Source organism: Stenella coeruleoalba (genome assembly GCF_951394435.1).
Source record: "Stenella coeruleoalba genome assembly, chromosome: 4".
Classification (NCBI taxonomy): domain Eukaryota; kingdom Metazoa; phylum Chordata; class Mammalia; order Artiodactyla; family Delphinidae; genus Stenella; species Stenella coeruleoalba.
The window spans coordinates 139158743-139302921 of record NC_137149.1 but is presented as its reverse complement, the minus strand read 5'-3'; the positions used below and the strand labels follow the sequence as shown (position 1 = coordinate 139302921).

Sequence of the window (144179 nt, the reverse complement as noted above, 5' to 3'; positions counted from 1 at the left end):
TCTATTTTCCAATTTCTCTAAAGGGTTGATATTAAAATTGTGCTTCTAGCACTCATGGCACAAAATACAAAAAGACTAAGGTCTAAATAGGCAGTATTAAATTCAGTGAAAAGTGTGACAAATATATAACCATTACTATATTCGTAAAAAGCAAATACATCTCTCACTCATTCACTCCCTGCTACTTTAAATGGCTGCTCTTGACAACCATATGTTGTTTTTGATGTTTTACATGCTGAGTATTACTGGACGCTGAACAAGTTCTTTGCAGTTTAAAGCCTATAAATTGGTTGTATGTTACACAGAAGTAATCTTTAAAATATATCTCTTGTGTGTACCTGTTCATTGGTCCAATACCTTACCTTATGGTTATGCCCACATTCAATAGCCATTATTATGGAAATAACAACACTTGCCTGTTTCAACTAGTAGTATCAGCAGATGGTAAGAGTACCAGAAATCTCACAGGCTTTCGTGCGTACTTTTTGGACTGACTGACTGCTTTTGACTGGGGAATATATTTATGAGTGTATTTTCATTTTTTTCCCCCACCTATTTTAAATCTTCAAAGAGCTCAAACTCCTGTTCCATAATTTTAGTGCTTCAACGTGGTCTTCCTTATTGTCCTTTTCATTTATCTACTGCTCAGAAGAACTTGCCAAAAATTTTAGGAGACATGGCAAAGAGCTGTAAAAGCTATGAAATGCTCTGGGATGATACCATGCAAGAACTATTGAGTTAGAAAACATTTCTGAAAAAAAACTTCTTGCCAGATGACCTGACTTTTAGAGTTTTGATGATATTAGCTGAATAAACTTTTAAGTCTTAATTGTATCTGCAGTTATTCAGATGCATGTGTTTACATATTTAAGATTTTGGAGGGAAGAGAAGTACTAAACAGCTACCAACTTTTGAGCAAATATTATACATCATCCTTTCTCTCTAAAGATTAGTTTGCATTTAAGATAATTTATATAAATGGAATCATACAGATGTATTTTTTTGGCCTGGATGCTGTCACTTAGCATAATTATTTTGAGATTATGCATCCACTTTGATTGTGTATCAATAGTTAGTCTTTTTTACCAACTGGAAATAAATTGCATTGAATATATCATAATTTGTGTATCTATTCACTTGTTGATGAACATCTGGGCTTTTTCCAGTTTTGAGCCATTACAAATAAAGCTGCTGTGAATGTTCATATATATGGATGTTCATATGTATGCGAATGTCCATGTGTATGGATATATGCTTACCTGCCTCTCAAGTAAGTACTTAGGAGTGGAATGGCTATTATGGTAGCAGTAGGTTTATCTTTAGAAAAAGTTAACTGCTTTTAAACTTCTTAAAACTTAACTGCCATCTGTTTTCCAAAATGGTTGTACCATTTTACATTTTCATAAGCAGTGTATGAAATTTCTAAATGTTCCATGGTTTCACCAACACTTGACATAGTCATTCTTTTTAAATTTAGCCATTCTATTAGGTCTTTAGTGGTATATCAATGTGATCTGAATTTGCATTTACCTAAATGACTGACGATGTAGAGTATCATTTCATGGGCTCCTTGAGTACAGTGTTCAAATTATTTCACCATTTAAAAAATTTAGGTTCTGTTTTCATATTATATTTTGAGAGTTCCTTAAATATTCATACCTGAAAAATGTCTTTTATGTATTATATGACTTCTAAATATTTTGTTCCCATCTATGGTTTATGTTTTCATTTCTTTAATAGGGTCTTTCAAAAAACAAATTTTTTAACTTTGGTGAAGTCAAACTTAACAATTTTTCTCTTTGTATCATGTTTTTAGAATCATATCTAAGTAATTTTTACCTAAACCAAGATCACAAATATTTTCTCCTATGTTTTCTTCAAGATGTTTCATAGTTTTAGGTTTTACATTTGGATCAATGATACATTTTGAGTTAATTTTTGCACTTGTTGCAAAGTATAAAGATTTGGAAGAGGGGTGGACACCCAATTGTCCTAGCACTATTTATTGAAAAGCCTACCTTTTCCTCAAAAACTGTCTTCGTACTTTTGTCAAAAATCGGTAGTCCATATATGTGCAGGTCTATTTCTAGACACTCCATTCTTCTCCATTGATATATTTGTGTATATTTTGGCCAATACAAGTTTCCTAATAACTGCAGCATTACAGTAAGTATTGAAATCAGGTAATTTTAGTCCACTAAATTTCTTCTCTCTTGAAACTTTTCACTACTCTGGGTCCTTTGCATTTCCACATGAATTTTAGAATTATCTTGTCAATTTCTCTGAAAGAACACCTAAGGGATTTTGATTATAATTTTGTTGAATTTACAAACAAATGTTTGGTGCCAATTTGTGATCTGAGGTGCTAAATCTAAAATGAAAGGAGGGGTTTCATTCACTTTGGGTAGACAGACTATTAAAAAAGTGAATGCTATATAAATAGCCATTTCTCTGAAGAAGATATACTAATAGCCAATAAACACATGACAAGTCACTGAACACCATTTTCTATCAGAGAAATTCTAATCAAAACCACAGTGAGATATTATATCACACTCACAAGGATAGCTATAACCAAAAACACAGTAACAAGTGTTGACAAGGATATGGAAAAATGAGAACCTTCATTGACTGCTGGTGAGAATGTAAAATGCCACAGTCATTGGAAAATAGCCAGGTAGTTCCTCAAAATATTAAAATAGTGTTACCATTTGACCCAGTAAGTCTACACCCAGGTATACACCCAAGAGAAATTAAAATATATTTCACGCAAAAATCTATATATAAATGTTTATAGCAGCATTATTCATAATGGCTAAAATGTATAAATACCCCAAATATCTATCGTCTGATGAATGGATAGAATATATATTTTATAATATATATATATTTATAATATATATATAAAGAACACTTAAAACTCAAAAATAAAAAGATAGATAATCCAATTAAATTATGGGCAAAGGATTTGAATAGACGCATCTCCAAAGAAGATCTAACAATAGCCAATAAGACATGAAAAGATGCTCAACATCACTAGCTATCAGGGAAATGCAAGTCAAAACCACAATGCAATACCTCTTCCCACCCACTAGGACAGCTAAACCGAAAGGGCAGGCAATAACAAAAAGGAGAGACAATAACGAGCGTTGATGAGAATGTGGAAAAACAGGAACCCTCACACACTTGGTGGTATTGTAAAATGATGCAACCAGTTTGGAAAACAGTTTGGTAGCTCCTCAAAGTGTTAAATATCTGGTTACCACATGATCTAACAATTCCAATCCTAGGTATATGGTTAAGAGAAAAAAATGAAAATATATGTTCAAAAAAACTTATATATAAATATTCACAGCAGCATTATTCATATAGCCAAAAATGGGAAAGAACCTAAACATCCATCAGCTGATGAGTGGATAGAAAATAATTGCAGTATACCCACACAATGGGATATTATTCAGCCATAAAAACTGGAGTACTGTAACATGCTATAATGTGACTAAACCTTGAAAACATTACTCTAAATTTAAGAAGCCAGTCACAAAAGACTACATTTTACGTAATTCAATATATATGAAATTTCTTGAATAGGCAAACCTATGAAACGAAAGTAAACTGGTGGTTGCCTAGAGTTGGTGGGGATTAGGGGAATTAGGGTGTGATAACTAAAGGGTATGAGGTTTCTTTTTATGGTTATGAAAATGTTTTAAAATTCATTGTGGTGATGGTTGCATGACTCCTTGAATATACTAAAAACCAATGAGTTGTACACTTTATATGGGTGAACTGTATGGCATGTGAATTATATCTCAATAAAGCTGTTAAAAATATTTTTTTAAAGTGAGTGTCATAGAATAAAACACATTCTATAATGTGAGACATAGGCAGTGCTACTATTTCTGTACTAATTAGCAGGCTTTCTAGGGGAGCTGACATCTAAGTAGTGACATAAATGTTAGTTGAAATAGATAGGTGAGGGTAGGGCATGGGTAGATTTTTGTAAGAAGGGAAGAAAAGAGAAACAAAAAATATTCCAGGTAGAAAACAGCAGGTTCTAGTACGCAGGAGTGATAACAAGTTTGGCGGATGAAGGAAATTGAAGAAACTCAGTATCTAGAGTGTGTTAAGGTTGGTGGATGGAAGTAAGAGAAGTGAAAAACGAGGCTGGAGAAGATCATGGGGAGCCCTACAAGCCAGATTAAGATATCTAGACTTTTTCTTAGATTTGTTGAAATACTATTAAAAACCCTATTAGGGGTCGAATTTATCAAACATGCCTGATCACACATTGGCTTGTTTTAAAATAAAACATATATCGCTCTCAAGAAAGAAAACTCTTTTTAATAACATTTAGATTTTTTACTATCTATAACTGATTTTGGTCTTGATGTATTAAATTGAGAACATACTACCTTTTTACATCTATACCTATTATTTAAAATCCTAAGAATTTCCATGGTAGATAACTTCCTAGTTTACAGGAAGACATCTAACCAGCTGAAAACCCTATGTAGTTTTCTCAATTAGTTTGAGCATCTAAGACATAAAGGCAGAAGGCAACACTGGAATTTAGAAAGATGTCGATTTGATTTTTATTTGTTCTGTAATATCTCTGACATAGTTTTATCAGCAAAATTAGACACAAATGTCTACCTTTAATTTTGTTTGAATTTGGGAATATTGTTTTTAAAATACTGGTTCATAGACTATCAGGTGACTGACAACCAATAAATGGTAGCCATTATCAAGTATGATACAAATGTAGCGTGGTAATATTTTGAGGTGTTGATCTGGCTTTTAACTTTCCCAATTCATCCTGGGCCTTTAAATATTAATGTAGTCATAACAAAATGTAAAGAAAACTCCTTTCATTTCAAAAGCCAAACGTTTTAGTTTCAAAATCCTAAATCCTAAAATATGTAAAAATTAAAAATTATGCCATAGTGATTTGGAAAACTAAACAAACATTCAGAACTACTTGTCTTTTATTACTTTCTGCTACCTCACTTCCACCATCACCCGAGACTGGATTAAGTTGGTCCAGAAAAGTTAAAGAGAAAGAAATGAAACAAGAATCTAAATGCTGGTGATTCCCTAAAAGGAATCTTGTCTCCCCTGGACAAATCCTGGGGTGAGTATGGGAGCTACTGATAGATGTTAGTTTGGGGAACTCAAGAGCAGATAGCAGCCTGAACCACCTTTTTCAGTTTAGGACTAGGAAAAATCAAGAATCAAGAGTTCTGATCCCAGCCTGGTGTGAGAGCATCAGAAATATCTGCACGGGCTCTCTTGTCAGTCAGCTCTGAGACACCTTGATAGAATCCCTGTTTGAACCTGTATGTATCAGGGAGCCACAAAATGTTTTCCTCTGCTTCCATAAGCAGACTAATGCGGTGTCTCAATCTGGTAGACCCGGAAAGCTACTATGGCAACATGAAGCAATGATCTGTGTGGACCTACCACCAATGAGCAGAAGTGAGTGAGGAAATAACGGTAGAAACCATCATAAATACATGACCATGACTCCTGTTAGACATACCTTGCCTCCCAAGCATAGGACTTGCCCTTAAAAAAGTCCCCAAAAGAAACAACCCGATGAACTGATGTAAAGACTACATTGCTAAATTTATTATTTGGTACCTGGTAGAATGGAGGCTCAAAATTAAAATTAAATTTAATCATAGGAAAAAAATCATAATCCTTATGGCCTGAGAACTGTAGCCATAAAACCAATAAAAATCATTACTTTTTACAGAGTGCTTACAAGGTTGCAAGTATTAAATTAGCTACTCTACATAGGTGATCTCAATTTTATTAACAGTAAGTCATATTCTAAAAGTGCTCCTCCTTGAGCAGATGTTTTTCATGACAGATTCATTTCACTCTGATGGTAAAATCTGGTTCTGGTACACCCTCTTATAGTTGCTTAAAACCATACATCTCAGATAAATAGTGGATTAATAGGTCTTATACCCAGCAGTTTTAGATCTAGCAATTCAAGGTTCTTGTTCAAACCATAATTAACTTAATATTCATGCCCCCTGTCTTTTAAAGCCACTTCTCATTAGCAAGACCTTTATGACTTCCCAGCACAGTTGGCAACAACTTTATTTCTATCAAGCAAAAGACAATATGTTACAGATATTCACTATAAAATAAATAATACTGTCAAAGGCTTTATCCTGTCTTGGGGCTATCCTTAGCCTTCAAAAAAATTAATTGGTCCCACAGGCTTAGATGGATTTTAAATTTTGAAGAGGGAATTAGGGAGGAGGAACGTTAAAATTATCATTTTCGCTTTCCCTAAGGCACCTGGTCAAAGGCCACTCAGAATGGGAAATGTCCGCTTGAGGCCTTGCCCAGCAAGAACTAACAGAATCCATACCACATTCAGCTGCAACCTTTATTGTATTTCTAAAAAGTGAATTCAGTTTCCAGCCCTGCCAAAATATACAACTAAGTTTTACAGCTTTGACCTTAGGTAACTGGGGACCAACCACATAAGCTGACATCAAAGAATATTTGCTTTTATTTTTAAAATATTTATTTCATGCTTGTAAAATCTAAAGGTGGCCTGAGTGTGAATGGGGATGAGACAGCAGAAACGTGAACTGGGTAGGTAAAGGGTGGTTTCTTTTCTCTTAATAAGCTGGTAAAACTACTAAGGAAAAAAAATCACATATCCGAAAAAAGGAAAACAATTGTTTCTATTGATCTCACCATTGTGTACACTTTTCCGTCTCGTGTGTGTGGGTGTGTGTGTTTAAATCATTGCAATAAGGCTAAGATTACAAAGATATGAAAACAATTCCTAGGTATTTTTCTTGACCCTCCAAAAGTAAAAAAGCACGAAATAGTTTTGCCAAGAGGAACAGATGTTTCTGTTGTATATTTCTTACTCCCTGGGCATGCTTGAGAATTCTAAATATAAATGTTCAAACAGACAGGGTGCAAACACACAGGAAGTTTGGGGGGGGTGTGAGGATTCATCTCGGCGATTCAATCTGATTCACAATTTTACACATGAATCAAAAATCAGGAAAATTGGAAAAAGGACCATTTAGACATATTGACATGTGTGGCATGCATCTTAAAAAGAAAGCCAATTCAAAGAGGTAGCTAATCTCATGACTAACTTAAACTACATAAAGAATAAATAGAAACAAGTTTCAAAGACATACATACTAACTTAATTTTGCATGATTATCTCAATGTCCTTATATGACAGACTGAATGGGGTCGGTCACATTCGTAAATTCAAATTTCAATCATAGTCAGTACAGTTTTATATATTAAATTAAAAAATGAAGATCTCTCTCTGAGAAGAAACAGTAGAGGGGTCAGAATGAATATTCTAACTAACTACCCAACACATCACTTGACACAGTTATCTAATATTCAATATAGGATAATAATCTAAACTTGCTGCTCAGGATGCTATAACAAACTAAGCTCTTTGCCTCCAATGGATAGTGACTACAATTTCCATTTCCACATGCAATGGCAATTTCATTTATTTCATGGCAATATAGTTTTTTGAAACTATAGTTTGAAAACTATATATTTCAAACTATATTTGAAAATACAGCTTTTTGAAACATTATTTTCTGAAAAGAATGTTTCTGGGTAACATTATCAGGATGCGACATAAGATTGTTCCTGACTTCAATTCCCCTCATAAGAAGACCAACTAGCAACTATCTATAGACAAGACACTGTTGAGAACATCCCAGTACCCAGGGATGAGGCTGCAGCACTCACCTGGACCATAGAGGTGGAGAAGGACCACATTAGAAGGGTAAGAGAAGTGGCTACGCTCTGCATTTCCCTATCCCAGGCTGCCATAGCACCACACTAAGACAGTCCCTCTGGGCCTACAGTTTCTAAAGTGGGAAAAAGTAAGCCTTGCAGTATGCTTCCCTAGAGGCCCACTCAGATCTTCTCTCCCAGGGATCACTAGGGGACCCTGCAGGGCTTGACCTCTGGAGAACAGAAAGAGATGGAGAAGGGAGTGGGGTTTACAGCAAACAGTGCTTAGATCTCACACTGCATTCCTCCCCGCAGTGGTGCTTTAGCAGAGATCCCAGCAAGTGGCTCTGCCCATCTGCAGAGCAGAGCCAGTGCCTGCCCTCAGTCGACAGTTCTGCCTGATTCAGGAGCCCAGCACAAGCCTCACTGGATCTGGAGCCCATTTTACCTCCCACCTAGGCAGGAAAGCAAATCTGAAGCACTGCCCAACTGCTGAGTATAGCCTCCAGTCCCACCCAACAAGGAAACCTGACCTGAGAATCCAGGCAGCCATGGAGTCTATTCTACAGCCGCCCTCGGGCAGGGAGCCAGGTCAGCAGTACTACACAACTGCTAGATAACCAGACAGTCTGCTAGACAACTCCAGATAACCAGACAGTCTAAACAGTGACCCTGCACAACCAAATAACCCAAACTCTCCCAGCTTATGGCAGAGTCCAGCCTATAGCTTTGCTAGACTGCTGAATACAACCCACGGCCTGGCCAAGAGAGGGGGCCCAGCCAGTGACCCGCTCAATCATGGAGCATAATAACCCACAGCCCCACTTGACTGGGAAGCATAGACAATGACCCCTCCTGACCTCAGAGCCCAGTCTCTAGCACATCCAACTGCAGGATACCCTTGGAGGCACCTCCCAACCAAAGAGCCTAGCCAGTGATCTTGCCGAACAGCAGAGCACAGCCAGATGTCTATCTGGCCACGAAGCCCATCCTGAAGCCCCATTTAACTCTGAGGCACAGTCTGCATCCCTGTCTGATCACAGAGCACTGCCTGAGGACTTATTTTACCATAAAGCCCTGCCTGTGGCCCTGCCTGGACACAGAGTTCAGCCAGTGGCACCATCTGGCCAGGGAGCGCAACCTGAGACCCCCACCTCACCAGCAACTGCAGAGCCCAGCTCACGGCCCTGACCAAAAGCGGAGTTCAAGTGTCACCACCCTGTAAGAGAATGTAGCCTGCGACCTTGCCTGACCATAGGTGACTGCACAGCCCAGCTAGTGCTTCTACCTGATCAAGGAGTGCAGCCAGTGGCCCAGCCTGATCAGGGAGGCCACCCAACCACCACTCCTGACTGCAGAGCCCAGCCAGCAGGCCCACCCAAACATGGAACCCAGCCAGCAGTAAACCCCTGACCTCAGAACACAGGCAGCAATTGATCTGGCAAATGCCACCGCCCACCCCCACCCAAATTGACTTAAGAAAGGAGGAACAGGGCTTCCCTGGTGGCGCGTTGGTTAAGAATCTGCCTGCCAATGTAGGGGACACGGGTTCGAGCCCTGGTCCGGGAAGATCCCACATGCCGCGGAACAACTAAGCCCGTGTACCACAACCACTGAGCCTGTGCTCTACAGCCCGCGAGCCACAAATACTGAGCCCACGTGCTGCAACCACTGAAGTCTGTGTGCCTAGAGCCCGTGCTCCGCAACAAGAGAAGCCACTGCGGTGAGAAGCCCATGCACCACAACGAAGGGTAGCCCCCACTAGCCACAACTAGAGAAAAGCCACGCACAGCAACAAAGACCCAGCGCAGCCAAAAATAAATTTTAAAAAATAAATAAATTTATTAAAAATAAAAGGAGGAACAGAAGCAGGTCATATTCACAAAGGGTGCACATGGCTATGCATTTGCTGCCATGGGCTAGAACTGTGTTCATTCTCCTGTTTCTGTTCTTTTTGGACATTCTCTTCTTTATGATTAGTGTTTACCTAAAATTTTATTTCCATACAATTATTTTAAATCTATTTATACCTTTTTATTTAAAGCTCACCTCTCGTAAACAGAATATATTTTGATCTTGCATTTTGACCAGTCTGACAAATATGCATTCTATTAGAGTATCAGTTCATTTATTTTTCAATATAATTATTTAAATGATTGTGTTTAATGCTATCATTTTGCTTTTTTTCCTATAACTTCCATTTACTTTTTCCTCTAGTACTTCTGTCCTACCCACTTTTGTGTTAATAAAATTAGTTAGGTAATATATTTTATTTTCTGTATTATTGTCTCTTCAGTTATAGCTTTTTGTATTATTTTAAATGTTTGCTCTGGTGATTACCATTTATATTTTAATATATCACAGTTGATTTAAGATTAGCATTATACCCTATCAAATAAAATATAGAAACTTGCAAGAGTATAACTTCATTTACCAACCCCACTATGTTACTATTCATTCCAGTCTGATGATTTTCCCTTTAGCATGTTTGGAAGCACAGTTCTACTCAAAAATTTTTCTTAGCTTTTGATTCGGCAAAGGATGCTTTTATTTTACGTTAACTTTTAAAAAATATTTTTACTGTATATTGATTTCTGCATTGGCAATTTTCTTCTTTCAGGTCTCTAACAATGCTTTACCACTGTCACCTGGACTCCATTTTTTATGATGGGAAGTTAGCTGTAATTTTCACCTTATATATAACATATCACTTTTCTATGCTGTTTTCAAGATTTTCTTCTTATCTTTGGTTTTTAATAGTTTGACTATGATGTGCCTAGATATCATTTTCTTTTTATTCACCCTACTTCAGAATTTTCGAGCTTCCTGAATCTGTGAGTTCACATTTGTTACCATATTTAGGAAAATTTTGTCATTATTTACTCCATTTTCTAAAAATTTATTTTCTTTTCTCAACTTCTGAAATTTCAATTATCCCTTGATATTGTTCCAGTTGTCACTGATATTATATTTTCTTTCTTTTTTAAAATTCTTTCTTCTCTGTAATATTCAGGTTGAACAATTTCTATTGATATATTATCAACTTCACTATTTCCTACACAGTGTACAATGCAATTTTAATTCCATCAATTGAAATTTTTTTCAAGTTTTGTACTTTTGAACTCTACATTTTGCTTTATTTCCTTAGTTTTCATGTCTCTGCCTAAATTGCACATATATATAATAATTACAACAATATTTTCTGTTAAGTCCAAGAACATATTTATAATAAGTGCTTTAAAATCCTTGCCTACTGATTCTAAAATCTAGATTATCTCTGGGTTGGTTTGTATTGATTACTTTTTCTTTCAACTTTGGGTCATATTTTCCTGTTTCTACTCAAGTAATTTAATTTTAATTTTAATGGGCATTACGGATGACATATCATACAGACTGTTGTTCATTTATCTTCTTTTTAAGAGCAAAAATTTAAGAGTTGTAGCAAAGAGTTGACTTGGCTGGAACAATATACAAACCCTATCTCCCCTATATGGGCAGATTGACATCTCTGCTCAGTTCTCTTAACCTTCTATCTGTCCCTTACTTTGAGCTCCTTAGAACCTTGGAATTCTGGGGCCATTCAAAAACCTGCCTGCAATTCACACACATTTTGGGGGGCTTCTCTATTTAAGGGGTATGTTCCCTAACATTGCTACTGTTCTGGATGGCCCAAACTCTATCTTCTAATTTCTCAAGCCAAAAAGGCAAAAATTTTATAGTTCAGATTCAGCTGTTTTGCTCCCCAAGAAGTAGGGTTTGTCTCAAGCTATATGAATGAAATATAAATATAAAATTAGTATATAAACATAAATCTCATTCAGCTTTTGCCTTTTAATGATTGGCTCTTCAGTGTTCTTTCAAAATTTTTGCAACTCTCCAGTACCACTTTCAAATACTTAAAGAAAAAAATTCTTTCCAGAGTTTATAGTTAACATCTCTGTATTACTCCAATACAGCCTAAAAATATATACTAGTTAACTTCAAAAGTAATGTGAAATAAAGACATTACTAGATTTTTTTTTTTTAAATGATGAGACGATATGACACCTGTAGATCTGGACTAAAAGTAATACTAAAGGATATTCCTCAGAGAGAAAGAAAATTGCCACATACGGAAAACACAGAAACATGGGAAGCAATGAAGAACAATGAAATGGAGAAATATGAAAATAAAACAACTGTGTAAAACAATTATTAAAGTCTAGAGATCATAAAATATGTGCAAAATTAAAAAGTATGATAATCATACAACAGATGGGAGAGATTTAAATGGGGTTAGTGTTTCATAGTCCTATAATTTATAGAGAGTCTTGAAAAATCTAAATGCTAAGTATATTTGGAAGTACTAATAAATCAAGAATGCATGTAGTAATATTTAATGCATCTAATAAAATGATATTAAAATGATTTATAAAACAAACTAGAGGAAAAAGAAAAGAAATGCTTAATCATTTTATTTATCCAAAATAAATCATTCCACTCCAAGCTGCCCTGGGCCACGAAGAGCCACACAGGTAGATAAGACACAACAGTCTTTAAAACAAAGACTGTTAACAAGAGACAAAGAAGGACATTACATAATGATAAAGAGATCAATCCAATAAAATATAACAATTATAAATATATAAAAACCCAACACAGGAGCATGTAAGTACATAAAATAAATATTAGTAAACATAAAGGGAGAAATTGACAGTAACACAATAATAGTAGGGGACTTTAAAACCCCACTTATATCAATGGACAGATCATTCAGACAGAAAATAAATAAGGAAACACTAGCCTTAAATGACATGTTAGATGAGATGTATTTGATAAGTATATACAGAACATTTCATCCAAAAGAAGAATACACATTCTTTTCAAGTACATATGGAATATTCTCTAAGATAGACTGATCACATGTTTGGCCACAAAACAAATCCCAATAAATATAAGGCTGAAATCATAACAAGAATCTTTTCTGATCACAATGATATGAGACTAGAAATAAACTATCGGAAAAAAATGCAAAAACCACAAACAATTGAAGTCTAAACAACATGCTACTAACCAAACAGTGGGTCACTGGAGAAATTAAAGAGAAAATCAAAAAATGCCTTAAGACAATGTAAATGGAAACACGATGATCCAAATCTACAGCATGCAGCAAAAATAATTCTAAGAGAGAAATACAGCAATCCAAGCCTACCTCAGAGACAAGAAAAATCTCAAACAGGTTAATTTTACACCTAAAGGAACTAAAAAAGGGAAAACAAACAAAACCAAATCTAGTAGAAGGAAAGAAATAAGAAAAATCAGAGGAGAAATAAATAGAGACTAAAAAAAAAAAGATCAATGAAACTAAGACCTGGTATTTTGAAAAGATAAAATTGATAAAACTTTATCCAGACTCATCAAGAAAAAAAGAGAGAGAGCCCAAATAAATAAAACCAGAAAAGAAAGAGAAGTTACAAGCAGGACCACAGAAATAGAAATGATCTTAAGAGAGTACTAAGAACAATTATACTACCATAAAATAGACAACCTAGAAGAAATGGATAAATTCCTAGAAACGTACATTTCCTAAGACTGAATCAGGAAGAAATACACAGTATGAACAGGCCAATTACCAGTAATGAAATTAAATCAGTAATCAAAAAGCTCCCAACGGAAAAATGTCCGAGGCCAGGCAGCTTCACAGGTAATGTTTCTACAAAACATTTTAAAAACAGTTAACACTTATTCTTCTCAAAGTATTCCAAAAAACTGCAGAGGAAGGAACACTTTCAAACTCATTCTCTGAGGCCAGCATTACCCTGATATCAAAACCAAACAAAGACATACACACAGAAGAAAAGAGAAAAAAAACAAGAAAGAAAAGAGAAAGATAAGAAAATTACAGGCCAAATCACTGATGAACATAGATGCAAAAACTCTCAACAAAATCCTAGCAAACCAAATTCAACAATACATTAAAAGGATCACACACCATGATCAAGTGGGGTTTACCCTAGGGATGTAAGGATGGTTTAATATCCATATATCCATCAACGTGATACGCCATATTAACAAAATGAAGGATAAAAATTATATGATCATCTCAATGGATGAGGAGAAAAGCATTTGACAAAATTCAACATCCATTTATGATAAAAAATTTCTCAAGAAAGTGGGTATAGAGGAAATGTACCTCAGTGTCTTAAAGGTCAAACATGCACACCCACACCTAACATCATACTTAACAGCAAAAATTTGAAAACTTTTCCTCTACAGTCCTGAAGAAGACACGGATGTCCACTCTAGCCACTTTTATTCAACCTAGTATTGGAAGTCCCATTCACAGTCATTAGGCAAGAAGAAGGAACAAAATGCAGCCAGATAAAAAAGCAAGTATTAAAACTGTCATTATATGCAAATGACACAACAGTATAAAGAGAAGCCCTAATGATTCCAATAAACAAGTGTTAAAACTAATAAATTCATTCAGTAAATTCACAAGATACAAAATCAAATACAGAAATGTGTTGCATTTGTATACACTAATAACAAACTATCAGAATGAAAAATTGAGAAAACAATCTCATTTATGGTTGCATCAGACAGAATAAAATATCTAGTAATAAATCTAAACAAAGAAGTAAAAGACTTATATTCTGAAAACTTTAAGACATTGATGAAAGAAATTGAAGATAACACAAACAAATGGAAAGATACACTGTTCTCATGGATTGGAAGAGTTAATATTGTTAAAATAACCATACTACCCAAGGTAATCTACAGATTCAGTGCAATCTCTATCAAAATACCAATGGCATTCTAGAACAAACAATTTTAAAATTTGTATGGAAACACAGAAGGCCCCAATAACCAAAGCAATATTGAGACAGAAGAGCAAAGCTGGAGGTATCATGCTCTGTGATTTCAAACTATACTACAAAGATACAATAATCAAAAACAGACTGGCACAAAAAACAGATGCATGGATCAATGGAAAAGAATAGAGAGCCCAGAAAGAATCCCACATTAATATGGTTAATTAATCTATGACAAAGGAGACAAAAATATACAGTAGGGAAAAGACAGCCTCTTCAATAAATGGTGTTGGGAAAACTAGACAGCTACATGCATAGAATCAAACTGGACTACTTTCTCACAAAATATATAAAAATAAATGCAAAATGAATTAAAGGTTTATATGTAAAAACTGAAACCATAAAACTCCTAGAAGAAAGCATAGGCAGTATTCTCTTTGACATCAGTCTTAGCAATATTATTTTGGATCTGTCTTCACAGGCAAGGGAAACTAAAGCAAACATAAACAAATGAGACTACATCAAACTAAAAAGCTTCTTTACAGCAATAGAAACTATCACTAAAACAAAAACGCAGCCTACTGAATGGGAGAAGATATTTGCAAAAAATATATCAGATAACTGGTCAATACCCAAAATACACAAAGAACTCATAGAACTCAACATCAAAAAACAAACAACTCAATTAGGAAATGGGCAGAGAACCTGAATAGACATTTTTCCAAAGAAGACATTCATACAGCCAACAGACACATGAAAAGATGTTCATCATCACTAATCATCAGGTAAATGCAAATCAAAACCACAATGAGATATCACCTTACGCCTGTCAGATGGCTATCATCAAAAAGAACACAAGTAAAAAATATTGACAATGTAAAGAAAAGGGAATCCTCAAACACCATTGGTGAGAATGTTAATTGGTGCAGCCACTGTGGAAAACAATATGGAGATTCCTCAAAAAACTTAGAACTACCATATGATCCAGCAATTCCACTCCTGGATATATATCCAAAGAAATGAAAATACTAATTTGAAAAGATACATGCACACCAATATTCATTGCATCATTATTTACAACAGCCAAGATATGGAAGCAACCAAAGTGTCCATCAATAGATGGACAGATAAAGAAGATGTGGTATATACACAATAGAATATTACTCAGCCATAACATAGAATGAAATCTTGCCATTTGTGATAACATGGATGAATCTAGAGGGTGTTATGCTAAGTGAAATAAGTCCAACAAAGAAATACAAATACCATATGGTCTCACTTATATGTGTAATCTAAAAAAAAACAAATGATCAAAATAACAAAAATGGACTCACAGATACAGAGAACAAATGGGGTTGACAGAGCAAAGTGGGGTAGGTCAGAGTGAAATAGGTAAAGGGGATTAAGAGTTACAAGCCTCCAGTTATAAAATAAATAAGTCACAGAGATATAATACACACCATAAAGATTATCATCAATAATATTGTAATAACTTTGTATAGGGACACATGGTTACTAGACTTATTGTGGTGATCATTTCATAATGTATGCAAATTTCAAATCACTATGTAAGATACATGAAATTAACATAACTGCATATTAACTATACTTCAATTAAAAAATCTGGCTTTTCTATTCTATTTTCTATTAATCTTCGGAAAAATAGGTATTAAGGCAAAAAACATTGCTAGAAAAGAAGAGAGACATTTCAGTATAATAAACTAATACACCAGGAAATGATAACAATTCTGGTTAGTATGTACCCAAATTAAATGGCTTCAAAATATATAAAACAAATGTTGACATAACTAAAAGGAGAAATTAACAGATTTATAATCAGAGTGGAAGATTTAGCAAATTTCTTTCAGTGATTGACAAAATAAGCATAAGCAGACCAAAAAAACTATAGAAGTTTGCTCAAGGTGAATAATCCTGATCTAACTGACATATAAAGAACACTATAATTAAGAGTAACAGATAGATATTATTTTCACATGCCTATGAAGAACTTATCCAAATAGATCTCAAATTAGCCTCTAAATCATATCTCAAAAAGTTTTCAAGGAATGAAATTATATGAAATGTGTAACACGACCATGGTGAAATTAAGCTAGAAATCAACAACAACAACAAAAAATAATTAGGAAATACCTGAGTGTTTGGTAATTAAGTTTTCTTTTTGTAAATCATAATGGAAATTAGATTAGAAAATATTTTAGCCCTGTAATAATGGAAATTCAATTATCAATATGTTGTGTATTTGTGATTAGAGGGAAATCAATAGCCTTTAGTGCACATTTTAGGAAGAAGGAAGCCTAGAATTTAATGAGCTCACTAACCAGCTTATAAGTTAGAAAAATAAAAGCAATTATACCTAAAGAAAGTAGAAAGATGAAATTTATAAGTTAATAAAATAGAAAATAAACAAATTTTAAAAATCAGTAAGTCCATATTTGGAGACAATTCTTCTTGGTTCTCTTGTGGTTTATTTGGTTGGTTATCTCAAGACATGCAAGTGAGGGAACTAAGAGAGTGAGACAGGAAGGGGCAAAGCCAAAGATAAGGATGTATAACTGAGGCTGAGATTGTTTTATAACAATAGATGTTGTATTTTGCTGCAAATTCCCGTGAAGCTTACCAATATTTTACAAACTATATGTAAAAATTTTGTGTCTTAATGACGGAAGTCCAGAGCATTTATAAACCAGCACTTAACACCCCCTTGGTAAGGAATGCTCCTGGCACCTTAACAACTCTCTACGTTTGGACTCTGCTTACATGGAGGTGGAGTTCCCACAGCATTAGCTTAGGCTCTGGGGCAAAATGTAGTAAAATACAATGTGTGCTCAAGATGAGGTACTAGCAGCACATGTGGCCCAGTAGCAGTACAACATGGACTGCAACTGACTGAAGGTACTCTCTTGCCCTGGGCCCCTCTTAAAAACTAACAGTATTCTGAATCACACCATATACATCAGCAGTAGCAGTATTTTCAAGTACATTGATATGCTGCCTCAGAAACCGAGAGAAAACCTCATAGTTGAGTCATCTTTATAAGTGGTAAGAATAAAAAGTGCAATACATTTTCTTATACTTTAGAGAGCTGTCCCCAAATGCCCCAGACTATTGATTCACTTTTGAGACAGGACTCTGAATCTTTAGATTATTTATCTCCCATTCTTTGTACATATGTGTTACACCACAAAATCCAAAGTACTTCCTTCCCCTTGTTAACAAGATTATGTTAGGATGACTCACCAAAACAGTAAGCCAGCATTAGGAAAGAAAAGCAAGGTCCCTGTAGACTACAATGAGACCGAGAAGCATTAACATGATCTTGGGGCAAGAAGTTAATGTGTACTAGTCTTCCTCCCAGGTGAGTGTGAATACTTTTGATCCTCATTTCTGAAGTTGATTAAAATAAATTATTTCTCAAATCAGTAGTCACAATCCAAGAATTTTAGGCTATGTTGATCAGTTCCAATAAAAGCACCACATCCAGCACAGCAGCTAAGATTGGGGCTCCACTTACTATTCTGTCATTTTCCACAGCTCATTTGCTTTTTCCCTCAGGAATGTACAGGTGAATTAAACTGGGATATGCTGGTAATCACTGCATCTTCATTCTTTGAGGATGACATTATTCACTGCAAATTATCCTAGGATCCGGTATTCCTTCTGATTTACATTTTAGGCCTGAAATAGGGGCAGTTTCTGGGGATTTTGTTTTGTCCTTCTTGACACAGACTCTTAGCTATGGTAGACTCCAGAGTAGCCAATCTGGCATTTGTTTAGTTTATCATTCCCAATATGCACTCTTGGAAACCAAGAAATAATGATGACATTTCTGTTCTTCTGATATCAGAATCAGTTAATGGTTAATATCTAATAGCACATGAAAGAATTCTGTATATTCTTTTTCTAAATATACAGTTACTCTACTAAATGGCAGTAGAGTTCTTTAGGGGAAGAGTTTACAATAAGGGACATTACAATGTCCTTTGCCAAAGAGATCTAGCCTCCACTTCAATCCAAATGTTCAGGGTTTGAACTTAGGTTTGAAAATCAGGTGAGTTATAACAATTTCCATTCGGGGATCCAACATCAGCCTTCTGCTTGTCAGCTATATATAGTTTTTAAGTTACATATGTCCACATCCTATGCAGCAGCCATATTGTCAAAAAAGAACATGATCTACTAGCCACCACCACAGATCCCTGTGGGATAAGGCACCTAGAGTTCACTCTGGTAATGCTATCAGTTAAGATTAACTACACTTTTTAAAAATGTAATTCCACAGAAAAACTTTGAGAAATGTTGTAAAAACATGCCTCCCTCAGCAGGAGCGAGAGCTGGGTTTTTTATTCGGATTTCTTCAATCATGACATAGATATGCTCTCAAGGAGTGCATATCCTGATAGTCAAATCTGTTACCTTTGCAAAGTAACTTCCAATTGTTCAGTAAAGACAAACAAACAAAATTTTAGGCAAAGAAACGCAAGTGCTGTCAGTTGGAAATGGTCTGGAACTCACTGATAGGATGTAGATGTGGCACCAGCATTTGCTACATTGCACCCCTTGTACTATGCAGATCCACTTACTGTCTGACGTATGGAGATATCCTTTGAGTTGTAAAGCTGTATACACAAGTCTTGTCTTTCCCAAGAAATATTTATTCAGATTCCAAAGTGTGAGGACCCAGGATCCTTCCCATTATGTTCCCAAAGAGACTCTTAGAAGGAGAGGAAGGACAGTTAGCTCTTTCTTTTCTACAAATGCCAGTTATTTTCTGCGATACTTGCCTACAGTAGATCCTGTTACATGCAGGATTGTATCTGGTTCCTCTCACATCATCCCAGGGATAAAAATAAGGGCAAAGTGAGCCCTGAACAGTTAATAGTGTATATAAGTAATTATAATCTACCCTGTTCCAGGATTTTCATGCTGGTGTTCAAGACAATATTAATGAATGTAGACACTAAAGACTTAATAAACTCCTTTTTCCTGCCTGCTTATCTACTGTCAAGAGGAATCCAAAATGACAAAGCAGCAGCCATAATCCTGACTAAGGGTCAGGATTAGTGGACGCTTACTTGTGTTCCCTGATAGAAGCACACTTCCCCTCCCCCTTTTCCCCCAAGCCACCACTCCTCACACTTTAGTTTCTTTATTCCAATGGTGCTTAAAGTTGTGCACGTAGAAACACAAATTCCGAAACGGGTCATGGAAATGACAATGAGAGAAGCAAGTCTTATTTCCATGCAGTAGTTCTCAAAGCAGTGTATTCTACCTGTCAGGGATATAGTGCCACAAAGTGGCTGTTGGTTCAAATTATATATTTTATCTTAAAATATAGCGGCCCAACTTCACCAGATGTCGTATCCAGTTTTGTACATTAGGTAAGCATTTACCTAATCATTACAATATTTTCTCATTCAAGGTTTTGGGAATGATTTTTAGAAAAATTTTCCCCACAGCCATAGGAGATGAGACTCTCTTTAATCCTCCCATAGAATCTTTCTACATTTCACTGTGTATCATGAGTTGGCAGTTAGCTGAAATGAGCCTGTCATTTTCTTCTTTCATAGCATTTCTTCTTTCACTGCACTGAATAGAAAATACCCAAATGCACAATCATTTTAATAGTCAGTATCATTATATCTCTCATGCAATGGCATAAACCAGTGTTTCCTGGAGTAGTCTGAAGGGGCTAAGCATAATCTTAACCCCTTAGCATAGATGGGTTCTTCAGGCAAAGAAACGCAAGTGCTGTCAGTTGGAAATGGTCTGGAACTCACTGATAGGATGTAGATGTGGCACCAGCATTTGCTACCTTGCACCCCTTGTACTATTCAGATCCACTTACTGTCTGACGTATGGAGATATCCTTTGAGTTCAAAAATGAAGCAGGTGGGTTCTTAACCACTGTGCCACCAGCAGATGTCCCAGACATAGGAATAGATATATAAAGAGTCTGGGGTTTTTGAGAAGGAATCACACTCAAGAGAAAGCAAATATAAAAGATGGCGCCCACTGTTTTTTTTTTTTTTTTTTTTTTGTACATCAGGGTATAAGACATGAAGCCAACAAACTAAAGAATATAAATGAGGGAATCACAATAAAATGGAACCTTCTAACTCAGCTGACCCTGGGACACATACTCCTCTGGGTTCCTAGTTGCAAGCTTAAAATGTCCTCACTCATTAGGCCAGTTTAATGAGGTTTCCAATTTCTTCCAGTGGAAATCATCTTAATTGATATATGTGGTATGACAATGTTATCTGTCTAAAACTGAACAAATTTTATCTATCATAAGTAAATTCAAGGGGAAAAAGAATACAATTGCACTTAAGATTAAACAGTAATTATTATTTTTGACATATTTTCCAGTGAACTGAGATATAATAGATATATTGTGTAAGGTGTACAACATGACAATTTGATTCACATATATACTGTGAAATGATTACTACAATAGGCTTAGTTAACACCTCCATCATCACACATAATTACCTACTCTCTTAGCAAGTTTTAAGTAAATAACACAGTACCATAAACTATATTCACCATGCTTTAAACTAGATCCCCAGGACTTATTCAATTTATAACTGGAAGTTTATACTCTTCGATCAACATCTCCCCATTTCCCCTATCCCAGACTCCTGGCAAGCACTATTTATGAGTTTCTTATGAGTTCAGCTTTTTCAGATTCCACATAAGGATGAAATCATACAGTATTTGCTTTTGTCTGTCTGACTTCTTTCAGTTAGAACAATGCCCTCAAGCTTTATCCCTGTGTTGCAAAAGGCTGATTTTCTTCCTTCTCGTGGCTGAAATATATTCCAGTGTGTATGTGTGTATTACATTTCATCATTTTATTCATTATTGGGCACATACGCTTTTTCCATGTCATTATTTACTATTGTGAATAATGATGCAATGAACATGGCGGTGCATATACTTTAAGGTGATAATCACCAAATTCCCTGCTTCCAAACTAAATCCTGAAGTGAAGACAAATTTCATCCGTTCTATGAATTGGAATCTGATCTTTTAACTATTCTGTGCATATATTAAGGTGGATCACATGAAGTTCCATTTTGCAAAGTCAAAAATGATCAAATATTGGGACTTCCCTGGTGGCACAGTGGTTGAGAATCTGCCCGCAATGCAGGGACAAGGGTTCGATCCCTGGTCCAGGAGGATCCCACATGCCGCAGAGCAACTAGGCCCATGCGCCACAACTACTGCGCCTGCGCTCTAGAGCCCGCGAGCCTGCGTGCCACAGCTACTGAGGCCCGCATGCCTAGAGCCTGTGCTCCGCAGCAGGAGAAGCCACCACAATGGGATGCCTGCGCCCCGAAACGAGGAGTAGCCCCCGCTCACCGCAGCTAGAGAAAGCCCACATGCAGCAACGAGGACCCAACACAGCCAAACATAAATAAATAAATGATCAAATATTAACAATTTCATATGGAACAACCAATTTGTAATCTCAAAAATAAGTATGTAATACTAAAATATTGCACTGTTTTATATTTTTATATGTTTTCCTATATAGCCAATGTGATAGAAATTAGGCAGACAAAAATGAATAAGATCTAGTCCCTTCCCTTAAAGAGCTTACAGCTGATACCTAATAGGTATAAAGTAAATAAATGAAGTTATGAATCAATGAATACATACAGAATGTAACTGGCTGATACAGGGCAGACAGAGGAGTAAATAAAACATTGAAAATGAAAATGAAATCACAGGAAGTGGGTAAAACAGCCATTTATTACCTGTAAGTTACTAAGTAAATGCTTTGTAAATAACAATAGTGATAATAATACCTTCAATATATTATTCCCCACCTTATAATTAGCATCACATAACTTCAGAGAGTAGATTTTTGTATCTTCCATGGTGAACCATGTTAGGGTTTTTCTCTTAATTTTGCACAAGCAAAAGATTTTTTAAAGTGGCAAGCAGATATACATACATACATCTCAGTTACGAGGTATTGTAACAATTTTCTTTATGGGGGATATACAGGCTCTTTTTTTTTTTTGGATGTAAGTTAAGTAGATAATGTTTAGATGCAGGCTTGTTTGTAAGCAGGAGCATATGGAAGTTCTGAAACTTGATAGTTATACAAAGAAAATATATAATACACAATGCTGAGCATCAGTTTAAATACAGAATTTTGCTACAACGCTTGTTCACCGTAGAGGACACATTATTCTTTTATTAAAGAAGGCAAAATTTAATCTGTTAAAAAATGTTCTGAACAAGTTCCAGATCTAGAAAGCAATTTATAGTAAAATTCAAACTAAAGAACATGCTGTACACTTTGTTTTCACATTGTGTGATATATATTTTTTTCCAGAATGAAAAAAAAAGTACGGACTCCTGTTAGACTGACAACCATAGTAAATTCACCCTTGAATTTAGTAAGCCAGGATAGTGGATATATTCAGTTTGGATTTCTTCCACTTTAGATATTTATTTACTTCAGAACCTGAGTAGTAAGAATACTGAGGTGAAAATTAAACATGTAGACTGAAAATACATTTGGATAAGAAGCATTTCAGGAATGGCAGAGCAAGACCTCTGAAAAACTGCTCCTCCATAAAAGCAATGATAATGATTGACAAAATCAACTTTTTAGAACTCTAGAAATTAACCAAATGCTTGAAAAATACCTGAGAAAACATTATTCAATAAAAAAGATGAGTGAGGTTTGAAATGTTATAACAGGCCCTGTGCCCACGCCTTACTCCCTACTGTGCAGCAGTGTTGAAAAACAATAGCCCGGCTAGCAGCAACTGTGAAAAACAGCAGCCCTGCAGACACTGGAGGGAGCAGAATGGATTTAAAACAATCCCCTCACTAACCAAGACGGTCACGGTGCAGGCTGCTGCCTTCTAGGCAGACAGAAATGGACGCAGAAATCAAGGAAGGAACTCCTGTGCCTAAGGAATTCATTTCATGTTGTGGAGTTGAAACACAGGTTCTAAAATGTGGGCCCTGGACTGACCGCGTTAATACTCAAAGTGCCAACAGACCTAAGCTGCTTATTTTCTTTATTACGGGTAACACAGGTTTTTATGCCTTTTATGTGCCATTTGCAAAGGCTTTGTATTCTTCAACAAAAAGACGCTTTCCAGTTTGGGTTATCAGTCATGCTGGGCATGCCGTGGCCCCCAAGGACAAGAAGATTCTGACAACTTTTGGACGATCCAAATGCTCGAGAAATTAAGGACATCTATGGACTCTGTGGTCAAGTAGAATACAAACTAGCTTTCCTGAGAACTCATGTGCCAAAGGAAATGAAACTTGTGGTCATTGGTCATTCTGTAGGCTGCTCTTTTTCCCTTCAGATTCTGAAGCATATGCCCCTGAGCTCCCAATAACTCGCTGCTTTCTGCTCTCTCCAGCAACTGAGTGAATGACTGAGTCACCCAACAGCAAGCTCGCCAATCCACTTTTGTGCTGGCTTTGATGTTCTCTATGTTCCTGGCTACTTACTACTTAAATCGTGGCCGGAGAAAATCAAGTCCTGGATGATCAGAATGCTCCTTCGAATGATTAATGTACAGAGTGAATTTTCCTTTCTGAATGCATTGGAACCATTCTGCCTCATTAGTGCTGCCTACCTTGGGAGCCAAGAAATGATGGAGGTGGTGAAGAGAGACAATGAAATCATAAAAGAACATGTACCTAAGTTCACATTTTACTATGATACTATAGATGGTTGGTGTCCAAAAGCGTACTATGAAGACATGAAGAACAATTTTCCAGGAGACATATGACTCTGTGAGAAAAAAAATACCTCATGCATTTATCCTCTATTTTTTACCAGGAGCCCAACATGGAAGCTGACTGGCTAAAGGATGATCTGTCTAAACTATAAATACTGATACAAGGAACAAGCACTGACATAGAGGCAATAGGTGTACTGACTCTTAGTAGTAAGTAGTATACTTAGTAGATAAATGTTAAATTTTAATGTTTGATATTAGAAGAGAAAAAAAGTGAGGCCCTCTTGGCCTAGAAACCATCATCTCCTAGCTCCCCATGCTATAGGCTGAAATAAACACAGTCGATCAATATTCCATAGGATTAACAACACATTTCCAAAGACTCCGGTAACACAGTGATCTAAACAAGGTCTCTTATGTTTGCACAAGATGCCCAGTGGCACCATACAGTTTTGGTAGGCAGAATCCTTGCAGACAAAAGGAAATCTAAATTTAGTTGATTTTAATTGAGTTACAGTGTAGAATAGGCTCCCCTAGAGAAAATTTTGAAAGACCTACTAGAAAATGTAAGAGACCTGTGAATGTTATGTGTGTAGTCGGATATGTGAAGTGTATGAGATCATGAGAAGAATATACTCAAGTTCCAGGAGAGCAGGGAGTGATGAGCAGTGGATCTTGGCAGTGGACCAGCTCTCTCTTAAGGACAGAAACTGAAGATCATCCCAGACTAACTTTGCACAGGTCTTGGATGAGATTATCAGAATCAGACTGGATCCCAGGATAGCCTGCATATCCTACCTGTCACCACCGTGCAGCATGTCTCAAACCACCAAGTCAGCCTTCTGTCTGGCTGCCAGTGGAACAAACCCAAACAGAGCCAATGGCAGGAGAAGCACTGCTTATTTCCTTCCCTGAGGAGTACGACTTCCTGATCTACCTGCAGTAGTCAGTGAATAAATTTCGTCAGATATTCTTCTGATAAACTAACAACTAATAAGAGTTATTGAAGGATCCCAACGATACCTTCCTCCACAGACGGCCAGCAAACTCTGGTTGTGAGCTCCCTGCTGGCTCCTCTTCTCCAGAGCCAGGATGGGGAGGCACTGGGCTGTCCCAAATCAATCCTGTACCTGCCCACATGCAACTGCCCCTTCTGTGATTTTCTTCAGTCAAATTCCATTGAGGACCAGCAATGAGCCAAGTACTATATAAGCAGTGAAGACAGATTGTTAGCTACATTATGATTCTTGTCTGCTGACAATCTTCTATAAGTAATTTTTGAAAGGGCATCTTTAAATTGCTGAATAGAGAATCACCATAAATAAGTTTTCCACTTCTGCATTAGCTTTGTTCGTCAGAAAGAAATTATTTTACCCTTGAACCAAAAGAACTGATTAAATCATGTGAATTCACCCTCTCTGGACACCTTGGGGTTCAGTAAAGAAGAGGCTTGTTCTCTGACCTAGAGTAGGCTAATGATATGGCTTCCTACACTGACTGAATCCTGGGACCTTAGGAGCCAATAAATCCCACTGACTGCAAAGATGGTTGATGATCGATAGAAACATTCTATTTTCTCCTAGAGGAAATTCCTCATGGTGTTATCATTCCTTAAGGACAATGGGATGCTGTCCTTCTTCTCAAAACCTAAAGTCCCCTTATGAAAGATTCAGCTCTGATATGCTCCCAACCCAGTGGTAAGTGTTGAACGAGTTACAATCCTCTGGCATGGCTTCCGCATCGGGACAAATGACTTCTCAGAGGGTAAGAGCCAAGCCCCAGGCAAGGAGGTCTCCTGGCCCCAGAGAGGAGCCAGTAGGTGCAAGGCTGCATACAAAGTCCTTACTAGCAACTGTGTGGGGAGGCCTTCTGGAAATCTTACGTTAGTAGCTGGGTCTCATGGCTCTGAAGTGCCTTGCACACAGCAGATGCTCAAGAGTACGAACCTAAAGCACTTAAGCAAGTACTGGGTAAATCATGCTACTGGAATAAAGAATAACATGCCCAGCTTTTCTTTTAGTGTTATTTTACAACATTACTTCATATTTCAGGAGTCCACACGTATGAAATTATATCTGGTACACCAAAGTTTACCAGAGCTTAAAAAATGATAAGAAGTAAAACAATAAAGTAAAAGATACTGGCTCTTAATTCCTGTTTATCATCTAAGCACCAAATGAATTTTCAAAATAAATGTTTTACCCACACTTACTTGCCTGGCCTGATCTCTGTTTGTTGAGGGAGGAAGGGTAAAATCTTAGTGTCCTCCTGAGGTAGACTAGGGTCAAAGTCTCTCTCTTAAATTGAAAAGCCATTTTTTCAATGGTTCTTTCAGAGAAGGAAGAATCAGATTTCAGGAAACTGAAGTTCATTTTATTTCATTAGGAATTAAAAATGTTTCCATGCATATGTATGAGGTGACAAGGGATGTGAATTCTGGAGGCCTTACCATCTGTGTGATTTTAGACAACTTCATCTAATTTCTCCATACCTCACTGTCCTCATTTATAAGATAGGATTAATAATAATACATACCTCATATTGTTAGACTTCAATGCGATGATTAAATGAAAGCATTTAGCAAAATGCCTAGAGTATCTTCTTGATAAAGATTGGCTATATTAATAAATATTATTAAACATTTTAATAATAAAAATAAACAAAAGACTAAAGTTGGTAAGCAGTGGATGAAATCCATTTCCCAGAAGCATTTCTGCCTGTATATACCGGTCGGTCACTTAGATTATTTAATAACTTCATCTGGGGTTATCTAGTGCTAAGTGAAAGGCCTGAACAAAAAATCATGACCAGTTGTTCCCAGTCTGCTCTGGACGGTGGGGAAGAATCTCCAGAGGCAGTCCCTGTGGCTTTTTGTGGCCGGATGTCCAAGGCAGCAGCCCTCTCACTATTGGCCTCTCCACCCAACCCTTGGAGAGCCAGTGACCTCCAAAGTCGTGATTTTTCTTTGTCCTTCGTTATATTAAAATTAAATTTAATTCCAGACTTGAGGAGACACAACAACTTAATGTAATACCTGATTCTGGATTAGATGCTTTTGTTACTTAAAAAAACAAAAAAACAAAAAAAAAAAAACACTCTTGGGACAGTTTGCACAACTTCATTGAGTGGGATCTGAAGATTAGGTGGGAATAGGAGATCAATGTTAATTTTCTGATTTCAGTGGTTGTATTGTGGATAACTAGGAGAATCTCTTTACTTGTACTGAAGACACACTAAAATGTCTGGGAATCATGGAGCATTATGTCAATTTACTTTCAAATGGTTCAGAGGAAAAAATAGTTATCTGTACTTGCAACTTTTTTGTAAGTTTGAGATGATTTTGAACTGTATAGAAATAATTATTTAGAAAAATAAAAGAAATCCCCTTCAAGTTCCATCCCAGATTATTGTCACTATCTACCTGACTGTACAGTTCCCCAAAAGCGTAAATCTCAGAATCAGAGCTTGTTCATGGCAAACAGTCTATACCATGGGTATTTATCTAAAATAATCAGTGGCAATTGTTTAAAAATCTCACCTGCCTGAGGTGACAATAGGAAGAGGATGACCAAAAACTTAAAAGTTAAAAATGGAGAATGAGATTAATAGGGGACTTTTAAAGCTTTAACTTATTCCTAGAAATCAAGAAGATAATGCCCATGTGAAAGCGTGTGTTCATGCCAAAGAAAAAGGGAAGAAGACCTAATCCTCAGCTCTGTCTGACCTTGAAGCTCTGACAAGGAGGAAGTGAGTGAAAGCTAAGGCAGAGTTGTAAACTGCTTGCATGAGCAATGAAAGGAAACACCAAAACAAATATAGGGCTCTTCTGCTAAGATTGGGAGACTTAATGGCTCAAAGCATTTAAGAAAATCTCTTTCAAATCATTAGCTGAAATTGACACTAACGAAGCAGAGCCTTCAGTGGCCACACAAGTCAAAGAATATAGACCTTACAGAATTAGTCCAGGAAAGACATCAAACAAACAAATAGCAATAAGAACAACAAAAATAACTCAACAATCAGCAATAACACAAACTTTAGGGGAGGGGAGGATCTGAGTCACCAGATCCTACATTATACTACTTAAAATATATAAGTTTCAATAAAACATTTTGAGACACACAAAAAACAAAAAAGCATGACCCATGCACAAGGAAAAAGGCCAGTCAATAGAAATTACCCCTGAGAAGGTTCAGACATTGGACTTAATATTCAGAGCTGATATAACTATGTTCAAAGAGCTAAAGGAAACCATGTCTCAAGAATTAAGAAGACTGTGGGAATAATGTCTCAACAAACAGATATTAATCAAGATAGAAACTATTAAAAAAGAAAGCAGAAATCAGTCTATAGTTGAAAAGTATAATAACTGAAATGAAATAAAATACTTACTAGATGGGATAAACAGCAGACTGGAATGGATAGAAAAAGAAAGAAATAGTGAACTTGAAGATAGGTCAATTAAGGTTATCCAATCTGAGAAACAGAAAGAAAAAAAGAATAAAGAAAAATATAGTCTCAGAATACTGTGACATACCATCAAGCTTACTAACATATGCATAATTGGAATCTCAAGAGAGGAGAATGGAGAAGAAAGAATATTTGAATAAATAACAGTAAAAATTTTTTTTAAAAAGAAAACTCTCCAAATTTGATGCAAAACATTTATCTGCCCATCCAAGAAGCTCAGTTAACTCCAAGAAGGATGAACTAGAGAGATCCACTTCTAGACACATCATAGTGCAACTGATAAAAGCCAAAGACAAAAAGGATGATGAAAGCAGGAAGAGAAAAGCAACTCATCACATATGAGGAATTCTCAATAAAATTAACAGCTGACTCTTCATAGGATAATGGATGCCAGATGGCAGTGGGATGACATATTCAAAGTGCTGAAAGAAAATGAATGTTAACTAAGAATTCTGCGTTCAGCAAAACTATCTTTCAAAATTGAAGGAGAAGTTAACACATACCCTAATAAACAAAAAATGAGAGATTTCATCACTAGAAGACTTCCCTCATAAGAAATATTAAATGAGTCCTTCAGGAAAAGACACTATACAATAACTCAAATCAATGGGAAAAAATAAGAGCACTGGTAAAAGTAACTGCATAGGTAAATATAAAAGACATTGTGAATGTATTTTTCTTTGTAATCCTTCACTTCTGTACAAAGAAAAAATTATAAAACTATGTGGATGAACTTACATAAAAGTGTTTATTTATATGAAAATAGGACAAAGAAGTGGAGAATGGAGCTATATTGGGGCAAAGTTTTTATACATTATATATATTCAATTTGCCTTAATATAAAGTAGTTTGCTTTACTTAGGATGTTAATTGTAATCCCTAGGAGATCTACCAAGAAAATAACTAAAAAATATGATAGGGAAACAAAAGAGAGTTAAATACCCTAGAAAATGTCTATTTAGCAAAAAAGAAGTAGTTAAAAAAAAAAGGAATAACTGTACAAAAAAGACTTAAGATATATAGAAAAAAGTAGCAAAAATGTCAGACTTAAGTTTCACCTAATCAGTAATTGCATTAAATCTAAGTGGATTTAACACTCAAAAAAATTCTGACTGGCAGAAGGGATTAAAAAACATGAACTGGGGCTTCCCTAGTGGTGCAGTGGTTAAGAATCTGTCTGCCAATGCAGGGGACACAGGTTCGAGCCCTGATCCAGGAAGATCCCACATGCCATGGAGCAACTAAGCCCATGCACCACAACTACTGAGCCTGCACTCTAGAGCCTGCAAGCCACAACTACTGAGCTGTATGTCACAACTACTGAAGCCCGCAGGCCTAGAGCCCGTGCTCCACAACAAGAGAAGCCACTGCAATGAGAAGCCTGCACACCACAAGAAAGAGTAGCCCCCACTTGCCGCAACTAGAGAAGGCCCGCATGCAGCAATGAAGACCCAACACAGCCAAAAATAAAAAAATAAATAAGTAAATTAAAAAAAAACATGAACTAATTGCTGTCTGCAAGTTATGAACTTTAGATTCAAAGCCATAAATAGGTTGAAAGTAAAAGGAAGGAAAAAAAATACCATACAAAGAACTGCAGTTGCTATAATATTATCAGCCATAATAGACTTAAAGACAAAAATAACTAGATACAAAGTAGGATATTTTAGAATATAAAAGGTCAACCCACAAAAAGATATAATAATTATAATCATATATGTACTTAATGCCCTAAAATACATGAAGCAAAAGTTGACATAATTGAAGGGGAAAACAACTCAACAACAATCACTAGAGACTTCAGTATTCCACTTTAGATAGTGGATAGAAATACTAAGCAGAAGAAAAACACAGAAATAGAAGAATTAAGCAACATTTAAAAAATAAAGTAGACTTAGACATCTATAAAACAATCAATCCAACAATAGAGCATATATCAGAGTATTATTCTTAAGTGTATGTGGAATATTCACCAGGATAGACCATTTGATAGGTCTTAAAATAAACCTCAATGAATTCTAAATGATTTAAATGATACAAAGCATAATCTCCAACCACAATGGAATTAAATGAGATATCAATAAAGGAAAGAAATTTGGGGATTAAACAAATATGTGGAAAACAAACAATATGCTCTTAGAAAACTAATGGCTCAAAAAACAAATTACAAGAAAAATTTTAAAATACTTTGTGATGAATAAAAAGCACAAAATACCAAAACTCAGGAGATTCAGTTAAAGCAGTGTATAGAGAGAAATTTACAGCTGTTATCACCTGTATTAAAAAAGAAAGATCTCAAATGAACACCCCAACTTTTCATCTGAAGAAACAAAAAGATCAATTAAAAACAAAAGCAAGCAGAAGGAAATAAATAATAAAGAATAGAGCAGAAGAAAAGGACACAGAAATAGAAAAACAAATAGAGAAAATCAACAAAAGTTGTTTCTCTGGAAAGGTTTAAACAAAATTAGCAAAACTTTAGCTAGAGTAACCAGGAAAGAAGAGACAAGACTCAAATTACTAAATTCAGAAAGGAAAAAGGGATATCACTATCTTCTTTACAGGATAAAAAAAAGGATATAAAATAATAACACTAGATAATATATTTCTATGCCAAAAAAATGCAATAATTGGATGAAACAGACAAATTCCCAGGAAGAAACAAACTACTGAAATTAACTCAAAAAATAAAATTTAAAATCTGAAAAGATTTATACAAATAGAGTTAATTATTAATCAAAAAAACACAGGGAATCCCACACCCAGATCACTTTGCTGGCTTATTCTAACAAAAATATTCGAGGAAGAAATAACACCAAATCTTCAGAAACCCTTCTAAAATATAGAGGAGTGAATATTTCCCAAATCATTCAATGAGGTCAGCAACACCCTACTACCAAAACCAGGCAAAGACAACACAAGAGAAAAATAATCAGACTAATATCCTTTATTAATATAGATTCAAAACTTCTCAACCAAATACTAACAAATCAAGTCCAGCAATAAATTTTAAAAAACTGTACACTATGTCAAGGCTGGATTTATCTCAGTAAGAAAAGGTTGGTTCAAAATACAAAAAAACTACATGCTTAATATAACAACGTATGACTTAGAAGATCAAAACCATGTGATCACTTTAACAGATGTAGAAAAAGCATTTGAAAAAAACCAATACCCTTTCATTATTTAAAACAAAAAACAAAAAACAAAGTAGTAGCAAAAGGGAACTTTCTCAAACAATAAAGCATATCTATGAAAAATCTCCAGTTAATATCATACTTAATTGTGAAAGCTTTACCTAAGATCAGGAATAAGACAAGGATATACACTCACTCCACGTCATTTCAACATTGGAATGACGGTCCTAGCCTGGGCATTTAGGTAAGAAAAAGAACACAAAAGCACCAATATTGGAAAATTATAAGTAAAACCATCTCTAGTTGTAGTTAACATAGTTTTGTCTATAGAAAAATCATAATGAATCCATTAAGAAAAACTATAGAGTGAATAAATGAGTTCAGCAAAGTTACTGGGTACAAAATCAAAGAACAAAAGTCAATTACATTTCTAAACACTAGCAATGAACAATCTGAAAATGAAATTAAAGAAACAATTCCATTTATAATAGCACCAACAAAAATAAAATATGAATATATTCAACAAAAGTACAAGACTTGTAAACTTAAAACTATAAAACATGGTTGAAAGAAATTAAAGATGTCCTAAGTATGTAGAAAACATCTCATATTCATGGATTGAAAACTTGTACACTGAGGAAATACTCCCCAAATTGACCTGCAGATTCAACACAACTTTTATCATATATTCCAGGTATCTTTCTAGTAGATACTGAGAAGCTGCTCCTAAAATTCATATGAAAATATAAGTGACACAGAATAACCAAAACAATCTTGGAGAAAAGAACAAAGTTGGAGGATTCACACTTCCTGTTTCCAAAAATTACTAGAAACCTACATTAATCAAGACATGAGATACTGACACAAAGAAAGACATGTAGATCAATAGAATAGAATTGAGAATACAGAAATAAATTCTTACAGTATGGTCAATTGGTTTTTCACAAGTTATCGAGAAAACTTAATGGGAAAATAATAGCTGTTTCAATGAAAGGTGCTGGGTCACCTAGATATTCACATGCAAAAGAATGAATGAAATTGGACCTGTACTTCACACCATGTACAAAAACTAATTCAAAATGGATCACAGACATAAATTTAAAAGCTAAAAATATAAAAATAAAAAATAAATATAGAAGTGAATCTTTGTGACCTTGGGTTAGGCAATGGTTTCTTAGCATTACATTAAAAACACAGTATTAAAGAAAAAATAGTTAAACTTTATTAAAATGGAAAACATTCGTGACTCAAAGAAAACGATCAAGAAAATGAAATGATACTCACATGGGAGAAAATATTTGCAATAATTTATCTGATAATAACATTGTATGCACAATATATAAAGGGCAACCCAATTAAAAACGTGCAAAATATTTGCATAGACATTTCTCCAAAGAAAATATACAAATGGCCAAAAGCACATGGAAAGATACTCAACGTAAGTAGTCATTAGGAAAATGCTAATCAAAACTACAATATGATGCCACTTTACATGTACGAGAATGGCTAAAATAAAAAAGACAGGCATAAGTATTGGCGAGGATGTGGTGAATTAGAACACTCAAAAATTGCTAGTGGGGATGTGAAAATGTGAAGCACTTTTGAAAACAATTTGGGAGTTTCTCAAAAAGTTAAACACAGAGTCACCATTTTACACAGCATTTCAATCCTAGGTAAAAGCCCAAGAGACTTGAAATATATATTTACACAAAAGCTTGCATACAAATGTCCATAGCATCATTATCCCTGATGGCCAAAAAAGCATAAATCATACAAATGTCTATCAACGGATGAATGAACAAAAGTAGTGTACTCATACAATGGAACATTATTTAAGCATAAAAATGAATAAAGTACTTATCCATGCTACAACATGAACAAACCCTAAAAACACTATGCTAAATGAAGAAACCAATCACAAAAGATTGTAGATTATATAATGCCATTTATAGGAAATGTCCAGAATAGGCAAATCTATGTAGACAGAAAGTACAGTAGTGGTTTCCAGGAGCTGGGGGAAAGAAGGAAAAGGAAATACTACAAATTGGTATGAGGTTTCTTTTGGGGGTGATGAAAAAGTTCAAAAATTAGGTAATGGTGATGGTTGTACAAGTCTGTGAATATACTGAAGACCACTGCATGGTACACTTTACCATGGTGAAGTCTATGGTATGTGAATTAAATCTCAATAAATCTGTTAGTATAAGAGTAAATATAATTGGGAACAAGAAATCTAAAGAACATTTTTATATTTTAAAAGACAAATTGGTGGTGAAGTACAGAATCAAGAGTCTTAGTTTGTGTTCTCTATACGTATAAAGTGAGAAACTGACTCTACACATCAAGGAAAAGAAGAAGAAAAATGTATATAAATGTGCTTTATAGAGTATATGAAGATGTGATAGAGGGGCAACAGGGACTTCATTCTTTCTGGAAACATAAAAATTCCTCTCAAAATTGTTTACCTGGCTGCTACTCTCACCTTGTTGCCCTAGGGAATGTTAACTCCCCTATACATCCTAGCTATACTTATATATGGCCAAGCAGACAACCATGGAGAAAGTGGGAAGACATGCAAGGCCACATTATGACTGTGATTGGCCCCTTTCACCATAAAAAGAAATTAAATTCTCATTTTATGACTGCATTTGTATAAAGAAAAATATATTACTATTATATATTAAAACATTTTTATAGACTTAAGGTTTGTTTCTTCTAATTATAAAAGAAATTTAAAACATTATTGTGGGCTCCTAAAAGCAGTATGGGCCAGGCACTATGCCTAACGCATCAGTCCTGAAGACAAGAGATCAGTGCATGTAATGGGAGCCTTACCACAAGATGAGTCTAAGTGCACAGAACTGTGGAATGGAGAGATGTAACATGCAGGCATCAGAGACATCTGCTATCATCAGTCATATGAATAAATACTTTTACTTAAGTCAAATAGCATTATCTTCTTAGAACATCTTTCACATAAAATCATTTCTAAAATATTTGGTCTATGACTATAAATCACCAACTATATTTTATAACTGGGACAATATGTAATGGGATAAGCTTATATTACAAGACAAAATGATGCCTGATATTATTTTCTGACATTGTTTATCTGCTAGTCCTTGAAAATTGCATAGAAAGTAATTTTTTTTTCTATCTAGCAACATGAATCAGTGCATTAAAAGAGACCACTGTAATAATGCTGATGTCAGAGGATAAGATAACACCCACTTTGTAGGCTCCTTATATATTATATAAAGAGAAATGCACAATGTACACAATGGTCATAGTTTGACCCAAGGTATAATCGAATCTGTGAAATAGTGAAGTGCCTTGTAATAGAGGTTTACTGTAATTGCTTTGTCAGGTTATCAATCTTATGCTCTACCCTAAAGAGAAAAAGGTTTTCCTGCTGCTTGCAGGTATAGAAAACTGTGGAAGACCAAGTTTATATCAGCTAAGGTGGCACTGACCCAAGGGAGGCTGGAATACTGAACAGAACAAGGAAGAATCCTGATTACAGGCTAGTGCAGGCAGAATAAGAAATGATTAAGTAAATGGTGTTCATGAGGTATGGAAAGGGATTAAAAGGAGAACAGTGGTAAAGTAGCAGGATACAAAATTAATGCACTGAAGTCTCTTGTTCCTATACACTAATGATGAAAAATCTGAAAGAGAAATTAAGGAAACACTCCCATTTACCATCGCAACAAAAAGAATAAAATACCTAGAAATAAACCTACCTAGGGAGACAAAAGACCTGTATGCAGAAAACTATAAGACACTGATGAAAGAAATTAAAGATGATACAAATAGATGGAGAGATATACCATGTTCTTGGATTGGAAGAATCAACATTGTGAAAATGACTATACTACCCAAAGCAATCTACAGATTCCATGCAATCCCTATCAAACTACCAATGGCATTTTTCACAGAACTAGTACAAAAAATTTCACAATTTGTATGGAAACACAAAAGACCCCGAATAGCCAAAGCAATCTTGAGAAAGAAAAATGGAGCTGGAGCAATCAGGCTCTCGGACTTCAGACTACACTACAAAGCTACAGTAATCAAGACAGTATGGTACTGGCACAAGAACAGAAATATAGATCAATGGAACAGGATAGAAAGCCCAAAGATAAACCCACGCACATATGGTCACCTTACTTTGATAAAGGAGGAAAGAATATACAATGGAGAAAAGACAGGCTCTTCAATAAGTGGTGCTGGGAAAACTGGACAGCGACATGTAAAAGAATGATATTAGAACACTCCCTAACACCATAAACAAAAATAAACTCAAAATGGATTAAAGACCTAAATGTAAGGCCAGACACTATCAAGCTCTTAGAGGAAAACATAGGCAGAACACTCTATGACATTAATCACAGCAAGATCCTTTTTGACCTACCTCCTAGAGAAATGGAAACAAAAACAAAAATGAACAAATGGGACCTAATGAAACGTAAAAGCTTTCATTTATTTATTTATTTTAAAAGCTTTTGAACAGCAAAGGAAACCACAAACAAGACGAAAAGACAACCCTCAGAATGGAAGAAAATATTTGCAAATGAAGCAACTGACAAAGGATTAAGCTCCAAAATTACAAGCAGCTCATGCAGCTCAATATCAAAAAAACAAACAACCCAATCCAAAAATGGGCAGAAGACCTAAACAGACATTTCTCCTCAGAAGATATACAGATCACCACAAACACATGAAAGGATGCTCAACGTCACTAATCATTAGAGAAATGCAAATCAAAACCACAATGAGGTATCACCTCACACCAGTCAGAATGGCCATCATCAAAAAATCTACAAACAATAAATGCTGGAGAGGGTGTGCAGAAAAGGGAACCCTCTTGCACTGTTGGTAGGAATGTAAATTAATACAGTTACTATGGAGAACATTATGGAGGTTCCTTAAAAAACTAAACATAGAACTACCATACGACCTAGCAATCCCACTACTGGGCATATACTCTGAGAAAACCATAATTCAAAAAGAGTCATGTACCACAATGTTCACTGCAGATCTATTTACAATAGCCAGGACATGGAAGCAACCTAAGTGTCAATCAACAGATGAATGGATAAAGATGTGGCATATATATACAATGGAATATTACTCAGCCATAAAAAGAAATGAAATTGAGTTATTGGTAGTGAGGTGGATAGAGTTAGAGTCTGTCATACAGAGTGAAGTAAGACAGAAAGAGAAAAACGAATACTGTAATGCTAACACATATATATGGAATCTAAAAAAAGAAAAGAAAAAAAAAGGTTCTAAAGAACCTAGGGCCAGGACAGGAATAAAGGACACAGGTGCAGAGAATGGACTTGAGGACACAGGGAGGGGGAAGTGTAAGCTGGGACGAAGTGAGAGAGTGGCATGGACATATATACACTACCAAATGTAAAACCGATAGCTAGTGGGAAGCAGCCACATAGTACAGGGAGATCAGCTCAGTGCTTTGTGACCGCCTAGAGGGGTGGGATAGGGAGGGTGGGAGGGAGGGAGACGCAAGAGGGAGGAGATATGGGGATATATGCATATGTCTAGCTGATTCACTTTGTTATACAGCAGCAACTAACACACCATTGTAGAGCAATTATACCCAAATAAAGACGTTAAAAAGAAAGAAAAGGAGAACAGTAACTTCCTAAAATGTTCAGCCTGTGCTGAAAGTTTTAGACTGAAAAGAAATGAACTTAAGATGTTTTTGTTAACTTTTCCACCAGTTACTATAAACTCATGAGAAGCCTCTGAGAGTAAGGGAGGCAACCCCCAGAAATTATAGATTTATAAAGAGAATAAAGTTAAGTCTCCTTGGAGACCTAGTTCTTTTAGGTCAGATCTAACTTGGTCGGAAGTAACTTGAACATTAGGAAAATTAACTGAATGTCATCTGGTTCTTTTTCCTAAATCAAGTGAAAATATTAGAGATTCACAAATTTTAGATGAGAATGGGGCTTTTGAGAATAATGAGCACTGCCTCCACATTTTAGACATTATTTCCACTGAGACATATATTTTATGAAGATAATTATATGATGACTATAATTTACATTGTAAGATAAATAGTTAAAATATAATTTAACCTACCTTAGCAATAAAAGGTAGGTTTCCTTAAAATTTCATAGCTATTCACGTTTAGAATCATTAAAATTACTGTGGGGAGATCCTTAATTGCTCCCTAAACATGAAGAGAATCACAACTCTTAAGAATAATCTAGAAAATTATTCTTATAAAATTATCATTTTGCAGTTTATGCCAAAACCTTTGCCTTTCACATTTTTAATCTATTTTTAAGCTCTATAATAGTGTCCAAATCAGTTGTAGTAATTGTGTTAAATTTGATAAATAATATTAAATACGCAAGTGTATACTGATGTGCATGGGTTGGTATAGACACAACTAGGCTTTTGCTTCCAGAATCCATTACACATTAGGTTTTCATTCAAAACTTGAGACATATATTTTATTGAAATATAAAATAACTTGATTCTTCTTCTAGGGCAGTGATTCTTAAAATCTAGTATGAATGAGGATATTTTTTGTGCTTCTGAACAGTATAGATGCTTGATTCTATTGGGGAAATAGTAGGAATCGCATTCTAACAAGCTCCCAGTCTCTCTTAATCTCAGAAAAGGGAAGAACATCACATATGATTATGGCTTAGGCAATATGGATAATGTCTGCTTGTATTCAGCAGTATATCTGTCTCTCTAACTTGTCTCCTGTATCTCTGAAGAAAGAAGCATAGAAAACTACATTTTTTAGACCAAATCCCTAGCTGAGTTCCAGCTTAGATTCTGCCCAAGGAAGTCGCTTTCACAAGATTTTAGAGGTAGATGAGAAATAGAATTCATTCTAGTCCTAACAATAGTAGGCAAGCACACTGATTTGGGCTGAAAGCAAGGTTATGTTGTGTCTTCCAGATATTTCCCTATGAATCAATTAATTAGATACTGCAGGTTGCTGAAATTAGCAGTGCTGTTTTTCTATAATTTCTGCAACTTAAAAATTTCCTGAGATTTCCATGAGCCTTCTCTGACATTTGTTTCCCCCACCCTTCCAAGGGTATTGATAGCACGCATTTAAACTCCTTGCCTGAAATATTTTCCTGGCAAGACTTTGACATCTATAGCCTGCGAATAAAATGAAAGTTAACGACATGCCTAAATCCTGGTGACTTTTAACTTATACCTAAATGTATGCAAGACTTCATCTCCATATCAAGTCCCCTGACTTTAGTTATGGGCATCCTTCTTAATATATTGTATTCCAAGAGTATTTCCCTGCCCCTGCTGATTAGAAACTTTATTCTCAGCCACAGAAGCTACTCTTGTCACCGTATCAGAGAATTCTCTCTAAACCTAGGGAGGAGAGTCTATATACCTGGCCTTCCGAGTTAGAATACAGTAGACTTATTAGCTTATTATCACAATGTTATAAATGAGGGTGAAATAAAATTTAACCAGGACTATTACATCTTCTGTCACGTTATAGAAAAAGACAGAGGCTTCTGAGTGTTATAGAAGAACATACACATTTTTTTCATACAATGTGGTATCCCGATGTCTAATACACCAATGGTTCTCTAACATTACTAGGCCTAAGAATCACCCGAAGTTTGTACTAGAAATAAAGGCAGAGTGACACAGCAAAATGGAGAAATAGATGGTTCCCGACTTCAATTCCCCTCACAGAAAGAACAACTGGCAATTATCCATAGACAAAGACACTTTTGTGAAGATCCCACTTGGGAATAGGGTTAAAGCAACCTCTTGGATGACAAAGAGTTGTGAAAAACCACCTCCCCAAGGCTGGTCCAACACTACACCAAGGACCTACCATTTCTCCAGTGGAATAATGAAAACCCAAGGTGGACATCCAGCTTCTCCAGCATTACAGGATGCTTTTAGGGAACCTACTAGGTATTGCCTCCTGGGAATCATTGGGGGAATCAGCTAGAGACATAGAAGGGTGACAGGGATCACAGCAACAAGTATGCAGATCTTGGCAGACTGCATTCCTGCTGGCAATAGTACCCAGGCAGAGAACCAGTGGCTCTCTTTATCTGCAGAGCCAAGCTAGTGGCCCCATCTGGCCAGTAAGCTCGGTCAGCAGTTCTTCTGAGTTTTACTCACCAGCAGGTAGACCATCCCAGTCTCAGAGCCTATTCTAGCAGGAAAGCAAGTCACCAGCCCACTGAAACAAGAAGCCTGGCCAGAGATTCTAGGCAACTAAAAAGCACATCCTACAGCCTGCCAGGGCAGAGAAGCAAGTGAGCAGTCCCTCCCAACTGCTGAGAAAGGCTACAAGAAGAGACTGTTTCCTCAAATGCACAGATACCAATGAAAGTAAATGAAATCCTGAAGAGGTATCTGCACCCCCGATGTTCACTGCAGCAGTATTCACAATAGCCAAGATACGGAAATAACCTAAGTGTCCATCCATGAAAGAATGAAGGAAATATATATACATATATATGTATATATATATGAAGTGGAATATTACTCATCCATAAAAAGAAGGAATCCTTTCCTTCTTCATTTGTGATAACATGATGGACCTCGAGGGCATCATGCTGAGTGAAATAAGTCAGATAGAGAAAGACACATACTGAATGATCTCACTTATATGTGGAATCTAAACAAAGTTGAACTCAGAAACAAAGAATAGATTGGTAGTTTCCAGGGGCTGGTGGGGTCGGGGAGATGCGGAGCTGTTGGTCAAAGGGTACAAACTTTTAGTTATGAGTTCCGGAGATCTAAGGTACAGCATCATGACCATAGTTAACAATACTGTACTGTATACTTGAAAGTTGCTTGGAGAGTAAATCTAAAATGTTCTCACCACAACAAAGAAACAAAAGTGTAATCACGGAAGGTGAAGGCGTAACTAAACTTATTGTGGCAATCACTTTGCAAAATGTATGTGTATCAAGTCATCACATTTTACCCCTTAAATTTACACAACCTTATATGTCAATTATATCTTAATAAAGCTGGGGTGGGGGAAGAGAAGAAAAGATGCTTTGTTCTCACCTGCCAAAGATTGTCAGGTTGGGTTCAGGAACAGGTAAATTTTAAACTGACAGTCTACAACTGACTTTGAACAACAAGTAGGATGTAGGTGCTGACCCCCGAGCACTCAAAAACTTCATGTATAATTTTACACTTAACACTTCGTATCTTCAGTTTTGCATCACAGATTCAACCAACCGAAGACTGTGTAGTACTGTAATATGTATTTATTGAAAAACAAATCAACTTATAAGTGGACCTGATCAGTTCAAACCTGTGTAGTTCAAGGGTCAACTGTATTTCAACAAAGACACCATTAAAAAATTGTCCTAAATCATTGATGGACAAACAGAACTTTTTTTTTCCAGAAAGTCTAAGGTTTTCTCTTAAACTAAACAAAGAGCTTTGGGAAGAATTTGTTGACAGGAAAACATTCATTTTGCCCTTCAGAGAGTCCAAATTTAACCTGGTGAGCAGAAAGATGGAATAATGTAGGCTAAGGATATTCCCACCTTTAACCCAGATCAGTTATCCTATAAGAAGATAAATTGTATGTTTAATTAGTCAACAAGTGGTTTATCATCATGGTAATGTCCTCCAATGAATTAGAGTCCCTATATCAAGATTCCTCTGCAATATGGTATCATTACTCTTTTCATCAAAAGGTGAAGTCTATTTCTCCAACATCTTCAATGTGGGGTGCATTCCTCACTTGATTTGACCAATAATAGAATGTGCCCATTTTAGAGATGAGGAAACAAAGGAGGTTAAGTATCTTGCCCAAGGTTACACAGCCAGGAAGCATTTAATCCCTGGCAGTCTAGGTCCAAATTTCATGCTCTAAATAAGCATATTATATTGATGTTAGTGTATTGAATCATCATATAAAGCATCCAAACTATATGATAAAAATTTCCCATTAGAAAAAAAAGAGGAAAGATGTACTAAAGGAAAAACAACGTGCCATGTTTCAAGTCTAATTCAAAGTTGTTAAAATATTATCACCACCATCAGGTGAGGATGAGATTTTCAAAGGATTTTATCATTGGTTTGCTATTATTCTCTATGGTAAGAAATTGTGGACTGTACAAATGGATTCCAATACTTATAATCAAATTGATAAAAATGAAGTGTTAGTGCAAGATAATCAAATGGATTGGAAGTCACCTAAGTACTACTGAGAAACCACTGGAAGAAATTTAATATATGAGACCTGAAGCAAGGAGAACAGGGGAAGGATAATGTAATAACTGTAGAAAAATGAAGCAGAGTTTTTTGTTTTGTTTTGTTTTTCAGCGAAAGTGTGGTAAGAATAACAAGAAAAAAAGATTTACATTCGGAGAAATTATTAAAGCCAGAGAATTTTATCCTGAAAATGATTCTTAAAATGAATAGTTTTAAAGGCACATTATAAAATCATCAATTGATTTTATAACGATGGTTTGAAAATCATCTTTTTCAAATATAGTAGCTATATGCATCATGACCCTAAACAAGATGCAAAATAAGATCTCTGCTGCAGAATCTTCATGCTAAGTAGCACAAATATAAATACTTGGAAAAAACAAATCTCTATAATGTGGTACCATCTCTTTAATATTTGTTGACAAATGACAGTGCATTTGCCTGTATATAGTCTATGCAAGGGTTTACATAAAAGACATGATATCTGGTCCCTGTTGTTATTAGTTTACAATTTACAATGTGAAGAAAGATCAAGCTTACAAATGTCACAAATGTTTCGAGGGGGTCAGAGCATCCAGATACACTCATAAAGGATTTCTAAAGAATAGTTTCAACTGATAGTTCTAGAGATATCTTCTAGATTGTTTTTCCCAACAATTATGTATGGTTTGAAAACAGCATCTTTGAATACGTTCAACTGGGTACCAAATTAAGAATGGAAAAAAAGAATGCTTTCCAACCTATATCTGGTATTTTTAACTTTCAACTCTTGAACTGTTAAAAATAAAAGTTGTAATAAAAAAACAAATTACTAAAACAAAAATAGAAAGCACTGATTTCTTATTGACTGTCAGTAGTGTGAGCAGCTATGGCTGACAAAGACCTTGAGTACCCAAGTCCTTTGCTCTGTCAGGAATGTCATATTCTGATGCTCGATAGCAATGAGGATTAGTATGACATGATTTAGATGAAAAAAGACAAATCAAAAGAAAATGGAGGAAAAATCAGATGCCAGAGGCAATTTCTGATGAACAAACAAGTTCAATTCAATCACAGTGAAAAATCACAGTGAAAAGTAAAAATGGACTGCTAAATCACACTCTGGCCATTTCAGAATGTCTCCATCCATACTTGGAGTCCCCATCCATTATCTCCGTCTGCCCAGGGAATCTCTCTCTTCCTCCCCATTGACTTGGTACAATACAGTATTTTAAAGTGTCTAAAGTTTTATGGTTCATGTTCCTACATTAGACCTGTATATGCTCTAGAAAACTTCTAAAATATCCAGCTCTCCTCCCTTCTATCAAAAAAAAAAAAAATCCTCCAAGTTATTCCCAAATAACATCTGACTTCCTGGATTTATCTGAGCACTCAATTTTGAAACAAAAGTAGAATATTTTTACCTCTGAATTTAACCAGAGATTTGTAACCATTTTTTTTTTTTTTTTGATCCATGGATCACTTTGGTAGCCTTGTAAAGCCTGGACTCCTTTTCAGAATAAAGTTTTTAAATGAACAAAGTGCATAGAACTAAAATATAAACCAAACATGCTGAAATATAGTTTTAAAAATATTAAAAACTTACATTATTGTTTATTAGTGCCTAAAATAATAAGTTCTAATAGTATACTTAATAACTACAATAACCTTGAAGTGTTAATGAGCATGAACTGTATCTCAAAATATCTGCAATAAGTGCTTTGTGATATCTAAAATCTCTCATTTCTTCTAGTGACAAAGTTGCATGTACTTCTGATACTACAGTGATATAGATATACACTTTTGCCTTTCATAAGGCATGGATTTTTGTGTTGGAACCCTGAATCCTATCCACAGACCCTTGGGAGTCCATGGGCCTCAGGTTAAGAAGCCCTCTCTTATAAGAGAAGCATAAACTGTCACCTTAAAGAGCCCCTTTGCATATTCTTTTCAGACCACTCACAGGGATTTGAGCATTATCTGTTATTACTCTACAAATTAGTATCCAAATACTCCTACAAGCTATCTCTTCTCTGTAAACATTAATGTCAGACTCTATTTATGGTATCTTTGAAAAAGTCTGGGAAAAGGGACTATCACTGCTGGGTTCCTGTTCTCACTTTGCTTGGAACATGGCCTAATATGCATTGTCTCGTATGCTCAAGGTATGCTTTTAATAGGAATAATTTGTTTGTTCACTTTTATTACCTCCCTCACAAGCCACTACCCACATATATAGAATTTGATTGGCACTATGTTTTTAGTAACAAGAAGGAGACTAGTGGTTCTTATGACCTACTACTTATTATGTAAAAGCATTATTATAATTGACACGCTGGTAATTTGTGCCTCTCTCTGCATCCTATAACTGTCTCTGTGGAAAAAATATCACCTAAAACATTTAAATTTGTGGAGTAAAGATGCTGCAAAATGTAGTTCTTTTCACTGCAAGCAGACAACTGCCAGAAGTATAACAACGATAGAAATAGCTACATACGTGCTGCGTACACTCCTGTGTATACCCCTATTATTCATATAGAAATTGATTTTTGCAAAGTACTAAATAGAAACATATTAATGGAGCATATTTATATGAAGCAGATAGATAGGGTTGGTTATATTAGAGGATGCTGGCTGCACTGGAAACAGAATGTGGACAATCAGGAAAGGCATCCTTGTTTACTCTTTAAAGGAGCTCTTCAGTCATTCCTTGATAAACATTGCATGATCACTTGATTTTGGAAAATAAAATGGAAGAATGCTTTAATGAAATCATTACAGTGAGAGTCCCATAACCAAATTGCCCTTAGTTTTTGTCTTTTTCTTCCTCTGGGATTCTTCTTGAAGGAGTACAAAGGAGTGAGTGATGGGAGAAGTACTTGCCATTTCTTCCCTCTCTGCTCCTTTCACCACATTCTTTTAGGTGATAGAAGTAAATGAATTATATATTTTGCTATGGCTATTTTTAAACTTATTCCATTTTAAGTAAATCCCTGTCAGTCTCAAATTCAAGAAGTTTTATTTAAAAAAAAAAGCAAAACCACAGTAGTTATATGTCCCATTCCTCCTTCATTTTCTGAGTTTATTAATCTCAGGAAATAATCATTTGCAACTCTTTAAGCTGATTCTTCTTCTTTTGCCTCTGCATTTGCTGCCATTTCCTGATGTTTGAGGTTTGAATATAACATTTCCACAACTGGGGGATAAGGATTTAGATCTATCATAGTATATATAGCAGATGGTATTCTCTACTCACACTTACACTTCCCTTCTTCATTACCTTCTAAAGTAGAAGCATTGGAATTTCAAGGATTGGTACTCAGGGCACATAATATTGTAACTTGTCATCACTGAGGATTAAATGTTCAATTCATAAATATCAATGGCTGTATGAATTTCAATTTTATTGGAGCAATTAATACTTTTTTGGTTTGCTTGATTTTCCACTTTTCCATTCACTGCCAATAGAAACATACATAATTTTCCTCCTGTTCCAATGTTTCAATCTGGCTGGTTCCTCCCTAGGTGTGCTGCTTAGCTGTCATCCTGGTATTTCTCTTGCTGTTTATCTGGAGTGTGACCTTTACCTCTGAGGTGTTTTTTAATCTTCTCTTTTCTGAATTCAATATTATCCTATTTCTTGGTTTAGTCATCATTTTGCGGAACTTATCTTCTAGTAGCTCCTGAAGAAATGGTATATTGGATGAATTTTAAAGATACTTCATGTCTGAAATATCATTATTTTCTCCCTCATACTCATTTTTACTAAGCATAGAATTCTAGACTAGAAATTTGGGACCAGAAATTTTGAAGACTAAATACCAGTGTCTAGTATTACTGTAGGGAAGTAATTCCAATCCCTTTTTTTTTTTTGATGTTTTTCCTCAGTGATTTTAAGAATCTCTTTATCTCTTCTGAAATTTAATGATGAATATAAATTTATAAGATTTTTTTTCATTAACTATACTAATCATTTCATTTTATGAGACCTTTAATTCTGGAAACTTATTTTCTTATTTATTTGATAAATTTTTAACTATTTTTTCAGCTCGCTTTTTGTATAACTACTTTTATAGGATTTCCCAGATAGATACTCTAATTTTATAACTTTTTCTCTTTTGTGGTATTTTTTGAGATATTTCTCAAAATATTTCCTCTGATCCTCCTGAAAATTTCAGTTAATTTTCATATATTAGAATTTTAAAGAAAACATGTTATTTATATGGTACCTTGGTATTTAGGTTCTGATGATTCTGAAGTGTCTATGATTTCACGTTTTTTTCTTAATGTTTACTAGTTTAATTAGAGTCTAGGTAATTTTTTATATAGGCTTACTATAAAATATACCCATATCTAATATTTGGCCATGTATATTTTTCACATAAACAACACCAAAAATATTGATTTTTCTCATGAATAAATTTTTAAAACATCAAATAGATGAGTTAATTTTACTGAAAGCAATTTATCACTTAAGTATATGTTCATCATTTTTATCAGAAATGATGTGTCTATAGATAGGGTCTAGAGACCCTGGAATAAACTATAAACCACATGGCCACTGTTCTATATATTACTTTTCTGCTCCCCTTATGCTAATATCAAACCCAGGGAACCTCTTCAAGGTCCCCACCCTTACCCACACACACAGGTATACACGTGTGCAAATAGCATTTGATTTCCTATCAAAATACAAATTTTTAAGATAATTTTCTTCTCTTTTTTAAAGAAAATATGAAGAAGCACTTTTGTAATGGCAGAGTCAATGTCCATCAACTGATGAATGGATAAATAAAATGTGAAATATTACCAGACCATAAAAAGGAATGAAGTACTGATATACAAACTGCATGAATGACCTTGAGAACATTATTCTAAGTGAAAAAAACTGTCACAGAAATACCACATATTATATGAATCCGTTTATTTGAAATGTACAGAAGAGGCAAATCTATAGAAACAGAGAGTCAATTAGTGCTTGGCTAGGTCTGTGGGGTAGAGAGGAGATAGCAACTGACCGCTAATGGGTACAGGATTTGTTTGAGGTGTAATGAAAATATTCTAAAATTATATTGTAATGATGGTTGCACAACTCTGTGAATATGCTAAAAACCATTGAATTGTAGCCTTTAAATAGGTGACTATTATGGTATGTGAAGTATATATTTATTTCTCAATAAAACTTTTTAAAAGATATTTATTACAGAAAATGAAAATTATACAAAATTGAAGAAAAAGGGTCCATTACATATCCCCTTACACAAATATAACACTCGTGTTTATTTATATCTTTCTTTTTACTCATATTCTGTTTGCATTCACAGTGTTAATTTTGTATTCTAATTTTACGTTACAGACTATACAGTATTTTTTCCACCTGAGGAAAGTTTGTTAATATAATGTATTTTCTTAATGGATTAAACATTTTGTAATTTGCCTAACCAATTAATTAATATTGGACATTTAGTGCTTGGCTCTTCATAGTGATCATAGCAGATAACCCAGAACTTTGGAGTGTCTAAGAGACTCATGTATGAGGGTTCTATGGAAATTCATTATGCAAATTCAAGAATTATCTGACACTGAAATTAATTTTGAATGAAATAGATTTGGCTGACGTTTTTCTCTTGTCCATTTCTCCTTTTTTATAGAGTCCATCTTTTTACAGTTATTTCTAGAGGACAATTCGTTCTCATTCCACACTTTACAAGTTCCAATCAAGTTTACACAAATCTATTCTGTCACATACATATTATTCTTAGTTCTCTGGGCATTCTTCCTTTTTTAGTTATGAAATAAAAAAGACATTTAGTATGTAAACACAAATCAGTCAAGAAAAAAAGCTACAGCAATCAAAATAGCATAAAATTGGTGAAAGAATAAATAGATCAATGGAACAGAATAGAGAACCAGAAATAGACCCAAACAAATATACTCAACTGATCTTTGATTCAAAAAAAAAAAAAAAGCAAAGACTATCAAATGCAGAAACAAAGTCTTTTTAACAAATGGAATAACTGACATTTAATTGAGACAATTGGATGTTTAGCTGCAAGAAAATAAGTCTAGACACTGACCTGACACTTCCACAAAAATTAACACAAGATGGATCATAGACCTAAAAAAAAAAATGTAAAATTGTAAAACTTCTCGAAGATAACATAGGAGAAAATCTAGATTCCTTCGTTTTGGCAATGAGTTTTTAAAACACCAAGAGCATAATCCACAAAAGAAAAAATTGATAAGTTGGACTTAATTGAAATTAAAAACTTCTTCTCTGAGGAAAGTACTGTGCAAAGAATGAAAAAACAAGCCTTAGCCCTGGAGAAAACATTTACATAACATATATCTGATAAAAGACTTGTATCCTAAGTACACAAAAAACTCCTTAAGCTCAACATTAAGAAATCAAGCAACTCACTGTAAAATGGAACAGAAGATCCCAACAGACACCTCAACAAAGAAGATATGTGGATAGCAAATATGCATATAAAAATATGCTCAACATTATATGTCACTAAGAGAATTAATAATTAAAATAAAATAATATTCACTATATACCTAAAATCCAAAACATGGACAAGACCAAATGCTGGTAAGGATGTGGAGCAACAGGAATGCTCATCACTGCTGGTGCGAATGCAACATGGTACAGTTGCTTGGAAACAGTTTCTAAGATTTTTACGAAACTAAGCATACTCTTAACATTTGATCCACATCCCATTCCTTGGTATTTACCCAAAGAAGTTGAAAACAAATTCACACAAAAAACCCGCACATGAACGTTTATAGCAGCTTTGCATAACTGATTAAAAACTGGAAGAGACCAAGATGTCCTTCAGTAAATGGATTAAAAACAGCAACGGTAACTGTGGCACATTTATCTGATGGAATATTATTATTCAGAAATAAAAAGAAATGAGCTGCTGACAAGCCACAAAAAGACATGGAGGACACTTGAATGCACATTGTTTAGTGAACGAAGCCCGTCTAAATGACTACATACTGTATAATTCCAACAATATGACATTCTAGAAAAGGCAAAACTATAGAGATAGTTAAAAAAAAAAAAATCAGTGGTTGCCACAGGTTGGGGCTGGCAGGGAGTAGTGGAGAAAAGGAATGAATGGGTGAAGCACAGGCATTTTGTAGGGCTGTGAAACTATACTGTATGACACGATAATGGTTGATACATGACATTATGCATTTGGCAAAACCTGTGGAACTGTACAACACAAAGAGTGAAACTTAATGTAAACTATGGATGTTAGTCAACAATAATGTATCACTATTGGTTCATCAATTGTAACATCACACCAGTGAAAATGTTAATTATAGGAGAAACAGAGGTGGGGAAAGGGAATATATGAGAACTCCATACATTCTGCTCAATTTTTCTGTAACTCTGAAACTGCTCTAAAAAACAGTCTATTACTTTAAAATATTGAATCATAAGTGACCTTTTCCACTTAAAATTACCTGTGTGATTTCCCAAAGGACTCCTGGAAAATCACAAAGGACTTGTGCTTTCGTTTTGTAAAAACAGGTGTGCCAGAAATAATTAGGGTTATTTGATATGTTTTACTATTGATGAGTTGCACGGAAAGAGGTGTCAAATCTGAATATATACATAGATTTCCTTGGGTTAAATTTGCATTGATCAAGTATTATCAATATATTTATTAGAGAAAATATATGCTGTATGGGAAGTCACTGTCCTTGCTGTCCATGACATGTTCCTATTTATTAGCACCTTGCAGCTGCTTTGCCCCATATTAGGCACTGTGTTTTCAGTCATAAATTCAATTAATTTTAAAACATTAACTTGGCTGTAATTTACTTCTTTAATTTAAAATAGCCTCTTCTAGAATACTGGTTTTCAATTGAAGATTTATATCACTTAACTGTGGAGTTTTTATTAATATACAGATGTTTAGGACCTCTTTAGACCTAAAGAATTTCTTTACTTTATAGCCTTCATATATTCTTAGTATATTCTAATGATATGCTTGGTATACTCATGGTCCACTATGTCAATTTATTTATATGTTATATCTGAAGTTTTTTTACTCTGTAAATATGTGTTTTCATTCGTACTATTAATTTTAATATGTACTATTAATGAAAATAGGCATAATTATTATGTTTATAAATATTTTGTCCAAAAAAATTTGGAGTTGACTTTTGTCTTGTTTTTTTTGTTTTTTTTTTTTCCGCGGTGCGCGGGCCTCTCACTGCTGTGTGTGGCCTCTCCCGTTGCGGAGCACAGGCTCCGGACGCGCAGGCTCAGCGGCCATGGCTCACGGGCCCAGCCACTCTGCGGCATGTGGGATCCTCCCCGACCAGGGCATGAACCCGTGTCCCCTGCATCAGCAGGCGGACTCTCAACCACTGCGCCACCTGGGAAGCCCCTTTTGTCTTGTTTTGCATTCCACAGAAGCAACCAAAATCTTTTTTCAGCTGCATTATTCTTGTTATGAATTCTCATCTGATCTTTTCGTTTTGCAAATTATCGGTATTAAGTTAACTACAGCCTTTTCAAGTCCTTTGTCATTCACAGGTAGTTTTTGTTTTATTCTGACGTTGCCCTGAAAGCACCTGCAATCAGCTACAAGCCAGAATCCTTTATCTTTAACAAAGGACTGTGTCAGAGATCCCTGGAAAAGGACTATGCAAAGTACTTTTTTGGTATAGGCTCCCGATAGCAGTGTTACAAAGGTTTAGGTCCATTCCATTGGACTGTGTCAGAATTTCTAGAACTCTAAGAAAGAAACAGGTGAGTTCATGAGATGCTAACCCAAGATAGATCACAGAAAGGATTGATTACATAAGACTGAGTTGATGAGGGATGACTGTGGATTATTTTGAAACATTTTTGATGTTTTTATATGCTAGTTTTTGGACATTTAAAGAATCTTTATCTTTTCTCTTAAGCTATCTATAATTCATAACAATTTAGTAAATTACACTTTTGTAAACTGAAATGAAACATTTGTAAACGATATCCTTTGCTCCCTGCCTGACCCTCCAGAATTCAAAAAATCTTACTGAATATTCTTATTTTTGTGGAAATATGATTATTTGAATGGATTCAATAAGAATATGTCTTTCTTGTTAGTAGAACATAATTGGAAACATGCGACCAAGCCCTTGCCTAGGATATCATATTTGATACGCTCAGTTTATCAGATGTGACCAAACAATGTTAAGGAACAAAGGCTGACTTTATGGAGCCAATGATCACAAAGCCCTCTTGGGAAAACTGCCCAAGTGTCTGGCTTACAGGATTTCCAGCCATAAAGGTGACTAAGGAAGGTCACTTCCTGTCAAGCCCAGGAAATATAGTATATTTCGGGGACTATAAGAAGAGAGGCATTCACCCACATTTATAGGTATTTCATGTGACGGTCAGTTAGTGTGAGTTTTTACTGCTACTGTAACAAATTATTATGAATTTGGGGGTTTAATACGTTGTAGATTTATTACCTTACAGTTCTGTAGTTCAAAAGTCTAAAATGGGTTTTCTAAGCTAAAATCGAGGTATCAAGAGGACTACATTCCTTTCTGAAGGTTCTAGAGGAAAATCCATTTCCTTACCCTTTTGAGATTCTGGAAGCCGTCCACATTCCTTCATTCCTTGGCTGGTGACCACCTTCCTCCATCCACAAAGTCAGCAAGTGCGGGTCAATTTTTTTCTTTCTTTCTTTAGTAAATTAAAAAAAACCAATTAATTGTAGTAAAATACGCATAAAATATAAAATTTACCAAATTACCATTGTAGTGTATAATTCAGTAGTGTTAAGTATGTTCACATTATTATTCAACCAATCTCCAGAACAATTCAAGGTTTTAAAGCCAAAAGGGTATGAAAACTTTATTATAAGTATGATTTTATCCTAGAATTCTAACAGTATTTTAGTATTCTAAGTTTTCCCATTGTTTTGACAAGTTTCTTCTAATTCATAGCTTGTGGGAGTTTTTGTTTTCATTTGTCCAGGTTTATTGAGGTGTAACTGACAAACTGTGATGATGTGATATGCATATACACTGTGAAGTGATAACCACAATCAAGTTCATTAACATATCTATCACCTCACATAGTTACCTTTTGTGTGTGTGTATAGTTAAGAAAGCTTAAGAGCTACTCTAGGCAAATTTGAAGTATACCATACAGTATTATTATCTATGGTCACTATCCTGTACATTAGGTGCTCAGAACTTATTTTTCTTATAACTGAAAGTTGTACTGTAAAGTGCTTACCATAATAAGGTTGCTTAACACAATCCTTCACTTCACACAATTACCATTTAGTTATTGCTGTTGTTGTTATGGTATGATATTAAAGCTGTACTCTCGCAGCAAATTTCAGGTACATAATACAGTACTGTTAACTGTAGTCACCATGCGTACCTTAGATCCCCCAAACTCATGTTATAACAGGAAGTTTGTACCCTTTGACCAATGTCTCATCTCCCCTACCACCTAGTCCTTGGCAACTACCATTCTACTCTCTGTTTCTAGGAGTCCGGCTTTGTTTGATTCAACATGTAATGAGATCATACCTATTTGTCTTTCCCTGTCTGACTTATTTCATTTAGCATAATGCCCTCAAGACTATATACATACATACATATATATTTATTTGCATACAGTATCACACTTGGCTGTGGGGTCCCATTGCAGGTGCCTCCTGGTGGCAGTGGTGAGCTGCACTGGTGAGGGCTGGGGCCAGCAGCAGGAATACCCAAGATAACCATAATCCAAGGTAACCTCAGCATTTTATGGTTAGTTGACTAGTAGCCTTAATTCCATCTGAAATTGTAACTCCCTCTTCTCTCATGTAGGGGTCAAATCTCTGATTCCAGGTATTAGATGTAGATATTTTTCTGGGGGGTGGGAGGGCATTATTCTGCCTACTATACCAGTTTTTGGCTTGACTTCTAGGGTTATGAGGCTTTTAAAAGTCCAATCTGAGATTTTTTTTTTTTAATGAAAACACCCAGTAAAGCAAATTTAAGGAGGCCAATATAGTAAATTACAGTTCTTGCTTCCTCTATGTAAACAATCAAACCAAATCTACTGAGGCCAGTCTTATTTTGTGATCGAGAATAATCTTTCCTTGAGATGACTTTTGATCAAAAGAGGGGTTACTTTAGAGAAAAATTTTGTGTTTCAATGGTAAACTATGCATCATCTATAGTATACCATTCTGGGTTATCAAATTCTTGTCCTATTCATTGTCTTTTGAGATATATTTTACTTCCTTCTAAATTACAGGTAACTAACAGATACGCAAATTGTCTTATCTTGTGGAGGTTCAATTGACTTCAATCAGTTTTGATACCTACTGGTAAATTGGACTGGATCCAATTCCATGTCCAAATTGTCAATCCTCAACAAATTTTTAATTTTACCAAGTTTCTCTAATATCTGTCTACAATCCTCCAAACTTACTTTTGCAATCTTTCCGTCTACTGTCTGACTCAGTATCAAGAGAAGTAAAACATGACTGCCCAGCTCACTATCATGACTCTCGATTGCCTTGGAGCTGGCCCTTCTCCTCAGGATCTGCAAGCTGAAGCCCAGCTACTTGATATAAATCTTCAAGGACTCACCACTGTTACAGACCATGCATGGGCCAGAATCTTTCCTGGACAAGTTGCTGTCTGGAACATAAAGAAGTCTGGCAAAACACTTGGGTAATGCATTCAAAAGGTCACTGAGACTGCAGCCAACAACACTGAGAACATCAATTTTCTAGCTAAAGAACATCAATTTTCTGAAAACTCAACTAGCAGTGCTTTGTAACTTTTAACAGCTTCTTGGAATCCACTAGACAGGTTAACCTCAAGGTTCAACACTGGACTCTTTAATATAATCTTATATTAGTATTTCTCTTTTTCATTTTAGGCATTCCTCTTGTAAGCTGCCTTATCTCCAGGACAATAAACCATTGTCACCATAAAGATTCTCAACTTTAAGTGACCCAATAGATGGTTAAACTAGTTTTACAGAAAAAATACCAAAAAGAATCCTCCGTAGACTATTTCTTACAAGCTGCTTTGTCTCACTCAGGAAATTTATAATCAACTCAGAGTTGTTCATCAATGAGCAACATTTGCCTTAAACAAAAGACAGAACTGACATGTTGAACTTCATCATGATCTCCATAAAGCTCCCAGATCCCTTTCATATGAGACATGTCTCACTAATGAACATTTCCCTAATATTGTACTATAGTCTGAATAAAATCATCTCCTTAACTGTCTGCTGCACTTTGTCTTTCACAATCTCAACTCTTTAAAGTACACTTTTTCACCAATGGATTATTATGTAATAATATAAATATGATATTGACAACAATGAAAATGATAATGAGACGACGACGATGGTGATGATGATGACAGTATCAAAAACCTATAATTGTGCTTATTCTTTTCCAGACACTATTCTCAGCATGTTATATATAGCAAAGATCTGATCTTCATGACAAGTCTATGAAATGGATACTATTAGTACCTCTCTTTAACCAATGAGGAAATCCAAGAACAAAGATGTTAAGTAACTAGCCCAAAGTCACAGAACTAGTAAATTGCAGAGCCAGGTTTCAAACACATGCTATCTGGTCCCAAGGTCTGTGCTCTTATGTGCACTTATGTGAACCATCTTACTGTTAAGCTTCTAAAGATATATATTTTTTTAATCCAGAAGTCTCCTCCCATATGGTTCTGCTTCTTTGAATTCCTGTTGTGATTACCTTTACTTTTCTTATAGTGGTGCTATACAATGGCCCTAAGTATTCTGCTTATTATGATTGTTTATAAGGGCAAAAATGACATGTATTTTATGCTCCAAAGTTCTTCATGATGTTATCTACTTTTTTTTACTTTTATGATTTATTTTTACTGCTATTATATTTTTATATATATATATATTTAAAGTATAGTGATTATCAACATGTCTCTAGATCCCAACTACCTTAGTTTGAATACCTGCTCCAACACTTAGCACCTCAGTGACACCTTGGGCATATTACTTAATCATTCTAAGTCTTGGCTCCATCCTCTGTAAACTGGGGGGTGACAATGGGGCCCAGCACCTGGGGTAGATGCTATACTGAGGAAGGCAATGCATGTAAAGCACTTAGTACAGTGCTTGGAACATAGAAAGCCCTTTATCACTATCATTACTTTTTTAAACTCTACATTTCACTGTAAACTGAGGTTAATGAAGAATTTAAATTCCTCTTTATAACCCATTTTTAAGACACCAACTTGAACTTACTATATGTTCAATATTTTTTATAAAAATCAAAATAATTTAGGCCCATTTTAGTCACAGCACACAGCCAATTTCTTTATAATTTCTACTAAACATTATATTGTTTCTACTATTGTTCAGTATGTTCACATAACCTTGTGTAACATCCTGCTGTTTGCTACTCATTTAATTACTTGAAAGATCAGTTTTTCCTGAAAACTTTATTTCAATGTACACAGCTTTTTCTAGATTTTATATAAATAGCAAGTAGATATAGTATGTAGATATAGTATACTGCTTATATATAATATATAAATTATATATAATAATTTAATACATATATATAATCCTAGTCCAGACATAGCGACCTCTGCTCTCTGGACTTCATAGGATTATTAGCAAAATGAAATTTGATAATTCATATGAAGATACTTTATAAAATACTACACATAAAATTTAATATATTACTGATACTTAAATTATTAATATCTAAGGATGGGAATGAGGATAAGGTAGTATGGAACAGATCTGCATGTGGATATCTTCACCTTAAGGCCTAACACCCCAAAAGTTTTTCAAAATTAGAACTATATTCTTTCCAAACTAAGCAATTCATGTACCTAGCTTAAAATATAAGGTGTGCAATGAAAAATAGGTATTTTCAATCCATCCTTACTTAACTCTAAGTACTGCAGCCGATTTTAAATTTATTAGCTCTTTTTACTTTCTTAATTCTAAAGATCATGTATTTACCGCTATTTCTCAATTTTTGAATTTGAGTCACTATCTACTGTGGAAGAGTGTATAGTTCTCTCCCTGAACTTCCTCCAGTTCTAACTTAGTCACACAACCCATCTCCCAGTGAATCTTTATGGTACTTTTGTTATAGCAGCCTAAAGAGACTAAGACATATGTTATACCTTGGAAGTCAAGTGAGATTCCCAGATTTAGTGCCTGGGAGAAAGGGGGAATATAGGTATCTTTCAAAAAAAGAGAGAACAGCGATGAGGAAAAATATTTCATTTAACAGAGCATAAGTTTAGGCAAGGTGAATTTGAGGTCCTTTGGAACATCCAAGTGCATATGTCTAAAAGTTGGATAAAAATAAAGAGAAAAAAAGTGAACTAGAAACATCCAGTTAAGCCTCATTAGAATAGAGACAAGGATACCACCTCCTTCAGAAAATCATTTTGAGCCTCTTTAAGGAGATATAAATATTTTCTCTTCTCTTCTCCCATTAACTTATTTACATATCTATCAGTGAAGACATCACAGGACGTAATCATTTGTTTACACATGAATAAATTTAGGATTTCTCATGAAAGTATTTTTTCTGTAGTTGTTCCTATCACTTTCGTTTAAGTTTCTGAAATATACGTTTGAGTTGTCTCACATAATAGTGAATTGAATGAAAGACCAAAAATGTAAACAATATAATTTTCCATAGGTTGTTTAATATGTAATTTATTTGAATAACATAAGCAATATTTCCTTAAGAAAATTCTAAGGTCTTTCCTTATATCATTGATCAAAACTGTTATTTAGTATAGTTTTATCTTAAAGACTGGCAAGTCTACTATTAGAAAAAAACAATAGTTACAAAATTACAATTAAATATTGGTATTATCATAATATCCTAAAGTAAATAATAGTCTCGTTTGCACAGTTAAGGGTATTAACTAAGAATCATAAAAACACTTAGCAGTGTTTTGTTTTTTGGCCATGCTGCGTGGCTTGCAGGATCTTAGTTCCCTGACCAGGGATCAAACTGGTGCCCCCTGCAATGGAAGCATGGAGCCTTAACTACTGAACTGCCAGGGAATTCCCAAACACTTAGTGTTGATATCATAGACTATTTCTGTGGCAGTTTCCTACCACTGCTATAACAAATTACCACAGACTTAGTGACTTAAAATAACTTATATTTATTATCTTACAGTTCTAGAGACCAAGATATCCCAAACTAATCTTAAGAAGGTAAAAATCAAAGTGTCAGTAAAGCTAGATTCCTTTTGGAAGCACCAGGGTGAAATCCATTTCCTTGCCTTTTCTGGATTCTAGAATTCCTGGGCTCATGGCCCCTTTACTCCATCTGCAAAGTGCATCATTCCAAACTCTGCTTCCTTCATCACTCCTTCCTCTGCTGTCTCCAAACTTCCTGCCTCCCTTTTACAAGGACCTTTACGATTCATTTGGGCCCAGCTGGATAACCCAGGATAATCCCCCCCACTTAAAGATCTTTCATTTAATCACACCTGCAAAGTCCCTTCTGTCAAAATATTCAGAGGCTGGGATTAGAATGTGGATATCTTGGGAGGGGGCCATTATTCAACCTACCATGACTTATTTTTTAATTACGTTTACAGCCAATTTTGGTAGTTTTATACTTAACATAAGTTGTCTACTCATTTTTTTTTTTTTTTTTTTGTGGTACGCGGGCCTCTCACTGCTGTGGCCTCTCCCGTTGTGGAGCACAGGCTCTGGACGCACAGCCTCAGCGGCCATGGCTCATGGGCCCAGCCGTACCGTGGCATGTGGGATCTTCCTGGCTCGGGGCACGAACCTGTGTTCCCTGCATCGGCAGGCGGACTCTCAACCACTGCGCCACCAGGGAAGCCCAAGTTGTCTACTCTTTTACTTTCCTATCTCTAGAATTCTTAGAGGCTGACACTTAGAAACCCAGAACAGACATAATGGGAAGTTTCAATGATGCAATTTTCCACTGCTCCCCCTTCTTAGATTTGTACCAACAATCTTATTTTAAAAATTAAGTGCAAAACAGCAATAGGCTGAGTACTTTTTCTTTAGTTTGCAGCATTATTCTATTATCTATTCCTTAAAACTATACCATTAAGTTATTGTATGTCAGACTCAGTGATAGGGTTGAGAATGCAAATATAAAAGATATATTATCACATTCAAGATACACATGATCAAATGGAGAATGTAGTTCTATAGACCAAAGTTGTGCTGCAGTGTAATTAATACTGTAAGTATGAACAAGGTCAGTTGTTAGCCTATGGGTCATGTTTTTGCTTCTTTCTTTTCATTTTGAATCTTTGTTTTTAGTAAGCTGTATATTCTCTTTTGATAGTAACGTTCCTTCAAATATTTCCTATAGAAGATTTATCTTCCTTATATGAAAGCAATATGTGTTAACAGTAGGAACTGTTTACTTACCTTAGCATGAAACTTACCTTTGCCTTCTGTTTAAATATTCACTAGCTGCATGCTTGAGTTACTGCAACCAACTTCTATTGTGTGTCATCTATTGTGCTACCATTGAGATAACAGTGTCATAGAGTCAAATATCTAGGATATATTAAGAAAGTAAGAGAACTCCTACAGGGAAATTTAGCAGCTTATATGTACCTAACTTTCACAGTCAACTCAGATGATTGTTGTGTTCCAACCAATTGTATATTTGGTTGAACTGTTCAACACCTGTCCCATTTTCAGTTACCCCTGCTAAGTGTGCCCATCCTTGAATCGCTTCACAGATTGTTGCAATTTTTTAATGTTTGTTTCCAAAAACAAGCTTTAAGAATAATGCAAACTTATACATATTCTAATGCTATAATGAGGTAACTAAAATATACAAACAAATCCATTGAAAAACTAAACTTTCACTTATAAACAAATAAGCCAGAAAGCAGCATCTTCTATTATGATTATCAGTTGGGATTGTTTGATTGCAAGCAGCAGAAACTCATGTAATCAAATCAAGCAAAATGGAATTTATTGGAAAGATATTTGAAACACAGAATCCAAGGGATGCTAGAAAATCAGACTTAAAATTGTAGAAACTAAGCTATCTCCAGAGTCCAGAAAACAGAAACAAAATAACATTACAGTAGCAGAATTATTATGGTCAAAGTTATAGCCTTGGGATGACTGGAAATGCAACCGTTTTCAGTTCCACTGTCCTTCTGCTCGTGATCCAAATTTTAGGAAGTATATATTAGTCTAGCATAGGAAACATGCCATTGGTTAGTGAACACAGGGGGAAAAGGAAATTTCTCTAAATAAAATGGGTGTGGTAAGTAAGAAGAAGTGGATTCTAGACATTGAAAAAATCTTAAATATTCACCACATACCATGTGTATTCTTATTTTCAGTATTAAACACCAAAGATTTTATTTGTCTGTAACAATAAGTGATGCTTAATATTTATAATGTTTTTAAATATCCTAATATGACTTTCAGTTTAAGCTTAGAGATGTAGTGAACTAAAAAAGGAAAGTTTCTATCCTTAACACAAGAAAAAAGCTGGACATGCAACAAATGGTTTTTTGTGAAACCATCAAATAACAGATGACACGAGTCAAGGCCAACCCAAAGAAAGATACCTGCAAGGAGAGACAGAAGCTGAGCATTTGCTTACCTGAGAAGAAACCACCAGATACTATGTAATCTTATAGGAATATTAAACTATAAGTTTTGGCAAATTTCTAAAACATGAGTGTGAGCTAGTAAGAAAGTGAAAATCTCTTGGGAGATGCAGTATTAGGGAAATTCCCACCCATTTGAAGGATTTTACTCCAGGAACTCCATGAAAGATCAGTCGGAATCCTAAGAAAGCTCATATAGTAAGGATGAGGTTGAAGATTGTTCTCCCTGATGGAGCAAATGTTCAATCTGCAGAGGGAAGAACAGAGCCTGAGGACACATGCAAAACTCATCTCAGAGGAAGGGAACTCCACCCAGGCCCAGTCTCCCTATCTGTATTGGCTTTCTAGGGCTACCATAACTAAATACCACAGACTGGGGGCCTTAAGCAATGTAAGTCTATTTTCTCATATTTCTGGAGGTTAAAAGTCCAAGACCAAGGTGTCAGAATGGATAGTTTCTTCTGAGGTCTCTCTCCTTGGCTTGTAGGTGGCTGTCTTACTACAGTGTCCTCACATGGTCTTTTCTCTATACATATGTATCCTGGTGTCTCTTTCTGTGTCCAAATTTCCTATACACAGACACCAGTCAGGCTGGATTAAGGACCACCTTAAGAGCCTCATTTTAACTTAATCACTTCTTCAAAGGTTTTATTTCCTAATACAGTCACATTCTGAGGTACTAGAGTTTAGGGCTTCAAGATATGAATTTGGGGGAGGAGGGCAAAATTTAGCCCATAACACTATCTCACCTGAGGGAAAAAAAATAAAAGTCTCAATCTGCAAGGAAGAGCACCTCAAGGATATAGCTTTTGAACACTAGGGGACACTCACTACTGCTGAGAAAAGAAATGGGGAGAAGAAAAACTATATATATGGTGGAAGGACAGGCACATTTGTGAAGGTCATACTTCAACTACACAGGCTCACTGAACACTCCAAGGACTAAGACTTACTCAGTACATTAGCATAAGCTTCTCTGTCCTACACCCTACCACTACACTACAAGCCTCCAATAATAATACCAGTGAATTACAGCTGGGAGATCTGCAAGAGATAGATTCTCTAGGATTTTAGAAAAGGGAGACCTGAAGTCAAGAGTGGGGAATAAAAGGATAAAAGGTCACTAGAGGAGCCCTCTGGTGCCCACAACAACAGCATACTGCAAATACAGCATAACTATATTAACACAAATCCTCACTTTACATGCCTATTACCTCAGTGTCTATTGTCCTATATAACATACTCCACTTTCAACAAAATATTACAAGGGATGACAAAAGGCAAGGGGGAAAAAGTCTAAAAATATAAAGCAACTACCAGAAGCAGACTCAGATATGATAATAGATAGTTATTTTCAGATATATTTTTAAATAACTATAATTAATATGTTGACAACTCTAATGGAAAGATAGTCAAACATGCTAGATCTAGATCGGGCAAATAATTTCAATACAGAGATGAAACTATCAGAAATAATCAAATAGTATGGCTGAGTTGCTTTGCAGTGCACATGAAACTATCACAACGTTGTTCATCAGCTATACTCCAATATAAAATAAAAAGTTACAAAATAAATAAATAAGAAATAATCAAACAGAAATACTAGAAATTAAAAACACAATAATAGAAATGAATATGCCTTTAATGGGCTAATCAGTAGATTCAAACAGCTGAGGAAAGTATGAGTGAACTTGAAAATATGGCAATAGAAATTACACAAATTATCTCAATTTGCAAAAAGAAAAAAAGAGTAAAGAAAAAAAAGCAGAGCACACAGGAACTGTGGTAAAATATGAAACGATATATATAGCATATGTGCAATTGGAATACCAGAAAAAAGAGGTGAGAGCAGAGCAGAAGAAATATTTGAAGAAATAATGGCTCTAAAATTTCCAAAATTAGTGGTAACAGACACCAGACCACAGTGAACACCGAAGAGAATAAATACTAAAACAACAAAGAAACTAGGTATATCGTACTCAAACAAAACCAAAAAAAAAAGGGAGAGAAAATCTTGATGGTAATCAAGGGTGAGCTGGGACTGGGGAAGACACCTTACATACAATTGAAAAGATAAGAATTACAGCAGACTTCTCATTAGAAACCATACAGGACAGTAGAAAATAGAGTGAGATCTTTAAAATTTTTAAAGAAAAAAAATATCAACCCAGAATTCTATATCCAGAAAAATTATCCTTAAAGATGAAGAAGAAATAAAGATTTTATCAGGAAAAGAACTGATAGAGTTTATTGCCAGCAAACTTATCCTATAAGACAGTTAATAAGAAGTTGTTCAGGCAGAAGTAATAATAAGTTGATAAATTTACATTATACACCAAAAATAAAAAGCATCAAAAATTGAATGAATGAATATAAACATAACATTTTTCATTTATTGTAACTGCTCTAAAAGGTAGCTGATTATTTGAGGCAGTAATATATACCGTATTTTTTCTTTTTTACAGTATATGTAAAAACATCACTAAGAGACACTTTTTGATTATGACATAAGTTCTGATTCTGTGACTACCTACTGGTATCCCTAAAATACCAACAATGAGGATAGGTTTCCTTGACATGATTAGTTAATATAAATTTATAATTTGCCTTGGATTGATTTCAAAAGTTTTATTCTGTTAGTTTCTTCCCGTAACAAGTTCCCATTCTAATAGATCTTTCACAATGTGTTTCTGCAAATGTGACTCTCCTGAAACAATACATTCACACTTGGATACAGCAAACATTTTTTGACATGCCGCAATTAAAAGAGGGTTTCTAATACAGATAGCCAAAAAGCACATGAAAAGATGCTCAACATGGCTAATTATCAGAGAAATGCAAATCAAAACTACAATGAGGTATCACCTTGCATCCATCAAACTGGTCATTATCAGAAAGTCTACAAACAATAAATGCTAGAAAGGGTGTGGAGAAAAGAGAACCCTCCTACACTGTTGGTAGGAATGTAAATTGATACAGCCACTGTGAAGAACAGTATGGAGGTTCCTTAAAAAACTAAAAATAGAATTACCATACGACCCAGCAATCCCATTCCTGGGCATATATCTAGAGAAAACCATAATTTGAAAATACTGCACCCCAATATTCATTGCAGCACTATTTACAATAGCCAAGACATGGAAGCAACCTAACTGTCCATCAACAGATGAATGGATAAATAAATGTGGTACATATATAAAATGGAATATTACTCAGCCATAAAAAAGAATGAAATAATGCCATTTGCAGCAACATGGATGGACCTAGAGATTATCATACTAAGTGAAGTAAGTCGGACAAAGGCAAGTTTCATATGATATTGCTTATATGTGTAATTTAAAAAACGATACAAATGAACTTATTTACAAAACAGAAAGAGACTCACAGACTTAGAAAACAAATTTATGGTTACCAAAGGGGAAAGGTGTTGGGGGGAGAGGGATAAATTAGAAGTTTGGGATTAACATACACATACTACAATGTATAAAATAGATAATCAACAAGGACCTACTGTATAGCACAGGGAACTCTACTCAGTACTCTGTAATAACCTATATGGGAAAAGAATCTGAAAAAGAATATATATAGTTATATGCATAACTGAATCACTTTGCCATACACCTGAAACTAACACAACATTGTAAATCAACTATACTCCAATATAAAATTTTTTAAATTAAAAAAGTAGTTTCTTCCTAAAGAAACTACCTGAGTTTCTAAATAATGCTTAGTAAGAGCAGTTTAGCCATCTCTTTTAATCAAATGAAGAGAGCATTTTACTTACAATATATTAAAATGCCTTGTTAAAATTATAAAAAGAGGCATCATACAATACAGATTTTAAACATAGTCTGATTATTATATTGATCATTTAGAAATGGTTGCAGTCCTTTTCCATCCAATTAGCATACATCTCGATTAATTTGTGCCTTATTGAAAACATAATTATAAAGAAATTATGGAAACTTAAAATGTCATTAACTTCATCCTCTATGGATTTAGAAGTCTAATATGACTCATCTAAATTTTGGAACTTCCTGTTAAAATCAGCCAACACATAAAAGAAAAGAAAACTTGTATATACAATCAGGATGCTTGTTCTTTTCTTAAAATTATTTTCCCAAAAGTATCTTGTTTATTAATTTGTCACTTTCTCATCTTTCTCTAATCTCCAGTGTCCTTTTAAAATTTATTAGGGTTCCATTAAATATCTGACCTGAATTTTTCTCTTTACATTTATGTATGTTTGCTATGTATAGGTATTTGTCACTATATTCCTATCATTTGCTGTGGAATTACTGTACTGAAGGGAATATAATATGCTTGTGATCACTGACAGAAAAATTAAATCACTGATATAAAAACTTGCAGAATATGCTTATTCCTCATAGATAATACTATTTGATCTGATTTCAAGTTTTGGGCTCTCGTGCTTTTTCCTCTGAATTTTTAAAAATTTATTTATCATCTATAGAAAGGAAAGAGAATCCTGAATGAAATTCTGAATGATGAGTATTACAGGCATTTTACTTTGATTCTATTCTCCAAAAATCACCAAAACTAGCCAAAAAATGAAAAAAAAAAAAAAAAAAGCTATCTTTGGGCTTCCCTGGTGGTGCAGTGGTTGAGAATCTGCCTGCTAATGCAGGGGACACGGGTTCGAGCCCTGGTCTGGGAGGATCCCACATGCCACGGAGCAACTAGGCCCGTGAGCCACAACTACTGAGCCTGCGCTCCGCAACAAGAGAGGCCGCGACAGTAAGAGGCCCGCGCACTGCAATGAAGAGTGGCCCCCGCTTGCCACACCTAGAGAAAGCCCTTGCACAGAAACGAAAAAAACCCAACACAGCAAAAATAAATTAATTAATTAATAAACTCCTAACCCCAACATCTTAAAAAAAAAAAAGCTATCTTTGTTGAAACAGGTAAGTGATCATCATAATACCAAATAAGAATCTGATATTACCGGCCAAATCATTTAAATATGGTCAAAAGGAAGGGACCTACTGAGAAAACTCAAATTCTTCTTATGCAATGGTAGCAGATGGATGCTTTTTTCACAAAGACAAAATCTTCTTATGCAATTGTACCAAATGGATGCTTTTTTTCCCACAAGTGTTGTAATTTTAAAAAGCTTAAAGTGACAAGATCAAATCTGGTAACATACTAGGTGCTTATAAACACATACCACACAAACAAAACATACCCTACAACATTTATGCATAGTATTTGTATGTTTGTGACAAATTTTACAGAGGTATGGAAAAATAGAGAAGATTTACTTTTCAAAATACAAACATCTTTATATTATTTTTTATATATTCCTGGACGAAACAGCCTTTATTTACCTTTACAGCTTCATGCTCCCTCTCTACTTTTCCCCAATCTCATTAATTGTTTCCTTAGGTAAATTTAGTACTATTCTTTGCTCCAGATTCGCCTGCTAATATGCAAATAATGTCCTTCAAACATGAACTATTTACTTCAGATCTCTTTCTATTCAGCCTCTCTTGATCGTCTCTGCAGTAACTGCAATAACTTGTAAAGAAATCAACTGTATATCATGTCATGGTAAAATGATTACTAACATTTTGAATGCCTACTACATAAACTACAAATATGTTAATATTTTAATCCTCACAATAACCTTACAAGGTATATAATTTTCTCTCCAACTATAGAAATAAGTGAGAGGCCAGAGAACAACTTATCCAAGGTCACAAAGTCAGTAATTGGAGGAGCCTGTGAAATCTATCTAAACATCAGCTCTGTATTTTTTCCATTACATTTATCTGCCATTATGAATCCAGGTCATCGAAGAATAGTCAGATTATACTCAGTACCTCTTGTTTAATAAGGCACTGAAGTATGTAATTCATTTAAGAATGATATCCATCAAAAATAGTTAAAACAGAAAATAACTGGAGCACTTAATGGGGTAAATGTCAATCATCTGAATATTTCCTTTAGGTGGAAGAACTCTTCCTCTGATAATACCAGATAAATTAGGTATCTCTACATTTTAATTATTATCTGTTTTGCTTCTGCTTCTTTGTACATTTTTCATTTCCAACTAGCATTCCATTGTTTGATTCATTTTCAGTTACCAGTGAAGATTTTTGTCTATTTTCTAACTTCAAGCATTTAAAAATTTATGGTAATTTGATTCACACCAACGTATCCCCAGTTTTTCATTTTAAGATGGCATCATTAAAATTGCTAAGCATAGTATGTGCTTGCAGTGGCATTAACTTTGGCACAGGCTTAGAAACAATTTCATTTCTGCTTGATCTTGAAAGGTACTTTTGTCCTTGCTTCATGAAGCCCCTCCTGGTATACCTTTTGTCTCCTTAATAACACTCATCTCAACCAGGCTTTCAATATACTTAAACCATTCTCTGGACAGTTTTTGTTTAAATTAACCCTCATTTCACCATTTAAAATTAAGATTTGAGATGCTTTGCAATATTACATAAAAGGTATTTTTTCTCATAAACTGCCTTTGTCTGTCAATATTTGAAACAGTTAATTTTTATCACAGGAGTTAAACACTGTATAATGACTTTGCTTTGCAATTCTAATATTTTCTTTCTCTTCGTTTCCCATTCTCCTTCTTTATACTTTTGCTTCAGAACTGAGGTATACTGATTTAATCCACCAATATCACAGATGATGATTATTGAATAAACAACTCCTGACGGTAAACACTGTAAAGTGCTAGATATTTTGAAAACAGGCTTTCAAGCTAAATAAACAGATATATAGTTTCATTTCTACCAATTTTCTTCAACATTTTTCTGGACACATTTCATTACAAATTGACATCAGCCCCTAAAAATATTTTCAATGAAAACAATGATGATGATTCTGTGGCAGACATTTTCAGCAAATTTTATCTACTAAGGACATAAAATTCTAATTGGCAATGTTTGAGGGATATACTGATTTAATGCTTTATATGCAGATGTTATTAATTTTCTGGAGGTTTGCCATTTCTAGTTATAGTTAAATCTAAATAATAAACACCTCTCTATAATTTGGACCGTGTAAGGCATCAGAAAATAGTAAAATGCTCATGATCTTTTTTTTTAAACATCTTTATTGGAGTGTAATTGCTTTAAAATGGTGTGTCAGTTTCTGCTTTATAAGAAAGTGAATCAGCTATACATATATATATATATGTATATATCCCCATATCTCCTCCCTCTTGCATCTCCCTCCCTCCCTCTCTATCCCACCCCTCTAGGTGGTCACAAAGCACTGAGCTAGACCCCTGAGCTATGGGGCTGCTTCCCACTAGCTAGCTATTTTACATTGGGTAATATATATTACTCCATGCCACTCTCTCACTTCGTCCCAGCTTACCCTTCCCCCTCCCTGTGTCCTCAAGTCCATTCTCTACATCTGCGTCTTTATTCCTGTCCTGCCCCTCGGTTCTTCACCGCCTTTTCTTTTCCTTTTTTTTTTAGATTCCATATATCTGTGTTAGCATACAGTATTTGTTTTCCTCTTTCTGACTAACTTCACTCTGTGTGACGGACTCTAGGTCCATCCACGTCACTACAAATAGCTCAATTTCATTTCTTTTTATGGCTGAGTAATTGTTCATGATCTTTGAAGTCATAGTGCATGCAGTCTATGCTTCAAGCGTCCATCTTTCACCTGAATGAAAATTAAAACCGACAACATGGCGGAGGCCAGACCAGGCCGCTGCCCTCCACGCGTTCAGGGACCGGGAGCCTCGGACCCGGCCTGGCCGCGGCACCAGCCTCACTAGACTCAGGGTGGCCGCGCGCTCCTGCCCTGCGCCCCAGCCGTCGGTGGCCAGGCAGCCACAGGCCCGGGACCATCCGAACCTCTGCCGCCGTATAGTCCTTCCCAGTCATTAAGCAGGAGCACGTTGTATCACACAGAATAAAGTAGAATACACCTGCTTCAACAAGTCAAAGTCCTAAAATGACATCAAGCCAGGGCCAAAGAAATTTCTCACATGTTAACATCATTGCTCAAAGAATATATAAAAGTACATGGTCAAGGCAACACAGTGTTGAGAATGACCTACTAAATCATCAGTAATTGTGAATAGATATTGCTACAGAATGTGGTAGACTGATGTGTGATTTAATACTGATTTGAGGGGTTTGAATATTTAATCCCTTCAAGTATAGTGTCAAAAATATAACACATAAACTTTCCAACCCACATACTTAAAATTAAGAACTTTCGCAAATATGAACAGTGTTCCAGAGCAAGACCCTTTGCCACTTTCCAACAGGGAGCAGAAGTCCTAACAGAACAATTTAGCCATGTCCATTGTTCTGATTTTGTTTGTTCTTTTTTGTACTTAGTGCTAATCTATTAATAGTAAACATCACACTTATGTTGAGTGCAAAATAATGAAAACATTGAAAGTGTCTACTAACATGATTTATAGATTATGATGGTAAGTAAAGATTAATATAAAAGCACTACGTTTATCATTGAGTTCTTGAGAAACCTGCAACTGGTTCTGTCTAGTCCAACTTCAATCTAGGGGCAAATCATTCCCTTTATGCCACCAATGCCCAAGATGTTCAAGTTTCCTGTTTTCTGTTAAATGGCTTATGCATGTCTAATTACTGTTATATTGTAGGTTATCTCCAGGTGATGGGCTTTGAAGGGAAGGGTTTGACCAACATGGCCTTAACATTCCCCATTCCCATGATGGCCTAAACTTTATATTTTTTCTTCCTAAACATAGACTTCTAACCTTCCTTTTCTTAGAAAACCTGCAATTGTAAATTTTTTCTCTGCTCCTTTGAGACATAAATCTTCTCCCAGCCACTTGCCAATTTTACAAACCAGGAATGTCTTTCCAGGACCTAGAAGCCATCCCTTTGAAATATAATTGTCAAGAAAGATTATGCCCCTACCTCTTAGTCTCTGTGCCAGCTAGGAGTCAACTTCAATAAGTGCCAATTAACAGTCTAATCACATTTACCAACCTCCCACCAATGTCCTCCAGTACTTTTCCACCAGCTCACTTCAGTGCCTAAAACTCTCCTCCCTTTCATTTCAGCAGAGTTGAGTTCTCTCTCCCCTATTGCAATAGTCTTGATCTCTACTGCAACAGTTTTTAATAAAACCTCCCTTACCTGTTTAATTTGTCTGGTGCAATTTTTCTTAGACAAGTTACCCAGTGTCTAACGTACTCGGTACACACTTTAAATTCCGTGTTTTATCAGTGTAATAGTTGGTAGTTGATGTTCTTTTCTGAACTGCAACCAGAGGCAGAGCCTAAAGCTGAGACATTCTCCACACTGCTGCCTATTATTTTTAACTAAAGGTCCTTCTTTCAAATCTGCTGCATTCTGAGTTGGTTACTCAGCCTCTTCTTCTTTCATGCCCAACCAAAACCTGGTCCACATTCAGGAAACTGACCATAATCTTTTCAGGTATGCATCCCAATCTTCTCTCTGGTCCTTCGTAAGTAGCTTTTTCCTTTTTTGCTACTGCTTTCCAAGAAATTGAATTATCCCTACTGGAGTCAAATTGGAGATACAATACTACTTTGGAGATGTTGAGAGATGCAAACAGAGATAATACTTTCACAGTACTTTAACAGGGCTTTGAACAAGCCTCTAGTCCTCATTTCCTACGTTACTCAACCTTAAATCCCTGATCATCAGAATCATCACACCCTTGAAATTACCATAAACCCTCTTACTTATCACTCTGTCTTCTCCTGATAAAATCAACTTCAATTGAAGCAACTCTTGCTACTCTTTTACCTGCACCACACAGGTGAACTGTTTGAATAAAATCTCATAACCACACTAATTTGTCTCATTTTAAACTCATGATCATTATCTTCAAGTAGGCCCTTCCTGTTTGCAAGCTATCCTACCGTATTTCCCTAATTCTTTAACTCTCTCACTCTTTTTTCTGGATCAGTACCTCTCAAACTTGAATCTGCATATAAATTACCTGAGGATCTTGATAAACATAGTTTCTGATTCAGTAGACCTAGAATGGGACCCAAAATTCTGCATTCCAGATGATGAATGGCTGCTGATTTGGGGTTCCTACCTTGAGAAGCTTTGCAGGATAGTTTTTCTCTTTCAGACCATTAACACTCTTCCTTCTTATCGTTTTAACTTGATGACCTCTTTCATATTTTAATGAGAATCAGATAGAACTTCCACAAGCCTTTTTCTGTAAAACTACCTATCTACTTGCATCTGTACCCACATAGCCTATCTTCCTTCCTTTTGGAATTGAATCATATGCTACTATTTCTGAGGCCAAACCCATAATTTATTCCCTGGATTCAATTCCTTTTCATGTACTCTGGGCCACTGTTTCACTAACTCATCTCTTTCATCACTGTATCATAAATTTTTTTCACTATATATATATATATATACACACACACACACACACACATATATAGACATATATATATATATACACACACACACACACACACACACAGAATCTTTCTCAACTGTATATAAACACGTGGTACTTTATCCCATCTGAAAAATCCCTTTCTTAATTCCACAGCCTTACCAGTGACTACACATTCCTCTGCTCCCTCCTTTACAGAAAAACTCCTTAAAAGTGTTGTCTATATAATATTTTTCTAATTCTCCCACCTTCATTTTCTCTTGAACCCAGAGAACCATCTTTTATAAATTTACACAGGATGGCCACATTGCTGTAGCCGATGACCAAGTATTTGTACTTATTTTACTTAGCCGATCAGTAGACATGACGTAATTGGTAACAGCCTCCTCCTTCAATTTCTTCACCTGGCTGCGGGAACCACACTTCTCCTCCCTCTCCCTCTCTCAAAATTAATCAACGGAAACCTTAGTCCCACAGAGCTGGGAGACCAGAAGAGAAAACTCTCGCACCTGTGACAACAGCAGAGCCCAACAGGGAGAAGAAGAACCCCTCTTCTTCCCTGACAAGGACTCAGTCAACGAAAAGCCACGGACTCTTCGTTTACTATAGCCCTCCCAGATTCCTTCTCCTCTATAAAAGTGTTCTCCCTCCCTTGCCATATGGGAACTTGCACATGACTCACCATGGCTGCAGATCCAGAATTTCAATTCTCTGCTGGTCCTGAACAAATTCATTCTTGCAGGTGAAATATCTGGCAGTCTATTTGTTTGAGGTAAACATTTGGCGGCCCATACTGGGACCAGAGAAGACTCCCGAAGGCTCTGAGGCTGGTGAGAAAACAGGTGCAGTATTCACAATCAAGCCCATTGTTTACGGCTTTCTCCCTACCCTGGAGTTTGATGCTACTTCTTTCTCCCGAATCTGAGCTCCTACCCTCCTTGCACTTGAGGCTCTCCAGGCTTTATTCAGGATCTATTTTAAGGTTTCCTCTTTCTCCTCAAGGCCTTGTTCTGTTTACAAGTACTCATTTGGCACTTTGGTCTGATCTTGAGATCAGACTGTTTCAACTGAAGCTGGCTGAAAATGCCTTCGGCCCAATTCCTTTAGAAGGAGTTGCTTCAAATGAAACAGCGCTGTGTGTTCAGGCTTCAGCCCGTTCCTCTGGAAGGGCTATTCCCTAGACATGGGCTGAAAAAGCCTTTGGCTTCGCTTCCCTGGGACCAAGCAGTTTCCTTTGAGTTGGCTGGTACTGGCTTACCAGCTGTTTGAGTTGAGCTGTTTGTGCTGTAAGTTGTTTGAGCTGTTTGAAAATTGTTCTTTACTCTGGAGGAAAGACCTCTAGGAAATGGGATCCCAGTTATCTAAGTATTTTGAGGACACCTCCCCCTCCCCCTCTCCAGGGTTCTGGCCAATTATATATTTAAAAACCATAGTCCTTCCTCTTGCGAATTTCTAATGAAATGGACTCACCTGACCAAAGGCAATTTAGAATATCAATGACCATCATGAGGAATTTTCAAAATCCACAAACCTAATTTCCTTAAAACCGAATTGGACTGCAATCACTAAACTTTCCAGACCTGAATGGAATGCTTATTTCATTTGGTATTTTGAGGCTTCCCAACTTTATCAAGAGCCTAAAATTGCCTCTTCGAAAACTAAAATTTTAAGATTAACTGCGGCAAACAAACAATTAAAATAAGATAAAATGGGCCCCAAAACCCCAGGCTCTTCTTCCTTGGTTCCTCTGTCTCAGGCTTCACCTTCAGCGTGGTCATGTCTCTCTCTCTCTGCTCATCACGGCCAGACTTCACCTCCTGCATCATCTTCTGCCTGTCCTTCTACGCTGACTGTGCCTCCACTCTACCCTCAATTATCTCATACGAATTCTCTCACCAAACTCCCCCTTTTCTCTGAAACTCTCCTTACTCCCTTTTCCGCTGAACTTGTCAGAACCTGCCCCTTTAAAATTAAGAAACCAGAGACTAACCCCTTAATTTCTTATACTCCCTGGACTAAAAATGAACTGTGAACCATAGTCAAAGATTTTTTCCAAAGTAACTGAAGATCCTCACAAATTTGCTGAAGAATTTAATATTGTCATTCAAACTTATCAACCTGGTTTCTGACTTATATCGCCTGGTTCATGTTTGTCAGTGAAAGCCAGGCTCAGCATTGGATGAAAACTTGCTAAATGAGAATATCCTGAAAGGCCCCTAGAACTACAACTGGGCAACCAGCCCACTAACTTATTACAGCTGATTCTTGAACAGCACTGGTTTGAACTGCTCAGGTCCACTTACATGCAGATTTTTTTCAACAGTGAACATTACAGTACTACACAATCCTTGGTTGTTGAAACTGAGGATGTAAAACTGCAGATGTAAGCAGATAGGGTAGGGAGTCTCCAGAGAAAGACAATCAGGCATGGGTTTCTTGACATAAGAGAAGCCATTTTGGGCATAAGCTATTTTATGAGCTAAGCCTGGCCACAATGCTTGTCCTTAGACAGGTGTTAATAATTAGTGTTCTTAAGGGAACAAAAGAATGCAGAAACACTGCCTATTATCAGGAAAGAGAAGTAATAAGAGCAAAGATAATATGTTATTTGGAAAGACTCCTAAATCTGTTTCAATGGTAAAGATTATTAGCCTCAAGCACTCAAACACCAAGTCAACTGGAACCTAAGGGACGATGATGTCGACCTTTTCTATACCTCAGTCAACTAGAGCTTGGACTCTGTGGATTGCCCAAGCCCCTTCACAAATATGCAGGTATGTTTAGCTTAAAACTTCCCCAATTTTGCTGTTCTGGGAGACTGTGCTTTGGGAAATATCCCCCTTGTTCTCCTTACTTGCTGCAAGTAATAAATCTTTCCTTCCCCCAATCTTTGGCTTGGTTGTGTCTGTTGGCTTGATACCCACCAAGAAACAAACCCAGTTTTGGGGTAACACAGATACAGAGGGAATGCAACCACATATACAAAGGGCCGACTATGAATTTTACATGGATATTCAGAGGGTTGTACCCCTAACCCTCTCATTGTTAAAGGGTCAACTGTATATGATCAGGCTCAGGCCTGATCACTAGGTAACTTTATCCAACAATTTTTATGGCTTTTCCAATGCCTGTTGATTGGAACAAAATTCAGCCTTGCCCACAAAAATCTGAGGAAACTGTTTGTAAATATTACAATCAACTTCACATTGTTTTTAAAGAAAATTCTGGTCTTCCTTCAGATGTTGATTCTTCCCAAGTAGTTTTTATCTGGCAAACCAGCTCTCTTGTACTCTAGACGAGTCACCTCCAAGGAAGATCACCAAAGTTCTTATTCTAACTCAGGCAAACGAAGGCTCCTAAATGAAACCAAAGCCTCCTAGTCTCCGCCATTATTGCAAAAAGTCAGGACGCTGGAAAAGAGACTGTTACAAATGTAAGCACTTTAGGCTCCTTCAGCCCTCTAACCAGGCTTTCCAAAAGTCCTCCAGTTCTCAATGACGGAGCTCCAAAGAACTACAAGGCCCTTCCCAATTCTCCCTCTTAGTTGGCTTGGAAAAACATTTCTCCAGATTGGAGATGAATCTCTTCCAATCCTAAATGACATTGGAGCCACATTCTTGGTTCACAGCCCCACTACAATATAACAGCCCCTGCCTTGGAGTACTAAAACAGCTCCAATAATGGGGATCTCTAATGAATCTCAAGAGGTTCCTGTCTCTGAACTCTTGGGCTGCACCTCGCAGGCCTGCAAGCCTGTACTTGCCCAGCTTCAAGACTGAAGAAGGAGCCCAGAGTCAGCAAGAGAGACATCAATGGTTTCATGGGTTGGGGAACTTACACGTCTGAAGCAAGGTCCTGGAGCAACACCCCACTGCCTGCACAGCGCAGCGAGCAGGCGACAATCTTCGCTCCCGGCTTGCGGGTGGGGGGAGGGGGCGGAGATGACCACTTATAGGGGAATTGACATCAGGTGGGCTCATTAGTTACCAGGGAAACCAGTGGAGGGGCACACCCCTCACCGCCCCTTGGATAAGAACAATCACTAGCTTGGGTCTGGAGCGAGTACAAGGGAAAGTCAGTCAAGTGAGTAGGGTGTAGGTGACGCAGGCACTGGTCGGCAGGGGATGTACAGAGAGCAAGAGAGCAACCATCTTGAGTGGCCTGACCATACAGAACCCATTCCCTTTTGTTTAGGCCCTTTGAGAGATACACACCTTTTTCCCCCTTAGTTTCTCCACCCTTATCCATTTACTACGCTGAGACTTCTTAGAGAAGTATCATGCCAGAATTTCTTTCTCCCAAAAGGGGGAAATAATTCTAGAAATTGACAGTAGTCATCAAAGTGAGCCACCAGGTGAATTAAATGACCCTTTGACATCTTTTATTTGTTCCATCTCTGACAGTACTTACAGCTGATTCTGGAAACACTGAAAATTTGTCCCTCTTGAATCAGCTACAACTTTCCTTTGAACAGAATCTCCAACTGATGGCAAAATTTACAGCACACCTCCCAACAAAATTCAAACAGACACCTCAAAACCTCTTCCCAGAATTAATATTCTGTAAGTAAAGAAGCCCTTCAATGCGTGAAGACCATAACAGAAGATTACAAGGCTCAAGGCCTCTTTATCCCTTGTACTACCACATATAACTCTTCCATTTTACCAGTGAGAAAACCTAAGCGCCAAGGGTGGAGGTTTGTCCAGGATCTACAAGCAATAAACAACACTGTTATCTCTAACCCTCATACATTACTAGCATCCATTCTACCAGAAGTAAATTCTTTAGTGTAATTGATTTATGCAGTGCATTATTTAGTTGATGAAACTGTTCAATACCTTTTTGCCTTCACTTGGGAAGAAAAACAATGTACCTGGACAGCAGCACCTCAGGGTTATACTGAGATTCCTTATTTCTTGCAAATTCTGAAGGCTGATCTGGAGGACATGAAGTTCCCTAGAAGTTCTACTTTGTTGCAACATGTGGATGATTTGCTTCTTTGCTCTCCTTTTCAAGCCTCCTCACAGGAAGATAGCATCCACTTAATAAAGCATTTAGCCTTAAAGGGACATAAATTTGCCAAATAAAACCTGCAGTTTGCCCAAATATAGGTTCAATATTTACGGTATCTGATATTAGAACAAGGGCTACACCTACATCCAGATAGACTTCATGGAATCCTAAGTTTCCCCAAACCCAAAACTAAGCACCAGTGAGGTTTTCCCAGGCTAGTTGGTTCTTGTTGAAATTAAACTCCAAATTTCTCTCTACGGCCAAACTGTATATGTTTTACTCAACGGTAACAACCCCAACCCAATTTTATGGGTGGGACCGGACAACATAGCCTTCAAGGGCTTAAAGAGCATTTGATAAACCTACCTGCCTTTGGGCATCCCCATTATCAGATGTCCCTTTTTCTTTTTGTATATGAAAAGGAAGGAAATACCCTGGGGGTTCTCACCCAAAAACACGGACTGCCATTGACCCATGGGGTCTTACAGCCAGCAACTGAACCCTCTGGCATGGGAATACCCTCTTTGCCTTAGAGCCATTATGGCCACACCCCTTTTGGTTAAGGCCACCCAAAAAATCATTGTGGGATCCCCTTTGACCATTTTTGTACCTCATGCTCTAGAGGTTTTCCTGAATTTCCATTAAACTCAGCACTTCTCAGGCAGCCGCCTCACCTCCTTTGAGGTCTTTTTGTTAACTGCTCTTCACATAGCTCTTTCACATGGTAATAAACTTATCCCTGCTGCTCTTCTCCCCTCCATCATCAGTGAAGTCCCTCATGACTGCTTGAGGCTGACAGACCACCTCCTAGCTCCCTGTGATGATCTACAGGAAATTCCACTGGGTAACGCAGATCGCTCATGTTCACTCATGGTTCTTATTTAAAAGGTGACGATGGCAAATACTGTGCCGGGTGGGCTATTACAACTCCTTTTGATGCTGTTGAGGCAGCATCTTTACTCTGGCCTCTTCAGTCCAACAGGCTGAATTATACACTCTTACGGGGCATGTACTTTAGTCAAGGACAAAACTGCCAATATTCATACTGCCAGTAGATAAGCTTTCAGAGTAGCTCATGATTTTGGAATATTGTGGAAGCAATGTGACTTCCTTACTTCCAGTGGAAATACAATTTAAAATGGCCCCTATGTTCAGGAATTATTGAATGCAATACTTTTACCTGCTACTTTAGCTATTATTAAGATTCTAGGGCATCCTAAACTTGACTCTCTGGAAGCTAAGGCAGATCACCTTGCTGATATTTCTGCAAGGAATACTTCCCTTAAAGGGACCAACAACAGCCAAACCTCTGTCATGGCCCAAAGGGATATTTCCCCAAAGATAATTTAGAAAAGCTGGCTAGAGAAGCCCAGTAATTGATCTCAGAAAAGAAAAAAGCAAGATTGGAAATTCAACAAGTGTTGTTTTATAAAAAGAGAAAGCTCTGATTTGAACCAAATAACAACCCAGTCCTACTGGAGACTCCAAAATTCCCAATCCTCACCACTGCAGATGCATTAAACCATTAGTCTACTGACAAAATGACAGCCTTCCTGAATCAATATCGGGGGAGAAATATTAACAAAGCTGCAAAAAGTGCGGTCTTGTCACACTCGTCCAAAGTACAACCCAGGGAAGCCTGTTGATACTGCTCCCAGACATTTTACTGCCTTAATGGACAATTTGAGCTGTGGCAAGTAGATTTTATACAAATTCCTCCAACAAATGGATACAAATATGTTTTAGTTATGGTATGTACATTTCCACACTGAACTGAAGCCTTCTCTTGCAGACAGACTACTGCCTCTTCTCTGGCTAAAGTTGTTTTGGAAAAGATAATCCCTACCTGGAGAACTCCTCTCAAACTTCATAGTGATCAAGGAACTCATTTCACTGGCCAGGTGCTTAAACAAGTCTGTGCTGTTTGGTCAGTTTTAACAACACATACTCTTTCTTACCACCCTCAATCCTCTGGTTTAGTTGAACACACTAACAGTATTACTAAGACTCAATTTGCAAAATGTATAGAGGCTCTCCAACTACCTTGTCCAAAGGCATTGCTGTTGGTCCTTCTAAATCCCAGATCCATCCCTTTAAGAATTCATAAACTCTCACCCGTTGAGATAATCACGGGACGCCTAATGCACTTAGCTCCTTCTTTTGACTCACAGCTGATAAAAAGAGAGATACTCCAATATTGCTTCTATTAAAAATAACCATGTTTTGATAGAGCAGTCTTTTCACAGGACCCCTTCAGAAGATGAAGACCTTAAGCATCACACCTTGCAATCTGGAGATTTTGTCTATCAGAAAAGACACCTCCAGAAGAACTCTTTTCAACCTCTTGGGAAAGGCCCCGTCAAGTACAGCTAAGTAACCCTTGTGCTGCTGAACTCCAAGGAATAGACTTGCATTCCTGTGACACACCTAAAGAAAGTGCCAAACCCTGACTGGACCTGCACATCATCTGGTGACCTGAAAGTCAAGATTTCCCAAAACTGAAGCAGATGACATCTGATGAGACATCCTTCCCAGGATATCTGGACCAGGCTTATTGGAAGTTTGTTGCCAAAATTTAGATGATGACATAACACTTCAGATTATGAACAGACACCCCTAATGTCTATGATCCTGATAACATATGGACTTTAGATTAAAAGTGCCTGAGAGTTCTCTCTCCTACCCCTCCTTGTTACTTGAATGTGACCTTAAAAGATTTCCATGGTGCAGTTTCCTTTCAGTGTGAGACACTACACCCAGAAAAGTTCCTTCCTGACACTGAGGGACAAAAAGCCCCTGAAACTAGAAAATCTGACTCTAGATCAGTTGTGCTTTCGGAGAGAGATATTGATCAAAAGGGAGAAATATTTAAAACGAATAAACAAAAACCTCAATTAAACAGAGTTGGGAGACCAGAAGGGAAACTCTCATGCCCTGATATAGCAGAGCCCAACAGAAAGAAGATACACTTTTTTTTCCTGATAAGGACTCATCGAGTGTAAAGCCATGGACTCTTCATTTACTATAGCCCTCCCAACTTCCTTCTTCTCTCTAAAAGTGTTCTCCTTCCCTTACTGTTTAGGGACTTGCATGTGGCCCACAATGGTTGCAGACCCCGAATTGCAATTCTCTCCTGATTCAGAATAAGTCCATCTTTGCAGGAGAAATATCTGGCAGTCTATTTGTTTCAGGCCAACACTCTGTTCTCTCTCTCTCTCTCTCTTTTGTCCTCTCATCTCTCACTACCTATTCCTTCCTGGTCCTCATTTTTGGTTTCTTCTCATCTCTGCAACCTACAGATCAATGATTCACAACACTGGCTATACACTAGAATTACCTAAGGATTTTTAAAAAACAGATACTGGAACCTTACCTCCAAGGAATCTAATGTAATTTGTTTGGCACGGGACCTAGACAGTGATAGTTTTTCCATTTCCCCAGGCATTTCTAATATCTAGCCAGGATTGAGAATCACTGTCCAGCCTCAGTTTGTACCTCTTCTCTATCTGGATTCGTTCCTAGGAGATAGCATTTTGCAAAAGAAAAACTCTATTCAAGTGTGGAAGGGAGTCAGATATCACGAGTACTGATTTACCAAATAAAAATCACAACACATATTTGAATGGGGGAAAAAACCCACAAACTTCTCAAGGGTAGTAGTTTGCATTAGTCTGTTCATGACAGAAAGATAACAACTTTCTCAAATTATTATATTCACAAAGGTCATGCATATCTTCAGATATCAGTATATCATAATTCAGGGATGATTTCTTTTTGTTACAAAATCCAGGTTTATGAGCAATAGTCAAGATTTTACTAATTTGAGGGCCAGAAACAATAAAGGCAATCTTGGTTTTGCCTTAATTTCAGAGCATAGAGCATTTTGTTTGTTTGTTTTTCCAACTGTAGTATGTAAAATGCTTTACGATAATGAAAGCAGGCTAAAGTGTTTGCTTTTTGCTTCCTTACGTTTCATAGGTTTTAAATATTCTCTATAAGTAAAATGCCTAATCTGTACCTCCTACATAAACAACCCTAAAGTTTTGACTTGTATGTCCTATTGCCAACTCAGCATCGATTACTGAATGCCGAATTGCTATTTCAGATTTCAAAAACCTTATATATGTCTCCAACCAATTGTTCTGAGGTCATCCCTAGCTTAATAGATGCAACTCCATCTTTTCAAGCTAAAAATGTTGGGGTTGTCTTTAACAACTCTTCTCATACCCCAAATCTAAACCATCATAAAAATCTTCTTGGTTTCACTTTCCAAATATAAGCAAAATTCCATAACTTCTCATCACTTTCACTGCCACCACTCTTAACACTGCATCATCTCTCAGCCGAATTAAAATTCCACTTGCCTCCTAATGTTTCTACTTATTTCTGTTCCTGCTACCTACATGTTATTTTCAATAGAATAACACAGCAAACCTTTTAACATGTAAGTCAGATCATAGTTTTCTTCTGCTTGTATAACTTCTGCTTAAATATCTTATCTCACAGCAAGCATGGTGGTTATTTCAGACACAACTTCCCCATCCTTACCATTACTCACTTCAGTGATGTGCCCCTTTCCTGTCCCTCAGTCACTCTGAGCACACTGCAAAGTTTAAGCCTTATACTTCCATACGCACTGTTCTCTCCACCTGAATGCTCAAGATATACGCATGTTTTGCCCTCTCAACGCCTTCAAATCTTTGTTCCAATGTCACCTCCTCGGCAAAGCCTTTCTTAAGAAGTATATTTAAAAATCACAACCCATTTCCCCTATCCTTGCTCTCCTCATCCTTCCTTCCTCCTTACTCTGCCCCAAAGCATGCATCACCATTTGACAAACCATTAGTAAATGTTTATTTTCTGTTTCCTCCTTCTACTGCCCACTCTGCAATGGATACTCCATTGAAGGCAGGGACTTTGATTTGTTCATTGCAAAATAACATTATTCTAGATCAGTGCCTGGCACACTGTAGGGTCTCAATAAATATTTACTGAATGAGCGGATACATTATTCTGTGGAGAGAAGATTAGTCCCATCTTCAAATGCTATGAGCCCTGTATTGATTCACAAAAAGACTTCTATTGGTTTTGATTTGTTTGACTGAATTGAATGCCATGTGCAAGGAAATATGAGGAATACTTAAATCAGTGATCTTCTCCCCCCAGATATCAATCTTCAGCTTTAATACTACAGGTAGATTATACCTTTTGCAAATCATATGAACACTCAACCCCCCTTCTTCTTGCCCTATCCCCACCACACTCATACAACATAGAGCCCTCAATATTTTTGGCAGAGACCTGCAATGAATAATGAGGTAGAGAAGAGAATACTGTAGAGAAGAGCAAACATCAGTGTCTGGGGTTTTCCTTCCTTTTAAAGTTCTTTCATTTACTAACCTCCAATATGCTAATTCTGAAGGGCACCATATTCTACCCCCTTTAACACTGCCCTAAAAACTCTTTAATTATGCATTGAAAAATGCTCCTGGAGCACAAAAGGGTTGGGAAATACTGTGGTACACGCTATCTGATTCTCTTTACCATTTCCAGGACTCCTGTTTTAGAGGTATGCTGCAGCTGCTCTTGGTGTGCAGGAGCTAAATTGTGAAACTCCTGTGTTTGATGGAATGTTTGCCTGGCCATATAGCTAAGGGAAGCATAGTTCTGCTGTTGAAGGAGCAAAGGAAAAACCACGGAGAAATATTGGGGTTTATGTTGAGGCCAAGAATCCCTGTTATCTGCCTACCAAATTTAAACTTGTCTCAACAGAGCTGGGGCAGCACTGACACCACCTTACATGCTTGGGGTACTGTGACTCAAAGAAGGATTTTTTTCTGCTTGGCAAAAAAGTTTTCCCAGGGAGTGTGACAGCAGCTGGCTCCATTGGTGGTAGAATTTCCAACTGTGAAGCTACAGATCTGTACAGGGAGAGTGAGTTGACTCTTGCTTATTTGGTGCTCTGAGTGGGAGAAAGGGGGCAAAGGTGGACCACTTTCTTCCCAAGAAGGCAATTCCTTTTGGTGTATAGCAGCCTGCTTCAATTCCCTAAGGTGAGGAAAATCAACCTCATTGATATTCCTGCCCGCAGTACCTTCTGTTATGCCCATGTGGTTAGCTGGCATCGACCTGCCTCCTAGAGAAAACAAAAGACTCAAGTGGCTCTTCTGTTAAAACTATCTGGTTTTTTCTCTTTTATTCGACTGTTAGGCTCTTTATTTCATCCTTGTTTCACATACATGTGGATATATTTCAATTTATCTAAGAGAGATGTCAAGGTCATTAAAATTAATCTTTTGAAGGTCACAAACGTGCACTGTCAAATTTGTAGTTTTGAAAGAGTCAGCCTTTAACCTTTCTAATAGATATTCCATATAATCTATAATGGCATGTAGTAGAGAAGAAAGGCTTTATTCAACTATATCTTTGAAAAGTAATAATCACTGCAAGCATTGATGAGTTGTATCATGAGAGATATTTTTCTAAGAGTGAATAATTCTATCTAGTAATTTAAGTAAGGCTCATATTCGGAATGACTGATAAAGATTAAGTAAATGCTAGGTAATATTTTGTAAAGTATTTATTTTTTGTTCTAATAACATAATCTCAGTGTACATTTACCAAAAAAAAAAAAAGCATATTGCCATTCTCAGGTGTGGCATCCATATTTCCACAAGCATTTTAAAACAAAAATTAAATATATATATATATATATATATATATATATATATATATATATATATATATAAAAAATGCAACTGAACACCTAGCATCATTCTGGCAACCAAAAAAGCCATATGCAGGTACTACTGAAATTAGAAAGTTAGATTTTAACCTCTAATATATTTTTAACATAGCTAACACATAAGAAACCAGCTGGGCTTATGACGGGTCCCGAACTTTCCAAATCAAACGTGCTAAAAAAAGAATCTAATCATTCAGAGACCGTTTTTTTTTCTTTATCTTATTCACTAATATTTAATTTCCAACAAATACAGATTGCAAGCTGTTAACTTCCTCTTACTGCAAAATGAGGATAAGATATTTAATGCCAGTGGCTTTGTATTTATGACTGTTGCCCATAAATTACACAGTTTTGGTTGAGTATTTGTTTGCATTTTTCTCTCACTTGAAATTTATTTCAAATATGACAAACTGCCTAATTCCCTGTGAAACAACGTTAGTTGTTACCTTGAGAAACTACTTAGTTTGTTCAAACATCCTTTGGAATCTCTATAAGTAACTAAGTAAAACTAGAATTGGGACATTAGGATAGTAAAGGATCTATAACTCTTCAAACATACCGTCTTATTTCATTCCGGTCAAATCTAAACCGGAAAATATTGAGATAGAAACAGGTAGGTATTTTTTTAGGTTAATTATCTGAGTTCTAGTGTATTTTATATAATTTAAATAAAAAGATTACTATTATTAATTAATTTGAGACAGCAGTTTAAAACAAGAACTGATGTAGGTGGGGAAAAAAGCAATAGTCACCTTAGACTAAATCAAAGATGTAAGTTATTAGCACTAAATTTCTTAAATGCCAGAAATCTGTTATATTTTCTGTGGCATTCCCTAATGAATAATGTTAATTACAATTTCACATATTATAAGATTTATCACTCTAATTAAAATAAACAATTGAGCCAGTAGCAACAAGTGCCTACTTTTCTTAAGAACAGAAAAAAATGGATGTGAGATAATTCTGATGTCTCATTTAGTCTTAGAAAAAATGGAACAATGCAGAACTGAGTTTGATCTGAAAAAAGATGTAGAGAATTGTTAGATGGTGAAGGCATTACTGAATTTCTGTATAAACCATTTTTATTATTTTTTGATGAAGATTCTAAAAATCTTAAGTAAATTCATCTTAATAAGGAAACTTTAGCAGTATAATTGTAAAATACATCATGATAGTTTAAAAGAATGGATCTTAATATATACCAGACTTTGAATATATCAAAGCATTTAGAGAAAAAGGTCCATATCAGTCAACATTCATTCAGAACCACTAGAAAATAATGTAGAATAAGAGACATGTAACGTGAAGCAAACTTACACGATTGTAGGAGCTGGTAGGACAGTCTCAGTGTCACTGTTTCTTCTTTGCTGGTGTTGAGTGTGAAGTCCCTGGACAATCAGAAGGGAACGTGGGGATGAGCAGTGACACATGAAGACCTCAAAGAACAAGATGGGGCTTGTGTCTGTCTTTCATTAGAATCCACGATGTCTCCAGTGTGCTCTGGCCTCACTCACACCAGGATATGGAGAAGTGCAAGGGAAAAAAATCACTTGGGAGCTGGCAGTGAAGAACCCAACTGTTGCCCAATCAACAAGGTGAGCAAGCAGATTCAGAAAGACATACATGATTTACTTCAACCTTCCAAGAATAAACATTGCCACTGCTTCCGAATCTCTCATATATTGTGTCCTGACCAATCTGAGCCAGAAACATTCTAGGAAGAGGATTCCAGGAAACATAGTTCAGCTTAGCCAAAATGACACATTAGAAGCCAACCATACTGACAAAATAGAAATATCAACAAGAGTTACAACTCCCTAAACAAACCTTCACCTTAAAATCCTTATGCCCTATCCTGCCTGATTCCTTTCCTGGAGAATTGGAACCTCTTATGAGGTTCAGATCACAATTCTGGGATCAAATAGCCCTTAGGGTCATGAGTAGCTTTGATTATAGAGTTCAAAGGCTTTTATTGGCCCTTGGTGGTTCAGAATCACCAGGTGAGAAGGTTCAATATTTCTTTACCTATTAACTGCTGTCTTTAATGAAAGAAATCTCTTGTTTTCTGTCTTTTTTCTTGGTGAATCAAGATTCACATGTGTGGTTTTGCTGGTGTTTTTATGAGAAAAAAATTTAAAAGCAGAGAAGCCCATTTATTACATGGCAAATATATTATGCTTAGCCTTTTGCTTTTCCTTTGGATATTATCTAAGGACCACTAGCTTCTTTTTTGTTTTCTTCTGTTTTCCTATTGGTGCCTAATTTTTTATTTCTTACCACAAAGAAAAGGAAAAGATAAAACTACAGGATTTTTCTACTACATAGTCTTTATTAATCTGGTCTAACTGTATCATACTTTTCTCCTACAAGGATCCAAATTTATCTCCATTCCTAAGGAGACCAACATCTTTCAGCAAATGCATTCTCATCCCTTCCCAATTTCCAGTAAGGTCTCCACTGCAGGTCTGCTATTTCAGCAAAACTCTTGTTTAGATTGCTTCACTGATTGAACTTGTATCTTGAACCTGTATAGACTTCTAAACAAATGAAAAAAAAGACAGATTTGCTCAGAGAGAATCAGCATAGGGAGAGAGAGTGATTTCTTCTTTCCTTCTCGCCTTGTAGCAGCCAACATTCAGGGCTACAAATGTGGATGGTTTCACTGAGCAGCATGTGCCCGATATAGCATGTCCCTGCCAACTGGGCAGGATGAGCTGACCCACTGCTCCCATTAGGGCCAAATGGCTTTCTACCAAGATACCGTTATGGGTGAGCCGAGATCCTCTCCAAGGTCACTTCATACTATTGACACACTTGGAAAAGAGATTTGGAATACTTACATTTGTTCAGTTTACTCTCTCATTAAAAACACAAGGCAGGCAGTGAAGGTGAATTCACATCAAGGTTACTAACTAAAGTTAGCTCATAAGACATGAAAATACCACTTCCTTTCTCTGATAAGCAAGCTGAGCCAAAAGAACTCTGCTATCAATATTAAGTGAAAAATATTATAGACCCTATACAAATTTTCCAAGGGGCAAACCTATAATCTTCTGTCTCAAGAAATTCCTGCCAGTGTTATCCTAGATACCCACAAATGCAGAGACACACTGCAGAGGCTAAATAAGGTTAAAATAACAAGGGAAGTTTCATGGAATTTTTGTTTTGAATGCATAGAAAAACCTGTGCTAGTATACAGTATAATTCAGAAATTAATGTCCTCCCTGCACTAATAATTGATTCAAATAAAATAAGACAGTTTTACGGTAACTTCTGAAAAAATAGCAAGAGTTATATAGTAACTTTATAAGAATATATTCTGGAAATGATTGATTTTTATGTCATTTTATGTGTGCTATAAAGGAAGGTATTTTTTCTAGAATCTCATTATTTTCTGTTGCATCTTTCATTGAACATTTTTTTTATTCTCAATATTTTCTTCCGTTGGACATTTTCCCCCTCTCTTTTATGTATCAACATTTCTTCATCCCATTTTGAGAGCACTTTGAATGAATTTTACCTGTTAGAGTATATTTTTTTCTTTTTGTGCCAATACAGAAGGCCTTCTCTATTTTAGTACACTTCAAGGTCTGCTATTATGTGACAATTTCCTTTCTCTCCTGTTCCCTATTTCCAATATATAAGACAGCCATTCTGGCACAGATATAAAATTACTTTTGCTCAATGGATTTCTTGTCATGCATGTGCACAAAGCTTCATTTACCTTCAATTTAGATTTTTGTTTTCCTCTGGTGACTCATTTTGCTGCATCTGTGTTTATTCCATAACCTGTGGATAAGGCATGTTTCTCTGACTGGGAGCTGGCTGCGCATTTGCTGCTGGCTGCCATGTGTTAGCAATTCATTTCCTGAAGGAAGTTCAGGGGTGCTCTATCTACTGCCTCAGATATTACTGCTTTTTATACATTTCCTATGTGGCATTCAGCTTAGAACGCTTTTGTTTATCTCTGGGATTTGTTGTTGCTGTTGTTATTTATTTAGTATATCACAAATGCTTTTGTTGTATTTCCTGATGATAAATAAATACAAGTCGCACTGATTTTGGTGATCTATGTCAGATATTTATTATACTTACAATTGATGCTTTGCCCCTATTCAAAGGCTTTGTTCTCTATCCTTTCTAACATTTCCTCTGTACATCCTTCTCAGGTAACAATGCAAACTCATTTCAGCCACAAGCTTTTTCACAGACAGTTCATAGGCTATTGTTTACAAACATGTTTGTCATTCATGGATTAGTACTCAGATGTGTTTGGGATTTTTTTTTCCTTCTAAATGACTGAATTATTTAACCTATTTTATAATTAGTGCTTTTTTAATACTTCCTGAGACATGGATCTTGCTTTCTGAATGTACTTGGTTAAGGAGTGGGCTAAGTAGCAGTAGGGGAAATAAGCTTATGCATGCAATAAAAGTTGGCACAGGGAAAAGTTATTTGAAGTTTGCTTAAATCTTATGTTTCGGAGAGCAAAGGGATTTCAAGTTAATTAGATTTAGATTTAATTTTTATATTTAAGCATAGATGGTTACTAAACAGACTTTTCGCATACATGGATGGAGATCTGTTATCCATTCATGTGGACTGTTTAGCAAATAACTCCCTTTTTGGCAAAGCTACTTGGTTCTGGAATAAAACACCTAGCCACAAATTATCCATTCCTTGAAAATACCTAAAACCACAACTCTAAGGAAGTAGAATTGCTCCAACTGTGAAACCGGGGAATTGATCTAGTCCTGTCATATGAATAATATATTTTTAAAATCCTACTGTATCAGAACCATGGTCATTTTTTCCGTATTAGGTGATGCTAACCACGAAAGTCCACAATGACTTCAATATTTTATCAGTTTCCTAGGGCTGCTTTAGCAAAGGGCCACAAACTGAGTGGTTTTAAACAAAGAAATTTATTCTCTCTAAGTTCTAGAGGCTAAAATTTCAAAATCCAGATGTTGGCAGGACCATGCTTCCTCCAAAGCTTCTAGGAGAGGATCCTTTCTTGACTCTTCCAGCTTCTGGTAGCCCCAGGTACTCCTTAGTTGGTAGCAGCTTAACTCCAGTCTCTGCTTCCATATTCACATGGCCATCTTCCCTCTGTGTTTGTCTGTCTCTGTCTTCACATGAGGTCTGTGTCTGTGCCCAAATTTCCCACTTCTTATAAGGATACCAGTCATATTGGATTAAGGTCCACCATACTCCAGTATAAGTTCATCTTAACTAATTATATGTGTAACGACTCCACTTCTAAATAGGTCACATTCTGAGCTACTGGAAGTTAGAATTTAAACATGCTTTAGAGGAACACAATTCAACTCATAACAAGCACTGAGAAGTTTATTTCTTCCTAAGGTAATATGCTGGATAGGTAAGAAGATTGGCAGAGTCATCTTGCATGCAGTCATTCAAGATCCAGGTTGACAAAAGCTCTACCATCTTCAAAACACAGGTTTCCAAAGTCATCCTAAAAGTTATGGCCATGTCAGACACCCAGAAGGGATAAAGGACACAGAGGAGCAAGAGTGGGAGGTTTTGATAGGCTAGATGTGGAAACGGCACTACATCTAGTGCCACAGTCCATTGACTACAATGATAAAGAAGCAAGGAAAATGTGGTCTAGCTGTGTGTCTAAGAAGAAGAGAAGAATATGGATTTTTCTGAGCAGAAAGGAATCTCTGCCACTCTTCTATACAATGGGACTCTAGGGCATTGTATGAGAGACTGTAGATGTTATCTGATGTGATTGGAGTAACCACACTTTCTAAATTCCCTAGGACTACATCAATTGATGCTTATTGTCTGAGAAAAAATTATCAGTTGCATTTTCTCTCCCTCGCAAAAGTAACCTGAATTAGATAATAATTTATATGGTCATCCTACCAATGAGGATAAAATCTCAAAGATAAGGTAAAGGGGGTAATCCCACATCCCCACAAACTGTTCTGTAAAAGAATATATCAAATGTGCCAATTGAAAACAAGATTTCAGGGACTTCCCTGGTTGTCCAGTGGTTAAGACTCAGCACTTCCAATGCAAGGGGAGCAGGTTCGATCCCTGGTAGGGGAAATAAGACCCCACATGCCATGCAGTGCAACCAAAAGATTAAAAAAAATTATTTTAATATGTTTTTAATCATACAAGAATGATATTTGGCAAGATTGTGAACCATATGTCTTTAGCATTCTCTAAACCAGAATGATTGAAAAGGTGTTTAAGACATTTTAATAAAGCGTAATTGTATACCTGTCTAAAAATCGTGTCCTTTAAAAATGTAATTTCTAACTGATCTGAGAAAAGTAGATTTTGAGGCATCCACAGGCATCTATATAATAGTCTTATTTGCATCAAAAATAAATATATCTTAGGCACTTTCCAAATGAAAGTTTTAGATGGGTGATCATTGTAATGAATATTAATTAGGAAAAAGATTGCCTAATGAAGAACTGATACTAAGCCCCTAAGTGATTGTGAGTCTGCTTAACTGAGTTGAATGTGGCTTTACTTTGCTTGTAAAAGCACATGTTGAAATATTTTTAAGATTGTCCTTGAGATTTCTTTACACTTCCTGGAATTCCTCATCATAATGAAATGTTCCATTCACTGTATGTACTAGATTTAAGAAACAAAGTACCCTGTCATTTTTTTAATTAGTCAAAATATAAAGAAAACTTGAACTAAAAAGAACATTTATCTTTTGCTACACCTCTGCGGAGTGCTTCCATAGCTCTGTTGCCAACCCCCTGTAAAAGAACTCACAAACTCTGAAATTTGAGCTTCAGTTTTCCTGTAGAGACTTTAGGGAGCCCTGGGTAAGAAGATATAACTTAGCTTTTATACAAGAGTTTGTTAAAGTAATCAAGGTTATACACATGCCTTTTATAAGTAGTTACTTTTAAGTAATTCACATAAGAATTCAAGCATATGTGTGAAAGGCATGATTGAGAATATGTTTCCCATTAAACACTTTACTGAGGTCAATGCATTTTATTACATCATGATCTTCTTTCTCAAGGGTTACATGTGAGAGTTTATAATCATCCCACATTCTTGCCAATATCTGTCAGCTCACAATGAAACACAGCTGAAAGGGCTTTGCACTATTCACTGACCACAAACAGAGATTTTCTGAATGTCCTGAGTTTTATATAAGTCTCCTGTGGCATTATGCTGGGAAAAAAATCTTACTCCAATTCTATTACTACTACTTGAAAATCCAGAATAGTTTGACTATGCTTAATAGCTAGCTAAGAAGATAGAGATGCTATTCTGCATAGTAATAATAATATTACCAGTGGTTTCAAATGTAACACACTCAAAAATAACTCTTCAATTACAATCATAGATATGTTACCCATTTAATAGACTATAAATTTGGATCATAAAATTATGCTCAATGTACATGCCAAAATATTTCATTTAGAAAGTATTTAGACTAATTCTCAATTACAAAAAAAGGAAAGGTAGAAAGGGAAGAGAGAGAAAGAACATGATTAGGTGATGTAAAGCTTTTATACTTTTGCTTTTAGCACTATGAATAAAGCTAGAATATTCCACCATAAAAAAAATGAATTTATATCAACAGTTTGGCTGACATGTGCTTCATAACTACTGTAACAGCAATTAACATTTCTTCCAGTGATATAATTTTCAAGAGTTTTTGAGTCATTAAGATAGATAATTAGCACTTGATATTAATAGAGATATTTGTAATCCAGATATTAATACTTGCAACACTTATTTAATAATCACTTCATTCTTCACAAGTGTCCAGATTTTCTGAGCACATACTTTGGAAGAGCACTTTAGAAAATAAATTTCTCATTTTTAGCAGCCTAATAAGTAACTCTCACTGAGGTGTAATTTTTTTTTAAGGGTGTAAATAAAATCAATTAAGATGTGCAGAAAGAGTAGTGTGTATGATTTGAGTTCCAATGAAGCATGAAAATAAAGCAATGCTGGACATTTGTTTGACAAATGTCTTACAAATGGATTTTAGATGACATATTTTAAAAGAAAACATTATTAAGTGAAGAGTAAAAAAGCTGTTTACAAGCCTCTAAAAAGGAAAGAGTGTCACCTTCAAAATCTTATTTTTGGATTTTCAGCGTATGAATCACTATTGAATTTTGGACTCTAAGGTCTCATGAGCAAAAATGGTTAAAAATTTCATCTTGTTTTTATTGTCTTTCAATTATCTTACAGAAAATATTCTCAAACTCCATTCCAGCTATTCCTGCCTAAATCCACCATTCCCCTGTACATATTCTTCCTAAAAAAAAATTATAAATATAGATGGCAAATAATGGCATCCATTTTTAATGCAGCCCTAGTTAGTCTGGAAATTGTGCTGTCATCATTTATTAGGAAGCTGTTTTTTAGTATTATGACAATAGCAACACAGCTAATATTTATTAAGCACCACTGTGGTCAAGGCACGGTGCTGGGTGCACAGGTGTGTGGAGGCAGGATCCTGGGATTTTTAGTCAAATAGATTTGGATTTCAAATTCAACTCCTTTCTTTACTGGTGTGTGCTCCGAGTAAGTCACTGAGTTTTTCTGAGATTGTTTTCTCTGAATCTCAGTTTCCTCATCTTTAACATACTTAATATTCCATATAGAATGAAACTTCTGAGGTAGAAATAAAATGTCATTCTTAAAATGCTGTGCAGAGAGTAAACACTCAAATATTAGTTCCAGTCCATTCCTGCATTGTGCTTTTGTCTCTTTTATTCACTTATTTTCTTTTTATGATTACATTACAGAACTTTATAGATTTTCTCACTATCTACTCATTATATTTTTGTAAAAATTCAAGAAAAGCCAGAAGATGTTCATTCTATTTCAAGAACTTTACTATCAAAGACATTTGTACATTTTCTTCTGAACTGCTGCTACTGTCCTTCTGTGGTCTACATTCAATGTATTTCCTTTTTTAAAAATACTTTCACTCTCTACATTCCATTTACTGCCTTGTAGTATGAATTGTACTCATAGTCACTATTTGTCTGTGCTCTGGATTCACTCTGAGTAGGGCACTTTGTTGGTGCTCATCCTCTACTTATTCATATTTTTTAGGTCATCTGAAGCCCAGGTTTCCTGGTCCATCTCTCATGTAATTGTTCATACGTTCTATGGATTTCCCTGACCACACAGGAAACTGTTTGACCACACAGTCAAATGTTTTGACTTTTTCCTAGCCCCTTCTGTGGGATTCAAGTTGTAGTTACTTTTTAAAACATTTTTGTTTCATGGAACAATACATTAAGGATTTGTAAAGGTTGTAAAATATTCTTCTCTAATGTTCCTAATGGCTACATATGTAAGATGTGTCATATAATCAGGACCATCTTGTTACATATGTTTTTCTCCTATTTGCTATCACAAACAATACTAAAGTAAACTAAATTTTTGTACATATTTAGGAATGTTGTTTGTCAGTTGTCAAAGTTCTCTTTTACTCAGGATGCCTACTTTATTTAATATGTTTTTCAAATATATTTTTTCCAGTTTGTCCTATTTCTCCTTGGTTTATTTTGCTTTCATTGTTTTAGGTTTTATTTTAAATAGTGTGCTGAAGTTGAAAATGTCTATCAATATTTTCTGTTTTTTTTAACCTTAAAATATTGGAAATATTGTCCTCACTTACGGATATGTAAGTATTCATCATAAATATAATTCCCCAAGTAATATCATAATTCCATGTTTTAAAATTGTTTAAATGCTGCATCTACCCAGGACTTACTTTGGTGCATAGAATTAAATGGAATCCTAGGTTCCTATGTATCAACAAAACCATTTTCACACTGATTTCAAATTCAGCTTTTAACAAATGCATGCGTATGCCTGCGCCCATGTGTTGTGTTCATATAAATATATATATGTCTGCTTTCAGAATTTCTGTTCTGCTTATTCATTTCTTCTTGTGCCAATTTTATATCATTTAATTATTATAGCTTCATAATAATTTGTGTGTACAAACATATGAACACACTCATTAGTATTAATTAGTATTAATTTTCAAACTCATCTTCCCTGTATTCTTAATCTTTGAGATGAATGTGTAAATAAAAAAAATTGAGAAGTTTTTCATTTAGCTATTATATTTGAGAAAATTGATATTTTTACAATATAAGACTATACCATCTTTCGATTTCTTAAAATTCTCAGATTTGTAATTTTTTTCATATACTGACACTGTAAGTTAATTTTATTTCTTTTATGATTTTTTAAAAATTCTATCATCTTAGTGTTTAGTTGTTATTATATGCTAACTATGGACTTCTGAACATATGGAAGTGTTTCACAGGTGTTAGGAGGCTGAATCCAGAGTCAAACTCTTAACAGCTATGACAAATATATTATGTTGCCTTTCTTCACACATATATCACTATAGCACTATAGACCAGGATTCTCTGAACAGTAATAACCTAACCAGTAACAACTTCTAAGTTTTCACTACAGTTTCAAATTTAAAACACAAAAAGTAAAACAAACAAACATATTTACTAGCTGTATGAATTTGAGCAAGTTACTTTCTTTTCTATGCCTCAGATGCTTCAACTAGAAAAGCACTTTTAAAAAAGTACCTTTCGTTTTTATTTCCATTACTCTAGTAGGTGGGTCAAAAAAGATCTTGCCGTGATTTATGTCCAAAAGTGTTCTTCCTATGTTTTCCTCTAAGAGTTTTATAGTGTCCAGTCTTACATTTAGGTCTTTAATCCATTTTGAGTTTATTTTTGTGTATGGTGTTAGAGAGTGTCCTAATTTCATTCTTTTACATGTAGTTGTCCAGTTTTCCCAGCACCACTTATTGAAGAGGTTGTCTTTTCTCCATTGTATATCCTTGCCTCCTTTGTCACAGATTACTTGAGCATAGGTGCGTGGGTTTATCTCTGGGCTTTCTATCCTGTTCCATTGATCTACATTTCTGTTTTTGTGCCAGTACCATACTGTCTTGATTACTGTTGCTTTATAGTATAGTCTAAAGCCAAGGAGTCTGATACCTCCAGCTCTGTTTTTTTTTTTTTTTTTTCCCTGAAGATTGCTTTGGCTATTCAGGGTCTTTTGTGTTTGCACTGCTGGGGGGAATGTAAACTGATACAACAACTATGGAGAACAGTATGGAGTTTCCTTAAAAAACTAAAAATAGAATTACCATATGACCCAGCAATCCCACTACTGGGCATATACCCTGAGAAAACCATAATTCAAAAAGATACATGCACCCCAATGTTCATTGCAGCACTATTTACAATAGCCTGGTTATGGAAGCAACCTAAATGTCCATCGACAGACAAATGGATAAAGAAGATGTAGTACATATATACACTGGAATATTACTCAGCCATAAAATGGAATGAAATTGGGTCATTTGTAGAGACATGAATGGACCTAGAGACTGCCATACATAGTAAAGAAAGTCAGAAAGAGAAAAACAAATATTGTATATTAATGCATATTTGTGGAATCTAGAAAAATGGTAAACATGAACTGGTTTGCAAGGCAGAAATAGAGACACAGATGTAGAGAACAAACGTATGGACACCAAGGGGTGAAGGGGGATGGGATGAATTGATAGATTGGGATTAACATATATACACTAATATGTATAAAATAGATAACTAATGAGAACCTGCTGTATAGCACAGGGAACTCTACTTTACTCCGCTGTACAGTAGAAACTAACACAACATTGTAAAACAAATATACCCCAATAATAATAATAAAAAAGTGTCTCTTAGTTTTTTGTTGTGAAGATTAAAAGGACCATCAAGCAAAGCACATACACTGGTATGTCAATAATTATTGTTAGTTTTGTCATAGATACTTGTATTAATATTTTTAGGCAAGCCATAGACCATTAACATTGCCTATTGAATTGACCAGTTGAACTAGTTAAACCTTTTGATTTCAAAAGGCAGAAACTCAACTTGCATGACCTCCACTCCAAAATACTGGGGAACATGTTCAATAGCAGCATTGGTAAGATGTTCATCAATTATGTCCAGATGAGAAATCACAAATCAAGCTAGTAGCTGATATTAAAGCCATATTCTATTGGTTTTTAAAATTATATATATGCTATATATATATATAATTATATATGTATGCTATATATAAAAAATCATATATACATATTAACATGAATAATATACTTATTATTTTCAGATTTTCACTTTTTACATATTTTACTTATTTTATTTGGGTTTACAATGCACCTTTTTTCCTAGTCTACTGAGTTGAAAGCTTAATTTATTTTAATTATTTTTTACATTAAAAGCATTTAAAGCCACAATTTTTATTTTTCTTACTACAAGTATTTGGGCAACTCATATGTTTAGATATGAAGAATTCTCAAGAGTATCACATAAATAAACTGAACTTTGAGGGTTTATTTTTAATTTCAGTTTTAGTTTTCATTTTGAAGGAAGAGATACATAGAAGCATTAACTCTTTTTAATTTTGTCATTTAAAAAATAAAAACTCTCCAGAAAATGGGCATAGAGAGAAGCATTCTCAACATAATAAAGGCCACATATGACAATCCCATGGCAAACATCATACTCAATGGTGAAAAACTGAAAGCATTTCCACTAAGATCAGGAACAAGATAAGGATGTCCACTCTCGCCACTCTCACTCAACATAGTTTTTGAAGTCCTAGCCATGGCAATCAGAGAAGAAAAAGAAATAAAAGGAATACAAATTGGAAAAAAAGAAGTTAAACTGTCACTGTTTGCAGATGGCATGATACTATACATAGAAAATCTTAAAGATGTCACCAGAAAACTATGAGAACTAATCAATGAATTTGGCAAGGTTGCAGGATACAAAATTATTGCACAGAAATCTCTAGCTTTCCTATACACTAACAATGAAAAATCAGAAAGAGAAATTAAGGAAACAATCCCATTTACCATTGCAACAAAAAGAAAAAATACCTAGGAATAAAGCTACCTAAGGAGGCAAAAGACTTGTACCCAGAAAACTATAAAATGCTGATGAAAGAAATCAAAGATGACATAAATCAAAGATGGAGAAGTATACCATGTTCTTGGATTGGAAGAATCAATATTGTGAAAATGACTATACTACCCAAAGCAATCTAAAGATTCAATGCAATCCCTATCCAAATATCAATGGCATTCTTCACAGAATTAGAACAAAAAATTTTACAATCTGTATGGGAACACAAAAGACCCCAAACAGCCAAAGCAATCTTAAGAAAAAAAGAACGGAGGTGGAGGAATCAGGCTCCCTGACTTCAAACTATACTGCAAAGCTACAGTAATCAAGACAGTATGGTACTGGCACAAAAACAGAAATATAGCTCAATGGTACAGTATAGAAATCCCAGAGATAAACCTATGCACATATGGTCACCTAATTTATGACAAAGGAGGCAAGAACACACATGGAGAAAAAACAGCCTCTTCAATAAGTGGTGCTGGGAAAATTGGACAGCTACATGTAAAAGAATGAAATTAGAACACTCCCTAACACCATACACAAAAATAAATTCAAAATGGATTAAAGACCTAAATGTAAGACTCGACGCTAAAAGTCTCTTAAAGGAAAACATAGGAAAAACACTCTTTGACATAAACCACAGCAAGATCTTTTTTGAATCACCTCCTAGAGTAATGAAAATAAAAACAAAATTAAACAAATGGGACCTAAATAAACTTAAAAGCTTTTGCACAGCAAAGGAAACCATAAACAAGATGAAAAGACAACCCTCAGAATGGGAGAAAATATTTGCAGATGAAGCAATGGACAAAGGATTAATCTCCAAAATATACAAACAGCTTATGAAGCTCAATATCAAAATAAAACAAACCACCCAATTAAAAAATGGGTAGAAGACCTAAATAGACATTTCACCAAAGAAGACATACAGATGGCCAAGAGGCACATGAAAAGGTGCTCAACATCACTCATTATTAGAGAAATGAAAATCAAAACTAAAATGAGATATCACCTCACACCAGTCAGAATGGCCATCATCAAAAATCTACAAACAATAAATGCTGGAGAGGGTGTGGAGAAAAGGGAACCCTCTTGCACTGTTGGTAGGAATGTAAATTGATACAGCCACTATGGAGAACAGTATGGAGGTTCCTTAAAAAACTACAAATAGAACTACCATATGACCTAGCAATCCCACTATTGGGCATATACCCTGAGAAAACCATAATTCGAAACGACACATGTACCTCAATGTTCATTGCAGCACTATTTACAATAGCCAGGACATGGAAACAACCTAAATGTCCAATGATAGATGAATGGATAAAGATGATGTTGTACATATATACAATGGAATATTACTCAGCCATTAAAAGGAACGAAATTGAGTCATTTGTAGAGATGTGGATGGACCTTGAGTCTGTCATACAGAGTGAAGTAAGTCAGAAAGAGAATAACAAATATCGTATATTAATGCATATATGTGGAATCTAGAAAAATGGAACAGATGAACCTATTTGTAGGGCAGGAATAGAGATGTAGACATAGACAATGGACATGTGAACATGGGGGGGAAGGGGAGGGTGGGATGAACTGGGAGATTAGGTTTGACATAAATACACTACCATGTGTAAAATAGATAGCTAGTGGGAACCTGCTGTATAGCACAGGGAGCACAGCTCAGTGCTCTATGAAGACCTAGATGGGTGGGATGGGAGTGGGGGGTGGGAGGGAGGTCCAAGAGGGAGGGGATACAGGTATACATATAACTGATTCACCTCATTGTACAGCAGAAACTAACAAAACATTGTAAAGCAATTTTACTCCAATAAAAAAATAAAACCTGACAATATCAAGTGCTGACGAGTACAGAGCAACTGGAACTCTCGTACATTATACATAAGGATGCACAATGGTACAGTCACTCTGGAAAACAGTCTGGCAGGTTCTTAAAAAGTTAATCATATTCTTGCCCTCTGATGCAGCTCTACTACTCCTGGCCATTTATCCCAGAGAACTGAAAACCTAGGTCCATGCAAAGACATGCATGTTCTTAGTCACAGAGGTATGAATGTTCATAGCAGCTTTATTTGTAAAAGCCCTGAAGTGAAAACAACCCAAATTCCTTCAGTTGGTGAATGGATAAAATGGTACATCCCGACCATGGACTATTATTATTCAGCAACTATTGATACACATATCACCTTGGATGGATCTCAAGGCCATTATGCTGAGTGAAAAAGGCCAATCTCAAAATATCACATACTGCACAACTCCATTTTCTAAGAGACAAATGATGGAGAAGAGATATGTGGTTACCATGGATTAGGAGAAAGGGGAGGACGTGACTATGAAAGTATAGCACAAGGGAGTTTTCTGGGGTGATAGAACTGTTTTGTTTCCCACTTGTGGTGGTGGATACACAAAGTTATACACATGATAAAATTCATAGAGCTGTACTCTAAAAAGATGTCAGTAAAAATGCAATTGAAAAAAAGACTAAAAGAAAAATAATAATCACTTGTTATTTCATATTTTATTGGATACCTGTCAGATTTTGTCTACAGTATCAATTTTTGGAAATGTATTGAGGTATTGTAACATGAACAATTATTTTCCAAAGTTCCATCTACAAACACGTATTTTAAAGTTCTAATTTTTTTTTAAAAACATTTTAAAATTTAAAAGTGTGTTCTGAAATCTAGTGCTTCAGTCATCTTTCTGAGAATCCTTTGAATCTGAGTATTAGACAATAGGACAAATCTAATAAACTTCCTTATCCTTGTATTGGGTGGGCCAAAAAGTGCCTTTGGTTTTTTAAGTAAAAATAAAAGACACATTTTTCATTTTCACCAAGAACTTTATTGAACAATGTATTCACCCTTTTGTTCCACTACCTTCTGCCATTTTTAAGGCAACTTCATAATTCCATCTTGACAAAATTTTTTATCTTTTTGAGCAAAGAACTGTTCCAGGTGCCTTTTATATCCTTCCAGGGAATGGAAATTTTTTCCATTAAGAGAATTTTGTAAAGACCAAAATAAATGTAAATCCGAAGGTGCAATGTCTGGTGAATACGGCGGATGAATCAGAACTTCCCAGCCAAGCTGTAATAGTTTTTGCCTGGTCATCAAAGAAACATGTGGTCTTGCATGATCCTGATGGAAGATTATGCATTTTCTGTTGACTAAATCTAGATGCTTATCATCGAGTGCCGCTTTCAGTTGGTCTAATTGGGAGCAGTACTTATTGGAATTAGTCGTTTACTTTCCATGAAGGAGCTCATAATACAGGACTCCCTTCCAATCCCACCATGTACACAGCATCACCTTCTTTGGATGAAGACCGGCCTTTGGTGTGGCTGGTGGTGGTTCATTTCGTTTGCCCCACGATCTCTTCCGTTCCACATTATTGTACAGTATCCACTTGTGATCACCCGTCACAATTTGTTTTAAAAACGGAACACTTTCATTACGTTTCAGTAGAGAATCGCATGCAGAAAAACGGTCAAGAAGGTTTTTTTAGCTTATCTTATGTGGAACCCAAACATCAAAGCGACTCACATAACCAAGCTGGTTCAAATGATTTTCAACGCTTGATTTGGATATTTTGAGTTATGTCGGCTATCTCCCACGTGGTATAATGTTGATTGTTCTCAATTATTGTTTCAATTTGATCACTATCAACTTCAACGGATCTACGCGACTGTGGAGCATCATCCACCGAGAAATCTCCAGCACGAAACTTCGCAAACCACTTTTGACACGTTCAGTCAGTCACAGCACCTTCTCCATACACTGCACATATCTTTTTGTTTGTTTCAGTTGTGCTTTTACCTTTCTTGAAATAATAAAGCATAAAATGCAGAAAATGTTGCTTTTTTTCTTCCATCTTCAATGTTAAAATGGCTACACAAAAATTCACCAATTTTGATAAGTCTACTTTTAAATGCTCACTGATATGACAACTGTCACATACAATCTAACAAAATTGTTTCAAATGAAGTTAAAGACAACTAAGTGCTTCTAGAGCCATCTTATGGAAAAAAACGAACGAACATTTTGGCCCACCCAATATCATCTTCATTTGAAGGAAGTTTCACCATTTTTAATATGATCTTACCTGCTTTAAATAGACTTTTACAAACCTACACAGAAAATGGCCATTACAAACTGTATTACCTCCTTCTCATGACAACTAAACCTATAAGCTCTTCACACTTGTGTAAAAGATAAAAATAATAATAAATAGCTATAGGTTCTGTGCCTTGAAATTTTGTCAGACACTTTGCTAATCACCACACATTTTTCTCCTAACAACACTCTGAAATTCATATTATTCAGTCACAATTTCACAAGTGGTGACTATATAATAGAAATCAAGTAATTAATTACAGAAATTAAGTAATTAATAAGTGAAAGATATTTTATTGGAACCTAAGTCTATCTGACAACAAATTCTATAATGTTATCCATAATAGAAATATAATTTAATATCAACAGGTAGAATAATGGAGTAAAACTAAGTGTCATGAGTAATAATGTGCACTAGTTTCATAATGTTAAATAGGATGTTTATAATCATCCCCAGTCTAGCAATACAAATTGTGGCTCAGAAAAAAAAAATATATATATATATATATACAGTAGCTGCAAATTTTATATTCTTTCTTTTTCAAATAAAACTCACCCTGAAAAAATGGTGTTGATATTGTAGGCTGACTACTTTTAGTATTTATTTTCGCCATAGGTTTTTTATTACTATAAACAGCTATAAGTCTAAAATGATAAATTCCGGGGTGAAGACTTCAGCCTTCTGCTTGATTTTAATAATCCTCAAAAATACTTCTGTTTTCCTTAAATAGTAATTTTTCCTTTAGGTGGTTTTTGAGAAACCACTTTAAATTATTTAATATTACATGATTTAATATTTTCATGATTTTGTGATTTAATATTTGAGTAGTTGGAAAGTTATGGATAGTAGTTAAGTGACTGTCAAAGTACTTTTAAAGAAATACTGGCACTCTAAAGCTCACTGCTGTGTTATAAATAATACTTGTCTAACTAACTCACTCTCTGTATACTTTTCTATTTCTTGTTTATGTCTCTACTTTCTCTCCCTCACTCTCATTCTTTTTCTTTCACCTCTTCTTTTCCTTCTATTTTTCCTTAATTTAAATCCTAAGGAAGTGAAGTATATGTTTACACTTGGATGTCCTTACTGAGTAGACTGTTATGTCTTCTATTATTTATTTTTAAAAATAGGGAAGTGGAAGCTGATATTTCTCTTTACAAGTGGAGTAAAAAAGGAAGTAATAAATAGGTAACATTTTCTGTAAAACACTGGTTGTCTGTAACATTGAATCTAGCCCTCATCTCTAACAAGGAATAGGACATTAGTATTCACTTTCTTATACCCCAGCTTTTTTGTATTTTAAGTCCATCTGATGCAAATTCATTCAAATTCAACTAAATTTTAACACAGTACTTTTTGTCTCTCCAGGATTCTTCCAACTGTTTCTCATGTGCTCTAGATGAGAACCATATTTTTTTAAACATTGTATTCATCAAATTATTTTCCCTTATGTATAGATACTTTCCAACTCGACAGGTAACTGCTGTAAAGAAGTACAGCGTACAAAATTCCTTTATATAAATTTTGAATTGGTGATATGATTGCTTCCTTGTTTCAAGATCTTTTAAATTCCAGGTATACTCCTCCCCTTTTTCTATATCATTGAAAAGTATCTCTCTGTTTAAAAACTGTTTACAGTTAGCTTCAGGAGGTACTCTAATAATTTTTAATACTAAAGGTATTGCCTGTAGACATTGCTACACAGGTAACAATGTACAAGCTCAGCTTCCATTGTTATGTGAAAAATATTCCTTTTTACTCTCCCTCATCTTTTCTTTTTCCTCAAATGCACTGCAAATTTCCTTTATATCACATCATGATAAAGCAGTTTTTTTTGATGCAGTTGACAGAATGAAATGAAAATCTCATGTTTAAAAATAGTTTTTGCCTAAATTCAGCTATGTTAGTACTTCTCTATTAAATAATACTTTAGAGATTTTAAGTTTAAAATATTATAGATAATATGTTTGTATTTTATTGCATAATTGTAACTACATTGGTCATTTCAGGAATCATAGTAAAATATTAAAATTACAGAGCTTTGAAAACCTTTTCTTATATATATAAGAATATGCCTTTATTGTAATGCTACATCTGCACAAAGAAATCCTGCCTCTTAGAAATGATATTTATAACCAAAGCTCAATCTAGGCATATTGGTTGAAATATACATCAATGTTATTAGGTATATCACTAAAATTCTAAGGTCAAGATATATTGACATAAGGTGATTTTTTAACTTAATTACTTATTTTCAGTTTTTATCCAACTGAATTGTTTGTACTGGCTAATATGTCAAATTACTCAATAGAGTATAATATATAAGTATACAACATAAAGCTGAGGATCTTGTTTTTCCTTCTATGAGATATATTTTTATTTGTGACACATCTCCATGGGCTACTACATAAATAAGTTAAATTTCAGGTTAAGTACAATTACTTGTAGCTTAATCATTTTCTCCTAACTGAATTACAACAAACCAGCAATGTATGGTTATGCATGCCCAGTTCAGTTGTCCTAGGATATTTCATAAATCCTTTGAGGGTATCCTAAGCACTCAATTACTATTCTAAAGCTCCTTCAGAACTAAGTCCCTTTCCTACAACCGCAGCAGGTATGTTGGACACTACTTGAAAATCCCTTATAAAATTGAACAAATTGAACTTATTTGTGGTTGTTTGCAGATACTCAAATTGACAGCAGTGGATGTCTTTCAGGAATTCATTGAGGTGGCAGTGTACCGTGGCAGAAATAAATTGCTCATTTGCTTGATGGATGGGCAGAGGAAAGCAAGCAGTGTATGGAAGATTTCCCCAAAGGTCTCTGCTTCTTATGGCTATGGAGTATGAATTGAGGCATCACTTTGGCTGTTAAATGACTTGGCTGCTGAATTGGAAGCAATAACTGCTAATGTTGGACAGAAGATTAAGAGTTGCCATGCCCCCTCTGCTTTTGTTCTCTTAACCAAAAGAGACTTCACTACACCCAGGAGAAAATACATATTTATATTTCTGTAATGGCAATGTGGCATAAACTAAGTCACCAAAAGGGCAAAGTTTTCTATTAAATGTCTAGTAATAAATATCTCCATACATAATGATAGTTTGACATCCTTCTGTTTAGTTTGGCTTCATGCTGAAGGCTTTCAAGTCATTATTTTAATGAACATTCTGGCACAAATCTATGATGATTCTGAGTTACTGACCTTAAGCAATCAATGCTCTTCATGAAGGCACTTTAATGTACTAAGCATAGTAGTGGTATCACTGGCTCAGGTATGCTTGCTTGGAATATATAGACTACTTTTTGGATTCAAATGAACTGATTATAATATATATTTGCTCAATCAGTTCCTAGTTACTCACGAACTGCAGCAGTGTGTGTTTTTTTGTTTTGTTTTTTTGCAGTACGCGGGCCTCTCACTGTTGTGGCCTCTCCCGTTGCGGAGCACAGGCTCTGGACGTGCAGGCTCAGCGGCCATGGCTCACGGGTCCAGCCGCTCTGCGGCATGTGGGATCTTCCCGGACCGGGGCACGAACCCGTGTCCCCTGCATCGGCAGGCAGACTCTCAACCACGGCGCCACCAGGGAAGCCCAGCAGTGTGTGTTTTATACCGCAAGCACAGAGTTATCAGTCTATCATTCCATCTGTTTCTTTTAAATTTGAAACATTAAAAAAATAAACTATCTCATCTCATCTACTTCTAGCCAACTTTTTATTTAGCAGTTTTAAATCTCTTGAGATGAAAAGCTTTGCAAGACTTTATGAAATGTACAAATAATTGATAAGCTTTTAACTATTTTAGATATGCTAATTTTCCCCAAAACATCTAAAAATTCTATCCTTATTACTTAGCCTCTTTTTTTCTACTGATGAGTTATTTAGTCAATCCATTTTTACCACCACCTCCTAAAAATGGATCATTGCTTAATATTTATGCTGCAGTAATTTGTGCGTACCTCAAAAATACCATATATTGAATCATGGTCCCTGGATTTCCTATTATTTAAATTATACACATGAATACTTTTTTTTTTTCTTTTTTTGTGGTACGCGGGTCTCTCACTGTTGTGGCCTATCCCATTGCGGAACACAGGCTCCGGACGCGCAGGCTCAGCGGCCACGGCTCACGGGCCTAGCCGCTCCGCGCCATGTGGGATCTTCCCGGACCTGGGCACGAACCCGTGCCCCCTGCATCGGCAGGCAGACTCTCAACCACTGCGCCATCAGGGAAGCCCACACATGAATACTTTTTAGACCCTAAAGTACTGCCAGTTTACAGGTGTGATTTTTAATTAGTTAGATCTTACACATGACAACTCTGTATATGAGAGTAGGGAACACATTGACAATTTATTTACAGTTAAGTTATTCGAATCGTTCTAGTAATGGAAGTCAGTAATACCTCACCTATACGTAACAACAAGATATGATGATACTATATGTTATACTTTATTAAATAATAGACTAATAAAATAATGTCCTATAAAGAAGGAAGAAGCACTATTCTTTTCTTTAAAAATGTACTTTGTGAAAAACTTGATCTAAACTTGTCTCTGAATACCTATAAATTTCAAGAAAAAGTGTATCTGGTATAAGAAAACTAATGTCTTCTACTTTCAGGTGATGTGCGTGTGTGTGTGTGTGTGTGTGTGTGTGTGTGTGTGTGTGTGTCTGTGTTCAACCACACACACAGTTGCATCTGCACATATTATTTTTAAATTTAAAGTCCCCTTTTAAAAATACAAACAGACATACTTTTACTATTATAGATAAAAATATCCTGTAAACTTCAAACTGCAAAACTGTAATTCAATGTGTGAAACCAATACAGTCCATACTGACAGATAAAATTATATGCAGAGTGGAGGATTCAATTTAAATTAAGGTTAATTGATGCCATCTCTGTCAAAATTCCAATGATGGTTTTCACAGAAACAGAAAAAAAAATATACTAAAATTTGTGTGGAACCACAAAAGACCCTAAATAGTCTAAACAATTTGAGAAAGAAAAAAAAGCTGGAGTCACCATGCTCCCTGATTTCAAACTACTTTACACAACTATAGTAATTAAAACAGTATGGTATTGGCATAAAAACAGACACAAAGAGTAACGGAAAAGATTAGCGAGCACAGATATAAATCCATGCATATATGGTCAATTAATTTACAACAAAGGAGCCAAGAATATTCCATGGGAAAAGGACAGTCTCTTTAATAAGTGGTTTTGGGGGACTTCCCTGGTGGCACAGTGGTTAAGAATCCGCCTGCCAATGCAGGGAACATGGGTTCAATCCCTGGTCCGGGAAGATCACACAAGCTGCAGGGCAACTAAGCCCATGTGCCACAACTACTAAGCCTGTGCCCTAGAGCCCATGAGCCACAACTGTTGAGCTCATGTGCCACAACTACTGAAGTCTGATCACTGCAACAAAGAGTAGCTCCCGCTCTTCACAACTAGAGGAAGCCCGCGCACAGCAATGAAGACCCAATGCAGCCAAAAATAAATAAATAAATAAATTAATTAATTAATATACAAAAAAAAAATGGTGTTCGGAAAGTTGGGCAGCCACATGCAAAGAAATGAAACTGGATGACTATCTTATACCATACATAGAAATCAAATCAAAATGGATTAAATATTTGAACATAAGACCTGAAACCATAACACTCTTAGAAGAAAACATAGGCAGTAAACTCCTTGACATAGGTGTTGGTGATAATTTTTTGAACCTGGCACCAAAAGCAAAAGCAAAAAAGCAAAAATAAACAAATGGGACTACATCAAACTAAAAGGTTTATACACAACAAAGGGAACCATCAACAAAATGAAAAGGCAGCTTACTGAATGGGAGAAAATATTTGCAAATTACATATGTGATAACAGGTTGATAAGCAAAATATATAAATAGCTCATACAGCTCAATGGCAAAATAATAATCACCATCATCATCCCATTAAAAAATGGGCAAAAGATCTGAAGAGACATTTTTCCAAAGAAGACATACTGATGGATAACAGGTTCATGAAAAGATTCTTAACGTCACTAATCATCAGGGAAATGCAAATCAAAACCACAGTGAAAAATCACCTGACCCCTGTTAGAATGGCTATAATTAAAAAGGTAAGAAATAAAAAGTGTTGGCAAGGACACGGAGAAAAGGGAACACTTGTGCACTGTTAGTGAAAATGTAAATTAGTGCAGCCACTATGAAAAACAGTATGGAGTTTCATCAGAAAAGTAAAAATAGAACTACCATAGGATCAAGCAATTCCACTTCTAGGTATTTATCTGAAGAAAACGAAAACATTAACTCCAAAAGATATATGCACCCCCATGTTCATTGCAGCATTATTTCCAATAGACATGATAAGAAAACAACCTAAGTGTCCATTGATGGATTAATGAACAAAAAAATTTTGGTGTATATATACATAAAATGAAATCTTATTCGGCCATAAAAATAATGTAATCTCGCCATCTGAAATAACATAGCTAGACCTCCAGGGCTTATGCTAAGTGAAATAAGTCAGACAGAGAAAGCCAAATACCATATGATCTTTCTCATACATGGAATCTAAATTTTTAAAAAACGAAAATTAAAAAATAAGCTCATAGATATGGAGAACAGATTGGTGGTTGCCAGGAGGAGGAGGATAGGGGAATGGGCGAAATGGGTGAAGGGGTCAAAAATAAAGAAATAAAAGATCACCTAGCCAAAAAAAATCCACTGGAAGTCCAAATGGAACAAAAAGATGCAAAAAGGGCAAATTCTCCCTCTTTCTTAATTCCCTAAAAAAGATAAAATGGAAACTTGAATGGTGATGAAGATACCTTTAATATCCTTGTAGTCTTCTGTTCCTGAAATATTTATTATTGATACGTATCGCACATAATAAATGCCGAATAAATATTTCAGGATCAGATTGAATTTATGACAAAATTATGTGGTTTTTCTTCATAACAGACCATTCAATAGTAAAACTAAATAAGAAGGTTAAAACAATTAGCTGAATATGTGATAAAAACAAACTATATTTGAAGAAGAGATCTTGAGTAGCATTGGTATACATATTTCATACAGGAAAAGGGATTGCAGCTCTCTTCTTCAATTCATCTTCTCAAAGCAGGAAATAAGTCCATGTCCTCTTGGGCTTGTAAAGCCATCATTTACCAGCTATTATCCCAAATGTATATTTTCTCCTTCTTTTGGTCTTGGTGAATTATTGCATAGCATGAATATAAGCACTGGTTTTAAAGAAGAGACTTTCTCTAAGAAATAAAATATCTTAATTCCCTCTGTAAAATTCCTGTTACATCCAGATATCCACCTGTGTTATTTTTCAAATGCATGTGGGACGACGGGGAACTAATCAGATGAGATGCTGCTGAATATTTTAACCATATCAGAACTCAGGTCTATGAGTGAGAGAAGGCCAGTTCCAATTAGTACCTAGAGCAAACTTTTCCAGAATCCTTTCAGCAACTTTACCCATAAAAAAGAAATTAAAGCGAAATAATGGACCAGATTTTCACCATTGAGAGAAAGAAAGAGAGTGCCTCGTATCTGGGCCAAGCATTTGCTTTGAGAATGTTGGTAACTTGACACTCCAGAAGGTGGGGAAAGCCAGCTCTGCCAAGAAATGGTCACAGTGTTATGTTTAAACCTCTCACTGGAAAGAATCAGTGAGGGTTTGGCCCTAGGGCAAAGGATTGCTCTCATCCTTCATATCAATACAACTCAACTGTGCAGAACCCTTCTTTATTTAGCTCTGTATGACACTAAACATAGATCTTGGAAAACTTAAACCTTTAGGTATGATAGGAAGGGGCAGTCAAATAAACATTCAGCTTGACTAAGGCATTTGACAGAATCAGAGACTTCACAGTCAGCAGGGGAGTTGCTCTGCCAAAAATCAAATGAATCAAAGAACTTGCCAAGAAACCAGCTAGCAAGGAGGGGGTGTGCAGGCAGCCACTACAGAGCCCAAGTCTGCTCCTAGAAAATCTGTTCAAGAGCTTGGCTTCTGGGGGTTAGGCTGCCAACGGCCAAGTGTGTGGCCACAGCTGTTCGTTTGAAGGGAGAAGCTGAAGTACACAAGGGTAAGGGGGAAGAGTGGTCAAGAACACAGCAATGTCAAATAGATCTTCTAGATCCGAAGCTGAGGTGTTTTCTTGCTGTCATAATATGCAGCTACTTTTGAGTGGAGGTGGTTTCGTTTTTCTGAATTGCCATATGATGCACCAGAGGTAAAGGATAAGCCACTGCATAGAACTGAAGTGAATTCTGCAATACCCTTTGAAAATACCATCCTTGATGTTTTGGCAAATCTAAAATTATGTAGCAAGCAGAAACAGTTTCAGTACACTATTTCTATTCGTCTCTCATTACAAAGGCACTGGCTGATTTAATGCCAACCCATAACAATTCAGGGATCAAGGGGCCTGCTTGCACTTTCCTCCTAAATTAAGCCCCAAAAGACAAACCTTTCCTCTTATGTCATCCATATCCTCAAAACTGATCTTTCGTAAGCTTCATTCTCACACACCTATTTGCTCCTCTAGAAATGATACAAAAGTATAATATCATTATTGTTAACAAAGATGTATGCTATTTTAGGTCTAGTTTGAGTTTTGGAGGCCCAACCCCAGAGGATCTGGTTCACAGAGTTGTAGAAAAATAACTCATTTGCCTCTAATAGTAAATCAAGGAAATGCACTGCTCAATGGTAGAGGCAGGTTAGGAAGCATCATACAAGCAATGAGCTGACAGCTGTTACACCACAGGCTCAGGTCATTTAGAGGAGACATTGGCCATAGTTCAGGAGCTGGCTTAGAATCCCTTGCTAAGTCAGAATTAACCCTTTTATTTCTGGATGATGGGGATGTATAGTGGGTGCCAGAGAGGACTTTTTGGGTGACTCAGGGGTTCTGGGGATTTCAGAGCAATGGCTACTTACCAAACTACATGTAATTATTTCAATATTTGATCAACTGGTTTGTTCTACCATTGTGTACCATTTGAAGTAAGGTAATAAGCATTACAGAATAAATAACGCGCTGATTTAACAAAACTAAAACACAGAAATGGTATAAGGGAGACTGATCAAGAGCTACTTTGTTTGAGGCTCTCTGAGTTGGTGACATTTGAATTGAAATCTGGATAATGAGAAGGAAAGTGTACTGGAAAACTGTTGGGAAGAATATTCTAGGGGATGTGACCAGCAAGCACACTATGTGACTTAAAATAGAATCAGCATTAGAGCACATGTATTCATATGTTCCTAAACATTTAGAAATTAATGTGAAAATATTATATAACAAAGATGCTAGAGTGAAAGAAATGAGAAAGAGCTAGGAGAAGCAGAGCTGTCAACAGGGGATAGCTTAGGGAATTATGGTTAAAAATATAAACACTATGGAAATTTGAATGCAAATGCTAATTTCTCAATGAGGGGGTCATTAATTACATAAAAATTAGGCCTAAAATTTAAGAACTGTGGATGGATCAGATGCTTGGTTTTCAAGGTGCCAAGGGAGAGACTTCTGAAGTATGACCATGTTCAAATATGAGATCAAGTATTTGCAACCACTTGGTTCATAGTCTCCTGTATCCACACTTTTGAGTATTTTTCTCTGACAATGAATCTGAGCTTGGCCATACAGTTTGCTTTAGCCAAGCAAATGTGATGCAATGAAAGGCTTTAAAAGTTCTTGTGCATCAGGGCTTACTTTCTCTTCCCGCTTTTGGAAACCTGAGATCACTATGTGACGAAGTCCAGCTAGGCTACTAAAAGGTAAGGGACCACTTAGAGCAAAGACACCCAGCTGAGACCACCAGATCAAGCCACCTGCCCACTGCAGCCTCCACTTGAACCATCCTAGCCAAGAACAACCTAGCCAATGCACAGAACCATGTGAAATATCATATTTGCTTCTTTTTTTTTTTGCTGTACGCGGGCCTCTCACTGTTGCGGCCTCTCCCGTTGTGGAGCACAGGCTCCGGACGCGCAGGCTCAGCGGCCATGGCCCACGGGCCCAGCTGCTCCGCGGCATGTGGGATTCTCCCGGACTGGGGCACGAATCCGTGTACCCTGCATCGGCAGGCGGACTCTCAACCACTGCACCACCAGGGAAACCCAATATTTGCTTCTTTAAATCACTAAGATGGTTTGCCACACAGCACAAGTTAACTAATACTGGGCCAAAGAGGAGAAATGTGCGAGTAGCAAGTATCTGAAGTAAAAGTGAAGTATATTGTGGGAAAAAAAGAATTGCTTAGATGCCTGGATCCTAAGGTAGTAACGATATCAACAACACGAAAAACTGCCAAGAAATTTAATTCACTTCAATTCCAATTCCAGAGAAATAAAATAAGGAGTATGAATGCTGTGCCAAGCATTATGCTAAGAGCTAAGGTATAAAAATAAACACCCCTCCCTTCAAGTGGCTCAGAGATTCAGGATAGAGGGGGAGGGGTGGGTGGTGAAGGCCATGTTGTTTAGGAATTATTTCAGTGTTGTGTCAGTTCCCAGGGACCAGTATCTCACAACTTCAAGTTTTAAAAACTATGAAGCAAACCACATTTCATTTCTATTTTCTCTTCTAAAAACAGCTCTTTTTCCCTCAAATTAATTATACTATTATTAGTATATATGCACATACTTTTACATATTTTTAAAAGATTCCTCTCCACAGATTTTAGGGAAAGATAATTTTTAGGAATGACTACGAGTGATTTTGAAGTGTAATGACTGAAAACGTTACACCTATGCCATACAAGTGTACTTAACCCTCCTCCACTACTCCCTCCCTTGCCCACCATTTACCTGCTACAGTAGGAGACTGATCCATAGCTTGAGCACATTATCCTCCTCACCTACTCAGTCCTCTTAAAGTGGACACTGGAGCAGAACAAGAATGGCTGTAAAAGGAAACAGACTTTATAAGGCATAAAAATTGGCAATCTATTTTACTTTTTTTTTTTTTTGGGCCACACTGCATGGCTTGTGGGATCTTAGTTCCCCAACCAGGGACTGAACCTGGGCCCCCGGCAGTGAAAGTACTAAGTCCTAACCACTGGACCACCAGGGAATTCTCTTTTGTGTGTGTGTGTGTGTGTGTGTGTGTGTGTGTGTGTGTGCGCGCGCACGTGGGTTTTTTTAAAATCAGTTTTTAAATTCTCTTCCCCCAAAGAACAACTCCTGACGTCATCTAGTCATGTTCTTCTCTATACAAAACCCCACACAGATCCCTCTTTGCAGTCCTACAAAGGCATGTCAGGATCTGGGGTCACATAAAATCAGAAGAAGGCAACCACAGAGCCCCTGTTTCCCATACATTCTGACCTTTCTCCCTGCAGTTGCAGATATTCAAATGAAGGCATGATTATGAATATTTAATATTATTCCTTTCCCATATCTTGCATTCCCTTCTTAGGCTCTCCATCGCTTCCCCAAGTTATTGTTTGCAGATACTTTACCTTATGTAAAAGTTGTTGTTGTTGTTTTAAATAAAGGTCTTATTTATGTTATAGCAGTAGGTTTTTATTTTGATGGATTAAAAAAACTGTGGGAATCTGAGTTTCTCATGGAATTCAATAAAAAGAGATTAGACTTGTACACATGTCTTCCTATTTCCTAGCTACATTTCTCTGTGGAATGCAAGTGTTTGTGTAGTCTTGTTACCTTTCTAGGCTTAGGATCATTCACAATCTGTCCTGAAGACTGGGCTATAAAGCAAAAATTAAGTCAAATGTTTTGGCATAGAATGCTTTGAAATGAGCATTCCTACAGGATGGAAAAGAAAGATATTGTTAATAAGGACAAGCTGTAGGCATAATTATAAATAAGTGAATTCTAAATATGCTACCTCTCTGTCTATTCTCTCTGTGTCACTGGGCACTTCCTCTCAAGTTCACAGAATCAGAATATCCCCAAGTTGTTTTGAGCTCTTCAATGTGATGACTCACTGGATCCTATATTTCTTTAATTTCATTAAAAACATTACAAGTCATTTTATATCACTCTTCCTACTCATTCCCATTATTTCCAGGGTCATTGCTTTTCAGAAAAAGTGCACAGAGTAATTTGAGGAAAGACACTCATTATTCACTACTTTTCACCAAGGGCCTAACATCATGCCCTGCGTGTATTAGGCCATTAATAAATACTTGTTGACATTGATCTGATCCTTTTTTGCATTCTGAATCCCCTACTCCCAGAAACAAAGGAAAGTTATATAAGTTCCAGTGGACAAAGATTTTCAGTTGTAGGGAACAGGGCTGTTTACAGTGGCTGCTTCAGTGCACATCTCCAGAGGTTGCTCTTCACACTTGGTCTTAAGAATATCATCTCCTCGGAAGTGTGCACTGCCATCTGTGTAACCAGAACAGCCACTCTGAAATTACTGTACCACAATTTAAAGTCCTTTAAACTCCAAACCATGGTACTATTGTTTACTGTAGAGATTGTAGGGAATTGTCTAGGTATAAATAAGCAAAATCCTCTTCACAGACCTCAAGAAAAAATAAAATTTATGGAAGAACACAGAAGGTAGGAAGAAAAGTAGGCCCTCACTAAGGTCTGGGATTAAGAACTGCAGGTTGAGAAACAAGGATTACTCTCTGGGTTTCCATAATGCTCTGTGGTTTCCTATCTCTCCTCCTGCAGACTGCCTCTTTCTGGTTCTCTCTAGCTCCAGTTCTCCATGCATTCCAGCTTCACTGCCAAAAGTCACTGGAAATTCTTTATTATAATTTCAAATTTCTAGGAGAAGGAATTGGGTTAATCAAGCTTGGACCAGGTGTCCACCTCAACTGCAGCCAAAAAGGAGGATTAAATATAAGTCCCTGTTTTCTCATCTGAAATTCTGGGACATAAAACTGCAAACTCAATGAGAAAGAAGTATGAGGGTGGAAAGGAAATTCCAGATATCATCACTAGGACACGAGATCTATATAAATGTATGCTTATTATCTCCCCCAAATACAAACCAACAACTGCTTATAATGTGTATCATAACACTATGTTCCAAGAAACATTCAAATATCTTTTTAATATATTCATCATATAATTCTCATATCAAACATATGATTTAAGTATCAATATTATGCTCATTTCATGGATGGGAAATCAAAGTTCAGATTATTTAATTAATTTTTCCTGAGGTCATGTGCTAATAGGGAGCTACTTTTCCACTTACTCTGTATCTGTCTTGTCACCACTTCTCTCAGATAGAGTTTTTTGGTTTTGTTTTAATCTCTTGAAGCGCTTAGCCCAGTGTCATGAATAGAGTAGGTAAGCAAACAGACTAGGTTAACTGAATTAAATGAGATGTTGAAGAAAATGAAAAGCTAGGTAACTTCCGTCTTTACTTTGTAAATATGGTATGGTATAGGTTTATAGAGAATTACTGGAACTGTTTTATATTTAGATTGGCCTTTTGTGACTATGTTAAAACAGCTATATTCAAGGGTTTTGAGATTATCCTGCTTTTCTTTTTTTCTTTTTTACATCTTTATTAGAGTATAATTGCTTTACAATGGTGTGTTAGTTTCTGCTTTATAACAAAGTGAATCAGTTATACATATACATATGTTCCCATATCTCTTCCCTCTTGCATCTCCCTCCCTCCCACTCACCCTATCCCACCCCTCTAGGTGGTCACAAAGCACCGAGCTGATCTCCCTGTGCTATGCGGCTGCTTCCCACTAGCTATCTATTTTACATTTGGTAGTGTATATATGTCCATGCCGCTCTCTCGCTTTGTCACAGCTTACCCTTCCCCCTCCCCATATCCTCAAGTCCATTCTCTAGTAGGTCTGTGTCTTTATTCCTGTCTTACCCCTAGGTTCTTCATGACATGTTTTTTTTTTTAATTCCATATATATGTGTTAGTATACGGTATTTGTCTTTCTCTTTCTGACTTACTTCACTCTGTATGACAGACTCTAGGTCCATCTACCTCATTACAAATAGCTCAATTTCATTTCTTTTTATGGCTGAGTAATATTCCATTGTATATATGTGCCACATCTTCTTTATCCATTCATCCAATGATGGACACTTAGGTTGTTTCCATCTCCTGGCTATTGTAAACAGAGCTGCAATGAACATTTTGGTACATGACTCTTTTTGAATTATGGTTTTCTCAGGGTATATGCCCAGTAGTGGGATTGCTGGGTCGTATGGTAGTTCTATTTGTAGTTTTTTAAGGAACCTCCATACTGTTCTCCATAGTATCCTGCTTTTCAAATGAGCAGTTCCCCATAGTGAGCTGCAGTAGATAAGCCAATTCATTTCCATCCCAAAGCACTTTAAATAAACAATAAAAGTACAGCACATTCTTGTAAAGGATATTTTTGTTTGTCTTACATGTGCTGTTGGACTATTTTTAAATGTACTTATTAGGACTAGTTTCAGTTCATTGTTGAAAAAAATAATTTGTATTAAACTGACTTATTTGAATCACAGAAACTAAGAAATTAAATCTTTTGAAAGAATATTTTCAAGAATAATGAGATATTTCAAGGTAAAATCCAATCATATGATTTAAGGAACAAATTTCCTTCTTGTTTGCTTAAATGCTGATGGAATTTACTAAGGATTTACTATTATATTTGCTAAGATTAGATGAGCAGGTGTGGCACAGTATATTTCATTCATGTTAGTGACCACAAGCTCTTAAGGAAATGCTTTTTAACTTGAATGTCATTTAGATGTGTTTTTCAAACCTTTATTTCATCCAAATCCTCCACAGGCCAACCGGGATGTGTTTACCACTAATCAGGAAGGGAATTATGGCAAACAGTATGCGTAGGAACTGGCCAAGGTACTATCATGATGTTCAATTTGCTGGACTATATCCAGGGTAGCACAAATCAAATTGGATTCCTAAACATTTGATCTGATCTCCTTGTGAAGACAGCAATGGGAGAAAAAACAAACTGTGAGTGTCCATCTGATTAATGGCCTTTGTTCAACTTCCATGATGGTGAGCAAAAGTCAAACTGATCAGCCAAATAATATCCTGAAAGATATTAATCTCATGGTGTTAGGGCTGGAAGAGACCTTAGGGATCACCTGGTGAACGCCCTCACTTAATAATTTAGTAAACCCAGTCTCACAGAGAATGCATTTTACTCAATGTTTCACTTTTAGTAATTGGAAAAGCCAAGCTGAAACTTCATATTTCTTGCCTCCAAACCACTGTCTTTTCAGTTAGCAATTTCTGAGACCAAGGGTTAGAGAATGGGGGGATGAGCTCTGAGGAAGGGATGGAGCAGTGGGGGGAAAAGGAAATACTACTTTAAGGATGTTGGTGTCCTGTGATGTTTTAATGGGTAGTGTTCTACCCATGATAAGTCTACCTAAATACTTACATACAAGAGACTAAGAAACTATCACAGGAGGCTATAAGTTAGTTCCATTTTCTCAAGGGCCATTTTCAGTTCTCTTTAATTAATTGCCTCATCATAATGGGGTTGTATCTCTTGCTGAGGGTACACCTGTATTATTTTTTTTCCATTAATATTTTCATTTATTCAGTGGAATGCTGGAGCTGCCCTATATCCATCTGGGAGTCAACTGTTAAATTGTCATGAATTTTGTGAGCTAGTGGTTAAATACAGGCATTACTAAAAATTAAATAATATAAACTTACAGTGAAATAAATTATGTTAAAATCATAGAGCTAAATACTCAAAACTCATCATTTCCTGTTTATTTTACTATAATTTACTGGTATCTATTATTCACTATTTACTATTGTCCATTTTACTGTTATTTTTAGGTTAATTATATCTATCCTTACCTGTACAGTAGAAGTACTACATATGAAGTACTACATATGAAGTGTGCTATGCAAATCCCTTCCCAACTTTTAATCAGTCATGTATATTTGGTAGTTTGAAATCAGCCACAGCAGGAGTATTTATACCTTGAAAACCAGCAAACAGTACAAGCCAGGGCTCGATACATTGATTTCTTTTCTACTCCCAGAGAGCTGATTTTTGCATTTACCAGCACACAACTACTTATAATCCACTTATCCTCCACCTTGCACCTTAAGAAGTTGAGATCTCAAGTCAGCTACCAGTTCTAAACAAAAAGTCCTAAGCTACCTAATGCATTTCAACTTTCTAGCAGGCTGGCGTATACTTGTGTATTTATTAATAGGATGCGATAGTTTGACACTGTGGCAGGAAACTGGGCTACGGAGGCAGATAGACCAAAGTTTCAATCTTATTTCTGCCAACTGGTGACTTTTCTTAACATCCCAGACTTTAGTTTCCTTATACATAATGTATGGGTATAATAATACCTATTTCACATTGTTGTTTTGAAGATTAAATAGGACAAACAACATAAAATACTCGAAACATTGGTTGAATTTGTACACAGTTAATAAAACTAATATTCTTATTCCATAGTAACCAGAGAAATTTCTGTGTATCCAAAAACAATAGTAGCAACAACAACAAAAAAGGTTCTAAACCATTCTCATGTTTATGCATTGGGATTTGAAGCCAGGCTGGTATGAGTACAATAGGATTGAATGTGACTGAAAATTTGCCACACAGGTCACAGCCACGCAAGAAGCAGTGACCCGTAAATACTAGCACCACAATGTGGAACCCCTGTAATGAAGTGGACCAGACCCACTAAAGTTTTGAGTGCACCACGCATATAGAAACATAGGCTTGCACTAGCTTCATCAAAGTGTGAATACAAAGTAGGTGCCAGCCTACTTCCCAAACATCACTCTTCCCATAAGTATATCAAAGTTTGCCCTGTCCATCCTCATGATGTTTTATCTCTATTTACAGAATTCTGTGTAGTGAAACAGCAGAGTTATGAAAATGTCATTGAAGTTTGTTTTTTTTTCCCCCCAAAAGAAGTACCCCAGAGGTTTTTGTAGTAGCTCTTAAACCAGCCGTTATTCTAGAGCTGTACCATGTTACAGGGGGAAATAAAGGCCAGTTGATAAGAAAGCAGACATTGAGTTTTTCTTCAGAAAAAGTAATCTGCCACAGAAACACACAGCAGGGAATATTATATTTGAAAGGATTTCTACACTTCCAGCCGAGAGGGTCTGACTTCACTAACTGATACGGTCACTGACACGGAAAATGCAACGTACATTCTTGGGTATGCCTAGCTCTAGCAGTGAGATACAGTGTGTTTGAGATGTGAATGTACCAGGGCCTGGAAAGAAATGGGCAGAGGTTTTTGAGAATGTAGGCTGGCCCTGAAACTAATGAAAAAAGGGCATAGGAAGAGAGAGAGGAGAGAGAATGGCTACAAAATGGTTAAGGGAATAGCTTTTGTTATGGATCAAGTATATTCTAAGTTACTGCTCATTTTCAAGTCCCCCATCCCTATATAAAAACTGATACAATTGAGGTTTATCAAAAATGTTATCCTTTTCCTTTTCTCCTTAAGGCCCCCCCACTAAGAAAAAAAGTTCTTGCGCTTGAATTTTAGGCTATTGACCTAGAGTTCCCACCTGCCAGAGCAGTTCTGCTGAAGAACCTAATCTGGATCATTCAAACAGCCAGGCAAATATGCCTATGTTTGCTCTCCCACTCCATTTCAATTCAGGCCACGTGAGCAGTCTGTACAGAGTGCAAAATAACAGGAGTACGCTTGGATACACGTCTCTATAGCCCTGAGTTATCACCTCCCAAACAGCTTCAGATGCTGGTGATGATTCTACAAAGACAAAATCACCACTTCTTACTATGGCCACTTGGAAAATCATCTTTAGCTTTCACAGTCCACGGTCCTGTTGAAAGCTGCTAATCCCCCTTATAGTGCACTGATCCCTAATTTGTGGGACTGGTATGATTTTTACTATTTTCCTTCTTATCGATAACTTATAAAATGAAAATATCCTAATTCAGTAATTCTTACAAATTTATTTATAATATATTTGCAAAATATGTATTCATTAATTTTCATGAAAACAAAAAATTTTAACTCAGGCCTTAGGATAATTTCCTGTTCCGAGTTAGACTTAGTGTCATGGTTTTGAGATATTTGAAAAGTGTTGTCGCAAAGTGTAATGCAGATTCTAGTTTCCGTTTAAACTGCGGTGTGGGCAATCATCCTTTCATCCTTGTTTTTTATCTAAGATCTGAGCTGTTTGAATTGTACTGTAAACTTGAAACGGTATGACTGCAATAAAATCGCTTGAAATACCTTACAGGATGAAAGAATTCTATAAACACCCATAAACTCCAAAAGCACTGATTGGATTTTCCTTGGTAAACAAAAACTGGGTGTGCATATGGAGAATAAGATAAAGAACTGCTCTCTGTCCGTTTAAAGCTCTTAGGGGATCTGTGTGTGTGTGATATTCTACATACTGTTAAAATTGCATCTGTGAGCATGTGCACAATATGCAGTGTATGATTATTTTAGAAAAAGATCAGATCATGTCAGGAGTGTTCAGTTCTAATCTCATATTGGACAAAACAACAATTACCCCTTAGGTTCTTCATCAGTAAAATGACATTAACTTACATTTCCCCATTTTAGTGAACTAAATTATAGATTCAAAGCTCTCAGAAATTCAAAAAACTATGCAAATGACACATCTCTTCCTTGATATTTCAATATCTATATTGAGATCTCCACCTTAACCTTTATGAAAGATTCCATTTAAAACCATATAGTTTTACCCTCTGCAGTCCATTTTCAATTCTCTTGTATCCGACTGGAAAGGGAAAGATTACTCCTCAGGATTCTTATTCTAGTTAAAAATGGTTAAGCACTACAGATGTGGCTTTTTTTTTTTCCTTTCAGCATAGAATTTGATGAATAAAGCAGAAGGCTGTGTGGGAGAAGTGTTTAACTCTATGTTCAATTGATCATCTTTTACGAAAGTTTGTGAATGTAAGTTAAGGAGAAGGAGAAAAAAAGTTAACATCAACTTTCTGAACACCTACACTTTTTAAAAGAAATAAGAATCATAACAATAGGTAAATCCAGTTTTCTTAACTAGTGGGTATGCACAAGACAAGACTATTTATAAGAAATATATTAACATATTAGTGGCTTATCCAAACTATCCTCATACTCCCAACTCCTAGGGTTGCTACATTCTAAAATTGGTAAATTAAAGCATCTTAAAATGACTTGCATTTATAAGAACTGTTAAAAATTTATACTGCCATTGAGCACTTCAGCTCTTGGAGATGGTGGACTAATATGTTGCAAGCCATTACAGTAGTGGATACATCTTTTTTTTTTTTTTTTAAGATTTTTTAGAGCAGTTTTATTCACAATAAAATAGAGAGGAAGGTAAAAGATTTCCCATATACCCCTGTTCCATACATATATAGTCTCCCCATTATCAACATCTCCCAGACTGCTGCATTTTTTACCATGGATGAACCTACATAGATGCATCATAGTAACCCAAGGTCCACAGTTTCATTAGGCTCAGTCTTGCTGCTGTATATTCTACAGACTTGGGCAATTGTAGTACAGCATGTATCCACCGTTATAGTAACACACAGAGTATATTCACTGCCCTAAAAATCCTCTGTGTTCTGCCTATTCATCCTTCCTTTGTCCCTAAGGCCTAGCAATCAAGTGATCTTTTTACTGTCTCCATAGTTTTGCCTTTTCTATAATGTCATATAGTTGCAAATCATACATTATTTAGCATTTTCAGATTGACTTCTTTTACTTTCTATTATGCATTTAAGGTTCCTTTATGTCTTTTTTATGGCTTAATAGCTCATTTCTTTTTAGCTTTGAATAACATTTCATTGTCTAGATATACCAGTTTATTTATCCATTCACCTACTGAAAGACATCTTTGTTACTTCCAAGTTTTGGCAAATATGAAGAAAGCTGCTATAAATATCCATATGCAGGTTTTTGTGTAGACATAAGTTTTCAACTCCTTTAAGTAAATACCAACGATCATATGGTAAGAGTACGTTTAAGTTTGTAAGAAACCACCAAACTGTCTTCCAAAGTGCTGGTCCATTTTGTTTTCACACCAGCAATGATGAGAGTTCCTGTTGTCCACATCTTTGTCAGCTTTCAATGTTGTCAGTGTTCCAGAATTTGGCCATTCTAATACCTATTTAGTAGTATCTCATTGATGTTTCAATATGCATTTCCCTCATGACATACAATGTGGAACATCTTTTCATATGCTTATTTGCCATCTGTACATTTTTCTGGTGAGATGTCTGTTAAAGTCTTTTGCCCATTTTTTAATCAGGTCATTTATGTCCTTATTGTAGTGTTCTGAGTTCTTTATATACATTGGATACCAGTTCTTTATCAGATGTGTCTTCTGCAAATATTTTATTTCAGCCTGTGGCTTTTCTTCTAACTCTCTTGACATTGTCTTTCACAGAGCAGAAGTTTTCATTTTAATGAAGTCCAAATTAGCATATATTTCTCTGTGGATCATGTCTTTGGTGTTGTATCTAAAAAGTCATCACCAAACCCAAAGTCATCTAGATTTTCTAACATTTTAACTTCTAGGAGTATTATAGTTTTGCATTTTACAATTAGCTATTTTGGGTTAATTTTTGGAAGGGTGTAAAGTCTGTGTCCAGATTCACTTTTTGTATGTTGGTATCCAGTTGTTCCAGCAGCATTTGTTAAAAAGACTATCTTTTCTCCATTTCATTGCCTTTCCTTCTTTGTCAAAGACCCGTTGACTAAGTGGGTCTGTTTCTGGGCACACTATTTTTTTTTTAATTTATTTATTTATTTATTACCAATACCACACAGTCCTGTTTACTATAGCTTTTTTCTTTTTTGCGTACGTGGGCCTCTCACTGTTGTGGCCTTTCCCGCTGCAGAGCACAGGATCCGGACGCGCAGGCTCAGCGGCCATGGCTTACAGGCCCAGCTGCTCCGCGACATGTGGGATCCTCCCGGACCAGGGCACGAACACATGTCACCTGCATCGGCAGGTGGACTCTCAACCACTATGCCGCCAGGGAAGCCGTACTATAGCTTTATAGTAATTCTTGATGTGAGGTAATATCAATCCTCCAACATTATTCTTCTCCTTCAGTATGGTTAGATATTCTCTGTTAGATCAATTAATAATATGAAAATTTTAAAACTAGAAATATTTTTTATTGTATCTTTTTTTATTCCTTCTTTGATGTTCTTCCTTTCTTTATGTAGATCCTCCATATTTTATGTAGATCCTGGGCTATTTTATTTCCTTCTCTCTGAAAAACTTCTTATATTTCTCGCCAGGCAGAATGACTGGCAGCAAATTCCCTCAATTTTTTGTTTGTCTGAAAATATTTTCTTTCTTTTTTACTTTTGAAGGATAATTTTGCAGGGTACAGGATTCTAGGTTGGAGGGTTTTTTCTATCAACACTTTAATATTTCACTCCACCGTCTTCTTACTTGCCTGGTTTCTGAGGAGAAGTCAGATGTAATTCTTATCTTCCTCTATATGTAAGGTATTTGCCAACTGGCAAGCAGCCACCCACAAGTTGGGAAGTATAGCAAACGTCCAGCAGTCTCACAGAGCTGAGGACATAAAAATTAGAGTTCAAGTCCCACCAAGATGAAGTCCCCAGGGTAAACACCTTAGATTTTCAGTTGGAACTCCTGACTAATAATATAATATTAAGATAAGAAATTGGCAAAACAAGCTGGACACCTGTATCCAATCAATTCAATCTTAGCTTGTACTGAAATTATCTTTCCCTAGCCTAAAGTTAATTCTCATTAGAAAGATAACATCATGCAGAACCTCAAATCATCTCAAGAAATTTTTTAACACACAATGGTTGGCATCAATCAAAACGTATTAAATCAACAAAAATCAAAAGAAAATAAAAGAAGGGATCAAGTAAACTTAGGGTAGGAACAATAGTCACTGAAAGAGAAAAGAAATGTGCAATATGGAAAAATCCACAGTGACAAAAATGGTTCCTTGAAAACTTAACAAATGTCTAAAAAGTCTTATAGAAGAAGAGAAAAAGGAGGAAATGGTGGAGGGAGGAGAGAAGGAGGAGGAGGAAGAGGAAGAAGTGAACTAGAAGAAGGTAGTGAAGGAGAAGAGACAGAGAGTGGGAGGAGGAAGGGAGAAGCAGAGAGAGGAGAAAAAACTAAAATCTACAGGTAACAAGAATGAAAAGGGGTCAGCATTATAGTCCCCAAGATATTAAAAATACATTAATGTATTTCAAATAACTGTATATCAAATTTTTTTAATTAGAATTAAAATAGAAAAAAAATTAGAAAACATCACTAATTTTGAATATCATAACATTTATTAAGGAAATTGAACCTTTATTTTTCTAAAAAGAGAAAAATATTCCCAGAAATACAACTACAGGTCTCAATGGCTTCTCTGAGGAATCCTTGCAAATAGTTAAGAAAGTGATATACTAATCATGCACCAACATATATATTTTGTTAAAATTTATTTCTAGATATTTAAAGTTTTTTGTTCTTCTTTTAGATGGTATCTTTTAAGAATTTTATTCTATAGTTTATTCTGATCTCATAAGAAGAATTGAAAAGTGTTAATATTTTCTAGAAACATAGACAAATACCTTCTTTTTCTTAATAATGTAAGCAAATATTGCTTATATGAGACACAAAATGTATAAACTGTAAAGAAAAATATTGATACATTGAAGAGCAATGTATTTAAATACAATTTATTTAATGTCTAGAATAAAATTACAAGCCAGAAACCAGAAGATATTTGCAGTACATATATCTGACAAAGAATTTCATTCAAAATTAAGAACTCCAGCAGAGAGAGATATGGGGGAGAGAGAGAGAGAATCTATTAGAAAAAAAGTGAAGAAAACAAGAACAGGCATAAAATAAGAAATTAAAAGGGCAAAAGCCTTAAAAAAAAAATGTTCCAAATCTGAGGCATCAGGAAAATGCAAATTAAAACTTCAATATGATACCATCACAAAAGCTACCAGAATAGCCAAATGTAAAATAAAATACAATTGCAAGTATTGTACCATTTAACTTTCTATCAAAAATACATGCAAGTTCCAGTTATCCCACATTCTTGCTAACATTTGGTGGTGTCAGTTTTTTAAATTTTAGCTATTCTGATGAGTGAGTGTTGGAAACATGTTTTTTATTTGTATTTCCTTGATGATTAATAAATTGAACACTTTTTCATGTGAAATAATCATATATCTTTCTGGCCATACTTTTTTTAATACTGTATTGTACCAATGATACACAAGCACCTTTATGCCAGTGGGAACAAATCATTAAAATTAAAAATATAAGAAAAAAGAAATCCAGTGTCTGTTTGCCTTTTATCCCATGTATACACAGAAGTAAATATATGGTGATTTAAATAAATAAAATGACAAGAAGAGGTTAAATATCATAATTCTGTTTTTATTTAAGTAATGGATTTGAGACATAACTAAACAAAGTCTTTGTGTTATGGATTTGGACAATTAAAAATGTTATAAATGTCCTACCATTCTTTTATCCTTAAAATTTACCTAAGTTTAAATTTTATTTAAAATGTAAAGTTTATTGTTGAGTAAACTGTATGCCAATTTCATTTTTGAGAGTCGAAACTTAGTTCTTTACAGCTTCATGATATGTCTGAGACACCACAACATCAAATTACTGGGTGATGTTAATATATCTACTACTGATCTCTTCTTATCTGTTCACTCAGAAAAGATCACTCACACTGCTTAAAAGCTGCTTATTTACACATATAGAGGAGAAAAAAAATAGGATTCACAAGAAAATAAAGCAGAACAGAAATGTACAGAAAGTTACAGAAATTCTGTAACTTAAATGAGCAGCCCAAAGTAGTCCAAACAATAATCCTTCAAAAACAAAATATTTTGTTCCTTCTTTTTGATCATTGTTACTTAAGAATGACTTTGGATCATGTCTCTACCGGAAAATATCTTTAATGCCAAAGATTATGTTAATTCAATTGAAACAGCACTATCATTTTTATTTTGGGGGTTTCAAAGAGTTTTATAGCATCTACCCTCAATTTTCATTAGTAAACAACTATAGAAAATACGTGCTTAATTACAGCAGTTAGGTAACCAAACAACAACTTCCCTATAATCTCATTTACTATTAATTAAGGTATTCCCTGGAATAACATGACTATTTTTTATATTAACTAAGCAAATAATAATGAAGAAATATTATTAAAGGTAACTGATTCAGGCACTATCCCAATGAACTGATTACATGTGTATGTGTGTTTGTGTATGAAGTGTACATACACTACTCATCTAATCATCAAATATATATTTAACAACAGCTGTAATAAATGCTGGGAACCATACAAACAAGTTTTCATTGACCTTAATGTTGAGGTAACCATAAAATCCAAAATGAATATGCCATATTGGTATCTCTGACATACCAACATTCCCTCAGCATCTGTACTTAACAGACAAGGAGTCGATTTGTGTACTTTTGGCCTCTTTTACTTACGAACTAAATCTAAGAGCTATCTAGATTTTTGTTATATAGTTCTAGACTAGTTAAGAGTGTGATAATCTATCCTTTACATATGCTATATAACTACAGAGAAGACACATAGAAAATCTGGTGGAATTTCTTAAATTTCAGATTATTGTCTCACAACCTGCTTCGGGTGATCTAGTATTACCTGTGGGATTAATTCTAGATTGTAAACTTCATGAAAATCTTATATTTTATTAGGCCTTATATCCTGAGTTATCACAATGTAAGTGAACTGAAGGTTCTTTCTAAATGTGTTTTTGAAAAGGTGAAAGAATGATTCCTAAGTTCCTCTCTAACTGAAATTTTGACACTCAGAAAAGTTTAACCAGAAATATTCCTATCTATTTATCATAGGGTACAAATATTTAACACATTTTAATTCTTTTGATTTTTATTCATTAACAAAAGTAATGGGGAGAATTTTTCAAAATATACCAATTATAATTTTACCTCATATATCTTGATAATTTTTTAAATACTTTACTCACTCATCTTTCATTCAATAAGTATGATTCTGCTAAAAGATTATTGGAAGTTGGGATTACTGAAATATAAAGGATTCAGCTCTGTTCTTTGAGGATTGTATTTCCGAGCATATTTTTTACTGAATTATGCATATGATTCAATTCTCCTTTTCCTATTTTATAGGTAGAAAATTAAAAAGAATTAACCAGAAAAACAACCAGCACAATTTTCCTCCTGGAAGTGAGAATACCATTTTATGGTGGTTTTTTTGTGTGTGTGGTGTTATAAATACCATTCCATATACTAATCATGGAAAACTGTTAATTCCCTGAACTTGGAACTTCGAAACAGCCTCCCACCTAATTCAATTATCACTCAAAATGTAGTTCATAGAACATCTATTTCAGTATCACATAGTTTGTTAAAAATGAATATTCCTGGGCTTCAGCCCTGATAAATTAGAATCTTATACAACATATTAAAGACCAAGGTAGCACCAAAATTTAGGTTTCCTAACTTCTGGTACTATATTTTATACTTTCACTCTTCTTCCATTCCAAATAAAGTATCCATATTTTATGGCGCAATTTTTTAACTTCTCAATTTTATTGTTTATCAATACAAAGGCATGGTATAGTGCAGAAAGGATAAAAATATTTCTGAATCTAAATATGTTGATTGAACCTTTTTCACTTTCTTGGATTAAACATAATTTCATAATGTGGCAAGATTTGAGTCCAAGGGTATCTGAGCTACCCAAACTCAGCCCTTCTAAGATTTCTCTGCAATTTAACTTGAAATATTTTTAAATATCTAATTTCTTACCATTTTACTAACTTTCCCCTTTCCAGTTCATATCTAGGTCAAAATGAAAGCATTTAGTTGAATCATTTATATTGTAGAGCATTCAAGGTGTCAAAATTTCCTAATGAAATATTTCAGTATCACTGGGATAAAACTGATGAAAAAACACCAAGCAAAACATCTTCCTGAAGAAAAGAAAAACTTTCCTAGCAAACAAGAAACCAAAAGGGAATTACATTTTGAAACTGTCTTATCTTTGTAATTAACGTCAATTTAGAACTTTGATTTTCAAAAATATGGGATGATGATCATTGACAGCCTAATTAAATGTCAGATGGCAACTTTAAGAGCAAAAAATAAGTGTTTGAGAGATAAAGACTTTGCAGAGAAACACTGAAAACTCTGTAATTAATAACTAAATTAATCAAAAACTCCAAGACTACAGTAATCTTTGGAATAGTATACAAAAAAATTAGAAAAAAACTGAAATGTATATTTAAATGATTAATGTAACACATATGTCTTCTCCTTAATTGAAAATTTAACAGATAATTAAAATAATATTTTCTGCTCTGATCAGGTAATGTTCTTAATATATTAAACTATTCTGTTTCACATCATTTGTTCATGTTCTTTCCTGTGTTTTATCTTGATGTACAAATGTTTAAAGGAACAAAAATTTTGAAATCTTTTTGAAATATACCCCCAGTGAATATTTGTAACTCTTTTATAAATTTCTGTGTCCTAAGCGGATGAGGACTATAGAAGGTAAACTGGATGTATGTGAATTCTTCAGGGTTCAAAATGTATGGTGAATTCATAATGGAAATTATTCAGTAGGGCTGCACATAAAATTAATACAAAAAATAAGTAGCTCAATATGTATTTATTGAGCCCTTCTAGTGCCTAAATTAAGAACTGAAACATAGAGGGTGTTCAATAAAGGTTTCTTCAACTGATTTAAACATAACTCCTTATAAAGACCTTCATGTAAGTTACTACGGGAACACTTAAATCCAGTAACATTCCAAATAAATAAATAAATTTAGGCATGGTATTTTAAATGAGTAAGAAACTGAAGTTAGATGTTGCCAAAGATATTAGAGCTAAACAAGGAGTCAAACCCAAGTCTGTAGACTCTAAAGACCATCCACTATTTCACATTTTAATACACAAGGTATTTTGAAGAAAAATACTTAGAACTCCATCACACAAAAGGTCAAGCCCTAAATATCTAGAAAAAGTAACATCCAGAATAACTCCTTTCCTAGTTGATTCAGAACTCGCCATTCTAAATATTGTAAAACAATGACCATTACACACAGGTCAATTTCAGTATGCCAGATGTCAAATACTGCCTTCCTCTAATTGACATTTTAACTTATCTTCTCTATTGACTCATAAAAGTACATTTCAAAGCTAGCTAATACCCAAAACTTAGAACCATTAGACTTCCAGTAACGATCCTGATATCTTTTTTTCACTAGATCTTTTCCTCCTGGTTTTGAAATCTTGCTTCAACATTCCTCAGGCCCCTACTAGATACTACACTGTTTTCTCATCTGACCTTCTCATTATCATTTCTGGATCAGCCCTATTCTCCAAGCTCATTATCTTCGCTTGTCTTGGGTGAGTCTTTCATACTCCAATTCTCCACAATCTAACTCCAGCCAAATTTTGTCTTTTGGCCACCTCCATGCCTGCTCTTTCCCCTCTTTAAAAGAGAAAGATGATACTGATATTACATCATCTATCTATGGCTATAGGTTCACATAGCTAATGTACTAATATAGTACTTAGCTACTTAAGTAATTTTGCAAGCACCTCTCTGGTTTTCAACATTTACCCAAGAACTATAAGCATTTAAGTTCAAGTTAAAAAAGTTATTAAGTACTCTCTACATTTCTACATTCAAGGGTGTATCAAGGATAGACAATGCATATGATATGGTCCATCCAAGATTGTATTTTAATCTGAATGGAGATAGATAGATAGATAGATATAGATAGATAGTAAGCATTATAAAATCTCATTGAAAGTTATATAATATCTCAAAACTGAAGAAAAAATAAGGTATTCTGGGAAAACCACTTTGAATAATTCTCTAGACAAATTTTAGAACCACCCTCAAAAAATTATATTTCCTTTTATCTATATTTAGTTCTTTCACTTTTCTTATAATATTCTTTAAACTTTCTGTCTGTACGCTATTATATTGGAAGCATTATATGAAAGGTAACTCTTTAGTCTTGTTCAGTATTATATTTCTGGGGCTTAGAGTAGTGTCTAACAAATGTTAGATGCTCAAAAATTATTTATTGAATCCTTGACTGAATTGCAGGTATATACAATCCAGTCACTGATTCAATAAATAATTGGCACTTCTACAATAACAACAGTTATTAGTAAATTATAGTGGAATCACTGCTGTTGAGATAGTTACTATCATAACATTCTTGATCAATAAAAATATTTATCAAATCCGTCCAATGCATATACATTCCCATCAATTAGATCTCCTCAAACTCTCTTCACTGTCAGACAAATAAGGACCTTCATGCAATATTTCCTATATGTGCGTCATAATTAACGGTTGCAAACTGTATTGTTCAGTCACTGAAATTCACTGCACTGAATTAGTGCCTTAACAAAGATCCTGATTAATAAAGAAGAGGTATCAGAGAAAGGATAATCCAGTGGATTGTAGGACAGGAGTTTTTGTAGGCTCTAAACTGTTTATGTAAGCAACACAAAGATAGTATTTATTTACAAGAATTTCACTCATTTGATTCTGAGGGGTTTTTTTTGGTACATTTTCTTTGAGAAAGACAATTTTGTCACTATCAATTATAAAATAGTACTTTGAAAATTGTTTCATTTTTTTTTAGTTCATGAACTGTTAGCCTATCAACTGGAAATTATAAATTATCCCATTGCCAGTGACAATTTATTAGTTTCTCCAATACTGTAGTCATAGTATTTTTTATTTTAATACAGAATCCTAGAAATCAAAGAATATATTATCATTCTTCTTTATTCATATCTTTGATGAAGTTTGAGTCATGTAGTAGAAATTTATTATAATGGAAATGCTTACAATGTGTTTTTAATAAGAAATTGATGTGGGATCCACCAACACAGATTACTGAAGATCACTGGATTACTGAACTTGAAAATAGAACTAAATATTCAAAGACAGTACTTGAAAACAAATTTTGTGTGCTCAGTAGGTATTTTTCATAAATTTTCTCATGATTGATACTTCACGGTAACAGGCTACATTCATTTAATTTAAATGAGCTATATCTAGCTAAATAATAATAATATAATGTGTATATCTCCCAAAGTTAATTAACACATCAATGTTGTAGAGTTCACTCAAGGTATAGTATAAAATTAGTATAAAATATGAACTAGAAACCAATATGGCATGAGTTTTTTGTTTGTTTGTTTGTTTGTTTGCGGTACGCAGGCCTCTCACTGTTGTGGCCTCTCCCGTTGCGGAGCACAGTCTCCGGATGCGCAGGCTCAGCGGCCATGGCTCATGGGCCTAGCCGCTCCGCGGCATGTGGGATCTTCCCGGACTGGGGAACGAACCCGTGTCCCCTGCATCGGCAGGCGGACTCTCAACCACTGCGCCACCAAGGAAGCCCCAATGGCATGAGTTTTTGCTGTTGCTTTTTTCGCTTTCCTTTGGAAATATTGGCATACATGTTTCAAAACCTTCTTTTCGTTATGACTTTTGTTTATTTTGTCTTGTTACAGAAATATAGCTTATTTCTTAAATTTTAATTGTATAGAGTTTTAGAATATGTGTGTGTGTGCACGTGTGTGTGTGTATACAGAGAGACAGCAGACACTCATATTTTTACTAATTAAGTTTTTGTTTCCTTTTCAAGGCATTTTCTAGTGTTTTTATATAATTAACACTATGAGAAATACTATCTTTCTACTTTTAACAATTATGAGTATCCTGAGCAGACTTGAAATTCTTCCTTCGTTTGTTTATTTAACAAATACTAAGGAAATGTTGCTATGGAACACAGTTCCTGTTCAGTTTGAGCTTCCAGTAAGGAAGGAGATTTAACACAAATTTTATACCAATGTTTTTCGTTACAATTGTGCTAAGTACCATAAAGGAAAACTATGCATTGTATAATAAGGGAATAGAACCATTTTAGGGGGTAGGGAGCCAGAAAGTTTTCCCTGAGTTCAGTCCTGAAGAATTTACAGGAGTGAGACTAATCAAAACTGAGGATAAAAGTTTTCCAAGCAGAAGAACCAGCAGACCACCAGGTATGTGTAGGTAGAACATGAGGTGACAAAATCCTTGGCTTGCACATGGAACTAAATTAAGTATAGGTTGTCAAGAGTATAATAATTAATTGGAGGACAAATTCAAAACAAAATTTTAGATGTAATAGATTCCATTTATCCAGTATTGTAATTTTCACAATATCTTAAAAGCCTAGGAAGTCACTGGAATATTTTAAGCAAAGGAGTGACAACTCAGGTTGGCAGCACCTAATCCAAAACTAACCTGACAAGCCTACACACGGCTGCTGCTTCTTTTCTGCCTTCCAAATTTTACAGTTATTTCTTGTGGAGAATTGAGAATCACACAGGGAACAGAATTCTTGGAAGCATAGTTCCATTTTAGCTAAATTAACATAGTACAAAATCACCACATTATTCATGATTAACGTGTGCATATTTTTGATTCTCATACTGACAATCTTCTAAGTTAAAAAAAATAATGCATTCATTTTAGTCTTAAGAGCTATGAAATATGTAAAGATAATTGAATAGGTTGAATAGAAATAGGGAGACTGTAATTTATTATATTTTCTTAATTGCTTTGAGAAAATATTATAGTATAAACAGAATAACTTGATTATTGTAATTAGTATTATTCACAAGAATAAAATCTGCATGACTCATCAATTACTACTGCCTTGAATGTGAACCAAGATTTTTAAAAATTATACAATATACTACTTTCTATATTTTTGTTTAATAAGATGATACACATTGTTTTTAATAAAGAGAAAAATAATAAATCTTTCACAACTATACATTTCAAAATTTGTGTGATGCATTTCATGTTTTAGATTAACATGTTTTAGATTAACAAATTAAGCTCAGAGCTATTAGGTACTTGGCTGAGGTCAACTACTGGATAGATGGTTGTAGTGAAATTAGATTCAGGTCTATCTTTTGACTCTAACTACAATGCTGTTTTAACTACAACACACACATGTGCATGAAACACATTTAAACATGTTTATATGCCTTGTGATTCAAGGTTAAAAATTAAGTCCATACATTTATACTTTCCTTCCAAAGACACTATAAAGATGATAGTAAAATGATTTTAAAGCTATAAACCCACATCAGGGAAAGATCATCAAAAGATGAAAGATTTCAAGTATTTTCTGGAAAATGAGTATGGATGGAGGTGCAGCTGCTAAAGAAGCAAAGCGAAAGTTTCACAAATTGGAATGAGTAGAGGGAGGTTATAAGCCAGGAAAGAACCACTCTCCTAATAAGAATTTTGGAAAGATTCGAGGACAGGATAGGATGCAAGCATACGATGTGGGACTAAAATTGGAGAATTAATTGCAGTAGTATTCAAAAGTCTCTTGCCTACATGCTCTGTACCTATACCGCAACCAATGATCACTATCAACTGTAGAAGGAAACGACCAGTGTCTAAGCATTCATCTTGGACAAACAAAAAGATAATTATTTTCAAAATAAATTCAGTGAATTACCTGAGGAAAAATAGAGCAGTCCATGTCAGTGTGTTTCAAAGAAAAGTATTCGTAAGTGTGTTCTTTTGGGAAATGCCAACATAGTGGTTCGTTCATTGTTCACTTGCCCTAATCCAATCTTTGCAGGTAAATAAGCCTTCCCATGTACACTAAGTACATTGTAATTTTTCCCATTGATTCATTTTGAATAGGTATAGAAGTCATTTATCAACAGATATCTGATATGATCTGAAGGAAAGAAATGATAAAGGTAACAAATGTGAAAAATAATCTACAAAAAACAGAAAATCCTAGGAACATGTGAAAGTTTAAACATCTTAAAATTTCACTCTGGATAGAGCATCAAAAAGAGCATATAAAACAAGAACAGGCTCATGCGAAAAATAAAAAGAAACAAAGAATTTTAAAACATCTTAGAAATTCATATAATATTTTAAATTAAACATTACATCCAAAATAGTGCTCAAATCAAAAGTTGTGCAGCTCAATGATTTTAACAAAGTGAATACATCCCTGTGATAAGATAAATATCAAGAGACAGAATATTATCAGTATCACAGAAGCTCCTGTCATTCTCACCACCAAATTGCTTTACAAAAAGCTTCTAATAATTCACATTCTCAGTAGCAGTTGCTCCATATCCTTGTCAACAGTTGGTGTCAGCCTTTCCATTTTTGCAGTCATAATGGGTATAGGGATTTATTTTACATCTCCTTAATGACTAATGAATTTAGCATTAGTCAATATGTTTCTTGGTAATTTCAATGGCCTCAATTGTAAAGTAAATTTGTAAGTTTTACTCTTTCAATGATGTCTTTGGAGGAACAAAACCTCTTGATGTTTAACATTGATCAACTTACCAATTTTCTCCTATTTGTACTTTTTGTGTGCTCTTAAAAAAAAATCTTTATGTTTCCTAATGTCATTAAGATATTTTTGTTTTCTTGTAGACACATTACAATTTTACTTGTCACATTTTGATCTGCAATACAATATCATAAAGTCAAGATTTTTTTCACATGAATATTCAATATTTTCAGCAACAGTTATTGGTAAATGAAACATACCTTTTTTCAATCACACTCCAGGGCTACTACTGTCATAAATCAAATGACCATATTCACATTGGTCTCTTTTTGGACTCTCATTTCTAATTTACTGGTCTGCTCTTATGTTGTTATCACACTGTATTCATTACTGTGGCTTTATACTAGGTATATCAATACACCAGGTATGTTCTTCAAGATTGACTTGGCTATTCTGATTTTACAACTTTAAAACAAAATTTCCAGAATACTTTTTTAAATTAGCAGAAGGTTTGGAAGACAAAAGCAAGAAAATATGCCAGAATGTAGGATTTAAAAATAAAGACCAAAAAGTAAGAAAAATAAGAGATGTAGGATACCAAATCAGGTGGTACAAATTCTGAAAATAGAAGTTCCTTGAAAAACACAGAGAGAGAAACTTGGCAATTAGACAAATTTTTTAGAACAATTAATGGCCTTTTTTTTTTTTTTTTTTTTTTTTTTTGTGGTACGCGGGCCTCTCACTGTTGTGGCCCCTCCTGTTGCGGAGCACAGGCTCCGGACGCGCAAGCCCAGCGGCCATGGCTCACGGGCCCAGCTGCTCCACGGCATGTGGGATTCTCCCGGACCGGGGCACGAACCCGCGTCCCCCGCATCGGCAGGCGGACTCTCAACCACTGCGCCACCAGGGGAGCCTTTTAATGGCATTTTTAATGGAAATCCTAAGGAGCCCTGCTTTCACCTCAAACCGCACTCCCTCCTTTAGCACTATCAGTAAATACCAGCACAATCATTGCTCAGAATTGGTGTTCTAAATGCCTAAGATTGCAAACTTTTAAAAAAATAAATGTGATAGCTCATTCTCCAGCAGGTTAAGGTAGGAGATATAACAACATGGTATTTGATTTAAGGTATATTTTTATTTAAATACAAGCATTTCAGCAATTTAAAAAATCAGGGTTTTCAAGTTTTACAGTATTTTAACAAATGAGATTTCATTTCATTTAATGACGGTGTCTCTTATAAAGTATTAAATTGTTCTCCTAAAATATATAGATACTACAAAGAAACAAGTTGCTAAAACGTACATTCAGAATGTTCAAGAAAAGAAGAAACTCAATAGGTAAACACTGCTCGAATTCAAATTACAGTATCTTATGCAATTAAAACTAAATCAGCTTAACTGTAGTAAACAAAAATTATCTTTTAACAATTTTTTTTATGGTTTGTCTTTCTATCTTTCTCTTTATAGTAAACCGAATATGGCATGGATAATGCTTTTTAAAAATCTGTTTGAAAGTTCAAACTAATTTCCACATAATTGTGTTAGAGGATTAATCAATCTGTGAAATTTTTCAAGGTTCGTTGAGGTGCTCTTAGTAAAGCCATGGAGCTTTACTTTTGAATTATGCCCTTGTCAAGGAGTCTGGACTATTTGATTCAGTGTGTGATTACAACAGTTTTTCAATTAATGTGTACTAGTTTCATGACATAACTCTAGCCCGTGTTAACACTTCAACCTCATTAAGATATAATGTTATATAAGTAACTATTGTTAGCCCTAATATTAATTCTCTGACCTCAAGTAATTGAACCTAACAGCAGTGGCACAGAAAGAATTACTGATTTAATTTAGGTCATTTCTCAGTGAATGTTTTAAGCTAGGTATAATGTAAACTACCATGAACTGACCTAGGATATGTACAAATAATATTACATTTAAATAAGAAATCATTCATTTGGAAAACATTGATATTATAGTTGTTCAAATTACAGGGACAATGCTAAATGTGCTTGTTCACAATTACTGCCACGAAACTTTATACTCAGACTGCTTTAAGTATGCAACCTTTGAGGTTAGAACTTGGAATTCATCCTGCTTGCTCTTATCAACTAATGTAATGATTACAGATCTTATAGAGAGAATATGGAGAAAAGAAAGAAGGAAGGAAGGAAGAAGGAAGAAAGGTACGCTGAGGAGGGAAGAAGAGAAAGACATATTCTAACAAGCTCATCCAAATTTTAAGAGATATTTATGTTTTGGACAGAATATAAGTACATCATACATTTGACGTTGGGGTAGGAGAGCAGGCAGTGTAGGGAGATATGGATGAAAAAAGAAACCGAATATTTATTGAGAATTCATTATAAGTCAATCATTGCACAAAATTTTTAAATAGCTAGAGCTGACTCCTGCCTTTGTCAGTTTGGGGAGGGCGGTGGGGGGATGGCAGACATACAAAGCAGGCTTGGCCAATCAGAGTGTTTTAGTTCCCAAGCCTAAGCTTGGTTTGATATGAGCTCATGACCTAAGTCCAAGGAATTAGTCTAACTTTTAACTGACCTACCAAAAAATATGTTATTTCTAATCGTGGTGAACTCAAAAATTAAGCAGGCGCTGTTAGTTATTGTCTAACAAAAAGAGAGCTTGCCAGAAAGTTGAGGCCAGTGGATGAAATTAAGTTAATACAGGAAGAGAACCAATATTTAACTATAGCATTTGAACTCCTAGATTGAGTAGTACGTAAAGTTTGACCACTAATAAATCTCTCCTCCATTTTTATTTTTTATATTTTTGCTTGAGTCTATTTGGGGTGGATTTTCTGTAAATGACAACTCTAAAAGTCCTCATTAGTTGAGAGACAAATTTAGGATTGAAACCCAATTTTTTGTACTATCTCCCTGTCTACTTGCTACAATTATCCATGATAAGTAGCTTTCATGCAGACTAAATAAACCTAATTATTGTAAATTGAATTAAAAGCAGGTAAACATTTCCAGTAAAAATGTTAAAATGCTTTCATTCAGTAAATATCACAGACGAAGGTCAGGGAGACATTTCACAATAAATAGAAATCATGGTTCATGTTTTATGCCATTTAAAAGGACATAAAATTCAAGATAATATATTATCCAAGATAATATGAAATATATGATATGCTAAAGATTAACCTTAGTTTCTAAGGGAAAAATAAAACCAAATATATTCATCAGGATTTTGCTAATTGCTTTTGTTTCTGTTTTTAACTACCTGAAAACATCTATTGGAATTAAATGAAGTCCCCTTGTTTTATTGCAGTTATTACTGACTAAGTAAAAGTTAATGAGAAAATATTATGTTAATTGAATGGTATTGCATTTCAATCAATGAGAAAACATTTATTAATATAATATTCATTCTCTCATTGTTATGTGCATGATTTGAAAATACTGGCCATAATAAGTATAAATCGGGCTGAACAGACAAAATAAATCTGCATGATTTAACAGACAGCACTTCAGAGAAATCTGTAATACATAGTCATACTGATGGATTCACTCTATCCATTAAACACCCTGCACAACCATATAGACAGCTTGGTAAACATATGCATATGCAAATGCTAGACTGCACAACAATCTAAAACAGCAGCTTAAAAGATTTTGGGGTGTCATGCTTCCCCTGATATGAGGTTCCACTCAGCTTTCAAGAAAAACTTAGTACTCACTCTACTTACTTGCATTAGCTCTTAAAAGGGGTCTAAACCATCTTGCCTGAAGAACAGAAATTAAGTCCAAGGATAGAGCAAACAGCTGACCATCAAATCAAAAACTGATATAACAAGTCTTTTTCTGTCCCAGGCATTGTCATATTAAAAGTAATAGGGCAGGGAAGGGCCATTGAGGTATAAACCAAAGATGTTTGTAATAAGGCATCTATTGAGTCTGAGCTGTTTGGAACTCAGGGCTGACAGATGAAGAAAGAGAAGCAATCCAAGTCAATTCATGGATGTGTAAGTGCCACTGTTTTGGAGAAACTCAAGAGACCTACGGAATGACACAAAAGACATCACCTCTTGACAAAGACATTTATGGGGGCCACTACCCAATGACAACTAAAGCAGTATGGACTTCAGCTTAAGTAAAGAAGAAGCTAAAATTGTAGAGTCTTCCCTAGGTTCATAGATAGGTGTTAGGAGGTCTCTAGTCCTTATGAAATTATATGCCAAAAATTACATGTGTGTGTATGCATTTTCCTGGGCCAAAATTAAATTCTTAAAAGGGTCTATGACCAGCAACAAATTTAAATCCCACTAACTCAAAGCCTAGTTCCAAACTCAAATGGGTAATAAAGGGAGAGCTGCTAATTACCTGAGTAGCAGACTTTTGCCTAGTTCCCAGAGAAAGAATGGAATAGCCTTTGTACCTATGGCTGCTTACTGAGATATTACTGAGATACTCCCTAGCAAGAATTCAAAACAAAACAAAACCAAAAAAGATTATATAGAAATGCTTTAACAGATTGCAATAATTTAAAATGTCACATCTAGATATTATGCTTAGAAAATGAAAACTTTTATTTTTTTTAAAATGTTACATGTTTATCTGTGTCACTCATGAGGTTTAGCATATAGAAACCTTTCTCTCGCAAAGTGCCAAAGCCTCAGCCACGTGCAGTTACATCGAACCAATACAGACTCTCACCTTTGCCAGTTCCTCAGTCATGTGCTTTGTTCTCAGGCCCTGCTGGGGCCCATTACTGTAATTTGTACAGCTTGCCACTAGTATAGCCTTCACCTCAATAGGGGACTGGGGAAATTGTTCTCATTTTCATTCCTGGGTCTTCACCATTTAATCTATCACCTCTTACCACATCTTTTATAGAAAAGAAAACACTTACTTGCTACCTCTGTCCCAAATCCTTCATTCCCAGTGGGCAACTTCTCTTCCTTGTACCTCAATTACTGCTGCTATTGAAAGATGCATCAAAATCCTTTTCCTGCAGAAATTGGGCACAATATTTGGTATTATTCACTGGTCCTATTTGGCATCATTGACTGGTATAATTTCACAATTCCACTTAATTAAAGACCACGTAGGCACATTGAAACCCTAGCAATGAGAGGGTGCCCATTGGGAAAGAATAGCAAGTACTAAATATAAACTTGTTGAATAAATGAATGAATGGATGAATGACTATTTGTGAAAAACAAATGAAATAACATATAGGAGACTGAAAATGAAATACTTTCATGATATTCTATTATTATAATCCTTTCCTGTGTTATTCTATTCTATTATTATAATCCTTTCCTGTGTTATTCACCTATGAAGAATTCTTCACCTGTGATAAAAAGATTATAATAAAAAAAAAAAATGCCATAGGGGCTTCCCTGGTGGCGCAGTGGTTGAGAGTCTGCCTGCCGATGCAGGGGACATGGGTTCGTGCCCCGGTCCGGGAAGATCCCACATGCCGCGGAGCGGCTGGGCCCGTGAGCCATGGCCACTGAGCCTGCGCATCCAGAGCCTGTGCTCCGCAACGGGAGAGGCCACAACAGTGAGAGGCCCGTGTACCGGGAAAAAAAAAAAAAAAAAAAAAAAAAAATGCCATAGAAGGGTTTCATTTTCAGCCTCCTATATATTACTTCATTTACTTTTCACAAATATTTTCTTATTCATTAATTACTTCATTCAACAAATTTATATTGAGTGCTTACCATGTGCCAAACATTGCTCTGGGCCTGAGAAATAAAATAGTAAAGTTAGACAAAGTTCTAGCCCTCATGCTGCTTAAATTCTAGAATGCACTAAAAGAAAATAGACATATTAATTATATACAGTGAAGTTTCTAGTAATAAACAGGATAAAGGGATTTATAATGGACAGGTGTAGCAAGAGGAGCTATTTTTAATGGAATGGTTAAGGAATACTGCATTGAGAAGGACATGTTTGATGCAAGCTGTGAAAGAAGTGAAGGAGTGAGTCTTCTAACAAGAAAGGTTAAAGCCAAGGCCCTGAGGCAGAAACCATCTGTGCCCATTCAGGGATCATCTACTATTCTAGTAGTTTTCATGTTTTTCACCAAGAATGAAAGTGAGACATAGAAATTTTATGATCTTGCTGAAGACCACACATTTTGTGGATGAGACATGTAGAGCTAGAGCTACAGCTCACAAATATGTACCACTCACCCAGAATCGTCCTTAAAAGCTGCACGATTCAGAGAAGGCTGCCTACTGAGGATTTGTGAAGGAAACTTGGTCACTGACACAAATGGATAAATGTAGACTAGGGACACACTCTCTCTCCAACGTCTCTTTAAAGGGAAGGGATTTATTTTATTCATCTTTGTATGCTCAGCCAATAGTATAATGCCTAGTACAAAGTAGTTACAGTCATGATTACATTTAACTCTGAGATTTGGAGTCTGGGGTCCTGAGCACAAGGCTGTATCACTTAATAATGATGTGCCTTTGGCACATCACATTATTCTAAGCCTTTATTGCCTTCGTTTTTATAAAGGAGAGTATAAAACCTTATACTGGTGGTGTATTAATTAAATGATAAATTATATGTGAAAAGTATTCATTAAGTATTATATTAAGGATTTTATAGAACTGTATGTGTGTGTGTGTGTATATATATATATATATATATATATATATATAATTATGTATATATATTATTTTCACAGATGGCTGTGCCTAAGAGCAAGGAACATACTCATATTGTCAATGCTGAAGTGCAGTCCCAGGACATGAGCAAGGTGAATGTATATCCTCAAAAGCCAAGATTTTAAAGCACTTGAGGATAAATGCAAGCTATGTCTTTGGGAATATTAAAGAATTCTCCTATCAAATATATAAGGTAACATCACGGTAAAGAATAACAGAGAGGATAATAAAAAAACAAAAGGATCAGAAGGTTGATAATGCTGAAATAAGCCATGAATGTATCTAAGGTTAGACAGTCCCATGTCAATTATCTTTAAAGTGGGTTATTTTAATAGATCATCTGTTACATGCTTGGGTTATCCTGGGTTGAAATATCAGAGTGAGCATGGGCACTTAGAAAGGCAATATGATTCTATTTGTCACTGTTTACACACTTCAAAGTTTCTAAGACACTAGATCGTAAATGTTCTCACCAAAGAAAAAGAAATAATAATTAGGTAACATGATGGAGTTGTTAACTAAAGCTACTGTGGTAAACATATTGCAATATATCAAATCAACCTGTTATACACCTTAAATTTACACAATGTTATATGTCAGTTATATCTCAATTTTGGAAAAAGAATTTTTTTTTAAATGGTTGTAGTGTCATATAACCATGGAAACTTATAATTCTTAACATATTGTAGAAGTCCAATAGAAAACTGTGAAACTGGGCTTCCCTGGTGATGCAGTGGTTAAGAATCCACCTGCCAATGCAGGGGCAGGGGACACGGGTTCGAGCCCTGGTCGAGAAGATCCCACATCAAGCAGAGCAACTAAGCCCGAGCACCACAACTACTGAGCTTGCACCCTAGAGCCCTCGAGCCACAACTACTGAGCCTGCGCTCTAGAGCCCATGTGCTGCAACTACTGAAGCCCGCGTGCCTAGAACCCATGCTCCACAACAAGAGACACCACCGCAATGAGAAGCCCGCGCACCACAATGAAGAGTAGCCCCCGCTCACCACAGCTAGAGAAAGCCCGCGGGCAGCATTGAAGACCCAGTGCAGCCAAAAAAAAAAGAAAGAAAACTGTGAAACCAATTCCACAGAAAACAGTAGTCTTACTTGGGTGGGGTCGCCTGAGGAAACCTGCCTGGCTGAAGCACTGCAGTAAGAATTAGAATAGCCTGGAATTACACCCTACTTCCAAGTTAACAAGTTAGCCTGCTACAGTTTTATGGATGCTGAGTCAGAGACAGAGGACTGTTTTACTCATGATATAGCAGGTATTTTAAATGTAATGTATGCTATGGCTCTGCTTGTCCCCAAGTCCCATTGATATTTTATGGAACAGCCCTGGTGGATGCAGGTAGTTTATGTCAATGAGGAACCCTGAGGAACTCGAACCTAGAAAATTCCAATCTTTTAATGAGGGCTGCTAGAAAACCTGCCCTACCTTTGCCCAGAGGGAGACATTATTATTCTGGACAACAAACAAATCTACCTCTGTCCCAGAAGAAGATACAGTCTCTATCTTTCAAGGCTGTTTGCTATACAAATATTCTTGAGAAGATAGCCTGGAACAAAATCTGTCAAGGCCTCTAAGAAGATATATGGAAATGTGAGACACCCATGAAGAATTGTCTCCAACAGGTAAACTAAAAAAAAAATTATGCAAGCAGATCAAGGGTTTTGAAGGGTAGGCCTAAATAATGATCTAAAACAAGTAAAGTTTTTAAGCTGAGAGTCAGCAGAAGAAGGGGAAGAATATTTTATTTTAGTATTATGTTAATAGGTAGATCAGTTAGAAAACATAAAATATGAAATGATGAGGGTCTGTAACTAAATAATGTCAGTGAGAATTAAAGTTCATTGGAAAATTCAATGAAAATTATGCAGTATTACTAATAGGACATAATGACTTATTGTGGGAAATGAAAAAATATATATTTTTAAATAACATCATTTCTACATATAAAATTTAATATATGAAAAATGGGCATCTTAAGTACATTTAAAAAGAAGTATATTTTGAAAGATATTAGGGCAACTGGTTAGCTATTTGAAAAAAAAGTCATCATAGATTTGTATTTTACATTGTTCCCCAAAATAAGTTGTAGGTAATTGAAAAAAACATTGAATTTGAAGAAACAAATACATGAAATAGACGTATTAGAAGAAAATATTAGAGTATATGTTTTCTCCATAATTACATAAATAAGTAACAAAACCAGAAAACAAATATTTATGTTATTGTGGAGAAAAATCTTCCTAAATACACAAACAAATGCAGATTTCATAAAGGTAAGCACCTTATAACACTTTACCTTTATTTATAATCATGCCACTTTGAGGCTATTTTTGGCATTTTACTCTATTTGACATATATTTTCAACCATATAAAATATTATTAGTTTTGTCTTAGAGTCAAAAGTAAGTTGTATTTACTCATGTATTTACCTTTTCAGGGCTATTCTTCCTTTCCTGAATTTTCTTACTTCTATCTGTGTACCTCTTCGATTTTTGTGTAAAACAGACAACCTCAAATTATAGTGGTTGACTTGAAACAACTGTTCTATTGGGCTCAAGTTTCTATGTATCAGCCTGATTGTGGCCTGGCTTAGCTGACAGCTAAGTTCTCTCATGCTTCTGTGGTCAGTTGCAGGTCAACTAATTGCAGGATGATCTAGAATGGCCTGCCTCACATGTCAGGTAGCTGTTAAGCTCATTGGTCTAGGATTTATTTCCATGGGGACTTCATTCCATGTGGTATTTCATCCTCCACTAGACTGGCCCACCATTTTTCACATGCTGGCTTCACAGTTCCAAAGAGTGGCTAGAGCAATTTATAGTTTTCAAGCCTCTGTTTCATGTTTGTCAATTTCCAATGGCCAAAGCAGTATATCTGTGTATTAGTTTGCTAGGGCTGCTATAACAAAGTACCACAGACTGGCTAGCTTAAAAAACAGAAATTTATTCTCTCACAGTTCTAGAGGCTGGAAGTCCAAAATCAAGATGTTGACAGGGTTTGTTCTTTCTGTAGGCTTTGACTGAAGAATCTGTTTTAGACCACTCTCCTTGGCTTGTAAATGTCTATCTTCTCCCCTTGTCTCTCCACATTGTCTTCCCTCTATATATATCTCTGTGTCCAAATTTCCCTTTACTTAAGGAAACTAGTTATATTGGATTAGGAGCCACCTAATGACCTCACTTTAACTTGACTACCTACATAAAAATCTTATCTCAAAATAAGGTCACATTCTGAGGTACTGGTGGTTAGGACATCAACATATGAATTAGGAGGGGTTACCTAATTCAATCCATACAACCTAGCAAACAGATTCAATTGGTGATACAAGGGACCCAGATCTTAAGGGAGGATCTACAATGACAAATCGCAAGGAAGGGGGTGGAGGAAGGGGTGCTTATTTTGGCCACTTTTACAATCTACAAGCATCTAAAATCATCTTATTTTTTCCTGGAAAATACTTTCAGTATTTACTTTAGTGAAAGACTATTATTACTACTTTTCCCTCATTTTTTTGTGTTTCTGAAAATGTCTTTATTTCACTCCATCTCTGAAGTTGATTTTCAGTGAGTATAGAATTCCAATTTGCCAGTTCTTTTAGCACCTTAAGATGTCATTGTGCTGTCTGGCTTCCATGGTTTCGGATTAAAAAGTGGCAATTAATTTTATCATTTGTTCCATGAAGGTAATGTGTTTTTTATCTATGATTTATTTTATAATTTGTGCTCTGGCTTTGGTTTTTTATCAATTTACTTCTGAATAGTGCATAGATAGAATATGGGCAGATCACCATGACTTCTAGCTAGATCTCTTGTTTTGTGCTGGAATATTTCTATATTTCTCTTATTGTTAGGGCATTACCAGAGAAGGAATCTCAGCTGAAAGTCTAGGTTGCCTTATCAGGGCTCCTACTACTTGGTAAGTCCTGAGATCCAATTTTTGTCTCTCCAGCTAAATTAATTTCTTGTATTCTTTGCTTAACTTTTTATTCTTTAATTAACTATGTTCTGCTTGGATTCTCAATAACTTGCCCTGGGACTATACAGTTAAGAATCAGCAAATGCCTCAAAGAGAAGTTGCAGGAAAAATAGCACTGTACTTTTCTAGAGTTTTCTCTTCTCCAAGATTCTGACTCTTCAAGTCAAGGCTGCTTTGGCAGCCTTGAACTCTCATTTTTACCTGTAAAGCCCTGAGAGACTGCCATAGGCTCTAGGATGCTGTATTCTGTTTGGCATTTATGTTTACTGTAGAGAATAAGCAAAATGCTCCAAAAGGAAATAGAGATCTCACCTCAATGTGTTTCCTTCTCTGACGAAACTGTACCCATCAAGATCTGGCTGCCTTGATTGTTCTCTGGTGTCTGCAAACAGATTTTTAAAATATTATTTAAATATAGCTTTTACAGTTGCTGTCATTAGAACAGTGAGTCTGATATACTCTTTTTTGTCATAGCCAGAAGCAGAAGTTCCCATAACATTTAAAGGTGAACCAATGTTTGGGTGTGCACACACACATATGCGCACGGGCGTGTGCACACACAGGCACACACACAGCCCCCACATGACTTAGTTATGGACCATATGATTTCAAGAATAGACTTCTAGGCAAATTAGCTCAAGTTTAGATGGATACATGGGACACTTACAGAACCTAATTTCTAAATGTACAATGTAAAGCTGAGAATGTCATATAAAAAGCAGCTATTTTTGAGATTGAATGGTCTACTTTTTAAATACTTTTTGCTCTTTCAGTGAATTTGCTTCGTTCTACTTTTTTATGAGAGCCATCTAATTTACTTGGCCAAAAGTTGGAGGCAAATCCCAAGTCCACCGACCTTATAGCCCCAAGGCCTATCTCCAACTGGATGATTTGATGTTTATACCTATTTTTAAAAGAGAGCATTTGGACTTCCCTGGTGGCACAGTGGTTTAGAATTCGCCTGCTAATGCAGGGGACACATGTTCGAGCCCTGGTCCAGGAAGATCCCACGTGCCACGGAGCAACTAAGCCCGTGCACCACAACTACTGAGCCTGCACTGTACAGCCAAGGAGCCACAACTACTGAGCGCTTGAGCTGCAACTACTGAATCCCATGCGCCTAGAGCCCATGCTCCGCAACAAGAGAAGCTACCTCACTGCAACGAAAGAGTAGCCCCTGCTCGCCACAACTAGAGAAAGCCCACACTCAGCAGTGAAGATCCAACACAGCCAAAAATGAATAAATTAATTTTTTTAAAAAAGAGACATCATTCTCAGTGTTGCCAAATATAGGAAACAAGCACGCTCTCACACTAATTTCATCAGAACCCATATACTCTTCATTGTCTCCTTATTTCTTATGGATACACTGTATGTGCTCCTGGCCATGACAAGTCTCTCCATCCCCTCTCACTTATTTGAGGAAAATACTTCAGCAATTGTCTTCTTTCTCTCCTACACGATCAATTTTCCCTCTCCATTGGATCATTTCCATTAGAATATAAACTCTGTTATGGTTTCTCCCATCTCAAGAATAAGTATGCAAATAGGGAAAAAATTAAAACTTTATTATTTTACTTTTCTCTCTAGATATTCCCTTTATTTATCACATGCTTTTTGCAGCAATACTTCTTGAATGCATTGTTTATACATGTATTCTCTCATTTTTTTCTAGAATCCACCTAATCTAGGATTTCCCATTTCCAATCCCCTGAAACTGCTCTTGTCAACATCACCAGTGAACATCTCCAATGACTAATAAATGCAGTGAATATTTAACTTGCTCAGCTGGCAGCATTTGATCATTCTCTTTGGAAGACTTTTTCACTTGCTTCTGGGACACTTCATTCACTGGTTTCACTCCTACCATTAACCTAGACTTTCTTTTTTAGTCTTTTTTTGCTGGCTCTTCCTCAACATTCTAACCTAGAAATATCATGGAAGATCAGAGCTCAGTCATTGGAATACTTTTCCTTTTTTTACCACCCCCCCTTCTCCATTTGTGTTTCCGAGTATCCTAGCTTCCAAATCTGTATTCTGAGATTTCCAGCTTCTACCTCTCCATTAATTCCCAGACTCACATATCCACTGCCGACCAACCTTTCCACTTAAGTGTCCAATAAGCATGTCAAATGTAACATGTCCAAAAGTCTGCTTTTTATTCTCCCCT

At 35.7% G+C, this 144179-nt stretch overlaps 1 long non-coding RNA gene and 1 pseudogene across 4 annotated transcripts; one reads left to right on the top strand and one right to left on the bottom strand.

The window, feature by feature from the left end:
* Positions 1–23239: 23239 nt before the first annotated feature.
* On the top strand, positions 23240–24441 carry LOC307185726 (lipid droplet-associated hydrolase-like; annotated as a pseudogene). The gene has a single exon. The product of its transcript is annotated as a lipid droplet-associated hydrolase-like (transcript).
* Positions 24442–47084: 22643 nt separating this feature from the next.
* LOC307185600 lies at positions 47085–136329 on the bottom strand. 3 transcript variants are annotated; one of them, XR_013828104.1, is made up of 6 exons: positions 136246–136329; positions 109849–109943; positions 83216–83286; positions 70823–70967; positions 51697–51802; positions 47085–48217 (listed from the first exon to the last, which is right to left on the bottom strand). It is a non-coding gene; the product is annotated as an uncharacterized lncRNA (long non-coding RNA). The 3 variants fall into 3 exon arrangements; XR_013828105.1 differs by lacking the exons at positions 109849–109943; positions 136246–136329 and having other exon boundaries at positions 83216–83400; XR_013828106.1 differs by lacking the exons at positions 70823–70967; positions 83216–83286; positions 109849–109943; positions 136246–136329 and adding an exon at positions 58558–59434.
* Positions 136330–144179: the final 7850 nt, after the last annotated feature.